Source organism: Leucoraja erinacea, chromosome 11 (assembly GCF_028641065.1).
Source record: "Leucoraja erinacea ecotype New England chromosome 11, Leri_hhj_1, whole genome shotgun sequence".
Taxonomy (NCBI): domain Eukaryota; kingdom Metazoa; phylum Chordata; class Chondrichthyes; order Rajiformes; family Rajidae; genus Leucoraja; species Leucoraja erinaceus.
In genome coordinates, this window is record NC_073387.1 from 38,022,887 (window position 1) to 38,152,224 (window position 129,338).

At 43.9% G+C, this 129,338-nt stretch overlaps 4 protein-coding genes and 2 long non-coding RNA genes across 10 annotated transcripts; 3 read left to right on the forward strand and 3 right to left on the reverse strand.

Annotated features, from left to right (window-relative positions):
* The first annotated feature begins 7,273 nt into the window (after positions 1-7,273).
* simc1 (SUMO interacting motifs containing 1) lies at positions 7,274-57,648 on the forward strand. Of its 4 annotated transcripts, none has more exons than XM_055643054.1 (11): positions 7,274-7,510; positions 23,727-24,740; positions 27,312-27,329; positions 32,122-32,387; positions 33,839-33,908; positions 36,415-36,575; positions 39,099-39,215; positions 46,747-46,875; positions 46,978-47,137; positions 49,628-49,715; positions 55,247-57,648. In XM_055643054.1, the coding sequence occupies exons 2-11, from the start codon at positions 23,802-23,804 to the stop codon at positions 55,468-55,470; spliced, it is 2,172 nt and encodes a 723-aa protein (XP_055499029.1). In that variant the 5' UTR covers positions 7,274-7,510; positions 23,727-23,801; the 3' UTR covers positions 55,471-57,648. The 4 variants fall into 4 exon arrangements, with proteins under 4 accessions (XP_055499029.1, XP_055499026.1, XP_055499027.1 ...); XM_055643051.1 differs by lacking the exon at positions 7,274-7,510 and adding an exon at positions 13,480-13,857; XM_055643053.1 differs by lacking the exon at positions 7,274-7,510 and adding an exon at positions 20,020-20,726.
* LOC129701691 (uncharacterized) lies at positions 36,411-60,073 on the reverse strand. The gene is made up of 3 exons (XR_008724249.1): positions 59,980-60,073; positions 46,777-46,859; positions 36,411-36,548 (listed from the first exon to the last, which is right to left on the reverse strand). It is a non-coding gene; the product is annotated as an uncharacterized LOC129701691 (long non-coding RNA).
* Positions 60,074-65,439: 5,366 nt separating this feature from the next.
* kiaa1191 (KIAA1191 ortholog) lies at positions 65,440-82,525 on the reverse strand. Of its 2 annotated transcripts, none has more exons than XM_055643056.1 (8): positions 82,206-82,525; positions 81,938-82,061; positions 81,478-81,665; positions 78,327-78,450; positions 76,710-76,834; positions 75,604-75,710; positions 73,677-73,819; positions 65,440-66,087 (listed from the first exon to the last, which is right to left on the reverse strand). In XM_055643056.1, exons 2-8 carry the CDS (start codon positions 81,963-81,965, stop codon positions 65,873-65,875), a joined length of 930 nt encoding a protein of 309 aa, XP_055499031.1. In that variant the 5' UTR covers positions 81,966-82,061; positions 82,206-82,525; the 3' UTR covers positions 65,440-65,872. The 2 variants fall into 2 exon arrangements, with proteins under 2 accessions (XP_055499031.1, XP_055499033.1); XM_055643058.1 differs by having other exon boundaries at positions 81,938-82,058; positions 82,206-82,503.
* Positions 82,526-82,682: 157 nt separating this feature from the next.
* On the forward strand, positions 82,683-91,694 carry LOC129701694 (uncharacterized). The gene is made up of 3 exons (XR_008724253.1): positions 82,683-83,132; positions 88,983-89,127; positions 89,703-91,694. It is a non-coding gene; the product is annotated as an uncharacterized LOC129701694 (long non-coding RNA).
* A 9,580-nt stretch (positions 91,695-101,274) lies between these two features.
* Positions 101,275-119,180, reverse strand: nop16 (NOP16 nucleolar protein homolog (yeast)). Its single transcript, XM_055643059.1, has 5 exons — positions 118,938-119,180; positions 114,150-114,258; positions 108,617-108,665; positions 105,612-105,718; positions 101,275-101,653 (listed from the first exon to the last, which is right to left on the reverse strand). Exons 1-5 carry the CDS (start codon positions 119,042-119,044, stop codon positions 101,513-101,515), a joined length of 513 nt encoding a protein of 170 aa, XP_055499034.1. The 5' UTR covers positions 119,045-119,180; the 3' UTR covers positions 101,275-101,512.
* Positions 119,181-119,208: 28 nt separating this feature from the next.
* higd2a (HIG1 hypoxia inducible domain family, member 2A) lies at positions 119,209-121,622 on the forward strand. Its single transcript, XM_055643060.1, has 2 exons — positions 119,209-119,523; positions 120,793-121,622. Exons 1-2 carry the CDS (start codon positions 119,376-119,378, stop codon positions 120,960-120,962), a joined length of 318 nt encoding a protein of 105 aa, XP_055499035.1. The 5' UTR covers positions 119,209-119,375; the 3' UTR covers positions 120,963-121,622.
* The last annotated feature ends 7,716 nt before the right edge of the window (positions 121,623-129,338 follow it).

The window sequence follows — 129,338 nt, forward strand, 5'->3', positions numbered from 1 at the left end:
CAAAAGAAGAAAAAGACGAGACATGAAGGCCACTTCAAGGTATATTGTGCTTGGGAAGATTAGGATACACATACATATAGTTTAACACTAGACCAAGTGGGACCCGTTGGGAGGGCTGGTCCCCCAACGCAATTCTCCACCTCTCCACCAATTCCAATATTGATGGCCAGTGGGGGTAGGGGAGGGGCTTTCTGTAGCGCTAGTATGGGTGTTGTGGGCTGAAGGGACTGGTTTCCGGAGGGCTAGTATGGACATTGTTAGGCGAATGGATTCTTGGGCTGGCGGCTCAGTCACTCAAGCCTGTTGAGATGGCAGCTCATTCACTCACGGCTGGTGGGCTGGCAGTTGACACGGCTATTCCATTTCAAGCAGGGTGCAAGGCCACCAAATTCAAGTGCAGTTTCTTACCACTTCAAGGCAGGGTGCCACGAAATTCAAGTGCAGTTTCATACCATTTCAAGCACGGTGCAAGGCCACTAAAGACAGCAAGTCATGGACTCTCCCTCCTCCATCTTGCAGAGACTGAGCCACGCCCACACTTCAGGGTTTTATAGTCCCTCCCCCCACCAGAAGGGGTGTGGCCTTCATGGCATGATTGACAGGAGAGAGAATCTCAACATTTTTTAAACACTAATAACTCTTTTATTTTTCATCGATGGGAAAAATCCTCTAGTCCTGCGCAGTGGATGGGGACTCTGAGTAAGATGGCCAAAAAGCACAGCCGTAAGTGGCAGCGTTTTTTCTAAAATCAATATACAGAACAACAGGAAGTGGTTAAGATCAGACTTTTAGTAATATAGATTATTGACGTTCATACCACAATGGGATTTTGGCCCGAAATGTATGGAGTATTCTATTGGTCTGGGCACATATCTACAGATTTCAGTAGCACCCAATTTTCAAGATTTGGCCACTGTTATTGCTCTGCAAGCTGTTGAGGAAAATGTGCAATCCTGGACTAAAGCTGGATCCAGAACTTCAGTGAGCCATGAGGACTAGCAGCTGGTCAGGAAGGAGATGGAATGGATCAGATATCAGATTTGGCTGGTCAGAAAGCGGGGAGTGAGTACATCAATAGATAGGAGCGTGACGGATCAAGGCCACTGGAGCTGCGGAGTGTTGACATGTTTAATCGGGCACTGGGAATCAGGCCTTCATGGGATTATAGTAGGTATGTTGCAAAGCCTACCTGAAGCGTCGTTGAAAATCTGCCCCAGCCCGTGTGTGTGATTTTGGCGCTGTTTTGAGGGGGCGGGTTTAAAACGCAATTTTTACTAGGCTGTTGCAATCGAAAATGTTCAGCCTAGTAAATCATTATCGAAAAATCGCTGAAAGACCCCGTCGCAAAAGGTAATATTAGTTTTTATGGCCTTGTATAATAGTCATAGTAGTTTAAAAATCACTCTAAACCCGCGACCTCTCGCAGCCCCAGGGTTTTATGAAGCAAACAATTAAAGGTATGTAGCTTATTTTTACATTAAAAAGGGCTTCTTAAGAACCCTTTATACAAAGTTTACTATAGCGAGTAGCTCATTTTGGGCTCTTTATATCCCGCAGTATTTTTCTGGGCATTTGAGGGCACAAATCTACTGCAATGTGAACGTTCTAAACCAGCGAGTTCACAGGAACCCACTAGAAAGCTGATTTAAAATGGACTTTAATTTGCAGCAATTGAACACAAAATTCCTTCCATTTGGCCTACAAATTAATGTAAATGAGATTTCAAAATCATGTTTTATTGTGAATTATTTATGAATATTATTTGCACACTTGGGCTATTTAAAAATGTTAATCATTTATTAAGAAATGGATAGATGTTTAGATCTAGTAATTGAAGTAATTGAAGGTAGCAGGGAGATGAGTGTGTGGCCAGGATGCTGTGGGTCTTTGATGATACTACAAGCCTTTTTGAGGCAGCGACTGCGATAAATCCCCTCGATGGAAGTAAGGTCAGAGCCGATGATGGACTGGGCAGTGTTTACTACTTTTTGTAGTCTTTTCCTCTCCAGGGCGCTCAAATTGCCAAACCAAGCCACGATGTAACCAAGCCACGATGCTCTCTACTGTGCACTTGTAGAAGTTAGAGAGAGTCTTCCTTGACAAACCGACTTTCCGTAATCTTCTCAGGAAGTAGAGGCGCTGATGAGCTTTCTTGATAATTGCATTAGTGTTCTCGGACCAGGAAAGATCTTCAGAGATGTGCATGCCCAGGAATTTGAAGCTCTTGACCCTTTCAACCATCGACCCGTTGATATAAATGGGGCTGTGGGTTCCCCTCCTCCTCCTTCCAAAGTCCACAATCAGTTCCTTGGTTTTGCTGGTGTTGAGGGCCAGGTTATTGCGCTGGCACCATATGCACAGTTGCTCGATCTCTCTTCTATACTCTGACTCATTCCCATCAGTGATACGTCCCACAACAGTGGTGTCGTCAGCGAACTTGATGATGGAGTTCGCACTGTGACTGGCTACGCATTCATGAGTATAGAGTGAGTACAGCAGGGGGCTGAGCACGCAGCCTTGAGGTGCTCCCGTGCTGATTGTTATCGAGGCTGACACATTTCCACCAATACGAACAGAATGTGGTCTGTGAGTGAGGAAGTCGAGGATCCAATTGCAGAGGGACGCGAGTTTGGTACCAGCTTGGAGGGGATGATTGTATTAAATGCCGAGCTGTAATCGATGCATAACAGCCTGACATATGAGTTTTTGTTGTCCAAGTGGTCCAGAGCGGAGTGGAGGTCCAGCGAGATCGCATCCACCGTTGATCTGTTGTGGCGGTAAGCGAACTGCAGTGGGTCCAGGTTTTTGTCAAGGTAGGAGTTGATTTGCTTCATGATCAACCTCTCAAAGCACTTCATCACCACCGGCGTTAGTGCCACTGGTCGATAGACATTGAGGCACGTCACCTTACTCTTCTTGGGCACTGGTATAATAGATGCCCTTTTAAAGCAGGTGGGGACCTCAGACCTCAGAAGTGAGAGGTTGAAAATGTCCGTAAAAACTCCAGCCAGTTGGTCTGCACAGGTTTTTAGAACACGACCGGGTCCAAGTGTTTTCGGGGGTTTACCCCTCTGAAGGATTTCCTGACGTCGGCCTCTGTGACTGAGACTGAAATGCCATCACAGCGAATGTTTCGCCGACATTCGAGCTGCCTTCTGGTTTCGCCTTGTAGGAGGTGATTGCATTCAGGCCCCGCCACAGCTGCTGAACATCTGTCTCATCCTCCAGTTTGGAGCAGAAGTCCCTTTTGGCCTTTTTGATGGCCTTACCAAAGTCGTATCTGGACTTCATGTAGGCCACTGTATCATCGGAAGTGAATGCCCTATGTCTGGACTTCAGAAGAGTGCACATGCTGATTGTATAAGAACCACTTCTTATGATTGCATTGTAGGGAATTTTACAATTCAGAGCTTGGACCTACAGAAGCACAAGAGGAGAGTTAATAAGCAAGTAGCGATAGAGCAGCTGGGACTGCTGAATTTGAAACCCAAGGCAGATATTCCACCATTGGATATCACATCCTGAAGGGCCTGTCCCACTTAGGTGAATTAATCAAATGCATCCTACGAATATGTAGAAGACATCCTATGACTATGTAGGACAAGCTACGACTATCTACGACTTAATTGCCAATGCACTCGTGACAATTGGCGACCCAATAGTGGGGACTGAAGACGACCACCTTCGACTTCCAGACGACTACACCCACGATCACCCACGAGCAAGCTACGACTACAGTCGTAAGATCACCTTAAAAAATGCTGTTAGATTTTTCAACCATGTTCTTTATATTGCTTGTTTAAGTGTTAGATTTATCAAAAAGTATAAAAATGTTCTTTTAAATTCAGTGTATTGCTTGTTTTAGTGTTAGATTTATCGAGATGTATAAAAATAAAATCCTTTTAAATGTAGTGCATTTGAAGTGCTTGTGTCTGTTTTCTTCATCAAAATAAATGTGAAAAGTCAAACTTTAAATACAGTGCATTCCTTCCTTGCGTTTGTGTGTGTTTTCAATGATCTAAATATATGAGAAATGAAATATGAAGTATAAGCGATGACATGAGGGACTACTATGAAAAAGAATGATATTCAGACATCAATTTGAGGTTAAAAAGTCAGGCATTTCCTTTATTGGTAATGAAACATACAAAAGTCTTATAAACAAACAAATGGTGATAACAGCATAGTGGGTGGTGTTGAGGGTTGTGCCCCTGTGCTGAAGCCTTCTCCTCGGAGCCATGTCTCACACCGTCTGATCCATTGAAAGAAAAATTGCGCAATGACCGCGCACTGGAATGACAGCGCATCACGTGCTGCTGTTACATACCTTTTTTTCGCAATGAGCCAATGAAAATGACCGATCAGCAAAGGCGATTAACTAAGACTACCTACGATTACCTACGACAACACTACTGCTAGACCTACGACTACAAAAGTATCGATTTTCTCCATGGCGACCAAATTTTTCAACATGCTGAAAGATTTTGGGCGACCATACTGAGGTCGCGACTCGTTCCCAGAATGCGGGAACTCCTCCCAACCATGAAGGAGACCACCTGCGACCATGTGGCCGATAAATCCCTAGGGCCAGAGAGGCTGCATCCCAGAGTACTTAAGGAAGTAGCCCCAGAAATAGTGGATGCATTAGTGATAATTTTTCAAAACTCTTTAGATTCCTGAGGATTGGAGGGTAGCTAATGTAACCTCACTTTTTAAAAAGGGAGGGAGAGAGAGAAAACGGGGAATTACAGACCAGTTAGTTTAACGTCGGTAGTGGGGAAACTGCTAGAATCAGTTATTAAAGATGGGATAGCAGCACATTTGGAAAGTGGTGAAATCATTGGACAAAGTCAGCATGGATATATGAAAGGTAAATCATGTCTGACGAATCTGATAGAATTTTTCGAGGATGTAACTAGTAGAGTGGATAAGGGAGAACCGGTGGATGTGTTATATCTGGACTTTCAGAAGGCTTTCTACAAGGTTCCACATAAGAGATTAGTATACAAACGTAAAGCACACGGTATTGGGGGTTCAGTATTGATGTGGATAGAGAACTGGCTGGCAGACAGGAAGCAAAGAGTAGGAGTGAATGGGTACTTTTCACAATGGCAGGCAGTGACTAGTGGGGTACCACAAGGCTCAGTGCTGGGACCCCAACTATTTACGATATATATTAATGATTTGGACGAGGGAATTGAATGCAATATCTCCAAGTTTGCGGATGACACGAAGTTGGGGGGCAGTATTAGCTGTGTGGAGGATGCTAGAAGGCTGCAAGGTGACTTGGATAGGCTGGGTGAGTGGGCAAATGTATGGCAGATGCAGTATAATGTGGATAAATGTGAGGTTATCCACGTTGGTGGCAAAAACAGGAAAGTGGACTATTATCTGAATGGTGGCCGATTCGGAAAAGGGGAGATGCAACGAGACCTGGGTGTTATGGTACACCAGTCATTGAATTCCTGGGATGTCAGGACTTTCATATGAAGAAAGACTGGATAGACTCGGTTTGTACTCGCTAGAATTTAGAAGATTGAGGGGGGATCTTATAGAAACTTACAAAATTCTTAAGGGGTTGGACAGGCTAGATGCAGGAAGATTGTTCCCGATGTTGGGGAAGTCCAGAACAAGGGAGTCACAGTTTAAGGATAAGGGGGAAATCTTTTAGGACCAAGATGAGGAAAACATTTTTCACACAGAGAGTGGTGAATCTCTGGAATTCTCTGCCACAGAAGGTAGTTGAGGCCAGTTCATTGGCTATATTTAAGAGGGAGTTAGATGTGGCCCTTGTGGCTAAAGGGATCGGGGGTATGGAGAGAAGGCAGGTACAGGATACTGAGTTGGATGATCAGCCATGATCATATCGAATGGCGGTGCAGGCTTGAAGGGCCGAATGGCCTACTCCTGCACCTATTTTCTATGTTTCTATGTGGCGATCTTGTGGCGAGCGCAGTCTCCTAAACGCGCCAAAGCAGTCGCGTAAGTGGGACAGGCCCTTTAGCCTTAAACATTTGCTTATCTAGGTCCCAAAGATTTGATAAGCAAAATATCTCCACAGAGTTTGCCGGAAATTATTAAAATCCATCACATGGGACATCGTAGAACCTAGTTTCAAACTGCCTACACAATTTTTTTGAACCCTGCAATCTGCCAAGAAGTAAGGGTCAGATAATTGCAGGTAAATTAATCAAGTTCAAAATAGCTAGTTGTTAAGACAAGGACCTTGTTGTGTTTTTGCTTTGTTTTCTCCTTTGGCATTTTTTTACCAATGTTATCTGTTAGGGACATTCAACCAATTGTGAAGCTGAATTCATTTGTTTTTTGCATGTGATACAGAAAGTGGTAGAACACAAAGTGCTGGAGTAACTCAGCTGATCAGGCAGCATAACTAGAGAAAAAGCATCAGTGATGTTTCGGGTCAGAGTCTGAAGAAGGGTTTTGACCCGAAACGTCACCCATCCTTTTTCTCCAGAGTTGCTGCCTTCCCTGCTGAGTAGCTCCAGCACTTTGTGTCTATCTAAGGAAAAGCATCAGCTCACCAGCAAAATGGCCTGACATAGATAAAGAAGATATTCTTCACCCATAGGGTGGTGAATGCTTGTCATTTGCATCTCAAGAGAGTTTAAAGGCATCAGGCAAGAAGAATATTAACAACAAAGATTTTTTTAATTTTATATATTAAGTTCATCAGTGATACAGGGTTATTGCAGAAAATGGCACAGATGATTTAATTGAACGGCTTATCCCTGCTATTAGTCTGAAGTCTGAAGAAGGGTTCTGATCCTAAAGTCACCCATTCCTTTTCTCCAGAGATGCTGCCTGTCCAGCATTTTGTGTCTATCTTTGGTTTAAACCAGCATCTGTAGTTCCTTCCTACACATTTCACCTGCTATTGGTTGGTGTGTTTGCACCAATGGGAGGGTAAAAACTCGTCTGGAACTTCGGTGGAAATTCAATTTGCATAATGTGTAACTAATAAGCTCGTATGCAAAAAAAAAATTGTACAACTAACTTATTGTACAAATAATATTTAGTACAATTTAGTACAAGCCTAATTATCCAAATCAATAAAAATGCTCCCAACAGGCATGAATGTATCAATCGCAAAGAATACCAATAATAAATTATTCCCTTGGTCTGTTTAATGAGGTGTATTTTAGAGTGCTAAGTTTACAGATTTGAACTTTATTTTTATTAGAAGCATTCTTCTGCTTTATTCCAGATTTAGGGGGAAACAACAATATAATATTTTTTGAAAAGTAAATCCTGCCTCATCAAGGTTCATCATGATCCGAGGAAAAAAACAGCAGTCCAACCGTAGTCAGTCATATGACTTCAACTTCTTCATTTGCAATGCTGAACGAATGAAATAATGTGTTTGTTACAGGAAGTGGTTATAGCAGAGTTGATGATTGCTCTATAGTATTTTGCATAACTGCAGAGCCACATTGTGCCTGAGCAGGGAGGCCATACAGTGTGCTGCGATCTCCCATTTTACAGCATTAAGGTAATATATTATTTTATTCATAAGATTAATAAGACAAGATTTGCCCCAGTTTATTAAGAAACTACTGCTTTGTTAACATATTGCCTTTAGAGACCAATGGGGGAGGTATGTATATGCTTTACTGAGTTGTATGTTTCAAGCATTACAGGTTTGGATAAAACATTAGTTCTTATTTGGAAATTTAGAATCCATTGCACATAACATATTGGCAGAACAGGTTAAGAAAATATTACACATTTCTGCACTCAGTTTCATCCATATTTTCTTAACTCAACTTCTTTAGAAATCAGTTAATTGAAATGATAACCCATACTTCTTGTATGTGATTCTTTACATTTATGAATTAGCAATTTCTTACTTGGTGGAGAAAATCTAATATGTGAATCTCACATAGGTACATTGTGACCAGTGGCACACTGCCACAGCTGGTAGAGGAACTGGCTCAGAGCTCCTGAGACCCGGGTTCAATTCCGACTTCCAACCTTGTTTGTTTGGAGTTCTCCCTGTAACCACATGGGTTTCCTCCAGATGCTCCAGTTTCCTCCCCCATCCCAAAGATTGCGGGCTGGTAGGTTAATTGGTTAGTGTGAATTGCCCCTTGTGTAAATGTAAGTGGTAGAATCTGGGGCGAGTTGATGAGAATATGAGGAGAATAAAATGGGATTAATGTAGAATTAATGCAAATTGGTGGTTGATGGTCAGCACGGACTTTGTGGGCCAAAGGGCCTGTCTCCATGCTATATCTCTCTACCTCTATCTCTATTCTGTTATAGCAATTTTATATATTGGTAAATCATTGTCACATTTTTACTTGTTCTAACATATTATTAACATAAAGTTGAGAGATTAACAAGTTAGTTTGCAAACTGTCCTTTAATTTTGTATTGCTGTTTGGCCCCATTACAAAAACACAGTTATGAAGCCCAATCAGAAGTTTAAGATAATAGAAACTAGCATGGAATTATTTTCCTTTATAAATTTCTCCCCATGAAAATGTCAGATTGAACATCAATTGTGTTTTTAATTCTTAAAAGAATCACAGTTTATCCTATTTCACTGGCAGAAAAAACATGAAGCAAAAATATTCAAAAAATTAAAAAATCTCCAGTGTTAATCCCAGGACTGAGACACAATACCTTATTCACTGGCGTGCAAACCAACTCACTAACGTAGCAGCCAAATAATGACATGATGTTACGGTTGTGTGCCCACACTAGGCAAGTCAAAACCTAGATGGCTTAGGTTTAAGGTGAAAGGGGAAGATTTAAAAAGAACCTCTGAGGCAAGTTTTTGAACGCCGCATTCCTACATGGAACAAGCTGCCAGAGGGAGTGGTAGAGCTGGGTACAATTACGACATCTAGAAGACACTTAGGAAAGGTTTGTAGAGATATGTTCCAGGCACAGGCAAGTTGGACTAACTCAGTTAAGCAACTTGGTCGGCAAGGGCTTGTTGGGCTGATGGGCCTCTTTCCATGCTGGATATCTTTGACTCTAAGCACAATCAGTTGCTTAGAAATTTTTGTTTTTTATCTGCCTTATTTGCCTCATGCAAATATAAGTCAAATAATGAACCATGCATACTTTGCCCATCCTCTGTTGCTTGGCATCAGTCCATTTTGTACAATTTAAAACAACCATTTGCCTGGCACTATCTGAAAATGTCATGTTGAAAAGGTCGTGTCAACATGCAATTTTGAAATGAATCCAAATTAATTGCATATTGATACTACCTTTAACATTGAGTGAAAATTTAATGAGCAAACAACCAGAAAAATTTACTCTTGTTAAAGAGCTGCATCGCTCTAGCCAGGGACTTGAGCACACATGGAGACAGGTCCATGTTTTGACAGCTGAGATATTTTTGGTCTAAGTCTGTTTGGGTGTCCAATTGAGTCCCATTTCTCCGTCTTCTCAGCTAAAGAGCATAGTTGACCAACTAGGATTGAAGACAATGTGTGCATTACTGTTCGGGACAAAGCTAGTTTGAGAGAAATTAAACTATTTTGATATATCTTCCATTTCTTCGTCACCTGTCATCATCATGCCACTAATATCTCTGCAAGTGAGTAGGATTCGAAAACCAGCCAAATGATTACTGGTTAAGGTCTGCTTCTCCAGATGTATCCTGCTCACTAAAACCTTCAAGCTGCAGTATTTATGTCCAGCCGAGCAAAGTTTGGACTGCCCCGAGAGCTCTTACGTGGATTTTTTCTTCCCCTGTCTTCACATTCTGGCATTGTTCTTAACACGAATGAAACACCTGCCATTTGGCTATTCAAACATATCTAAGTTCAACTTTGTGCAATGTTGAGACATGGATGGTATCAGAGATAAGTGACCTTTGAGGATATTTTGGCTCATTGTGTGAAACGGTTAGACATTAAACACATTAATAGAACAACCAAGATAAAAATCATGTTGCACGTGATCATTTTCTACTGGCTGAAGACTTCAAGTTTACACAAATGAATACTGCATGCACTCTGAATAGATGAAAGATGCTCTTGTCGCAAGGTAGGTGTTATACCACATCAGATCAATTTCTGTAAACTAGTGATGCTACTGATAGTTTAAAAAGTACTGACATTATATTTTATGTAGATAATATAAATGTTTTGTCTGATCCAAAGTAACATATCTTCCTGTCCTTCTGTGTCCTGGCTGAAAGTTTTTCCACCTTTTTAATGGAATTATATCAATAATGTTTAACCAGCATGACGGATAAAGATTTATTGTGGACATATTATTGCTTAGTTTTCTAAGATATTTGTCTCAGTTCATTAAAATAAGTATTAATATTTGGCATGACACTTTGAATTATGAATAATATGCCATTTAATTATCTTATTAGCTCTGGGACATGGGTTCTGCAAAAGAATACCAATTCAAAAGCTTCTTGGATGAAAATGTTAAAATATTGTTTGCTCTTCCATTTGAATGCAAGGACATTTGTACTGTAGCATTATTATTTTAGTTTCATTGAATGAAACTTTAAAATTGGTCAAATCAGTCACTAATTATTTGTCACTCTACTAAATCGTGACTACTGGGCACAATCCATTACTGTGTAACTAACATTTTTCCAGCATCAAGCAAGCGACTAATAGACAATGTCTCAGTCAAGTATGTTATCAGTATTTTCACCACTGAGTTACCCATAAAATATATATTTTTGCAGATAAAAGTAGAGTAAACACTTAGTTTATACAGTTTATACAGCATAACACAGTCGTCATGTGCCTAATACCCATTCCACCCATAAGAACAGAAAGTGGAGGTGAAAGCACTATGCTACAACCATCGTGAGCTCAACCATAGAGAAATAATCTTAGATATTTTTTCATTCTATATTAGTTTAAAGAAATATAATGTATACATACCTACATTGATGCAGAAGTGCGAGCATTAGACATGAATACTGTGCATTGCTACCATAGTTTAGTTTTTAATTTAACATATATTTGAGGGAAATGAGTTACCGTATTTCCCGGCAATGAAGACGCACCACTATTTGAGTTGCTAAATTTTGAAAAAAGGATGGCGGGACAGGATCGAGGGTTTGGTTTATTCCGGGGGTCCGCAGCCTTTTTTGCATAGGACCCTCCGGGACTAGCTGCACCTCTCAGGTCACCTGCGAGCCCCGGGTCTAGCTGCGGTTCCGCTGTCCGGTCCCGGCGGCTGCTTGCAGCCACTGAGTGAGTTTTTAAATGTGAATATCTCATAACTAAACATTTGTGGGTTAGCAGTATATTGCATCAGTCCACTCAATTTTAAATCATTCTACATCAAAATTCATAAACAAGGATAACACTTTTCATTTCTGTCATTTATGGTAAGATTTACATAATTTATTGTTTTATGTGTGAGATATACAGGGTGTTCAGAACAAAGACGGCAGTTCTTTGACACGTACTCTGTAGTTCGCTGTAGGAGATCTTATTACCGAGTATTCTGGACCCACTGTCAACATCTGAAATTACAGCAAAATATCAAATAGAATTAACTTATAAGAACAAATTTTTCCTCTAATAGGTCAATTTATGCCTACTGAATAAATTCTGTATTCTTGCCTACTATATTCTATTGTGCTGAAGCAAACCAAGAATGTCATTGTCCTATCTGGGCGACTTGACGACTTGATTTATCTTAAATGTAGAAGAGCTTACAATACCATGCATGCCTTACAACAAGAACAAAATCAGAAATGTACAGCAGTGTAAAAATTGATACCTTTATTATTGTATAAGAAGGAACTGCAGATGCTTGAAAATCGAAGGTAGACAAAAATGCTGGAGAAATTCTCCAGTATTTTGTCGACCTTTATTATTGTGCTAATTCTAGATCTATAAAATAAGACTTTCTAATAACTTGCTCATGTACCAAAAAATGTCTTATATATAATACATTGTCGGGATCATAAGAATAGAATTATATATGTTACAGTCATCATACATTGGGAAGGAAATTAAGGCTTTAATGTGTGCTCCTCGTGGCATGTCATTGTTCCCTATAACTCCATTTATCATGTATTTGAAACACCACTGATCCGTGTACATTGTGTATATTTAATACCATTTATCGTGTATTTTAAACACCATTGATCCGTGTACATTGTGTATCTTTAACACCATTTATCCTGTATTTTAAACACAATTTCAAACCGGCTTAAACACAAGCCGATTCAGGATCTCCGCGGCTTTGAAGTCCCGAATCGGCCGCCTCCTACTGGAGACCGGGGCTTCATGATATTATAGACCACGGGCCGGTGGTCGGAGCTCTTCTCCGGCGAGGAATCCGACTCCGCGAGGGAAAGTGCACGCTGCCCCCGCGACTAGAGGCTCCGCACAACGCGGCTTCAGGGTGTTATAGTCTTTGGGCCAGCTATCAGAGCAATTCTTCTGGCGACCCCCGGCTCTGCGATCTGAGCTATAGGAGATCGGGCAGGCCTTAAGGCAGAAAGTTATAATTTTTGTCTCACCTTTCATCTTTAGTGGGGAACCTGAAGAAGCTTACATTGGCGAGTCGAGGACTATAGCAGAAGGGTTCGCTACGCTGGTAGATGTGGACGCCATGACAGAAGCCCATTAAAAAAAAACCCTCGTATATTTGATTCCAAAAATGGCGCGAATAAATTACCCATGACTGTACTACGGCTTTTTCGTCGAGTGGTCTATCTTGCTCCTCTAGTATCTGAGTTCCAGTGACCTCACAGACATAGAAACATAGAAATTAGGTGCAGGAGTAGGCCATTCGGCCCTTCGAGCCTGCACCGCCATTCAATATGATTATGGCTGATCATCCAACTCAGTATCCCGTACCTGCCTTCTCTCCATACCCCCTGATCCCCTTAGCCACAAGGACCACATCTAACTCCCTCTTAAATATAGCTCATAGGACCTCCTAGCACAAGGTGTCGACCATGCTGCGAGTTTGAGTCGAGGGCAAACTCGTCTAAACTCGCAGATTAGGTCGCCGCAGTGGGACAGCCCCTTTAAGGGCCTGTCCCACTTGGGCGACCTAATCCGCGATTTCTGGCGAGTTTGCCCTCGATTCATACTCGGAGCATAGTCGACACGAGGTCTTCTTAACTCTCCTTCATGCTCGAGAGTGGTCTCCGCGTACTAAAGGCCTCAGCTAGGTTGCGGCTGTTTATTCAATGTTAAAAAATGCCCGCGAGTAAAAAAAGGACCCAATGGAAAAAAGCTATACTTTATTTACTCGTAGGTTTAGTCGTAGTAGGTCGGCATGTTAGTCGGAGGTAATCGAGGGTAGTTGAAGGTTGTCATAGCTAGTTGAAGCCAGTCTTCAACATAGTCAAAGGAGGTCTTCAACATGTCATTTTTCATACTCTCTAAACTCGCCAATTAGGTCGCCCAAGTGGGACAGCCCCTTCAGGCTGCAGGGTAGGACATTGGCAGGGATTAGGTGCTTGCAGGGTGCGGCGCTGCCGCAGTGCTGGGCTCGGCCGCAGGAGGCGGTAGTGAGGAAGCTCCCGGGCCAGTGTGAAACATGGCGGCAGGCTACTCGGTTGCTGGCGGCCAAACCACCGTCTCCCGTCCATTCCGCAAGTCCCTCTCGCCATCGGGGAATAACGGCGCGGCTGAAGCTCGGGCGGAGCCGCGGCGACACCTCTGAGGGTGGGGCGGGGGAGGGTGGGGGAGCGGAGACATGGGGGACGTCATCGAGATCGGCTCCGGCTCCGGCTCCGACTCCGACGTGGAGATTGTGGGGGTGACGGTGATGGCCCGGGTGGTGAAGAGCGAGACGTGCGGGATGTGTCGGCCGCGACACACCTGCTCGGAGTGGAGCCGGGTCCGGGTCCGGGGGCCGCTCCGCGGCGTGGGGGTGAGTGAGTGCGCGCACCGTTTGTAACCGATCCGAAGCGGAAGTGTCTGAGTACATCCGACTGCCGTGCCGGGACAGGGTGCCGCCATACTTTATGCTGGCAGCCTCCGTGACGTCACTGGGATGCGCATATCGGGCCCAGTGACAATGTTTAGACATCAAACAATGCAGCCCAGTCCTGGCAAGTTCCGAGTAAACTAGATACAAGGAACTGTACATGCTGGTTTACAAAAAAGACAAAACATGTTGGAGTAACTCAGAGTTTTGTTTAAGAAGGAACTGCAGATGTTGGAAAATCGAAGGTAGACAAAAATGCTGGGGAAACTCAACGGATGAAACTCATGCTGCAGTAACTCAGAGGATCAGGCAACATCTCTGTAGAACATGGATCAATTTTCTTCAGAGATGCTGCCAGACCAAAACTTGGATCCATTTTCTTCAGAGATGCTGCCTGACCAAGAACATGGATCCACGTTCTAGAGAGACCTGCCTGGCCCTCTGGATCCAAGTTCTTTAGAGTAGCTGTCCGATCAAGAATATAGATCCATGTTCTCCAGATATGCTGCTTGACCCTCTGGATCCATGTTCTACAGAGTAGCTGTCTGATCAAGAACATAGATCCGTGTTCTCCAGAGATGCTGCCTGACCCGCTTTGTTACTGCAGCACTTGGTAGGTATTTTGCAGGTAAACAGCGTTGGAAGACAGAAGCCTCAGCTGGTATTCACACAACTTTCAGTCCCTTTTTAATCTTTTTGACCCTTGCCATTTCTTTTTGAGAAAATCAAAACCAGCAGGCACTGGAAATCTAGATTTTCTTTGCTGGAAACACACAGCAGGTCAGGCAAGTTCTGTGTTTGAAGATTCTTCAACAGATCTTAGCGTTCTTGTTCCCCCATTAAAGAGTAAGAAAGCTATACAGCACAGGAACTTTGATCCAACTTGTCCATTACGAGAATGATCCTGGGGATGATTGGGTTAACATATGATGAATTTTTGACGCTCTGAGCCTGCACTCACTGAAAGATGGATGGATGAGGGAAGACCTCATTGAAACTTACTGCAAAGTGAAAGGCCTGGATAGAGTGGATGTGGAGATGTATCCACTAGTGGGAGAGCCTAAGGCAAGAGGGCACAGCCTCAGAATATGACATGAACTTTTGAAAGGAGATAAGGAATTTTGTTTGTCAGAGGGTGGTGAATCAGGAATTCACAGAAGGTTGTGGAGGCCAAGTGAATGGATATTTTTTAAAGCAGAGATTGACAGGTTCTTGATTAGTAAGGGTGTCAAAGGTTACAGGGAGAAAGCAGGAGAATAGGGTTGAGAGGGAAGGTAGTTCAGCCATGATTGACTGGTGGAGTAGACTTAATGGGCTATATGGCCTAATTCTGCTCCTATAGTTTATGAGCTTTTGCTGACCAATTTGCCATTCAATATGATCATGGATGATCATCCAAAAACAGTACTCCGTTCCTGCTTTCCCCCCATATCCCTTGATTCCGTTAGCCCAAAGAACTCTATCTAACTCTTGAAAACATCCAGTGAACTGGCCTCCACTGCCTTCTGTGGCACAGATGCCATGGAAATAAGCCTACATGCCATGGAAATAAGACCCAGTCTAACCATCTGCTTCTGATTGTTCAAATACTCCAGACTATACAATATCCTTGTAAATTATTTTGCACCCATTCCAGTTTAATGACATCCTTCCTATAGCAGAGTGACAACAGCTATGCACAGCATTTCAAATAGGGCTTTACCACTGTCCTGTTCAGCTATAAAGTAATGCCCCAACTCCCGCACAATACACTGACCGATTAAGGAAAGCGTATTAAACACCTTCTTCACCATCCTGTCTACTTTTGTCACCACCTTCATGGAATATGTACCCATAGTCCTGGGTCTCTCTCTTCTACAACACTCCCCAGGGTGTAATGTAAGGGTTAAGCAGACTGTGTCAGCTAAAATGTTGTTGTCAGCTACATTAACAGTGCCACATTTCAAACATTGCATAGGAAAACAAGAAGAATGAAGAATGCCTAGGTCACGGGCCGGATTGGGCAAAATGCGACTTCATGAGGGCCGCACATCTTTTGTTGCCTTCGTTTTTTCAACCTGCTCTCGTGTCTCAGTTTCTGCTATAAATACAAAGTGTTTCACTTTACGAATTTCGTTTCTTGTGAAGAAGGTTGCCTAGCAAGCATTACTTTTATGATTGGAATGAACACAGTCATGGGCTACAAGAAAGTTGTGATGAGAAAGATAAAACTGCTATTTTGGCTAAGATTGTTTTGGGAGCCACACCCTTCCCATTAATAAACCATTTGAAATCGAACATTAGTAGACACAAATGTAGACCTAAATAAACAATTTGTAAATGTAGGCTATACCACTGCATCTAATTTTTATTAGCCTGCTTCCAGCAATCAAACTCAGACAATGAACACAGTTAGCCTCTAGACTGGGGGGGAGGAGGGTCCTAATTTTTATTAGCCTGCTTCCAGCAATCAAACTCAGACAATGAACACAGTTAGCCTCTAGACTGGGGGGGAGGGGGGTGTCTGGTCTGGGGAGGGGGTTGTCTGTTCTGGGATGGGGTTGTCTGTTCTGGGATGGGGATGTCTGGTCTGGGAGGGTGTGTCAAATGGGGGAGGGGGATGTCTGGTCTGGGGAGGAGGGGGTGTTTGGTCTGGGAGGCGGCGCATCGGGTGGTCGTCAAATTTAGGTGATGCCTCACCTGCCGACAAACAATGTCCGGAGGGTCCTAATTTAAGTTAGGTCTCTATTCTCTGGAGCGCAGAAGGTTAAGGGGGGACTTGATAGAGGTCTTTAGAATGATGAGAGGGATAGACAGAGTTGATGTGGACAAGCTTTTCCCTTTGAGAATAGGGAAGATTCAAACAAGAGGAGATGACTTCAGAATTAAGGGACAGAAGTTTAGGGGTAACATGAGGGGGAACTTCTTTACTCAGAGAGTGGTAGCGGTGTGGAATGAGCTTCCAGTGGAAGTGGTGGAGGCAGGTTCGTTGGTATCATTTAAAAATAAATTGGATAGGCATATGGATGAGAAGGGAATGGAGGGTTATGGTATGAGTGCAGGCAGGTGGGACTAAGGGAAAAAAAAAGTTGTTCGGCGCGGACTTGTAGGGCCGAGATGGCCTGTTTCCGTGCTGTAATTGTTATATGGTTATATGGATACTGCACTCCACCCTGAGGGTTGGGAGCGACCGCCATCAGCGCAGTGAGGAGGCAGCCGCCGATGGCGATGATGAACCGGGCGCCGGGAACATCCATGGCGGCGCCGGGGGGGGGGGGGGGCACCCAACCGCCAGTGCGATTCAAATGGCGGCGGCGCATCCTTGCGCTCCCTCACCCGCCACGCGCACGCGCAGTGGTTGCTGCTCGAGGTGCCGCCGCCCGAATCAAGTGAACAGTTTAATTAATTGTCAAATGTTCATTCTCACCTCTGGCATGCCGCCTGTCCCGCTGAGTTACTCCAGCATTTTTGCCACTATCTTCGGTGTACAGTATGCAGATACATAATAAATGTTTGTGAATATACTTTTATTTCCCCAAATCATTCCCGCAGGCCGGATTAGGCCCCTTTGCGGGCCGAATGCAGCCCGGTAGTTTGACACCCCTGGCCTAGGCTAACATGAAGGGACCAGAAAATGATGTGGCTACGTGCGACATCACTAAGATAATGCTTTGTCTTTCTAGAGACATCCAAGACTAGCTCAGCGCCTGACAGGACACATAACTCATGCCATTATGGTACATAGGAGGATAGCTAGTTTTGGCACGTAGTCACCTGTTCTTCTTAGAGATAAAGTTATATAAGTGCATGCTTCCAACGTTAGAGTGAAGCTTCACCTTCGGGGAGATGAACTTTACCCAGAGGGAAAGAGAGAGCTTGGACCGTGGTGTGTGGCCAGCCAGTACAGACAAGTCTCACAGAGGGGTGTGAGACCTGTTATTTTGTATTGTTACTTTATTGATAGTTTTTCTGTACTTCTATTTTGTTTTAATTAATTGTTATTTGTGCTCTTCAGGGTGTTCTTTCTCCATTAATTGATCTGAATCCTTGAATCCTGCATATATTTCATTACACTGGGCCCCCTATCAAATTTTGTATAGGTCCTACTCAGGTTTGTTCCACCTAAATGCAACACCTTGTGTGTAGCGGAATTGTACTCCATCTGCCATTCCTCACCCTTTGGCCCTGTTGATCAACCTGCCGTTGAAATTTTGAATAATTTCATTAATTATCCGCTATACCACCAATTTTAGTGTCGACCGCAAACGTACCAACTCTGCAACGTTCCGAAATTGCTAAATTGACATTCAAACAACAATAGACGCAGCAGCGATCCCTGTAGCAACTACTTGTTGCAGATCTCCAGTCTGAAAAAATAACCCTCTACCACCACCCTCTGTTTCCAACCTTCAAACCAATTTTGTATCCAGTTGGCTAGCTTGTCCTAGATTCCATGTGATCTAATCTTCCAAATCAACCTATCATGCCATACCTTGCCAGAGACCATGTAGATGTCACTGTTCTTATCAATCTTCCTGGTCACTTCAAAAAACTCAATCAAATTGGTGAGACATGATTTTCCACACACAAAGCTACAATGATTATCTCTAATTAGTCTTGCTATTACAAATGCATATGATTCCTATATCTCAGAATCCCCTCCAGTAACTTCCCCACTATTGATTTAAGGAACATTGGTCTATATTTCTCAGGCTTTTACTTGTAGCTTTTCTTAAATAGAGGCACAACATTAACCACCTTCCAGACTTCCAGTACCTTATCCATCGCTATCAATGCTACAAATTTCTCTGCCTGCCAGTTTTGCCTGCAAATCTTCTCCCTAGCTCCCCACACTGTCCGAGGATATACTTGATCAAATCCTGGGGATGTATCAACCTTAATGCATTTACAGACCTCCAGTACCTCCTCTTCTCCAATGTGAACAACGCTATTACCTTCCACCGATTCACCAGCATCCATGTCTTTGTTCACAGTAAATACAATGAAGATTGCCCTCTTGTTACCTCTCACTGCCCCTTTTGTGCTTTCACACATAGATAGCCTCATTGATCTTAAAGGGGTGCTCTTCTCTCTCTGCTTGCTCTTGTGCACTGAATATATTTGTAGAATCTTTGTGGATTCTCCTTTGCCATAACTATCCCATGTCCCGCTTTGCCCTCCTGATTTCCTTTTTAAGTGTACCCCGACACACCATATATTCCTGAAGAGATTCACCTGATCCCAGCTTCCTTTATGTGGCACATGCCTGTTTGTTTTCTTGACCAGCCTCTCTACATCTCTTATCCAGACCTTATTATTCTTGCCAATCTTACCCTTCACTATGAAGATCACATGAAAAAATATCATCTCCTTATGTAGGTTTACAATAACATTTTTTTTTTTTTGCTCATCAAATTCAATTGTTGAATATAAACAAAGAGAACTGGCTTTAAACTATAAATTATGACATCAAAGCTCCCAATTGTAATTTTGTATTTAGAATGCAATGACAGCACAATTCTTTGTTTCGATTCGTACTTATAAAAAGATTCTGGAGCACCAGTAAGTTTTCTACATATGTTGTATGTAACAGACAGTTTGAGATCAAATGGCTAATATATTGGCCTGGATTTTTCAGGATAACATCAGCCACACTAGGAACCTGGGCAAGCAACTTGGGAATTTCTGCTTATGGACGTGAACTTTAGAAGTCCAAAAGATGCGGTCAAATGTCCACAGTTAATTTGCCAACAGCGCCCTGGTAGTGGACCCCCTATTGGAAAAAGGTGAGAGCAGAAATGCTTTCATCGGACTAAACAGAGTGAAGCATGGGGACACAAAGCTGTGGAGATTCCTTATCGCTTCCGATGGGGAACCTGCACCAACATGCTGTACCTAGTTGGACCTGCCATTGTGAGTGCCATGCCATTAATTGGAGTGGAGGCTACCAACTGCAAGGGAATTAACTCATTCATACAATGCAATAATTCTAAATGAACTAACAAAGTTGGAAACAAAGCGATTAAAGTCATCCAAAGTAATTTAAATCTTAGTTAAACCGGAGATAATTCATTATTTGGTATCTTTGACGGCTGTTTTATTTATTTTTGTTTTTTTTTGTTTTAGAGATAGTGTGGAAACGGGCCCTTCGGCCTGTTGAGTCCGCACCAACCAGCGATCACACAAACCTGATCACTGCATGTGAGACAGCACATCCCAGAGGTAGAGTGGGCGCAGCTCCTTGGATAGATCTAAGAGTTAACCCTTATCTGCTGCTCCCATTCACCTAATCTTTCATTTCAAAGAGGTACAAGAATTGGCATTGGCCTTTTCTATTAACTACCGTTGTCTCTTTTGCTCTATTCAAAAATGGCTTCTGTTAATGGCTATGAATAATTGACTACAAGGATCATAAGGGAAGTATTAATCTAGAAGCTCTTTTGCCAACCCAAACAGGAATAGATCCAGTAGGATCATATATCAATAGGTATAGAAGCCTGAAAACTGTAACGTCCAGATTCAGGAACAGCTTCTTCTCTGCAACCATCTTCCTATTAAACACCACCACATCCAAATAGGCTCCGAACTAAATAGACTTGTGGACATTGACTTTGCACTATTGTCTATTTATTTTTCTGTTTGTTTTTTTTTGAACTTTTTGTTGCTGTTTATTATAGGTTTTACAGAGTTCTATGTTTACACATATGTTATGCTGTTGCAAGTAAGAATTTCATTGTTCCATTTCAGGACCTATGAAAAACTCTTGACTCTTGAATCCTGCAGTGGCTGAGATTTTTCTGAATACCAATTGAGTTGCTGTCAGGGCCAGTACTGTAAGTTTTGGTAACAGATTAGAAAGCAAGCATTCAGAGTTTTAAATTAAAATCAGTGAGTGTAAATATGAGATCTCAAAATGAATCTTTGAGTTGCTATCATGTCACAAAAATTCTAAGTAGGCTGACTGGAACTGTACACATCACTCCAAATGGAGCCTTGCCAATGTTGTGTACAGTTGTAACATGATACTCCAACTCCTGCATTCACCACTCTGAATGATGATGTTACATGTATATTTTTTAAAGTGTTCCACTGTCAAAATTTTATCTAAGTTGACATTGACATCTGGGCATAATCCGGAAGACGAGGGATCATTTCATTCCAAAAGGCAAGAAATATTCTAAGGGGAGTAGGAGTAGCAACTGTGGGTCTGACAAGAGACGGGTGAAAATTATTATGGGTAGAAGGAAAATAACAGGTATTTCGGATCTGTCTTCACTAAGGAAGACACAAAACAATCTCCCAGATGTACTGGAGGACAGAGGATCTAAGGGGGTGGAGGAACTGAAAGAAATTTTCACAGCAAAGAGTAGCCAGAGCCAGAGGATTAGAAAATATTCATAGGACAACAGAAGGAAACAAAACGGGCAATATGGGCTGAAAACATGAAGTACGAGGGGAAGCTGGCCAGGAATATAAAGAAGGATAGTAAAAGCTTCTTTAGATATGTTTCTGAAATTTTTTGAGGATGTGACAAGTAAAATGGATGAAGGGGAGCCAGTGGATGTAGTGTATCTAGACTTTCAGAAAGCCTTTGATAAGGTCCCGCATGGGAGACTGGTGACTAAAATGAGCGTGCATGGTATTGGGGATAGGGTGTTGACATGGATAGAAAATTTGTTGGCAGACAGGAAGCAAAGAGTAGGAGTGAACGGGTCCTTTTCAGAATGGCAGGCAATGGCGAGTGGAGTGCCGCAAGGCTCGGTGTTGGGGCCGCAAACGTTTACCATATATATTAATGATTTGGAAGAGGGAATTAGGAGCAACACTAGCAAGTTTGCGGATGACATAAAGCTGGGTGGCAGTGTGAACTGTGAAGAGGATGTTAGGAGGTTGCAGGGTGACCTGGACAGGTTGAGTGAGTGGGAAGATGCAGTATAATATAGATAAATGTGAGGTTAGCCAGTTTGGCGGCAAAAACAAGGGATTATTATCTCAATGGGATTAGTTTGGGTAAGGGGGAGGTGCAGCGAGACCTGGGTGTCCTTGTACCCCAGTCACTGAAAGTTGGCGTGCAGGTACAGCAGGCAGTGAAGAAAGCTAATGGAATGTTGGCCTTCATAACAAGAGGATTTCAGTATAAGAGTAAAAAGGTTCTTCTGCAGTTGGATAGGGCTCTGGTAAGACCTCATCAGGAGTATTGTGTACAGTTTTGGTCTCCTAATTTGAGGAAGGACATCCTTGTGATTGAGGCAGTGCAGCATAAGTTCACGAGATTGATCCCTGGGATGGCGGGACAGTCATATGAAGAAAGATTGAAAAGATTAGGCTTGTATTCGCTGGAGTTGAGAAGGATGAGGGGGCATCTTATAGAAACATATAAAATTATAAAAGGACTGGACAAGCTAGATGCAGGAAAAATGTTCCCAATGTCGGGTGTCCAGAACCAGGGGGCCACAGTCTTAGAATAAAGGGGAGGCCATTTAAGACAGGTGAGAAAAAACGTTTTCACCCAGAGAGTTGTGAATTTGTGGAATTCCCTGCCACAGAGGGCAGTGGAGGCCAAATCACTGGATGGATTTAAGAGAGAGTTAAATAGAACTCTAGGGGCTAGTGGAATCAAGGGATATGGGGAGAAGGCAGGCACTGGTTATTGATTGGGGATGATCAGCCATGATCACAATGAATGGCGGTGCTGGCTCGAAGGGCCAAATGGCCTCCTCCTGCACCTATTTTCTATGTTTCTATGACATTTCCGATTCATCAGCATTTTTGTTAATCGGTCTTTTAAAGTGGTATTATGTGAAACATTTTATTAAAATGCCCTGACTCTCCACTTCCATCTAGGGGGGTTGAATTAAAATTAGTTCTACCACTTCTCCAGTTGACAATCGGACATCAATTTAGCAGACTGCCCAACAGCAACATTAATGTTTCAATGTGCAGGACTATGCACATTATGGATGACGTAACTTATGGAAATCTCACAACTCAAGTTCTTCCGCACACTTTTGAAGCATTTCTCTAGCTAGTCTTAACAATAATAATAATATAATGACATAAGGAATAGGAGTAGAATTAGGCCATTCAGCCCAACGTCTACTCCGCCATTCAATCATGGCTGATCCATCTCTCCCTCCGAACCCCATTGTCCTGCCATCTCCCCATAACCTCTGACACCTGTACTAATCAAGAATCTACCTGTCTGCCTTAAAAATAGCCACTGACTTGGCTTCCATCGCCTTCTGTGGCAAACAAAACCACAGATTCACCACCCTCTGACTAAATATGTTTTGTAATATTCATTAATGACCGGATACTGTATAGAATCCATTAATTTAATTATAGGTAGTGTTTAGGTGAATATTAAGTGAAATGATAGAATTATAGCAAGTGTATGTAGTGTGATACAATATGGGTTACAATAGGATATGGACATTTCTAAATGAAGGAGAAATACATTTATGGACAGTTCTCAAAGAATAGAATCCTTGCGTAATCCACAGGCCGCCTGTACTTTTCATCTTTCTTATTTGTAACAAGCTGTCACTAAAAGTTTTGTGCTGCTGCTAATTTGAGGAATTAGCATCCAGGTTCATTACCCTTTCATTCAAAGCTGCTGTCCCTTCTCTTCAATTCAGTCGGGCTGAATCGTCATTGGATTTGTGCTGCCACACGACACCAAGTAATTGATGGTCAGGGTTTTAGCTGACAATCACTATCAGAATCTCCGGACCGTTTGGAGATGTAGTCTGAGCATATTGTGCCTTAAGCAGCAGGTTTCTTAAATTCCCAAAAAAACATACGTGGACATTTCTTTTTTTTTCTGCTTTCAGGAGAATATTGATTTGACAGGAGATGAGAATGAAGTGCACAATCAAGTGAAGGCCATTAAAGAAGACACAATAAGTATGCGGGACAATTCACCAAACTGTTACCAAGCTAAGCAAAGCCAACAGATTCCTGCCTCCAGCAATTGGAATCATATTATGCTGGATTCCGATGATGATCTGACAGATGGTAAAGAAGAGCATCTGTCTCTTGGGTTACGGTCTGACTGGGTAGTTGGCATGGAAGAACCTGACCTCAAAACTCCTCCTCTTTTATCCATTGAACCGTTAACTGAAGAGAATTTGTTCTCAGTTTCCAGTAACTTTTCCAACGAACAACCATTGCCAGAACTGGACTTTATCGGCCCTGATGAAAGCAAGGATCCTCGCATCACTGCAACAAATGGCGACTTCTGTCGAAGATCAAGTGAAATGAGTAGCAGCTCTGTTTGCAGTGTGGATTCGACGATGGACACTAGTATAAATAGTGATGTGGAATCTCTGGAAACATTTTCACCTGATGGACATATTCCATGTTCGTCACCAAGTAGTGCTGGAGGCCTTTTGGAAGACTATCTTAAGAGTGGCTTTGATGAAACTGATCACATGTTTGATGAACCTGAGGCAGGCTTTAGTATGTATATTGAGGATCTACCACCACTGATACCTCAGAACTCTGAGGAATTTGAAATGAGCACTTACCACTATCCTCCCAACATAAATGCACCAGAGGTGAAGCCTTGGAAGCAACTTCCAAGACAGAAGGCAAATGAAAGTGATTTACATTCTTTACCAATGGAAAGCAAAGCATGGGACAATGTACTGGACTTGGATGGGCCTGAAGATCAGATTCTTTCATCAGACAAGTCTGAAAGCTGTTCACTGACTTCAAATGAGGCTAAGGAAGTGAAGCCAAACAGCTCAATAGACAAAGAATTGTTGCAAAGTTTTCGTTATTTTATGGGAGTGCCAGTTCAACACTTGTTTGTTAAGCGCCGTAGAAAAGAAAATTGGCACAAGGTAAGACATGCATAATTTAAAAATGGCCACTAATGGTTGAAGGCTGAAATATAATATAACGCTTACGGATCTATACATTTAAGGTATAATATCGCGTTGTCCTTTACATGGAGATACAAGAATATTTTCAAAAGGAGGTTCATATCCAAGCTGTTTCACCATGAATTTCTGCCTTGAGAGGTCTAACCCTATTTAAATATTTGCATGAAACTTAGGGTGAGATCTGTCCTCTTAATGTGCCTGGTTTAATTGTGTTAAGTGTAACATGATCAAATCCACATTATGTGGAATAATTAAGTACGGTAACAACAATAGGATGGATATCTCTGCAACCGCAGTAGATGCAACATCTGACCCTTTACCTCCCCCCATTTACTCCATCCAAGGACCCCAACAGTCTTGTCAGGCGAGGTAGAGGTTCACTTGCACCTCCTCCAACCTCATCTACTGTATCTGCTGTTCCAGGTGTCAACTTCTGTACATCGGCGAGACCAAGCGCAGGCTCGGCGATCGTTTGGCTGAACACCTCCGCTCAGTCCGCCTTAACCTACCTGATCTCCCGGTTACTCAGCCTCCCATTCCCAATCTGACCTTTCTGTTCTGGGCCTCCTCCATTGTCAGAGTGAGGCCCAGTGCAAATTGGAGGAACAGCACCTCACTTGGGTTGTAGCTTACACCCCAGCGGCATGAACATTGACTTCTCTAACTTCAAATAGCTCTTGCTTTCCCTCTCTCTCCATCCCCTCCCCCTTCCCAGTTCTCTCACCAGTCTTAGAGTCCGACCACATTCTATCTCTGTCCCGCCCTCTCCCCTGACATCAATCTGAAGAAGGGTCTCGACCCGAAACGTCACCCATTCCTTCTCTCCAGAGATGCTGCCTGTCCTGCTGAGTTACTCCAACATTTTGTGTCTACCTTCGATTTAAACCAGCTTCTGCTGTTCTTTCCTACACATCTCTTGAGCTGAAGCAAGGCTGGAAATAGATGTGCTGTTCTCAAAATCAAAATCGGTCTTGAAAATTTGCCTCAGGATCCTTGCAGGCTATCTCTGCGCAGGCAGGCCACTTAGCACACTTTGCACCTCACTGCTGCATCGCAGAAGAACAAAAATGTTCCGCCAATTAAGTAGGCAACCCTCTACTTTCAAAACTTTTGCATTTATACCTGGAATGAGCATTTGGTTGCATTGCAGGGCCTCAATATTGTGCAGCCATTCATAAAGGGCACAGAGCCCATGTAGATGCATTCCTATCACTATCCTGTACAATCCTGCCTCTACACACAACTCTTCAGAAGCCTGTGCAGAATCTTCACCCAGCCATCAGGAAAGCTTCACCACTTCCCTTCCATTGAAGTTGCTGAGACTGATTCCCTGCTAACACACCCCCCGGGTGTTGTCTCTTTTGTGGTAGAAGTCGTTTTAGAGCTACTTATTTCCAGTGGTTTGAGCTGCAAGGAGAGGTGGAGAAGTTATTTGGTCCCATCTTTTTTGTAAAAAAATATTTGTCATTGATTTCTGAAGTGATGAACCATTTCACTCCTGAAGTGATGAAAAGAGGCAACCATTCCTCTTGTTGCAGAATTTCTTAAGGCATTTCCTTCCAGTTACGAATGAGGTGGGACCTGTTGAAACCACCTGAGGGTGACTGGAATCCCAGATTGGGTTACCCCTAATTTAGATTTGTTTTGCAGAGACTTGTACAGTGCTCTGCGTATAACTGTGGTATAACTATAAGAGAGTTAGTTTTAGTTTATTGTCATGTACCGAAGTACAGTGAAAGGCTTTTTGTTGCGTGCTATCCAGTCAGCAAAAAGACTACCTATGATTATAATCAAGCCTTCCACAGTGTACAGATAATGGATAAAGGGAATGACATTTAGTGCAAGATAAAGTCCAGTAAAGTCCGATAAAAGATAGTCTGAGGGTCTCCAAAGAGGTAGACGGCAAGTCAGGAGCACTTTCTAGTTGGTGATAGGATGGTTAGACGGTATAGTAAGTTGGAGGCTCTGGTAGGTCATTTGGCTGCAGGTCTCAATGGTCATGATAGGCCCTTCATCCCACTGAATCTATGCTGATCTTCAATCACCCGTTCACACTAGTTTTATGATATCCCACTTTCTCATCCACTCCCTACACATTAGGGGAAATTTATAGAGGTCAATTAGTCTACAAAGCCACGTGTCTTTGGAACGTGGGGGAAAACAGGGGCATTGGAGGATGCTCTTGCGATCACAGGGAGAAAGTGCAAACTCCACACAGACAGCACCCGAGGGAGCAGCATGAGCAATGTGGTTGAAAGTTTCACTGGAAATGAATCTCAGGCGTTTCCAGTGATGTTATTTGGGTGAAACGGGGAAACAGCACAGGGCACAGAAAAATCTTACATCATGAGTGACTGCGTTAACTTCCTAAAAAAGGTGAGCAAAACTGGGGAATGCAAAGTTCACATCATTTTTGTCTTTGTTTTGTTCTGCTGTTGCACAGATAAATTCTAGGCATATAGATTTTAAGTAAGAACATTGTTTTATTTAATGTCTTTAATGAACATTTCTAAAACACTATTCCTGCAGCCGTGGCATCCGTTTCAGGTACGTGGCATTGATACTTCTAAATTATATCCTCTTGATGATAGAAACTCTGTTTCAGTGAATGATTAAAGTGTTTTCAAATTCTGATGGGTCACCTTCTCTATTGGGTCTTGAAACTTTTGTGAAGTCATTTTACAGTGGTTCAAGCTTGTATTTGTTTTCTTTTTTTTTTACTGTTTGGTTCATCTCTTTATTTTCTTTTACCTCCTGGCTTTGTGTCCGCTTTGCCTTTCCTCGGAACAAATTCTTTGCACCGTCTCATGGTTTTTGCACTTTTCCCATCCCTTGGCATAAATAAGAGGGAAGCCCCAAATAAACCCACAAATAAGAATCTTGTCCAAGCAAAAGTAAATATCCTATTTCCTCTATGCAGGCAATTGCCCAATTGAATGTTTCTGAGAGTTGCCAATAAGTGGAGCATACCATACTTAAAGCCCTGTCCCACTGTACGAGTTCATTCAAGAGCCCCGAGTTTGCCCTGATTCGAACTCGGAGATTTACGGTAATGGGCGCTCGTGTGTACTCGGGGCAATCGTGGATATTTGTCAACATGTAGAAAAATCTTCACGAGTCTTCCCGAGCTTACCGCGTTTCCCGAGTACCTGCCGTTAGCGTTACAAGCCGCTAAGCGATGTCCCCGAGCTCCGACGTACCCGCTACGTGCTTACCACGAGTTTGATTTTTTATTTAACTCGGGAGAGCACTTGAATGCACTCGTACAGTGGGACAGGGCTTTAACCCCAAACAAATAGTGCTACTGTCGACCATTTAACAAGATATTAGTTTTATTGCTTAGAAGAGTGTGGAGAGTGCTGAAGACTTAGTCCAACATCTATCAGTGTTTTTTTGTCTGATTATTTGTAGGTAATCAGGGAATGTGCTACAGATTATGTAATGTCAAAAACTGCAAACTAAAAAGTATTTAAAGATTTACTTCGTTTTAACTTTGTAGTTGTCTTTGCAAAAGCGAAGTTTGTAATTTGCATGTAATAAATACATCAAAGCCTTATCGTGTAAGAGTTAGGATTACCAAATGAACAACAACATTACAGTGCCCTTCATAATGTTTGGGACAGAGACACATCATTTATTTATTTGCCTCTTTACTCCACAATTTGAGATTTGTAATAGAAAAAAAATCACATGTGGTTAAAGTGCACATTGTCAGATTTTATTAAAGGGTATTTTTATAGATTTTGGTTTCACCATGTAGAAATTACAGCTGTGTTTATACATAGTCCCCCCATTTCAGGGCACCATAATATTTGGGACACATGGCTTCACAGGTGTTTGTAATTGCTCAGGTGTGTTTAAATGCCTCCTTAATGCAGGTATAAGAGAGCTCTCAGCACCTAGTCTTTCCATCATCTTTGGAAACCTGTATTGCTGTTTATCAACATGACCAAAGTTGTGTCAATGAAAGTCAAATAAGCCATTATGAGACTGAGAAACAAGAATGAAACTGTTAGAGACATCAGCCTGGCTTACCACAATCAACTGTTTGGAACATCATTAAGAAGAAAGAGAGCACTGGTGAGCTTACTAATCACAAAGGGACTAGCAGGCCAAGGAAGACCACCACAGCTGATGACAGAAGAATTGTCGCTATAATAAAGAAAAATTCCCAAACACCCAGAAGAGTGTCCAACAGATCAGAAACACTCTTCAGGTGTGGATTTGTCAATGACCACTGTCTGCCGAAGACTCCAGGAACAGAAATACAGAGGCTACACTGCAAGATGCAAACCACTTGTTAGCTGCAAAAATATGATGGCCAGGTTACAGTTTGCCAAGAAGTACTTAAAAGAGCATCCTCCATTCTGGAAAAAGGCAAGAGCAAAGTATGAAGGAGAGAAGGAACTGCCCAAGATCCAAAGCATAACCACCTCATTAGTGAAACCTCATTAGTGGGGGGTGTTATGGCCTGGGCATGTATGGCTGTTGAAGGTACTGGTTCACTTATCTTCATTGATGATACAACTGCTGATGGTAGTAGCATAATAACCATATAACCATATAACAATTACAGCACGGAAACAGGCCATCTCGGCCCTACAAGTCCGTGCCGAACAATTTTTTTTTCCCCTTAGTCCCACCTGCCTGCACTCATACCAAAACCCTCCATTCCCTTCTCATCCATATGCCTATCCAATTTATTTTTAAATGATACCAATGAACCTGCCTCCACCACTTCCACTGGAAGCTCATTCCTCACTGCTACCACTCTCTGAGTAAAGAAGATCCCCCTCATGTTACCCTTAAACTTCTGTCCCTTAATTCTGAAGTCATGTCCTCTTGTTTGAATCTTCCCTATTCTCAAAGGGAAAAGCTTGACCACATCAACTCTGTCTATCCCTCTCATCATTTTAAAGACCTCTATCAAGTCCCCCCTTAACCTTCTCCAGAGAATAAAGACCTAACTTATTCAACCTATCTCTGTAACTTAGTTGTTGAAACCCAGGCAAATTCTAGTAAATCTCCTCTGTACTCTCTCTATTTTGTTGACATTTTATAATTGGGCGAAAAATTGTACACCCATACTCCAAACCAATGCCTTGTACAATTTTAACATTACATCCCAGTTCTATACTCAATGCTCTGATTTATAAAGGCTAGATACCAAAAGCTTTCTTTACCACCCTATCTATATGAGATTCCACCTTCAGGAAACTATGCACGGTTATACCCAGATCCCTCTGTCAACTCAATTCCTGGTCTGATTTCCTGCCACCCACCTCACATTTATCAGCATGTCTCCATCTGCCATCTTTCAGCCCATTTTGCCAAATCACTCTGTAGACTTTGGAAATCCTCTTCATTATCCACAACACCCCCTATCTTGGTATCATCTGCATAATGAATTCGGAAGTGTATAGACACATCCTATCTGCTGAAAGGGACTAGCCCCCCAAACCAAGCATAAGCTAAAGATGGCTGCAATACAGGCCTGGCCGAGCATCACCAGAGAAGACACCCAGCAACTGGTGATGCCCATGAATCGCAGACTTCAAGCAGTCATTGCATGCAAAGGATATGCAACAAAATACTAAACATGACGACTTTCATTTACATGCCCCCACAAGCATGCTGCAAAACAGGCCTGGCAGAGCATCACCAGAGAAGACACCCAGCAACTGGTGATGCCCATGAATCGCAGACTTCAAGCAGTCATTGCATGCAAAGGATATGCAACAAAATACTAAACATGACGACTTTCATTTACATGACATTGCTGTGTCCCAAACATTATGGTGCCCTGAAATGTGGGGACTATGTGTAAACACTGCTGTAATTTCTACATGGTGAAACCAAAATGTATAAAAGTGGCCTTTATTAAAATCTGATAATGTGCACTTTAACCACGTGACTGTTTTCTATTATAAATCTCAAATTGTGGAGTACAGAGGCAAATAAATAAATGATGGGTCTTAGCCCCAAACATTATGGAGGGCATTGTATAAGATTAGCTTGTCTTTTCGCACAATTTACAATACGCTGTGTTCTAATTCTCACAAGGTTTGCCTATAGCAGGCACCTCATGTACTTCAGATAGACACACAATGCTGGAGTAACTCGGCAGGTCAGGCAGCATCTCTGGAGAAAATGACGTTTCAGGCCAGGACCCTTTTTCAGACCTTCTTTGGAGTCTGAGGAAGGGTCCCAATCCAATCCATCACCTATCCATTTTCTCCAGAGATGCTGCCTGATCCGCTGAGTTACTCCAGCATTTTGTGTCTATCTTTAGTATGAATCAAAATCTGAAGTTCCTTTTTTATTATATTTTGTCTATGTACTTGAGTTCATAGCAGGAGGTGAAATATTATGCTGTTACCAAGCTCCAGCAGCTAAATCAAACACAGAGTTGGCAGATATTCAGGAATGATTGCTGGCTATGTAGCATAGGTGGGTAGTGTAAAGAGATGACAATAACTTGTAAGTGGGAAGAGATAGGAATGTTATACAGTAAAATGTAAAAAATCTGCCGTATAAATGTTTGAAAATTCCACAGGTTCAGCATCAGGTTCTGCAGGGCATCCTTTGAACTCACCAGGACCCCGTTTCCTGCACTCATTCAGTTTACCAGGCTCACAAGAAAGTATTTTGTACATCTAATAAAAAGTGAAATAAAGTGGTGTGTTGGTATTAATATGTAATATGTAATAGCCCCCCAAAATTCCTAATCCAGCACCACCAGATCGGCAGATATGTGAGTGTTTGCAGTATTTACATTTAATTTCCCAGTGGAATTGCCAATTCTCAGGATTATTTTCCTTATTTATTTCAAGAAGTTCTTACAAATTTGTGCTGTTCCTGAAGGCACTGATGTCTGGCTGGGATATCATCCCAATCTGATGCTTTCCCCGTATGTCCACCATTGTAATGTGACCGAATTATAAACCAGGTTCTGTTTAAGAGTGGAGGCTGCCAATCTAAGGCCCATTCTTACCGTGCCTCAGTTTCAATCAAGATGGCCCAGAGGGTATAGGAGCTCTGGCTGATGTGCATTTCTAACTGGAGGCCTATCAAGCACTCCTGGTGAGATCGGCTAACTCAGTATTGACTGAGACGAGCAATCTTTCTCATCTCCATGAACCTCCTGGCCTTTTCGACCTTGTCTGTACAACCACCTTAGTCAGATTAGATTAGATTAGACTTTATTAAGGACAAAGCAGTACAACCATCTTAGTCAGGACAAAGCACAAACCAGTAGATGAGTGTTTCAAATTGTTTTACACTAACTTGGTGACCAACATGCTTTTCACAATTGTTTGTTTTTCTCCCTTCCCATCAGATGAACCAAAATTCTCAATCATCAGCAGCTTACCGAAATATATCAAAGGAACCAGAGCTGATCTCCCAAAGACAGTGCAGTATGATAAACAGCACCATTGATGAAAACTTTTCACAAGGGACCCTTCAGTTTCTGATGGACTTTGTATCCCCTCAACATTATCCACCTCAGAAGGCAGTGGAGTATATAATCAAGAAGATACTACTGAGCAACGAACCCCCCAGCACTATTATGTCTAGTTACATGACCCTAATGAAGATCCAACAGTATGTAATGGTTTGGTTTTCATTAATCTAGTAAATTAACGTTCATACAGTTTCAAATAATGTAATGAATATGATTAATGGTAATTTGTCTGTTGACTCGTTGCGGAAAGTACTATTCTGTCACTTTTGGACAGGTGTCCAGAATAGTTTAAGTATTGACGATTCACTAATAATATTGTATGCTTTGACCCTGTTGGAAGCTACTGGAAAAGGTACCAATCTTGTATTCTGTATTCTTTAGAGTTTAAAAAAACTCCCACACTCCAAATATGCACAGGTTTGTAGGTCAATTAGCTTAGGTAGAAATTGTAAATTGTCCGTAGTGCAGGGTGTGTGCTAGTGTAACGGGGATCGCTAGTCAGTACGGACTCGGTGCACCAAAGGGCCTGTTTTCGTGCTTTATCTCTGTACTAAACTAAACTAAACTAAACATCACTATCATATCAGCTTCCACTGCCACCCCTTGTAGTGCGTTCCAGGTAGCTACCACTCTCTGTATAGACAATAGGTGCAGGAGTAAGCCCTTCGAGCTAGCACCGCCATTCAATGTGATCATGGTTGATCATCCCCAATCAGTACCCTGTTCCTGCCTTCTCCCCATATCCCCTGACTCCGCTATCTTTCAGAGCTCTATCTAGCTCTCCCTTGAAAGTATCCAGAGAATCGGCCTCCACCGCCCTCTGAGGCAGAGAATTCCACAGACTCACAACTCTTTGTGTGAAAAAGTGTTTCCTCATCGTTCTAAATGGCTTACCCCTTATTCTTAAACAGTGACTCCCCCGACATTGGGAACATGTTTCCTGCCTCTAGCGTGTCCAAACCCTTAATAATCTTATATGTTTCAACAAGATTCCCTCTCATCCTTATAAACTCCAGAGTATACAAGCCCAGCTGCTCCATTCTCTCAGCATATGACAGTCCTACCATCCCGGAATTAACCTTGTAAACCTACGCTGCACTCCCACAATAGCAACAATGTCCTACCTCAAATTCCTCAAAAATCGTGCCCCGCACATCTCATTTAAACTTACTCTCTCTGACCTTAAAGCTGTACACTCTAGTCTTTACCATTTTCACGCCAGGAGAAAGATTCAGGCTGTCTACCCTATAGAAACATAGAAACATAGAAATTAGGTGCAGGAGTAGGCCATTCGGCCCTTCGAGCCTGCACCGCCATTCAATATGATCATGGCTGATCATCCAACTCAGTATCCCGTACCTGCCTTCTCTCCATACCCTCTGATCCCCTTAGCAACAAGGGCCACATCTAACTCCCTCTTAAATATAGCCAATGAACTGGCCTCGACTACCCTCTGCGGCAGAGAGTTCCAGAGATTCACCACTATCTACTGTATAGGCATCTCATAATTGCATATATTTTCGTCAGGTCTCCTTTCACCTCCAATGTTAGGCTTTAAACAATTGATTAATGAATGGTTTTATTTAAATAGGCTACATCCTGCAAATATTTACACAGTGCAGTGGGACTGGGAACTTCTGGCTTACCATGTGGAGAACAAGGTAAATCTGAGATTGCATTTGAAAAAGTTAATAATCATGTAAATTCTTTTAAATGAATTAGAAAAATGCAGTTTAGCAACTTTTTGATCTGTTTTACATTTTTTTAACACACTTCATACATCCTTCACTTTCATCACATATTCTGTTAATAAGCAGTTCTCTAATTGCTGAAAAGGTTGAAGCTAAGATATATCTATCTTGAATAATAGTGGAACCTCTGTTGTAAGTATTATCTGTATTTGACACCCTTTGTCTCCTGTTCATCCCTAGCCATGTCCACCCATCTGCCAAAACCCCCTCACCTGTATCCACCTATCAATTGTTTTGTCCAACTTCCACCACTTTTCCAGCTTTCTCAGACTGTCTACCCTATCTATGCCACTTATCTTTTTATATATTTCCATCAACCTCGATTGTTATGCTTTAAACAATTGATTAATTTGATTTGATTCAACTTTATTGTCATTGCACAAATACGAGTACAGGTACAACAAAATGCAGTTTAGCATCTAATCAGAGTGCAAGGTAGTAAAAATACTGGTTAAAACAATATGTGCAATGTGGATGAATTAAACTAGTACATAGGCAATGAATATATACAGATAAAAGAGTATAAAGATAGCTAGCGTCGGGCCTGTGAGTTCAGCAGGGTGATGGTATTTTGGAAAAAGCTGTTCCTCAGTCTGCTTGTGCGAGACCTGAGGCTCCTGTACCGCCTCCCTGATGGGAGCAGGGCAAATAGTCCATGGTTAGGGTGAGAGGGGTCTTTAATGATTTTCCCGGCCCGTCTCAGACACTGTTTGCAGTGGAGGGCATCCATGGCAGGGAGCGGGGCACCGATGATGTGCTGAGCGGTTTTCACCACCCGTTGCAGTGCCTTCCTGGTATTTTGCCTAGTTTTATTAAATAAGATCCAGTAAATATTTCATTATATTTAAATAGGCTACATCCTGCAAATATTCACACATTAATGTGGGGCTGGAAACTTCTGGAAAGCTGCCATAACTAGAATTAAGCACTCAAAACTAATGCAGAATATTTAAATTCAAAACACTGTTGGGAAAAGCGTATAATTCTAGCCTCATTATTTTGTATTTCATGAGAACTCTTGCATTTTATTGTACAATTTTACTCGTTCAAAGTTATTGCTTGTTATACCAAAAGAGTGTCAGCAGTTTTTATTCCTACTCTTAAGTGACAATCAGGATGATTATGTTTAAGAAAGAACTGCAGATGCTGGAAAAATCGAAGGTCGACAAAAATGCTGGAGAAACTCAGTGGGTGAGGAAGCATCTATGGAGCGAAGGAAATAAGCAACGTTTTGGGTCGAGACCCTTCTTCAGACTGAAGAAGACTGAAGAAGGGTCTCGACCCGAAAATCACCTATTCCTTCACTCCATAGAGGCTGCCTCGCCCGCTGAGCTTCACCAGCATTTTTGTCTACCAGGATGATTATTATCATTTAATAACTAAATTCTAAGTATGACAAATTGCTTTGGAATACAAGTTGAAATGGTCGTTAAGCTTCTTCAAACTCTCCCAATATGAAGCCAGAATGTCACTGAAAATACCAAAGATGTGCAGGTTTGTAGGTTAATTGACATCTGTAGATTGCCCCCATTGTGTAGGATGCGAAACTGGGATAACATAGAACTAGTGTACAGGATGAGAGGGGGTCTTATAGAAACATATAAAATTATATAAGGACTGGACAAGCTAGATGCAGGAAAACATTTCTCAATGTTGGGCAAGTCCAGAACCAGGGGCCACACACAGAATAAAGGGGAGGCCATTTAAAACAGAGATGAGAAAAAAAGTTTTTACCCAGAGAGTTGTGAATTTGTGGAATTCTTTGCCACAGAAGGCAGTGGGGGCCAATTCATTGGATGAATTTAAAAGAGAGTTAGATAGAGCTCTTGAGGCTCGTGGAATCAAAGGGTATGGGGAGAATGCAGGCACGGGTTACTGATTGTGGATGATCAGCCATGATCACAATGAATGGCGGTGCTGGCTTGAAGGGCCAAACGGCCTCCTCCTGCGCCTATTTTCTATGTTATGTGATCATTGGTCGGCATGGACGCGGTATGCCGAAGTGCCTGATTCCATGCTTTATCTCTAAAAAAAACCTATGGTTTGTGCCTCGGCAACTACACAACAGAACTCTGTACAATGGACAGCAACATTTTTCAACTGAATCCTTTTGAAAATTTACCCATTTGCAATCTACAACACGAGTAGCTTATTTAATGTATTTTTATTCAGTTTTTTTCATAAAGTTGCCTGATGGACAGTGTTTTGAGAATGAAAGGGATATTGCAGACAGTAAATTTCTGATTACTATGGAGTCAGCCATAAATCGATTATTCAAATGTTCTTAGTTAGAATACAGAGGTAACGAACAGTGCATCACACTATTTTAGAGCAAGTGAACAAAAATAAATGTATTTTTAACTTTGTCCTTATCTAATCCTGCATGACGTGTGTGTGTCTGTCTGTGTATTTCAAGGATCCTCATAGGAACGATTCTCTGACCAAAGGTAGTCGACTGTTGTTCCTACAGTATGTTGTTCAGACACTTGAGGATGACTTTCAGCTGAAACATGATGTGCCCCAGCAATCCATAGCCAAGGCTGTTCTATCCTGTGATGAAAAATTTTGGAATGTAAGGTATTGAGATCTTAACCTCTTTAAATCTACAATTTACCATTTATGTAACAGGAAACCATTTTGTAATTTGTTGAGAGGCAAGTATTATTAAGTTCATTGATAAATCCATTAGCAAGTGCTAAAATATGACAGTAGCATCTGCACATTATATTTTGTTCTCAAAATTTGGCTTTATTAATATCAGTAGACTCACAAAAGAAATCACAGTATCCCAAAGTTGCAGAAAAGTGATAAACACTTATTTTGAAAAGCAAATATCTAAAGATAATGGAAATCATGAAACAATAAACATTGAAAATACTCATCAAGTCAGGCAGTATCTGCGGAGAAAGAAATTGAGTCAATGTTTGAGTCAATGATCTTTCAGTAAAACTAACGTTATCTCAGTTTTTAAACACATTTTACTTTACCCAATGCACTTGCCTTTAGTTAGACACAAAAAGCTGGAGTAGCTCAGGCAGCATCTGTGAGAGAAGGAAAGGATGATGTTTCGGGTCGAGACCCTTCTTCAGACCTGAAATGTCACCTATTCTTTTTCTCCAGAGATGCTGCCTGGCCTGCTGAGTTATTCCAGCTTTTTGTGTCTATCGTCAATTTAAACCAGCATCTGCAGATCCTTCCTACACACTTGCCTTTGTAGTTTTTCACCTTGTCTTTTCTTTCAGGTAGGAAAGGTTAACGAGAAAATCTGAACATCCATATCATGTTGCAGTCATGCTTAGATTAGCCGATATTATTTAAGAGTCCTGGCCGGCAGCACAGTGGAGTAGGTGTAAAGACAGAGACCCGGGCTCCATCCTAACCACGGGTGCTTGTTTGTACGGAGCTTGTACGTTCTCCCCGTGACCTGCGTGGGTTTTCTCTGATATCTTCGGTTTCCTCCCACACTGCAAAGACATAGGTTAATTGGCCTGGCATCACCAGACTGATTCCTGGGACTTTCATATGAAGAAAGACCGGATAGACTCGGCTTGTACACGCTAGAATTCAGAAGATTGAGGGGGGATCTTATAGAAACTTACAAAATTCTTAAGGGGTTGGACAGGCTAGATGCAGGAAGATAGTTCCCGATGTTGGGGAAGTCCAGAACTAGGGGTCACAGTTTAAGGATAAAGGGGAAATCCTTTAGGACCAAGATGAGAAAAACATTTTTCACACAGAGAGTGGTGAATCTCGGGAACTCTTTGCCACAGAAGGTACTTGAGGCCAGTTCATTGGCTATATTTAAGAGGGAGTTAGATGTGGCCCTTGTGGCTAATGGGATCAGGGGGTATGGAGAGAAGGCAGGGATGGGATACTGAGTTGGATGATCAGCCATGATCATATCAAATGGCGGTGCAGGCTCGAAGGGCCGAATGGCCTACTCCTGCACCTATTTTCTATGTTTCTATGTAAATATAAAATTGTCCCTTGTGTGTGTGTAGGGTAGGGTGAATGTGCGGGGATCAATGTTTGGTGAGGAATCGGTGGACCGAAGGGCCTGTTTCCGCGCTGTATCTCCAAACTAAACTAAACTGGACTAATAATCGTAAGAAGGTGCATTGCTTTCCACCCTGACAATTAAAAATATTGCACTGAGTTTAAAATAAAAAGATTTACTATTTAAAAAATAGGCTTAACATTGTCATTAAAACAACTAATCCGCTCTCATTTTTTATCAAACAAAATTGATCTATGTGACTCCAGCTCTCACATCCTAACTATCCAGTAAAGCAAATCTCACAGTTGTATAGAAACATTTGAAAGTAACTACAATAAATCCTGAAATTAGTTTTAAAAATCCATGTTGATACAGGATCTGTGATGGCCTTCTAGAACCAGAGGGCACAGCCTCAGAATAAAAGGATGTACCTTTAGAAAGAAGCTGATGGTGGTGAATCGGTGGAATTCATTACCACAGACGGCTGTAGAGGCTGTCATTTGGGTATTTTTAAGGCGGAGATTGACAGGTTCTTAATTAGTAAGGGTGTCAAGGGTTGTGGGAAGAAGGCGGGAGAATGGGGTTGAGAGGGAAAGATAGATCAGCCATGATTGAATGGTGGAGTAGACTCAATGAGCCAAATGACCTAATTCTGCTCCAATGACATGCAAAATACTATTCAACAAATATTGCTATCAACATGAATTATGAACTAATCAATTATATTTCTAAAGAAGATAGCACAGAGTAACTGTCTATTATCTTAGTGGCACCTTTGTTCAGGTAATCTAAGCTATGCAGTTAGCAATTAAAATGGGAGCCTGTGATTATTTTACTTGAGAAAGAAAATATATCACCTGAAGCATTCGACATCTGATCTCAGACATTTTCTTGCAAAGTTAGTATTCATTTTTTCACACTCAACAAATAAATATCAATAAACTAAATAAATCAGCAGAAGAGTCTTGACCTGAAACATTGTCGGTCCATTTCCCTCCATAGACGTTGCCTGACCTGCTGAGTAGTTTGTTTTTTTACTCAAGATTCCAGTAATTGCAGTCTCATGTATCTCCAAATTAAAATACTGTTCTTTTCTGTTCCAGGAGTGTCATTAAGTGGCTTATTGATATCTGCAAGGACTCTGAAGAAATACAAGAGAGAACCAGTCCCACGTCATCAGCAAGTAAAAATCTGCTGGCAATGGATTCTAGGAATCTAAGGTGAATTAACAAAGAATAGATTAAAAATTAAGAAAAAATATTGATATGCCCTTAGTACAGAGCATGCGCCTTTGTGATAGGCATAAAGTAGATCATTTTAGACAGGTGTAGTGACTTAGTCAGCAGGTGAGACATGGACCAAAAGGCTGAAAAAGGTGGAAAAAGGAACTGGAGATAGTCACCATTAAGAAATATTATGGATGGGCAAAAGGCAGAGCCGGATTTACCACTAGGCTTCATAGACTGAAGCCTAGGGCCTTGAAATCTAGGGGTCTCCGGCCAAGGCAGGACACCTGCCGTTGAATTCTGAGCGGGCCCCCCTCTCTATCTCTCTATCTCTGTCACTCTCCATCTCTGCCCGCCATCCATATCCGTGCCGCCGGGTCTCCGCTCGCTCCTCATCCTCCGGCACGCCCAGCCGCCTTGCACATGCGCACTGCTACGGCCAGCACATCCTGCCCCTGCACATGCGCACAACCACGGGCAGCACATCATCGGCCGCCCTGCACATGCGCACTGCCACGGCAACTGGTCAGCGCTGGGCACTTTCTCCCTCGCTTTGAATTGTGGGAGATCTGGCTCCCAGAACGGTACAGAATCAATTTCAAGCTCCTATATATATACAAAGCCGTTAACAGGCTTGCCCCCACCTATATCAAAAATCTTCTAACCCTCCATTCTACCTCCAGGTCCCTCAGGTGGGCCGACTTGGGGCTACTGACTATCCCACGGTCCAGTTTTAAACTCAGGGGCGACCGCGCTTTTGCGGTTGCAGCACCTAGACTGTGGAACAGCATCCCTCTTATCAGAACTGCCCCCTCCATCGACTCCTTTAACCTATTTCTACTCACAAGTGTTTCTTGAGGTCCTCTGAGGGAGCACTGTATGTATGTATGTATTTATGTATGTATTGTTAGATCTGTGTACCACTGTATGTGACACGTTAGTACCTGCACTGATGTAAAGCACTTTGGTCAACGAGAGTTGTTTTTAAATGTGCTATAGAAATAAAATTGACTTGAATGGACTTGACAAAAAGCTGGAGTAACTCAACAGGTCAGACAGAATCTCTGGACAAAAGGAAAATATTACCTTTTGGGTTGGGTCTGAAATAGGTTCCTGCACCTCTTTGGAATGTGGAAGGAAACAAGAGCACCCGGAGAAAACTCATGCGGGAAAAGGAGCAAACTCCATACAGACAGCACCCATAATCAGGATCAATTCCGGGTCTCTGGCACTTTTAGGCAGCAACTTTATGGCCAATGTACTGCCCCATAATCTTGAACTGAATTAACACATACAGTAGCTGTAAAGGGGGACATAGCATCACTTGGAGATTTAAGACTGAAAATTGATATTTTCATTTTTTTGTAACCATAGTTATCAACGTATAACTTTTTGTGTGTTGGAAAACAAAATATAGTGGCACAGCTGGTAGACTTGCTGCCTCACACGCCAGAGAACTGTGTTCGATCCTGTCCTCGGGCACTGTCTGTGTTAAATTTGCACATTCCCCCTGCAAGCGTGCGGGTTTCCTCCCACATCCCAAAGATGCATTGGCTTTGTAGGTTAACTTGTTTCTGTAAAATTGCCCCTAATGTGTACGGAGTGGGTCAGGAAAGTGGGATAACAGAACTTATGTGAATGGGTAAACAAAAATGCTGGAGAAACTCAGCGGGTGAGGCAGCATCTATGGAGCGAAGGAAATAGGCGACGTTTCGGGTCGAGACCCTTCTTCAGACTGATGTGAGGGTGGGGGGGTTACAACACATATTTACAACACATATTTATTAAAGTCCACTTACAGCATCGGTCTGCAGGACATTACAGTAACTGGCAGCTACTCAGACTGAATTACGTAAGCAAGCTCTTGGTAATATAAATTGCATATTAGGCGGAGCAACTACTAACAAGCACTACAATTGGTTAGTAGGAAATAACCAATCTAGTTATTTAGTTTAGTTTAGGGATACAGCACGGAAACAGGCCCTTTGGCCCACCGAATTACGAGAATTTAACAATTCCGATCTCAAGCAAGCTCTTGGTAGGGTGAAGAAAACACAGCATCATAGGTGCAAGGCAAGGGTTAACACATTGATCAGGACATTACAGTAATAACCTCAACCTTAACAGTTAAGCACAGCATCGGAGGAAAGCAGGAAATTGGAGACCGACGAGAAGCAAAGTGGGAGGGAAGAAGGAGAGAGGAAAGTTGGGGGGAGGAGAGGGGAGAGACTGGAGAGAAGGAGGAGAGGAAGGAGAAGGAAGGAGGAGGAGAGGGAGGAGAGAGGAAGGGAGAGGAGAGGGAGGAGAGGAGAGAAGAGAGAGAGAGAAGAGGAGGAGAGGGGGAAGGAAGAGGGAGGAGGGGGAGAGGAGAAGGAGAGGAGAGGAGGAGAGGAAGGACTAGGGAGAGGAGAGGAGAGAGAAAGAGGAGGGAGAGGAGAGGAAGAGGAGGGGGAGAGGGAGAGGAAGAGGAGAGGGAAGGGGAGAAGAGGGAGAGGGAGAGGAGAGGAGAGGAGAATTAGAAGGAGAGGAGGAGAGAGAAGGAGGAGGAGAGAGGAGGAGAGGGAGAGGAGGGGGAAGAGAGGAGGAAAGGAGAGGGAGAGGGGAAAAGGAGAGGAGAGAGAGAGAGGAAAGAAGAGGAGAGAAAGGAGGGGGGGGAGAGAGAAGGGGGGAGAGGGGGGAGAGGAAGAGGAGAGAGGAGAGGGGAGGAGAAGAGGAGAGGAGAAGGCGAGAGGGGGAGAGGAGGGGGAAAGAGGGAGGGGGGGGGAGAGGAAGAGAGGAGAGAGGAAAGGGGAGGGGAGAAGAAAAGAGAGAGAGAGGAAAAGGAGGAGAAAGAGAAGAAAAGGGGGGGGGAGAGGAGGGAGAGGGAGGAGAAAGAGAAGAGGAGGAGGAAGAGAGGAGAGAGAGGAGGAAGAGAGAAAAGGGAGGAGGGGGAGAGGAGGAGAGAGGGGGGAAGAGGAAGAGAGGGAAGAGAGGAGAGAGGAGAAGAGGGAGAGGAGAGGAGGGGAGAAGAGAGGAGGAAGAGAGGAGATGAGAGGAAAAGGAGAAGGGGAAGAGAGAGGGAGAGGAGAGGGGAGGAGAGAAGAGGAAGAAAAAGGAGGAGAGGAGAGGAGGAGAGGGAGGAGGAGAGGAGGGGAGGGGAAGGAGAGGAGGGAGAAGGAGAGGAGAGGGAGAGGGGAAAGGAGGGGGGGAGAAGAGAGGAGAGGGAAAGAGAGGAGGGGGAGAGAGAGAGGAGAGAGAGGACAAGAGGAGGAGAAGGGGGGAAGTGGAGGGGAGGAAGGAGGAGAGGAAGGAAGAGAGGGAGAGGAGAGGGAGGAGAGGAGGGAGGAGAGGGAGAGGGGGAGAGAGGAGGAGGAGACTTGGGAGTGGGAGGAGAAGAGAAAAAGGAGAGAGAGGGGGGGGGGGGAGAGAGAGGGGGGAGAGAGAGAGAGAGACAGGGGGTGAGAAAAAAATATAGGAGGGGAGGGGAGGAAATGGGAGGGGAGGAGATGAGAGGAGTGGAGAGGTGAGGGGTGCAGAGAAGAGGAGAGGGTGGGGAGGAGAGGTTAGGGGGATGCGACGGGAGGCGAGGAGAGGAAACGAGAGGGGAGGGGAGGGGAGGAGGGAGGAGGGGAAGAAAGGGGGAGGGAGAGGGGAGGAGAGGGGAGGAGGAGAAAGGAGGATAGGAAGAGAGGAGGAGGAAGAGGGGGGAGAGAGGGGAGGAGGAGAAGGGGAAAAGAGAGAGAGGAGAGAGAGAAGGGAAGAGAGAGAGGAGAGGAGAGGGGAGAGGGAAGAAGAGAAAAGAGGAGGGGAGAGGAGAAAGTGAGGAAGGGAGGGGAGAGAGGAGAGGAGAGGGAGGAGAGAGGAGAAGGAGAGAGAGGGAGAGGAGAAAGGAGAGGGAGGAAAAGAAAGGAGGGAGGAAGAAGGAGAGGAGAGAGGGAGGAGAGGAGAGGAGGAGGAGAGAGAGGAGAGAGGGAGAGGGGAGGGAGAGGAGAGTGGAGGAGAGAGGGAGGGAAAGAGGAGGGGAGAGGAGAGGAGGAGGAGAGGAGGGAAGAGGAGAAGACGGGGAGGGAGACAGGGAGGGGGGAGGGAGGGAGGGAGGGGGAGGGGGAGGGAGGAGGAGGGAGGAAGGGAGGTGGGGAGAGAAGGGAAGAGGAGAGAGAGGGGAGGGAGAAAAGAGAGGAGGGAAGGGAGAGGAGAGAGAGAGAGAAAAAAAGGAAAGAGGGGAGGGGAGGGGAGAGGAGAGAAGGGGAGAGATGGGAGAAAGGAGAGGAGAGGGAGGGAGAAGGGAGGAGAAGGGGGAAAGGGAGGGGAGGAGAGGGGGAGGAAAGGGAAGAAGGGGGGAGGAGGGAGGGAAGGGAAGAGAGAGGGGAGGGAGGGGAGGAGAAAGGAGGGGGGGGGGGGGAGAGAAGGGGAGAGAAGAGGAAAAAGAAGAGGTGGGAGGAGGGAGAGAGAAAGAGATTTGGGAGGAGGGAGGGAGGGGGGAGAGAGGGGGGGGAGAGGGGTGGGAGAGAGGGGGAGGGAGGGGGTAGGGTGAACGTAGGGAGAGAGAGGGAGGGAAAGGGGAGAGGGGAGGGAGAGAGGGAGGAGAGAGAGGGGAGAGGGGAAGAGAGGGAGTAAGGAGAGAAAAAGGAAAGAGAAGAGAGGGGGGAGAGAGGGAGAGGAGGGGAAAAGAGGGAAGGAGGAGGAGAGAAGAGGAGGGGAGGAGAGGAGAGAAGAGGAGGGGAGGAGGAAAGAGAGGAGGAAGGGAGAGGGGGAGGAAAGGAGAGAAGGAGGAGAGAGGAGAGAGAAAAGGGAGAGAGGAGAGGAGGGAGGGAGGAGAGGAGAGAGAGGAGGGGGAGGAGGAGGAGAAGGAGAGGAGAGGAGAGGAGAAGGAGGAGAGGGGAGGAGGGGGAGAGGAGGAGGGGGAAGAGGGAGGGAAAGGAGGGGGGATACAGCAAAAGGAGAGGAGAGGAGGGGGAGGGAAGAAGAGAGGAGAGAGAATGAGGGAGGAGAGAAAGAGAAAAAGGAGAGGAAAGGGAGGAAAGGGGAAGGGAAGGGTGAGAGGGGAGAGGGAGAGGAGAGAGGGAGGAAGGAAGAGGGGAGAGAAAAAAGGAAAAGAGAGGAGAGGGAGAGGAGAGGAAGAGAGGAGGGAGAGGAGAGAGAGAGGAGAAGAAGAGGAGAGGAGGGGGAAGAGGGAGAGGAGAGGGGGGAGAAGAGGAGAGGGAGGGGAGGAGAGAGAGGGAGAGGAGAGGAGGGAGAGGAGAGAGAGGGGAGAGAGGAAGAGGAGAAAGAGAGAGGATGGAGAGGAGAGGAGAGGGGGGAGGAGGAAGGAGAGAGAGAAGGAGGGGAGAGGGGAAGAGGAGGAGAGAGGGGGAGGGAGAGGAGAGGGGAAGAGAGAGAGGAGAGGAGAGGAGAAGGAGAGGAGAGGAGAGGAGGAAGGGAGAGAGGGGAGGAAGGAGAAGGAGGGACCGAGGGAGAGGAGAGGGGAGGACAATGGAGAGGAAGAGAGGAGGAGAGAGGAGGAGAGGAGAGGAGAAGAGAGGAGAGGAGGGGAGGAGAGAGGGAGGAGAGGAGAGAGGGAGGGAAGAAGGGAGAGTGGGAGGAGAGAGAGAGGGAGAGGAGGGGGGAGAGAGGGAGAGAAGGAGGAGAAAAAGAGGAGAGGGGAGAGAGAGAGAGGGGAGAGAGAGAGGAGAGAGAGGGAAGAGAGAGAGAGGGAGGAGGGAGAGGGAGAGGGGGGGAGGGAGAGGAGAGAGAGGGGAAGGAGGAGAGGAGAGGAGAGGAGAGGAGAGGAGAAGAGGAGGAGAGGGGGAGAGAGGAGAGGAGAGATGGAGAGAGGGGAGAAGGGGGGGAGAGGAGGGAAGGAGGGAGGAGAGGGAGGGGAGAGAGAGGAGGAGAGAGGGGAGAGGAGAGAGAGGAGGAGGGGAGGGAGGAGGAGAGAGGAAGAGAGGAGAGAGAGAGGGAGAGGAGGAGAGAGAGAGAGGAGGGAGAGGAGGGGGGAGGAAAGAGAGAGAGGGGGAGGAGAGAGGGAGGAGAGGAGGGGAGGATTTGAACAGGAGAGAGAGGAAGGAGAGGAAGGAGAGAGAGAGGGGAGAAGAGGGAGAGGAGAGAGGGGAGAGGAGGGAGAGGAGGAGGAGGAGGAGGGAGAGGGGAGAGGAGGGGAGGAGAGGGGAGGGAGGGGAGGAGAGGGAGAGAGGAGGAGGGGATGGAGGGGAAGAGGAGAGGGAGAGAGAGGGAGGGAGAGGGGAGGAGAGGGAGAGGAGGAAGGAGAGGGGAGGGGAGGGGGAGGAGAGAGGGAGAGGGCGGGAGAGAGAGAAAGAGAGGTGGAGAGGAGAGGAGAGAGAGGAGAGAGGGGAATAGGAGAGGAGAGAGCTAACAGAAAGGAGAAGGGAGGAGAGAGAGGGGGACGGAGATGAGAGAGGAGGGGGAAAAGAAAGGGGAGGGGAGGGAGAGAGAGGAGGGGGAAAAGGGGAAAAGGGAGGAGGGAGAGAGGAGAGAGAGAGAGGGGGAGGAGAGGAAGAGGAGGAGAGGAGAAGGAGGAGAGGGGAGGGGAGAGGAAGAGGAGAGGAGAGGGAGAGGAGAGAGAGATGGGGAGCGGAGAGAGGGAGAAAGGAGGAGAGGAAAGGAAGGGAGAGAGGGGAGGGGGAGGAGGAGAGAGAAAAGAGAGGGGAGGGGAGGAGGGGACAGACTGGAGAGAAGGGGAGAGAGAATGCCGAGAGAGAAGAGGGGGGGAGGAAGGAGAGAGAGAGGGGAATTAGAGGAGAGGAGAGAGGAGAGAGGGGAGAACGAGGGAGAGGAGAGGAGGGAGAGGGGAAGGAGAGAGGGAGAGAGAGAGAGGGGGAGAAGAGGGAAGGGGAGACGAGACAGGAGGGAAAGAGGAGGGAGAGGAGAGGGAGGAAATGGGGGGGAAGTGTAGAAGAGGGAGGAGAGAAGAGAGAAGGAGAGAGGAGGAAGGGAGAAAGGAAGAGAAAAAGTGAGGAGAGGGAGAGAGGAGGGAGAGAGAGGGGATGGAAGAGAGGGAGAGGGGAGAGGAATTTTGAGGAGAGGAGGAGGGGAGGAGGAGAGGGGGAGAGGAGAGGGGGAATTGGAGAGAGGAGAGGAGAGGAGAGGAGAGAGGGAGGGAGGAGAGGAGAAAGGAGAGAGAGAGAAGAGAGAGAGAGGAGGAGAGATGAGAGGAAGGAGAGGAGAAGAGAGGGGAAGTGTCTAAAACTAAATATTCAATTGATATTGGAGTGTGAGAGAAAACCGGAACACCCCAAGAAAACCTTTTACGATCAAGGGGAGAAACTAATTCTGCATACACGATAAACACCCATATACCGGAGAAAAGGTTCCCAAGGAAAAACACACGATTACATTATCCTTACAGATAACACCCGTAGCAGGATCAAACCAAGGTCTCTGAAGCTGTAAGGCAGGAACTCTACCGCTGTGCCACTCACTGTCCCACCCCCTTTTAAATAGTAAAACATAAGAGATATTAAGAGTTTTTATTAAGAAATATTATGAAAATAAATTTGCCAGGCCAATATCTAATGAATGTTGTCACTTGCACTGCTTTATTTTGCAGAGTTATTTGCCTCTTTCAGAAGATGCTTACCTTGGCTGTAGAAGTGGACAAATCCCCAACCTGTAGCTCAAATAAAATTGCAGAGGCAATATTTCAAGACTTCATAGACATTTCTAAACAATCACAAAGGTAAACAGAAAAACTTGTTTATTAATTCACATTTTGGAATGATACAAACTGTGTAAACCATATCTGTTGACTGTAAATTATTTTTTCTCTATTACCTTGAAGATTAACACTGTTAAGAAGTATGGAGAGCCAACTGCTGCGCTGCAAGTTACTAGAATTTTTTTTTCACCATTGCACTGAGAAAAAAGACCCAGGTCTGCCAATGTCATTGGGAAAAGTACTACATTTCCTTAAATATGCTAAATTTAACTTAGAAGCTAATGTAAGTACACTTTCTTTTTTCACTTTTTAGGTATGTGATTTTTTGGTCCCCCTTATGTTATCATTATTTTTTTATATTTTGGGTTAGTCTTTTAAGCTACATTGTTACTTTATATAAGCATTTTATGTATTCAATGCAAATTTTAAACTAGTAGTGTGTACTTTTTTACTACTTGAAAGCCATCATATTGTTTTAAATTATGCTTATGAGGCTTGGTCTTTATTGCTTTTTTTGGTATTCCATTTTGATGAGGAATTAAAGCTTGTTTGTAAAACCTAACCTCCACATTGGATGGGACAGAACTAGTGTATGTGGGAGCCGAATATTTGCAATTGGACATATGTTCATAAAGCCCATAGCATTGTGGACTTCATTGTGAGTAAGTGAAACATCAGCACCCTTGGATTTGAGAGAAATAATTAGGAGTATTTTCCAAATAGTGAGAAACTAGGAACTAGAAACTAGAGGTGTAAACATGTACAAAACACATACTAGTCATTAAAATCCAATACAAAACCAGAAAATGCTGGAATCACATGGGTCAGGTAATGTATCCTATGTCTATCGATGTATCTTAGATCTGTTAACTGCTCAAGTGCAAATTATTTTAAAGAGTTAATGTTTCAGATTAAAGAATGTCATCAGAACTGGGAATGAAAATGCAAGATAGTTATCAGTTGCAGTTATGTTGGGGGGAGGCATGGTTAGGATAATGGGAAGATCTCTGATATAGCGAGGTCAGGATTGGAGGGAGATACAGTTTTGTGGTTGGTGTGTTAAGAAGTTAGAGACAGAGCACACAAAAAAAGAAAATAGAGGAAATGCCCAAAAATTAGAACATGGAGAAAGATTAAAGCAATATTTCCAGTACTGTCCACTTCTCATACAACTGGTACCTTAAGTTATTGAATTCAGTACTGAGTGTGGATGGCTGGAATGTGCAAATAAGGTTTTCTTTCCTGTTGTAGCATTCAGTGGACGTACAAAAAAGCAATCGGAAAGGTTCGCAATATTTGTCTTTATGTTAAAAATAACATTATTTATGCTAAATTTCCCTTTGAAGCTGTTACAACTAATCTTTCCTATCATAGTACAAAATACCAAGAGGAAAAATGAATATTTGTGTCACAAACATGACTTTGATTGGGGCAATCTCACTTTGTTGTCTAGTTTGACATTGCAGTAAACACTAAAGCCCATATTCATTTGAAACAAAAACCTCAGTGCTGGAGGAAACTCAGTGGGTCAGGTAGAATCTGTGGAAGAAAATGGACAGACAGAGTTTTGGGCAGGACCATCCTTCAGACCAAGCACATTGTTTTTTGGTCAAGGTTCCAGCATCTGCAATCTCGTACATCTCCTACTGAAGCAAGATGACTTGGATGTCGTGAAAGTGGAGGGGTACATACAGATTCATGAATTTAGACCTAAAATGACTGAATGTGAGGACAGATGTATAAACGTATTTGTTCCCTTGATTATAGGAGATTGCAAAGGAATCTATTTTAGATTCAAGATTTTATTGGTGAAATGTCGACAAACTAATTCTTGTCATGATGAAACATAGAAACGTACAATATAGGTGTAGGAGTAGGCCATTCGGCCCTTCGAGCCTGCACCGCCATTCAATATGATCATGACTGATCATCCACCAACTCAGTATCCTGAACCTGCCTTCTCTCCATACCCCTTGATCCCTTTAGCCACAAGGGCCACATCTAACTCCCTCTTAAATATAGCCAATGAACTGGCCTCAACTACCTTCTGTGGCAAAGAGTTCCCGAGATTCACCACTCTCTGTGTGAAAAATGTTTTTCTCATCTTGGTCCTAAAGGATTTCCCCTTTATCCTTAAACTGTGACCCCTTGTCCTGGACTTCCCCAACATCGGGAACAATCTTCCTGCATCTAGCCTGTCCAACCCCTTAAGAATTTTGTAAGTTTCTATAAGATCCCCCCTCAATCTTCTAAATTCTAGCGAGTACAAGCCAAGTCTATCCAGTCTTTCTTCATATGAAAGTCCTGACATCCCAGGAATCAGTCTGGTGAACCTTCTCTGTACACAATGGCAAGAATGTCTTTCCTCAGATTTGGAGACCAAAACTGTACACAATACTCCAGGTGTGGTCTCACCAATACCCTGTACAACTGCAGCAGAACCTCCCTGCTCCTTTACTCAAATGAAGTTATTAACACATGTTGGTCAGTGTGGGCAAGTTAAGCCAAAGGGCCTGTTCCAATGCTGTGTGACTCCAAAAGGGAGTGGATTCTGTGACATTGAAGATTTCAGGATAGATTTTCTATTAAGTAAGGAATGTACACTAGAAAATCAGAGGAATGTACACTAGAAAAATGGGATCAATTGACTAGTCTAATTAAATGTAAAAGAAAAACCTGGGGTCCAAACATGGAAAATAAAGTTTTAGAATTTACAAGTGAGGTAACTGTAAAGCATATGTTACATATTTAATATTAATGTTCATTTTCTCAGGAGCATCGTTCAAGCAAATGGCAATACTGGGATGAACTTGTCCATCTTCTATGTTTACTGCTTCTGAGTTATCAAGAGGTGACAAAGCGTAAGTCAAGAAAATAGCTTTCCTTCTGATAGTACCACTTTGTTGTCTAATTTGACGGTAATATCATTTTATATAACTATAAAACACTGATCTTGGATGTGTATTTATTTATTTGTGTGTGATCACATCGTCCCGAAAAAACAACGCATTAACGCTAAAATTTTTACATATTTCGATTTAGAGATTTATCCCGTGGAGTCCAAAATTGCCTTATCTGAAAAATTCATGCATTATTTCTCGAGTTACTAATCAACATGTTCAAAAATCTGAAATAACTTAGAAAATAAAACCGTCTGGCTTTGGCTGAAGACGTGATGACGTCACAATGGGTCTCAATCTGTGTTCCACGCTCTGTGAGTGATGTCACCCGGTCGTCTGCTGCTGCCTGGGGCCGCCCGCCCCGCTCCCCTCCTCCGCTCCCCTCCTCCTCTCCCCCCCTCTCACCCCCCTCTCTCCCTCCCACTCTCTCCCCTCTCTCTCTCCATCCCCTCTCACTCCCCCCCCTCTCTCTCCATCCCCCTCTCTCCCCCCCCGTCTCTCCCCCCCTCTCTCTCTCCCCCCCCTCTCTCTCCCTCCTCTCCCTCCCCTCTCTCTCCTCTCCCCTCTCCTCCCCCTCTCTCTCTCTCCCCCCCTCCTCTCTCTCCCTCCCCCCTCTCGTTCTCTCTGTTCCCCCCTCTCTCTCTCTCTTGTCCCCCCCTCTCTCTCCCTCACTCTCTCTCCTCTCTCCCCCCCTCCCCCCCCCTCTCTCCCCCCCTCTCTGTCTCTCTCACTCTCTCTCTCTCTCTGTCCCTCTCTCTCTCTCTCTCTGCCTCTGCCCTTCTCTCTCTGTCTCTGCCCCCTCTCTAATATCAAGGGGGGGTGGTTAGTGTGTGTGGCGGGTGGCTAGTGTGTGTGTGTGACGCCGCAGGCCGTCCCCCCCCCCCCCCCCCCCGCAACTGCGCGTTGAGGGGCGAGACCCAACGGGTCCCCCTTGGTCTAGTTAACACTAAAATCCGTGTCCAAGATCCTGATGGGCAGCACGTTGGCACAGTTCGTGGTGCTGCTGCATCATAGTTCCAGGTTAGATCGTAACATAAAAACCTAGAAAATAGGTACAGGAGTAGGCCATTCAGCCCTTCGAGCCAGCACCGCCATTCAATATGATCATGGCTGATCGTCCAAAATCAGTACCCCGTTCTAGCTTTTTCCCCCATATCTCATGATTCCCTTAGCCCTAACAGCTAAATCTAACTCTCTCTTGACCTTGGGTACTGACTGTTTGGAGTTTGCACTTTCACCCAGTGACCACATAAGTTTCCTCCCAAATCCCAATGATGTACTGGTAAATGAACTGTCCATTCTAAATATCCCCTTGGTGCAAGTCAATGGCAAAAAGACTCAAATGTGTGAGACAGAACCATTTGCATGGATGCAGAGAAATAGAGACAGGTGGAATGTGACTAATGGGACTGTTCCTCACTAACTGTTATCAGCTTGATGGACAAATGGCCTTTGTTGTATACATGTAGGATAGTATAAGGCAAGGATGTTAAATCTCTAGCTTCCTCTTACAAAACGTCAATGCAAAGTAGAAATGTTATCACCCAAACCTCAAATCCAAAACCAGTTAATCTATGTACACATTTTCGGTCAGTTACTTGGTGCATTGAACTTTACAGTGCTAATGGGGCGAAAAGGAAACTCAGAGGTTTAGTTATTATTTTCCCATTGCCCTGCTCGATGACATCTGAGATTAAAGGAATATACAAGATACATTTATTTGTCACATGTGCCAGTTGGCACAGTGAAATGTGATCACCATACAGTAAAATAAAGAACACAACACACGATAGAGTTCAACATAAAACATCCCCCCACAGCAGAATCAGAAGTTTCCCACTGTGAGGGAAGGCACCAGTCAATATGGAATGTTGATTGTGCCTTGAATAATTTCAGATTGCAGTAAATTCATTAGATTCCTCAAGTCTTCATTTCAAGTCTATTTGGACATATTTGGGGCATTGATAAAGCGAATAATAATCATTTCCCCAGGGGAGCCAAAAGCTTTAAGGTATGGGTTTAAAATGAGAAGAGCAGATTTAAATGAGGGCTAGTTTTCTCACACTGCCAGCAATGCAAATATGGAATGAGCTCGTTAAAGGTGCTTAATTTTCATATGCAATGAAACAATTACATTCTTAATACTGCTGCTTGACAGGCAGATTAAATGCAAAAACACAACAAATAAACATATAATAAAGTTGCCAGAGGAAGTGGTAGAGGCAGGTACCATTACACCATTTAAGACACTTGAACAGATATATGGATAGGCACGGTTTGGAGGAATATGTTAGGAAAGAATTGCAGATGCTTGTTTAAACCGAAGATAGACACAAAATGCTTGAGTAACTCTCTGGCAGCATCTCGGGAGAGAAGGAATGGGTGACATTTCGGGTCGAGACCCTTCAGACAAGGATCAGGGGAAAGGGTAATGAGATATAGATAGTGATGTAGAGAGAAATGGGACAAATGAATGAAAGATATGCAAAATAGTAAAGATAATAAAGGAAAGGCCATTGTTGGCTTTTTGCTAGGTGAGAATGAGAAGCTGGTGCGACTTGGGTGGCGGAAGTGATGGAGAGAGAGGGAATGCAGGGGTTACTTGAAGTTAGGGAAATCAATAATCATACCACTGGGTTGTAAGCTGCCCAAGCAAAATATGAGATGCGGTTAGTCTCACTGGAGACAATGGAGGAGGTCTAGGACAGAAAGGTGGGAATGAGAAGGAGAATTAAAGTGTTTGGCAACTAGGAGAAAATAGACAATAGACAATAGGTGAAGGAGTAGGCCATTCAGTCCCATCAGTGTACCCAACACCATTTCCTGCCTAATGTTGATTTCCTTCAGTTCCTCCGTTACCCTAGGTCCTCCGGCCACCAGTACATCTGGGAGATTGTTTTTGTCTTCCTTAGTGAAGACAGATCTAAAGTACCTGTTCAACTCGTCTGCCATGTCCTTGTTCCCCATAATAAATTCACCTGTTTCTGTCTTCAAGGGACCAACTTTGGTCTTAACTACTTTTTTCCTCTTCACATACCTAAAGAATCTTTTACTATCCTCCTTTATATTCTTGGCTAGCTTACCTTCGTACCTTATCTTTTCTCCCCATCTTGCCTTTTTAGTTATCTTCTGTTGCTCTTTAAAAGTTTCCCAATCCACTGGCTTCCCACTCATCTTTGCTATGTTATACTTCCTCTCTTTTATTTTTATACTGTCCTTGACTTCCCTTGTCACCACGGTCGCCCCTTACTCCCTTTAGAATCTTTATTCCTCTTTGGAATGAACTGATCCTGCACCTTTTATATTATTCCCATAAATACCTGCCATTGGTGTTCCACTGTCATCCCTGCTAGGGTATCTTTCCAGTCAACTTTGGCCAGCTCCATAGTCCCCTTTGTTCAACTGTAACACTGACACTTCCAATTTATCTTCTCCCTCTCAAATTGTAGATTAAAACTTATCATAATACGGTCACTGCCCCCTAATGGCTCCTTTCCCTCGAGTTCCCTCATCAAATCCGGTTCATTACACAACACTAGATCTAGAATTGCCTTCTTCCTGGTAGGCTCCAGTAAAAGGTCCAGACGGACTGAGCGAAGGTACTCAGCAAAACGATCGTCCAGTTTATGTTTGGTCTCACTGATGTATAAGGATCAACATCTTGAACAACAATCATATTTTGCTTGACCAGCTTACAACCCAGTGGTGTCAGTTTTGATTTCTCTAACTTCAAGTAACCCCTGCTTGAATATAAGCACATTTCTGCAATTATTTGACTCAAATTAAGAGAATCCCCAAATATTCTCTCTCTCCATCGCTCCCCCACCCAAGTCGCACCAGCTTCTCGTTCTGACCTAACAAACAGCTAACAATGGCATGTTTCCTTTATCATCGTTACTTTTTTGCATATCTTTCAGTGCCGTAGGTGGCTGCTATTTGTATACATTGTTTATACAAGCAAAGAATCTCACTGCCTAGTCACATGTGACAATAAAGTATTCCTATTCCTATTCCTTATCCTATTGTTCTATATCTCTACATCACTATCTATGTCTCATTTCCCTTTCCTCTGACGTTAGTCTGAAGAAGAGTCTCGATCCAAAACGTCACCCAGAGATACTGCTTGTCCCTCTGAGTCACTCCAGCATTTTGTGTCTATCTTTGGAGGAATATGGGCCTGGTGCATAAAAGTAGGACTAGTTCAGTTAGGCAACTTGATGGGCAGGGACAGTTTGGCCGAAGGGCCTATTTCATAGTAACATAGAAAATAGGTGCAGGAGGAGGAAATTCAGCTCTTCGAGCCAGCACCGCCATTCATTGTGATCATGACTGATCATCCCCTGTCAATAACCCGTGCCTGCCTTCTCCCCATATCCCTTGACTCCACTAGCCCCTAGAGCTCTATCTAACTCTCTCTTAAATCCATCCAGTGACTTGGCCTCCACTGCCCTCTGTGGCAGGGAATTCCACAAATTCACAACTCTCTGGGTGAAAAAGTTTTTTTCTCACCTCAGTCTTAAATGACCTCCCCTTTATTCCAAGACTGTGGCCCCTGGTTCTGGACTCACCCAACATTGGGAACATTTTTCCTGCATCTAGCTTGTCCAGTCCTTTTATAATTTTATATGTTTCTATAAGAACTCCCCTCATCCTTCTAAAATCCAGTGAATACAAGCCTAGTCTTTTCAATCTTTCCTCATATGACAATCCCGCCATCCCAGGGATCAATCTCGTGAACCCACGCTGCACTGCTTCAATCACAAGGATGTCCTTCCTCAAATTAGGAGACCAAAACTGCACACAATACTCCAGATGTGGTCTCACCAGAGCCCTATACAACTGCAGAAGAACCTCTTTACCCCTATACTGAAATCCTCTTGTTATGAAGGCCAACATTCCATTAGCTTTCTTCACTGCCTGCTATACCTGTAAGCCAACTTTCAGTGACCGGTGCACAAGGCGCCCAGGTCTCGCTGCATCTCCCCCTTACCTAACAACCTAACCCCATTGAGATAATAATCACCCCCCTTGTTTTTGCCTCCAAAGTGGATAACCTCAGATTTATCTATATTATACTGCATCTGCCACGCATCTGCCCACTCACTCAACCTGTCCAGGTCACCTTGCAACCTCCTAACATCCTCTTCACAGTTCACACTGCCACCCAGCTTTGTATCATCCGCAAACTTGCTAGTGTTGCTCTTAATTCCTTCTTCCAAATCATTAATATATATGGGAAATAGTTGCGGCCCCAACACCGAGCCTTGCGGCACTCCACTCGCCACTGCCTGCCATTCTGAAAAGGACCCATTCACTCCTACTCTTTGCATTTCCTCGCTGTATAGTGCTATTTCCATTTTGAAAAGATACAAAATGGCAATAAGAAGCTCGGATAAATTAAACATCTTACAGTATGTATTTTTCATTGTCATGTGTCTTGAGCATCTATCTGATAAAGTGTTTCTGTAATATATCTTGAATGTGTTCCTCAGGTCACCTAAGGCTTTCAATCACAGAACGGGTGAAATATGTTTTAGCTGACACACCTCCGGTGCTCACAACACATGATGCCATCACTAAGGAAGACGTTCTTAATGATATGGAGGAATTCTATAGTCGAGTGTTCAGTGATTTGGGAAGATCATTGAATCCGCAATTAAAAGAACAGATCAACCTACTAAAGGAACTGCTTTTAAGTGCAGCAACTGAAACATAACGTTTATAAATTGTTTTGAAAAGGTGATTTTTATATTATATAAACTGTGACTCAACATTTGTTATCACTGCACAAAATGATGCACTGGAATGTTAAGAGTATCTTTGGATCTCAATCCTTTAACTTATTTTCAAAGCATGGCAACACGCTGTCACCTAACGATACACAAACCTAATAGTCAAACATTTTTTTAAAATGTGATTTTGTTATTTTTACTTTGAACTGTATTTCCAATTCAATCACAAAAGATTGTGATCAACTGCAGATTTGCTTTGTTTTGGAGGTTTTTCTGTTCTGGATTCTAAAATTGCGATACATACAAAATATTAGGATGTTCCAATGCATTGTGTTTGTGTGATCTTGTCAGTCGGAACACACAAATTCAGGGTTAATCTGAGTTCAAACTGTGATGCTTATTATACCATGGCACTTTCTGGTGCTTTGAATTTAAAGTTTTCTGTTTAACTCAAATGGAAATCTTTTTTTATATCCCATAAGATTTTCGCTATACTTTTTGTAAAGGATGTACTTTATTTAAGTTTGAGACAGTTAAAATTGTATGCCTGCTGCTTATAAATTGTCTGATTTTATAAATTCAGAAATGATTTATTCCTGTTCTCATGTCCCTTATCTAAAATTAACTTTTGTGAGATATCATCTCATCAAGTTTATATAAACTTGTATTCAGTGGAATATTCATTATCCAACAGAATTTTATGCAACACCAAGCCTTGGCAGGAAACACCTCTTTTGCATTATGTCCCACTTTTGGGGGATTCTCTTCATTTGGGTCAAATAATTGCAGAAATGTGCTTATATTCAAGCAATTGTATTTGAATATTTATGTAGTGAAAAGCAAAATATGGAGAACATTATTTCCAGGGAAGGTGAAACCCTAAATTTGTCAGATAATGAAGATTCTCCTGTTGGATAACATTGCACTATGATATTTTGTGTTAGCTGAACCTAATCAAATTAAGAGCTTCTTTACTATTCATTGAAATAACTACCAAAACTCTGAATAATGTATTTCTCTTGCTTTTTTAATGTAATAAAATATACTTGCTAATAATGTAAGATTGTGTATTTTAGAAGACTATTCATTGTCAGTAGCATGTACTGGCCTTGGACAGTTTAATAAATCTATTGAAATGCTACAGATAATAATCCAAATATTAAATGTAGAGTGAACTTGTTAGCTCAGGGTGATGATTGATTTGAACCTTGAGTCTGATTGTCATTGATGCTCGTTTGGTATTACTGAAGAATAACGTTGGTTGAGGGACTCATCCGGGTATTGGTTGGAGAACCAGAAACAGATGGGCAATTATCGGGAGCTTTTTATCGTAACTTTGGACCATCATCTTATATTTTCCTTAAGTCCAAAGATAACTGTCACATCCAAATTCAGGCTCAGTGTTGGTGGTTTAACACAGATTTTACCTGATCCTGCTGTGATTTTGTTGTAAATTATGGATTTTTAATGAAGCTAGCATTAAAAATGAAAATAAAGAAAGAAAATGACAGCCATCCAGAGACAATTGTATGATACATTAGGGCCAATGCAACTTGTTAACCTAGTTGAGACGAGCCATTCAGATTCAGTAGGCGGAGGGTGTGTGTGTGTGTGGGGGGGGGGGGGGGGGGGAGAGAGGGGGAGACAGCCTTATTGAATAACTGAGGCATAGGGAAAATAGTTTGTCATCTCATACTGTGCTCCTCAAGCACTTTGTCTTTAAAAAAAAACAAAACAGGATCTGCAGTTCCTTGTGTTTACATCTTATTGTTTGATCCAAATTTTAAGGCACAAGATTAGAAGAGTTTCAGGTCATAACTCAGGGTCAGATCATAGATATTGGGAAGATCAGCGAGAAGAACATGGGTGAGAATTGTCACTCTTGGGTAGATGCAAAGATAAGGAGAAACTGACCTAAAGGTTGACACATCCTAGCCATCTGGTAGCAAATTGGGTCGAGGAGGTCCCTTTATCCAGCAAAGAAGCAGATCTTAATCTTGTTACAATGTATGCTCCGCTGCTTGTGGTTCAGGATGTTTGCATTGAAAAATGGTGTATGTGACATTAGTTATGCTGAATCGTTTTGTTGTAAATCTGGTCTATTAAACATTGCAAAGTTTGCTATATACACTCAAGATAAAATTCTATTGTGTGCTCAAAAATTAGACCTTGGTATTTTTAAAACTTTTTTCCTGTTACATTTTACAAGAAGGCATAATAGATCAGTCTCTTGCACCTGCTTCACTATTCAGTGAGATCATGGCTAATCTAATCTTGACCTCAATACCCCTCTCCACCTCGATCCCTCGGCTCTCCTTTTTGGTGAAGTGTTCGAATCAGGAGTGTGGAAAATGTGGTACTGGTTAGAACTGCTCAAGTCCACAGAGTTTAATTGCATGATTTAATTCAATTTGCAGCAGCCAGATTTTGTGCAGAACAGTTCAAATTCAGTTGCACAAAAGAAAGCAAAACTCTTAATACCAAAAATTAAAAGATTATTCATAAATTTCCTGGAATTAAATGTACTTTAATGGTGCACAACAATCCCATCAGATCTAAAGTCTTACTATGAGGCCTAGTGTGTGGTAAGTAGGTGGAGGGAGGAGGGGAGAGGGCAGAGAGAGAGTGAGTAGAGGGGAGGGAGGAGGGGTTAGAGAGGAGGAGGGGGTGGAGCGGTGGAGGGGTGGGGGTGTGGAGTGGATGGGGTGTGGAGGAGAGGGGAGAAGAAGGGGGGAGGGGGTAGGGGGGAGGGGGGGGAGAGAGAGTAGAGGGGGGGGGTGGCGACGTCACTACTGGAAAAAACAGTGTTCAGCAGGCATCACGTTTAAAACTGCACAGCGGGCCGCGAGGAGCAGAGCATTGTGACGTCATCAGCTCGTTAACTTCAAAAAATATCTCAGATTGGTGAACTATTTTAGTAAAAAATTCAGGAAATAATGAATCAAATTATCAGATGAGGCGATTTTTGAGATCATGAGGTAGATCTCTACCAGAATATGTAAACATTTCAGCGTTAGTGCTTCGGGATTTCGAGATGTGAATCGCATACAAATACATTCACACACAAATAAATACATCCACATCCAAGATCAGTTTTATATTATAACTAGACCAAGTGCAGACCCGTTGGGTCTGTTCCCCCAACGCGAATTTGCAGGGGGGGGGGGGGGCGGCACGCAGCGTCACACACACTAACCACCCCCACACACACTAAATACTCCCCCCGCACATATGCTAACTACCCCCCTTAATATATTAATATTATTAATTTGCTTTTTACTGTATCGTCAGCAGCTGGGCAGCGGTCAGATTTTTTAAAAAAAGGTCAGATTGGTCAACAATTTTAATTTAAAAAAGTCAGGAAAATAATGTACCAAATGGACAGGAATGGATTTTTAAAATCACATGGAAAATCTCTCCTGAAATATGTAAACATTTTCCCGTTTCGCCGTCTGCTTTTCGAGGATACATTTGACAGGCAAAATGACTGACTGACACACAGTTTTAAAAGTATACTAGACCAAGTGCAGACCCGTTGGGTCTGTTCCCCCAACGTGTGGCTGCGGGGGAGGGGGTTCTGGGGGCGTGGCATGCGGCGTCACACACACTAACTATTCCCCCCCAGATATATTATTATTAATTTGCTCCTTTTACCCCATAACCGCCCTATCCACTGACGCATAGCCCCCTACTCGCAGGCGCATCTAGAGAGGGAGGGGGGGGGAGGGGTTAGAGAGTGAGGGCTGAGAGAAAATGGGGAGAGACAGAGAGGGGGGCAGAGACAGAAGGGTAAGAGACAGAGGGAGAGGGAGGGTGAGGTGGAGAGGGGGGGGGGAGGAGGGATGAGAGAGATGGGAGGAGAGAGGGGCAAGGGGAGGGTGGGGGGGGGGTGGAGGGAAGGGGGTTTAGGAGAGAGGGGGGGGGGGAGAGGGGGGGGGGGGGGCGAGAGAGAGAGGAGAGGTGCGGGGCGGCAGCCCGAGCGAGGCACGGAGCAATCGGAGGACGGGGGGGGGGACCAGCTGATCATGGCTTCCGCCAGCATGACAGAGCGGGCCGGGGGGGGGGAGACACACATACGATCGGGCCTCCCCGGAGAGGAGTGACGGGTAGAGAGCAAAGATCCTATAGCGGTATAGGATCTTTGGTAGAGAGGAGAAGGGAGAGAGGGAGGACGGAGAAGGGAGGAGGTGAGAAGAGGAGGGGGAGGGCGGGTGGAGGGGAGCCGGGCGAGTGAGTGGGCGGCCAAATGCGGACAGAATCGGCTCTCGACTCTCTGGAAACCTACAGCTGGAATGAACGCGCAGGCGGGTGGGCGGGGGGTGGGAGGAGCTGCGCCGGCAGTGAGAAGGTTCAGTGCGTCTGACGCCGCTGACCCCGAGATCTGCAGAACAAAGATCCAATAACAGAGTTGAGCTGTAGAATCATTGTTCTGCAGAACTTTCTTGATCTTTCTGCGCCTTTTGAAAAACGGGAGGATGGGTGGGCGAACGTACCTCGTGGAAAACTGTGCATGCGCGTTGACAGCAGCTGTATTAATCCACAGCGTCGAGGGGGCGGGGCTATGAGGCAGGTGGGCCTGGATTGGTGGGCATGTCGGTATTGTGACGTCAACAGCTGGCAAGTGGCGATTATTTTTGAAAAAGTGAGTTTTGTGAACAACTTTATTCAAAATCTGGGGAAATAATCGACCGAATTTAAGGAGTGGATTTCTGAAATCATGTTAAATCCCTACCGAAATTGTAAAAATCTCTGGTTTTCGAGGAGATACGTTTCAAAGGCAAAATGACATACACCCACACAGAGTTTTAAAAGTATACTAGACCAATTGCAGACCCGTTGGGTCTGTTTCCCCAACGGCGTTTGCGGGGTAAATGGATCCATCCCGATTGGACATCTGCGAGCATTGGGCATTGTGACATCACACGAGGGAAACAAATCAAAAGAAAGACAGGCAGCCGGACGGACGGCAGGCGGCAGGCACACAGTTTTAATATATAACTAGACCAAGTGCAGACCCGTTGGGTCTGTTTCCCCAACGACGTTTGCAGGGGGGGGGGGGGGGGGGGGGGGGGGGGGGGGCGGTGGGGGCTGCGGCATCACACTCACATTAACCACCCCCCAAACACACAGGTGGGGGGAGGGGGGGGGGGGTGAGAAGAGGGGAGGGAGGGGAGAGGAGGAAACGGGACAGATTTGGGAGGGAAAAGAGAGAGGGGGGTGGGGAGAGAGGGCAAAGAGTGGGGAGGGAGAGTGGAGGGGGAAGGGGGAGGGGTGGAAGAGTGGGAAAGGAGGAGGAGAGGGGTAGAGGGGAGTGATGGAAGAGGGACAGGTGTAGGAGGAAGGGGCGGTGGAGAGAGGGAAGGGGGTGGGGAGAGAGGGATGGGTGGGAGAGGAGAGGGAGGCGGAGAGGAGAGGGAAACATAGAAACACAAGATTCTATAAGATCACCCCTCAATCTTCTAAATTCTAGCGAGTACAAACCGAGTCTATCCAGGTTTTCTTCATATGAAAGTCCTGACATCCCAGGAATCAGTCTGGTGAACCTTCTTTGTACTCCCTCTATGGCAAGAATGGCTTTGGGCATTGGGCATTGTGACATCACACGATGTAACGTTCACCAGGGGCTGGGGCTCCATATGTAAATGCCTTCCATCCCGATTGGACAAATGTGAACATTGGGCATTGTGACATCACACAATGGAACATTCACCATGGGCTGGGGCTCCTGCAAAGGCATATGTAAATGGATCCATTCCGATTGGACATCTGTGAGCATCGGGCATTGTGACATCACACAATGGAACGTTCACCAGGGGCTGGGGCTGGTGCTGATTCTATGGGTGAGAAGCCAGTTTATTTTTGAAATATTGGGGGGGGGGGGGGGGGAAGAAGGATTTGATTAAAAACGTGTACTTAAACACGACGAAATCCCCACTCTGATGTCGGCGAAAAGTGAATTGTGATTGGACATCTGTGAGCATTGGGCATTGTGACATCACACGATGGAAACAAATCGCAAGTCAGGAAGGGCGCCGGACGGCAGTCGGTCGGATGGCACGAGAGTTTTCCCCCAAGTGCAGTTTGCGGGGGGGGGGGGGGGGGGGGGGGGGGGGGGGGGGAATTAGGGGGGGCTGTGGCATCACACTCAAATTAACCCCCCTAAACTAACAGGTGGGGGGAGGGGGTGGTGAGAAGAGGGGAGGGAGGGGATCTGGAGGAAACAGACAGATTTGGGAGGGAAAGGAGAGCGGGGTAGGGGGTGGAGAGGGGATGGGGAAAGATGTGGGGGGATGGGGAGGGAGGGGAGGAGGGAGGGAGGGGGAGAAGGGGGGAAGGGTGGGGGGAGAGAGGGGAAAGAGTGGGGAGGGAGAGTGGAGGGGGAAGTGGGAGACGTGGAAGAGTGGGGAGAGGAGGAGAGGGAGGGGTATCTTCTAAGAGGGACATTCTGGGTGGAGGGGTAGTGGGGGAGAGCCATAGAAATCAGTAGTAGGCCATTCGTCTTTGCACCACCCATTCATATGATCATGGCTGATCATCCAACTCTGTATCCTGTACCTGCCTTCTCTCCATACCCCCTAATCCCTTTAGCCACAAGGGCCACATCTAACTCCCTCTTAAATATAGCCAATGAACTGGCCTCAACTACCTTCTGTGGCAGAGAATTCCAGAGATTCACCACTCTGTGTGAAAAATGTTTTTCTCATCTCTGTCCTAAAGGATTTCCCCCTTATCTTTAAACTGTGACCCCTTGTTCTGGACTTCCCCAACATCTGGAACAATCTTCCTGCATCTAGCCTGTCCAACCCCTTAAGAAGTTTGTACGTTTCTATAAGATCTGCCCTCAATCTTCTAAATTCTAGCGAGTAAAAGCCAAGTCTATCCAGTCTTTCTTCATATGAAAGTCCTGACATCCCAAGAATCAGTCTGGTGAACCTTCTCTGTAATCCCTCTATGGCAACAATGCCTTTGAGCATTGGGCATTGTGACATCACACAATGGAACGTTCACCGTGGGCTGGGGCTCCTGCAAAGGCATATGTAAATGAATCAATTCCGATTGGACATCTGTGAGCATCGGGCATTGTGACATCACACGATGGAATGTTCACCAGGGGCTGGGGCTGGTGCTGCTTCTACGGGTGAGAAGCCAGTTTGTTTTTGAAATATTGGGGTGGGGAGAAGGATTTGATTAAAAACGTGTACTTAAACACGACGAAATGTAATGAGGAGCGAATACTTAGAAAGAAAAGTGAAATCTCTACCGAAATGGAAAAGATGTCGGCGATTCTGCGTCTGGTTTCGGAGTTGCAGGGAATCAAAGGAAGAAATGCGGACGGAAGCCGTACATGTAAATGGATCCATTCCGATTGGACGTCTGCGAGCGTCGGGCATCGCGATTGGACGTCTGCGAGCATCGGGCATTGTGACATCGCACGGCAGGAACTAATTGAAAGGCAGGAAGGGGGCCGGACAGATAGATATATGATAGATAGATATACGCGAGACTTCCTTAACATAATGTTGGTAAATTTAAGATAGTAAATTTAAACCAGCCTTCAAAAGGTAATCACGTCGACCATCTCTCTGCCACCACAGATGCTACCTAATGCACTGATTTCCTCGCTTTTACTCCAAACTATAGAAACTGCAGTCTCTTGTCTCTTCAATAATAGAATTAGGAGTAAACCTCGAGAAACAAATATAACAGTAATTATGAAATATACACCAACTTTCATTATCCATTCATGTCAGTGAGGATCTTGCCCAGTTTTCAGTCAAAGTTATCTCTTTGGTCGAAGTTGCATTAATCAAGAAAAAGCAACACATATACTGCTCTACTCTTTTTAAATTAACTAGTTACAAAATCCAAAACCAATATAAGCACAGGTTGCCAATAGAGTGATGTTGACAGTGGTCTGGCCTTTCCACATTTGTGCCCCGTCTGATTTTTATTTACCAAATTCAGCTTAATTATAGTTTTAGTTATGTAAAGGCAATTGTCTGGCAGATAATATTATTAATTAAATAGAAAGCATGATCATTGATATAATTCAATGTAATTTATCACAAATAAGTGATTAAACATCTTCAAACTAAGTCTTAAATGAGACAGCCTCTTCTAACTTTGTCCAATTGGCTACAAAGGTTGCACTATATTAATGAAAGGATACATTACGCTAGCAGGTATACACTGCCTTTCCAACAAGGTACCATGCAGGCTATCTCAAACAGCAATTACTGGATTTTTGAATTTAACCATTTAACCATGAATGGACTGTTTTTACAGAAAATACAATTTCATTCCAAAAGCAGAAAAAATTATTGATATTGGACTAAAAACAAAATATTGAAAATATTCAGCAGGTCATGCAGTATCCATGAAGTGAGACAGAATGAATGTTTTGAGTTAATGTCCTTCCATGAGAATTAGGAAAATGTAGACATTAAGTTGCAAAGAGGTGAAGAGTGCAAAGTGTACTTTTATTATAGAAGATACCAGAACAAACTAAACAATAAATACATAACGGTGCCAGTTGAGAGGTCTGATAAATGCAGCCGACCTGGAGATGAAGAGATGAATGAAGATGAAGCAAAATAATTAAATAACTAAAGGGCTATAGCAAATGGCAAAAAGTTATGATTATGGGACAAAATCCAGAGATGCATTTGTTTACAGTGGAATGGTAGACGTGGGAAGGAAGCTTAGTAAATCTGGGCTTATATACTCTGGAGTTTAGAAGGATGAAAGGGTATCTTATTGAAGCATATAAGATTATTAAGGGGTTGGACACGCAAGAGGCAGGAAACATGTCCCCGATGTTGGGGGAGTCCAGAACCAGAGGCCACAGTTTAAGAATAAGGTGTAAGCCATTTAGAACGGAGACGAGGAAACACTTTTTCTCAGAGAGTTGTGAGTCGGTGGAATTCTTTGTCTCAGAGGGCGGTGGAGGCCGGTTCTCTGGATACTTTCAAGAGATGGCTAGATAGGGCTCTTAAAGGGGATATGGGGAGAAGGCAGGAACGGGGTACTGATTGGGGATGATCAGCCATGATCACATTAAATGGCGGCGCTGGCTCAAAGGGCCAAATGGCCTACTACTGCAGCTATAATTTATTGTTTGAGAAAATTGGAAATATGGTTATTAAATAAGACCATAAAACTATAAAATGTCAGTAAGATGGGAACCGCAGCCATTGAGGAAGAGCAGTCTTGGGATTTATGACCCAATGATAGCACACCATGGTATCAAATGGCAGAATGTTGATTGATCAAAGGCCATACCTTGGATCTAATCTTTGCTAAAGATGGAAATGAAGGCTAGCATTACTTAAACACATTTGCTTTTGTGTCCAAACATTTACAGCTATTGAAATTTGCTCTCATGTCTGGTAGATGTGATTCTTTTCAAGTAGACTATAGACGGCTGTGAACACAAACTCCTCCTGACCAAAAGCTACATCGATAAAGAAACAAGTATGATACAATACATTGGCATAATTAATTTTAATACTGATGGCAGTCCACTTATCCCAAGAAACACAATTCATCTTTTATGATTGTTTTAGAGGTTCCTATTGTTCAATAGTCATTTCTTCTTGGTACCAACTAATGTTATTAAAAGATCATACGTCATTCTGTGATTAACCACTAAGGAGCATATTAGTTTCATGAAAAATATGGTTTGATTACATAATGTTTAAGAAAAAAAAAATCACGACTGAAAAAAATTAGTTTGTAGTACAAATTTTCATAGCTCAAAAACATTACTTAAAAACAAATTGCATTCAAGACTTGTACTAAGTTATATTGTTCTATTTTAAAATGCTTAAGAAGGCCTTAAAAAAACCCGACCATGGTGCACGTTGGTCAGTAATCATTTTAACATCCATTATAAATACAATTAATAAATACAAAATTACTGATTCAGAAAGAAAATAGAAAAAATACTATGATTAAGTCACAAAATTGTGTTCATGTTTATTTAACATTAGATACAGACAAGCACAGACAACTTACGTGTAACACTTTTATCCTATTAGTCTCTCTCTCTCTCTTTACCTCACACAACTGAAGTGCATTATTCTGTAACACCTTTTTTTTTTTAAATCACAAGCTGGTAAATTAGGAAAGCAAAAACAACAATGTATTGCACTTTTCATCCATTAACTTAGGTGCTCTTTTTGAATGGAACTGGACAAAGACTACAACAGAATCAAAATTCTTTTTTTTTTCCAGATCTCACTTTTCCCAGTTTAAAATAAAATTTCTGTGTAGGTGTAGTCAGATACAACAAAATGAAATTTCATTAGATGAGCAGCAAGTTAACGTCATAATTCATTTGAGTAGAGGGCACACATATTTGGTGCTCCTTAACTGCAGTTCATTTTAAAATCCTGTAGGAGCAAAAGCATTTAAATCTCTGGGCTCTACATGATGACTACGAACTGGCCGTTTTTGCCTGTCTGGTATAGTTAGCTCCATTTTGGGGGCATTCAAGTTTGCATGACCTTCTCCAATTTTTGAAACAGTCCCCTGAGTACGCATGATGTCCATCGGCGAGGGTTTTTGCATGCCTTTATATTTCTGAATGGCAAAACTACCTGTAGAAAAGTAAGACATTTGTTAGCAATGAATATGACAATTTATTAATTAATTTTATCAATTTAAGTCTAAAAAAATTGTTAGCAATTAAAACAATAGTCTTTTCCCCTACTCTTTGGTTGCTGCCTCAGACCTTTGGCAACTGAGTTCATTCCTGATCGCTAATACTGACTATATTTTGGATAAGGGACTGGTGAAGTGGCATCTATTGATAGGGTGGTCCTATGAGGAAAAAATATTTATTCCAGCCCAATATTCTCTAAAAGCTTTCAGAAGCATGAGATGTTATCTCATTGAAATAAATAAAACTCTTACAGTACTTAATGTTTTCCCTGAATAAGGATCTATAATCAGAGGTCATAGCTTCAAAATAGGGTGGTCAGTCATTTAGAATTGAGAAAAAATATTTTCACCCAGATAATGAATCATTGGAAGTGTTATGGAAGCACAAAATAATATTTAATAAACTAGAACTAACAAATCATACTGTTAAAGGAAATATAGTTTTAAGACTCCTCAGTGTTATTAAGACCATTTCGATTTTCATGTCCACCTTTTCTTCAAGATAGGAAGTTAAAGAACAGTCAAAACACAGAAATTGGCCATTCAATCCAACATGTCTACATTGATCATCAATAATTAACCCCATCTACTTTAATCCCATTTATCAGCGCTTGGTCTGTAGCCCTCTCTGCTCTGGTGATTCCGAGTATGTCTGCATACTTCTTCAGTATAGTGAGAGCTTGCCTCCAATATCTGAAAGCATAGCACAGAACAAATTTAGCTGAAATGTAATAATAATAATTTTATTTGTCATTCAAACATACAAGTAAACATTTGAACAAAATGTAATTCTTCATGGAGCTGAGGTGCAAGGTGCATAGTGGCTGATATTGATGTAATGTGCCAATGCTGAGCCCTCCCGGTCAGGTGTGTATTGTTGAGAGACCAGGAGAGGTCATCAGTGAGGTGCACCCCTAGGAATTTGATATTGCTCACCCTTTCCACGATGGAGCCATTGATGTGCAGGGGGGAGTGGGCAACCTGCATTCTCCTGAAGTCTACAATCATCTATTTGGTCTTGGTGATGTTCAGAGACAGATTGTTGTCTTTGCACCAGTTCACAAGCTGCGCCACTTCCTCCCTGTAGGCACTCATTGTTGTCTCTGATGAGGCCCACCACTGTAGTGCCATCTGCGAATTTGATTATTTGGCTGGTGTTGTAGCCGTGGGTATATAGTGTGAATAGTAGTGGACTAAGCACACAGCCTTAGGGGGGCTCCGGTGTTCAGGATGATGGTATTTGAGGTGTTGTTGCCAACACGGACTGACTGTGGTCGATGTGTTAAGAAGTCCAGGATCCAGTTGCAGAGGAGAGTATTGAGGCCAAGCAGAGAGAGCTTTCCCACCAGTTTCTGAGGGATGATCGTGTTGAATGCCGAGCTGAAGTCAATAAATAGCATTCGAGCAAAAGTGTTTTTTTTGTTGTCCATGTAGGAGAGGACTGCATAGATGGTGGAGGAGATGGTGTCTTCTGTGGAGCGGTTAGCAAACTGGTGAGGGGGGGCTAGTGAGGTGGGGAGGCTATTCTTGATGTGCCCCATGACTAACCGTTCGAAGTACTTCATCACGATGGGGGTCAGTGCCATGGAAAAGTAGTCATTGAGGCAGGAGACATGACTTTGGCACTGGGACGATATTGGCAGCTTTGAAGCAGGTGGGAACAGTAGCCTGGCTCAGGGAGATGTTGAAAATGTCTGTGCGGACATCTGCCAGCAGGTTAGCACATTCCTTGAGCACACGACCAGGTGTGTTGTCTGGTCCTGGGGCTTTCCATGGGTCAACCCTGGTTAAAGCTCTCCACATGTCGGCTAAATCCAGGATTATTATCTCTTCCAGGATTATTATCTGCTCTTTGGGGGTAACGCTGGACCCTCCCAGGCATGGTGTTAAGTGCCAAAAAGCACGCATAAAAGTAATTTAGCTAGTCCGGAAGGGAGACATCGCTGTTGTTGGAATGTGATGCTCCTTTTATAGTCAGTGATGGACCGGATACCCTGCCACATACGTCTGCTGTCCCTGGTGTCGCAGAAGTGGCCATGTATTTTCTGCGCATAGGCCTGTTTTGCTCTCTTGCTAGACCGGGAGAGCTCGGTTCTTGCAGACCTGAGGGCTGCCTTATCCCCCGTTCTGAAGGCAGTGTCCCGGGTCTTCAGCTGCGTACGGGCCTCCACCGTCATCCATGGCTTCTGGTTGGCTCGTATGGTGATTAACAGTGATGTCCTCTATGTATTTATTGATGTAGCTGGTCACAGAGTCGGCATATTCTCCTTTGTCAGTGTGGGTGTCGTATGTGGCTGCTTCCCTGAATATGTCGCGGTCTGTGGTTTGAAAGCAGTCTTGTAGTGCTGTAGGAGATCCTGCTGGCCATACTCTGATCTGTCTAGGTGTTGCTTCTGTCCGTTTAAATAGTGATTTGTATGAGGGGGTGAGCATGATGGTGATCTGGTCTGATTATCCGAGGAGGGGAAGGGGAAGCCTTATATGCTTCCTGAATGTTTGAGTAAACCAGGTATAGTTTGTTCTCCCCTCTGGTTGCAAAGTTGATGTAATGGTAGAATTTGGGTAATACAGATTTTAGGCTGGCATGGTTAAAATCCCCAGCAAGGCGAGTAGTCTGTAGATCGTCGATAGCTCCATAAAGCTCCCACAGTGCCTCCTTGGAATTGACACTGGGAGGGATACAAACAGGCACAACAGCTGTGAACTCCCTCGGTAGGTAGAATGGCCGACATTTAACCATCAAGAACTCCACTAGTGGTGAACAGTGGGTATTGAATGTAGAACAGTTCACACACCGGTTGTTATTGATGTACACACAAAGCCCCCCCTCCGCGGGTCTTAACGGAGGACACGGCATTCCTGTCTGCACGGAACGGTGTTAGCCCCGCTAACTGGATGGCCGTGTTGGGGATATTATCATGTAGCCATGTTTCTGTGAGAAGGACGATGCAGCAGTCCCTCATCTCTCGTTGCGTGGGCAGCTGAAGCCGTAGGTGGTCTAGTTTGTTGGCCAGCGAACGGACGTTCGAGAGGATGATGGATGGAAGAGCTGGTCTGTGGGGGTAAGCCCTTAACCTAGCGCGGATCCCCGCACGCTTACCACGTTTCTGCTTCCTTTCACACCGTTTGCGGTGTCTCCTCTTTTCAGTGACTGTAGCAGGGTGTGCTGCAGCTTGAGGTTCTAGTCTCCTTTGCGATCCGAGGTTCTTAGGGCCCAGCAGAGCCGCTGCGTCTGTGTGCACCGCCATCTTAGTTGGTGTTGCAGCATGAGGGCCTGGCCTCTTTAGCGCCCCGAGGTTCCGAAGCTCTACCTCAGTCAGCATCCAGGTAATGCAGCTTTTGTCGTCTTTTTTGTAGAAGTAGATGATCAAGTGTTCTAGTCGTATTTTAGAGATGTAGTACAGACGTTAACACCTTTGATTTCACGTTTCTCAGAACCTGCAGGACCCACAGGAGCAACTGCATCCATGTGCTCCGCCACCGTAATGGATGCATTTCAGTATCTGGAATTTGTTTTCAAACTGCAATTTTCTGATTCAAAAACAACTTAAGTACACTCAATACTTGGATCAGCGCTTAACTAGCAGATTGTAGGTCCATGCATTGTGTAAAAATTGTTTAATAATTAACTGATACAGCCCCGTCGCTTATGCACACATCCAGTTAATATTTTACTTCTACTGTGCCATCGCTCGTGAGCACACCTATGTTCCTCTCCAACTGCCGCCTTTGAATTCCAACTGCCTTAACGTTCCGCCCCCCTGACCGCGTGATTGGTCGGCCCAGATCACGCCCAGTCCACGCGAGAGTTTGAGCCCGACCAACGACCGTTCGATACCAAAATGGCTCAGGCCGCCACATGATCCCCCCCAGAACTGGAGTAATGGAGATGCTTAGGCTCACGAATGAGGCGGCCTGATCTCGTGTACACATCTCCTGTGTTCAGGGTCACAGCTGGCAGAGTTGAGGGCGGGTGCGGCCGTGACAGTGCCACCTGCACTGGTTTGTCAATGTCCAAGTGTGCCGGCTTCAGAGACAGGAGACGGTCTCGTGCCTGCCGCCCATGTTGATGACAAAAGTCGTGGTGCCGTGTTGCTGTACCTGGGAAGGTCTCTCGTAAGGTCTTTGCAGTGGCGTACAGTGGGAATCGCAGCGAAGGAAGACGTACTGGCAGTCCTGGAGGGTGGGTGGGACGTACGTGGTGGGACGTTGGGACTGGCAAAAGCTTGCCCACCATTTCCCAGAGACTTGTCAGCATGGTCGTAGGAGGTTCCTGATATCCACATGCCGCCGGGACATCATCGAAAGCGGGGTGCCGTACACCAGCTCGGCCAGGTCATCTTTCAAGGCAGTGCGTATGCCCAGCCTGACCCACGGCAACTCGCCCATCCAGTCCGGGCAGGTGAACCATGCCTTTAGGGATGCCTTCAGGTGCCGATGAAAACGCTTCACTAGGCCATTTGCTTGCGGCTGGTAGGCAGTAGTGTGGTTCAGTTGAGCGCCAAGCAGCCGGGCCATTGCCGACCACAACTCGGAGGTATACTGCGCACCTCTGTCGGAGATGTCCACCGGCACACCAAAGGGGGCGATCCGTTGGACAGTGAGGGGATGTGCACACGTTGCAGTGGAGGTATCCGATAGCAGGACGGCTTCCAGCCATCTCGTGATGGCAAAAAAGGTGGGCGACACCTCTGGATTGGGGTAGCGGTCCAGCGATGTCGACGTGGATGTGGGCGAAACGCCGGTGTGGCAGGGTGAAATTCTGCAGTGGGCCCTTTAGTTTTTTTAAAATTTAGTTTGGAGATACAGCACGGTAATAGGCCCTTTCGGCCCTCCGGGTCCGCGCTGGTCAGCGATCCCCACACATTAACACTATCCTATACCTACTAAGGACATTTTTTTTTACATTAACCTACAAACCTGTACGTCTTTGGAGTGTGGAAGGAAACCAAAGATCTCGGAGAAAACCCACGTAGGTCACGGGGAGAACGGACAAACTCCATACAGACAGCACCCGTAGACAGGATCGAACCCAGGTCTCTGGCGCTGCATTCGCTGTAAACCAGCAACTCTACTGCTGCTCCACCGTGTCGCTGAATCTTTGAGGTTTGACGGGGATGCATGACCTGGCCCAGTTGCCGACCTGTTTCTGCTGCCCATGCCACATGAACTTGGCTGCCACCAGTGCCGGATGGAAGGGCGAGCCAAACCATGAACCATGTCGAAAATCCAGCAGCACCAGGCTGCGGGGATGATGGGTCTTGGCTGCCCGGTAGACACGTCGCAAAGGAGAGTGGTGTCAGCTGGCCTAAATCGCACATCCTCCAACAACAGGCCTAAGATGGCGGTGCGGTAGGCGAGCATCTCCTCATCCTCTCGCTGGGTGGCTGCCACAGCCGTGTAGTTGACACCTGGGGCCAAAGCGTGAATGGCATTGATGGTGGTGCGATGTGCTGGACATAAGTCGTGAACTCGGAGAGCAGGACCGCACCGTGCTGATTGATGTGGTGGTCGAGGAAACTGATGGAAGGGAGGCCAAACTGACACCTAGCAAGGTTGATGGCCAGGCCATGCTCGTTGAGCCACCGGCAGTGCAGCCGAAAATGTGCGCGGTGTCCCCGGCGACAGCGGCTGGCAAAGAGGATGTCATTGAGGTAACAAAGTCCAGCCTGCGGCCCACTGTGTCCATGAGCCGTTGGAAAGCCTGGGCGGCTTTCTTGAGGCTGAAAGGCATCTGTAGGAACTCAAAGAGCCCAAACAGGGTGATGAGAGCAGTCTTGAGGATGTTGTCCGGGTGGACCAGAACCTGATGGTAGCTACGTGCGAGGTCGATTTTGGGAAAAACCTTGGCGCCGTCAAAATTGGCCGTGAAGTCCTGGATGTGAGGGACAGGGTACTGGTCGGCCATCGTGATGTCGTTGAGACGGCAGTCATCCCCTCAAAATCTCCAGCCCCCAGACGCTTTGGGGACCATGTGAAGCAGAGATGCCCATGGGCTGTCTGAGCGGCGCACTGTGCCCATTTCCTCCATCTTGCGAAAACTCGTCTTTGGCCAGTTGGAGCGTATCGTGGGACAGCCTGCATGCTCGTGCATGGAGGGGCGGTCCGGTGGTGGGGATACGGTGCTTCACTCCATGATTGGGGCTGGCCGTAGTGAACTGGGGGGGGGGGGGGGGGGGGGGGTTATGTGGAGGAAATCGGCCAAGATCCAGGTGTACTCGTTGTCGCAGTCAATTCGGCGTGGCACAAGGCGATCGACACAAATTGACGAGATGTTTTCCCTTCACATTGACCAGCAAGGAGTACACCCGGAGGAAATCAGTGCCCAGCAGCGGTTGGGAGACGTCGGCGATAGTAAAAGGCCACCCCAATGGGGGCAAAACACTGACCTTAGTTCCCAGGTGCACTAGAAAACACCACCCCGACTGTTGGTCCCAGGTGTAGAGGAGGCGATGCTCTGGCCGGCCGCAGTAACCACTACTGGCAGCCAGCCGAGTCATTTCCCTGGATACGCGCAGGTTCGTCGGCATCGGTGGGCCTCAGAGCTCCACCGTTGGGGGTAGTAGCACCACGTATTTTTGCCGGCGTCGCTCGTGGCCGACCTCACTGCCGTACCTTTGAATGGAGGCTGGGACCGACCACTTGACCCGCCGACACCCGACTGATGGTGGCGCCACCCTGCTGTTTGGCCTGCCACATCACGTCTGCACAGGCAGCCAGCCTTCGGGGATCGGTGAAATTGTCGTCCGCAAGGAGCAGGTGAATGTCATCCGGCATCTGTTCGAGGAACACCTGTTCGAACAGGAGGCAAGTATTGTCTCCGTCCATCAAGGCGAGCATTTCATCCATAAGAACAGACAGCTTGCGGTCGCCTAGGCCATCCATGTGCCGGGGTCTGGCTGCCCTGTCGCGGCGGCCGAGACTGAAAGTGCGCAACAGGAGCATTTTGAGGCCCTCGTACTTGCCGTCAGCTGGTGGCTGGCGAAGGTGATCGATAGCGAGCCTGGTGTTGTCCTGGTCCACAGCACTGATCACGTAGTAGCATTTGGTGACATTGGTAGTGATCTGGTGCACGTGGAACCTGGCTTCAGCCTGTTCAAACCACACGTGGGGCTGTGATGTCCAGAAAGTAGGCAGTTTGAATGAAACTGCGTTCTGCTGGTCTGGGTTGTCGGCTGCAAACATGATAAAATCCAAATAGGCAGTTTTGGATCGTCGGGGTCACCACGCGTTGTGTAAACACTGTGCAATAATTCATTGATGCAGCCCGTTGCTCACGCACGCATCCAGTTAAGATTGCTACTGGGCCATCGTTCGTGAGCACACCCGAGTTCCACTCCAACTGCCAATCCTTCGAGTTCCAACTGCCGCTTTGAAATTCCAACCGTCTAACTTTCCGCCCCCCCTGACCGCATGATTGGTCGGCTCAGATCACACCCGGTCCACGCGAGATTTTGAGCACGACCAATAACTTTTCGATACCAAAATGGCTCAGGCCGCCACAAGATTTCGTTATTTTTCCTACCTGATTCGATTCCTCTGTAAGTGTGCGAACGCATAAACGGTTTCCATTTCTCAGTGGCAGTTGTTTCACTAACCAATGTGGTGGATTCTCCTTCCATACTTCTACCGCTCAAATCAGAAGATGCCCCCTGGCCAAAGAAAGACCTGAAACCATCACCAGAAGAGCAATAAATATATTTCTGCCTCTTATACAATTCATAATTAATTCAAATAAATGACTAATTAACAAAAATGACAAATAAAGCCTAAATTGACACATTCAAAATAATACCAAACCAGTCTTCAAGCCTCTGTATAAATCTATTTTAGTATTAAAGGCTTGTATTACACAGGATTGTAAAATGTGTGTTTTACCCACATCTGGAGTCATCAGCATTCCACATGCATAAATGTACTTTACAAAAAGTGTGATAATTTTACACAAAATGTCCATACACACATCTTAACAAGATTCCATGGCCTAGAAATGTTATTTTACAGTACAAGTTTTTAATGGTAACCCTATCCAGGGACATTAACAAATATATATTCCATACATTTTTCACAATTTCAAGCATAATGCTGTGCATTATGTGGAAGAAAATAAGTTAAATCATCTACTATTTATATTAATGATCTGGATGAGGGAATTGAAGGCAATATCTCCATGTTTGCGGATGACACTAAGCTGGGGGGCAGTGTTAGCTGTGAGGAGGATGCTAGGAGACTGCAAGGTGACTTGGATAGGCTGGGCGAGTGGGCAAATGTTTGGCAGATGCAGTATAATGTGGATAAACGTGAGGTTATCCATTTTGGTGGCAAAAACAGGAAAGCAGACTATTATCTAAATGGTGGCCGATTAGGAAAAGGGGAGATGCAGCGAGACCTGGGTGTCATGGTACACCAGTCATTGAAAGTAGGCATGCAGGTACAGCAGGCACTGAAGAAAGCGAATGGTATGTTAGCTTTCATAGCAAAAGGATTTGAGTATAGGAGCAGGGAGGTTCTACTGCAGTTGTACAGGGTCTTGGTGAGACCACACCTGGAGTATTGTGTACAGTTTTGGTCTCCAAATCTGAGGAAAGACATTCTTGCCATAGAGGGAGTGCAGAGAAGTTTCACCAGACTGATTCCTGGGATGTCAGGACTGTCTTATGAAGAAAGACTGGATAGACTTGGTTTATACTCTCTAGAATTTAGGAGATTGAGAGGGGATCTTATAGAAACTTACAAAATTCTTAACGGGTTGGACAGGCTAGATGCAGGAAGATTGCTCCCGATGTTGGGGAAGTACAGGACAAGGGGTCACAGCTTAAGGATGTGGGAAATCCTTTAAAACTAAGATGAGAAGAACTTTTTTCACACAGAGAGTGGTGAATCTCTGGAACTCTCTGCCACAGAGGGTAGTCGAGGCCAGTTCATTGGCTATATTTAAGAGGGAGTTAGATGTGGCCCTTGTGGCTAAGGGGATCAGAGGGTATGGAGAAAAGGCAGGTACGGGATACTGAGTTGGATGATCAGCCATGATCATATTGAATGGCGGTGCAGGCTCGAAGGGCCAAATGGCCTAATCCTGCACCTAATTTCTATATTTATTTTTACCCTCAGTCATTGTCACCACTAAAATAAACATGGAAAAATATTATGATTCATCGTCCTAAAGAATAGTGACTCGTGGTGCCTATATATTTAACTAGTTGTACATACATTAAATTACACTGTTTATCCCAACCGAAGTCTTTCATCGCTGTTAATTACTTTAATAATTTTACCTATACTAAGAATGGGCAATGTCTTGCACGCTATTGACCATCACTATAAAGTCTAAACAGTCTCTTTCATTTCATTTTTTTTTTTTTTTTAAAGTAGCGTTTGACAAAACTGTTGTAATTTTATGGTAACTGAATGAACAGATATTCTATCCGATTTTCTACAACTACTTTCTATACCTGCGGCTTGGCATTGGTGAGGACTGTGGTGATCCGCACGGAGTCGATTGAGTGGAGGATATCTGCTTATCTTCTTTACCTAGATCCACACTCTGTGCTTTGAATTTCTGTTTTGATTTCCAAAAGAAGCACGTGACAAAAACAAATACTCATGAGGAGCCAATGCAGAGATGTAATCTCACAAACTGACTAGTTTGCAAAGAACAGAAAACATTAATATCTGCCCCAAGTAAAATAAAAATAGCAAAAGGAATGAATTACAAGGCTATGGCAAAAAGACAGAAGCAGATAATGTTACCACTTTAGATAATTAGCCTTCAACCCGGCAGAAAAATGCAAAATACTGAAAAGAACACAGAAGTTGCCCATTTGGCCCCAAGTCTATTCTGTCAAAACTATCCTTCATCATAATATAATTTTCCACTCGTCCTCTCCATATCCTCCTTGCAGCCTTTTGTGTCTGGAGATTTAACTACTTCTCAAATACGAGGCTGATGAACCGTAAAGATTGTACATATTTCAAATGAAATCTCTTAATCCTCTGGAGTAAATACAAGTCTTGTCAACAACATTTCTTCTGATACAACGGCTCTGGAATCCTTGAGATCGATCTACTGAACCTTATTACACTCGCTTCATGGCAAATATATCCTTTTTTAGGCATTAAAATCAAAATTATACAATGCTTAAGGTTTAATTTAGAGATTCACATATGCTTGAATAGTCACATAGTATTTAGGCTAAAAAAAAGTAGGCTAACAAAAAACATCTGGTGACAACGCACCACTGACCAAGACCAACTCTGACAATAATTTCATTTTTGTAGCTAATTTCATTTCATCACAGAGCTTTCTGCTTTTAGCTTTGAGTTCCAAATTCACCTCACAATATTGAAATGAAAACTATTCTGTTTGCTGTCCATATCCAGTCTATTGTAACTGAGAATAATGCTCAACCTAGCTCAAAAGCAAAAGTACTAGAAGACTAATCATCTTTTAACATGGAAACTTAACAGCAGGGGTTTAATAGGATCATATGTTGTCAGAGCTAAACTGGGATGTATGTAGTTCATTTAATTTATGTGATAAAAAGTGCTCAATTTTTACCTGTAATGCCTCTCCTACACGGTGATAACTGGCCTCTTCTGCAACTAGGCCTTTGTGTGGTTGGTAACCAGCATCTGTCAGGCCCGCCTGCTTCTCAAATCGTTGTATACTTTCCTGCGTCTGCTCTGGTAATTAAAATGTAAAATAAAACAAATTGAAAATGTTAATACTTTACCAACTATCCAACAAAATCAATAATGGTCAGTGCATATTGCAGAACAACAATAAGTATAAGAGCTAATACTTATTTAACACACATTCCATTTTCAATATAATAAAACCATTTAAATAAAAAATATCCAATGATTTTCACCTGTTAAAATGCATTCAAGTTTAGATGAAGTATTCACGGGTTTTCAAAACGGACCCGGGATACAAATAACAACAAAAGATGACAACATAGAGAGCAAAAATTACACTTAATTTAAATTAAAATGGATCTTGAAAGATAAATGTTAAGTATTATTACTCTTGCCTTTATTTTGTATCATCGGTATAGTTAATGCTTCTGGTTGAAGACTCTTAAGTCATTGGATAAAAGGTCTTCAACCTGAGTTGTTAACTATGTTTCTCTTTTGAGTGTTTCCAGCACTTTTTTGGGGTTTTATCATTCTAACTTGAATGGTCCAACTTGGCCATCACATCAATACCCACAACCTCACTTTGATTTTAAAATGTTCACTCTTTTTTTTCAAATCTACAAGCTCTGGAATTGAATTTCCAAACCCCTATCTCCCTCTAAGTTACATCTGAAATCCTAACGTTATTTTTTTTAGGGTAAAACTGGAAAAAGTGACAAAGATAGTGAAAGGCAGCAACTGCAAATAAGGCTAGATTTGACTGAACCAACAAACTTGTCAAACGCCATATAGAAACAATAGAGATAAGGCAGTATGAAGCCAACTGCAGTCAAGACCATTGAAAGCTAGAGGTGGCCAGTATTGTAGATGGAAATGAATTTGGCAGATTAAAAATAAAGAGTGAAGTTTTTAGAAAACCCCCAAAATCAAAATGCACTTGAGACAAAAATTGGATGTTATTATCTAATGTCACAATGGTAGATGTTTCCATTTTTTTTAAAAATAATGTTCTTGTACAAGAATCAGTGAAGTTGATAGCAAATTATTGGAGTAAGTAAATTAGAGACAATAAACGACAAAGCGTTGAAATCAGGCAGTATAAATGTTGAGAGAAACTGGAAGGGAAAGGAAGGTGCTTAAAAAAAGATTGAATTACCTAAGAATCCAAAACATTTGAAATTATTAGATGTGATTAAAATGTCATAATTAGGTGTTGTGTGCACAGGACACAGAAATCCACAAAATACAAATCAACTATAGAATATAATGCTAACCTAGAGTACAAGAACGATGAGCTAATGTATGATTGGCAGGCACTTTGATCCAGATTAGGTCAGTGATCAATGCAATAATGGTCATACCTCAGGGCTGCATAACTGTTTGCAGACAGGGTGGTTGGAAGAAAGGAATTTGGGATTAATAGTGAATACTTAAAGACTATCAAATTGGCAGAAGCAGCATCCTATAAAGTAGATTCATTAAGATATTACTGTGAAATTAAAGTTTAAAATCAGAGCAACAATTTAAAATGCCTTACGTGTCATAAGTGACTTCATAATGACAGATGTTGCTTTAGCTTTTACCACATGAACTTTGTTTAGATTTTGACCAAATGAAGGAGCAACTAATGAAGGTGGAACACCATTTTCTCCATCTTCCACCTACAATAAAACACAACATAGAAATTAAATATTTATTTTAAGGTACACACAACAGCCCAGAAATTGTAATAAAAATAACAGAGCCTATCACCCTATGCTAATAATCAGAGTATATATCAGTGAAGACAGGTTTACAATATTTCAGCTTTTAATTTACTCTGATGTATTTTCAAATATTTATTCTATTTACAATATCTATAAAAGGTAAAAGTTGCTTCTTTTTCCTTTCTGGTTTGTTTACTGCAAGATTACACTGATGCAAGTCGATTGATGACATCACCGCTGCTGGAAGTCAGTGATTATAGGTGCAGGAGTGGCCACTCAGCCTTTTGAAACCAAGCCCTGCCATTCTCAATAATCATGGCTGATCTATGCTGGCCTCAATACCTCTTCTGTTGTTCCCCACAACTCAATTCTTCAGTCTTTCAAATATTTATATTTTCTGCCTTAATGATAAATGATCTGGCCACCTCTACCCTTATGGGTAGAGATATCTAGTCACTCCCTACCCTGGAGAGAAGGTAGAACAGCAAAGGGCATCAAGCTGTAGGAAAGGTTTGGTACGGAATACTGAATTTCTGTGAGCAAGTAACATGACTTCACTGCAGATCAAATCAAGATCAAAAAGTCTGCAGGCACGGGTATTTTTGAAATATTTTACAACAGAGGAATCTGCATTTAAATCGTTACTTGTGTCTTAGCATATTTTCAAATTGTATCTCAATGGTATACTTTTGTTCACCTATTTTATAACATTCATTATACAAAGCATTGTTTTACCAGCTACTTAGCTAATTAAATTAATTCACTCAACTACTTTCTGTATCTTGGAATTAAAGTTAATGTAAAATAACCAAGTTATTTGTAACCTGTTAACATATAGGCTAAGCAAATAAGCAAAATGATAAGGTTTTTCTAATAAGCTAATGAAAATCTCTTTCAAGGCCATTATATCCTGAGCTATAATTTACACGGCTAATGGGCTACAACAGGAACATGGGATTGATGGAATTGCTCTAAGATGAGCCAAGATAGATCTCCTTTCATGTCCTAATCATTGCACAATTCTGAAGGAAGGTAAAACATTGTGGATCTCTTGAAGATCACTAAAGTGATAATGCTGTGAAATCAATATTTAACTGGAAAGCCAAAGCTTCAATATATGTAGAAAGAACTGCAGATGCTGGTTAATATGCAAAAGGACACAAAGTGCTGGAGTAACTCAGCAGGTCAGGCAGCATCTCTGGAGAACAAGTATAGGTGACATTTTGGGTCAAAGCCTTTCTTCGGGCTTACTGCAGGGGGAGGAAGCTGGAAAAGGTAGCACAAAGCGTGGCAAGTAATAAATGGACACAGCCAAGGGGGTTTTGTTAGGCAGGCAGTTGGAACAAATGCCAGAAATAAAAGTAGAAGCTGTGAGACAGGATTGAAGAGTTATAGATTGTGAAGCCAAAGGGAGGAAAGTGGTGTTGCGGCAGATTTTTATATCGTTCACGAGATTACTCCCTCTAGCCATTAAGTGGACTACATGATTAAGGAGAATGTCATAATACGCATGCGAGTGGCTCCATGAGACCTTCAGAGCTTCTTCACAGATAAATCTTCCTAACAGTCTTTTGATTAATAGATTCTTTATTGTTGATGAAAAACAATAAGGTACATCCAACCTTCTTCCAACTCGTACACTATAATCTTCATCGAACCCCAGCTTATCGCTTTTAAAGGTTAGAAAACTCCTCGTGTCTCCGCAAATAAATTAGCTCCAAACACGCCCTAGAATAAGTCATAAATCCCACCCACATAATAACGGACAGTCTAAAATTTAACACATGCCATAATTAATGACACAAAACAAGCCAAGTGGCCACTACAAGTGGGGTGGGTGGGAGTGGGGTAGGGGTGAAAAGTGTGGGGTACAGAGGAGAGGAAGGAGGCAAAAGGGGGCGGGAAAAAGGCAGAAGTATGAGAATTCAATGTTCATAAAATTGGTGAATTCAATGTTCATACCATTGGGTTGTGACCTACCCATGAGCAATATATGGTGAATTTCCTCCAGTTTGTGTACAATCATAATCAATGAAGCCATATCTTATTAGCTGCCATCTACACAAAAAGTCCCTTTTGTTCACATGGTAAAATATACTATACCACTTTATGAATTCTCTAGCGTCATAACATTGTGGAGTTGGGGCAGTCCTGGGGAATGGCAGCAGTTCTAGTGCCAGGACAGCCACAATGCCCTGTATGTGTGTGTTTTTGTCCTATTTATTTTTAATTGTTTGTGATACCACAACAAAACTAATTCAATACTATTAATAGGGCTTATACGCTTTATTTCCCTGTCAGTGCACAAGAAGGTCAAGTGCCATGGGTTGGGAAATTACTGTTCTACTGTTAACCTCAAGAGACACCATGTCTCCTTGCCCACAAAACAGTATTTAAGAGTCCCAAGAAATTAAAAAACTTTGATAACCTTGTTACCAGATAGGCAGAATTACACATCACATAGATAATTGGCTAGGTAATATCACTAATAGTTAATATCACTAATCCATCCAAAATAGAGAGAACTATGAATTCTAAGCAACCACATACCGTAATCAATACCAATAATAAACCAATACCATAAATGTAATTGGAAAGTACAGTAAAATTGGACATTTGAGAAGTCAATCCAGTTTCATTATGAATAGTTTCAAAATTCAATTTACTGTTGTGATGTTATAAATTCATTTAAAATAGATCGTGTATCACTTTTTAATGTACTATAAATCACGATTAAAATCCCAACTTGACTCCAAGCCACTGGATAACTGGCATCAGTTGACACCACCAAAAAGTCAGCAGAAACCAACGCATATAAATTCACACCGGTATTAAATGAAAAACTAAAAGCGAAAGCAATTAAGTTATTTGTTTAAAAAAAAGATCATTTTCATAATTCCTTATCCACTCACCGTTTGCGCAAAACTATTAATTACAAACTTATTATTTTATAGAATGTAAACAAAATATAAATAAATATACCATAGACAATTGTTGGTACTTCCGCTCAGGGATAACGGGTTGCTTCCACAAAATACTGCTTCCCATATCAGACGGTGGAGGAGTCATTGGCGAGAAATCTGCCAAGGCATCGTCGTAACTGAATGCCCTGCGATGCATACCGATCGGCAAGGACATCTTTTCTAGTAAGCCCGAGGAATGTTCGATTGCTGCAATGTACACGAAATCTATATTTAATTTTATTTACGTGCCATTTGCGATGGCAATGTTCCCAGATTACATGCACTGCCGATTAATCAGGACATGCTTTGCTGCACAAACAAAGTTGCATTTCTAAAAACAACCACATATTGGAAATCACATTGCATTAGAAAAGCAATATCAAGCTTTAAATTTAAAAAAATGCCACAATGGCAACCATATCAAAACAGGAGACATTTAAAAATTGTCTTCAAATCGACAACAGGAGACCCTAAATTACCAGGCACGCTGTGTTCATCTGAAGCCATGATACTAGCCGAATTTCGTGACTATCTTCTAATAGCTGAATTACAGTTAGATTATCCTGAAGAAACTGCAGAAAAGACTTCAGATGTTTCCACCTGCTGAGACAAGAAAATGAAAAGTACTAAGTCGCTTCTTTTTCCAGAATGGGAACAAACAGCACCTGTGCCCAGATCTGGCAAATACAAGCCGCTGCCAGCAGCAGGGAGCCGGGTCACTGCCGGGAGAGACAGAGGTGTACTTACCGTTACGGTCCGGCTGAGCGGCCGAGGCGAAGCCTTAGGGCAGCCGGGCAGCGCGTCGCGGGTTGGCCCCGGAAAGTAACCGATGGCACCGAAGCATCGCCGCCAGCTGCACCGAACAAACGGGGTCCGGGGGTGGGGTCGTGAAAGAGGTGTTCAGGGCCCGATGGATACCGCCATAGCGCAGACTGCAGCGCCGCACGTCTTTTTAGACGGCAATCTTTCTTTCTTTCTCTTTCTTTCTTTCTCTCTCCCGGCGGCGGCCCTGCGGGCTCTCGGCAACGCGCTGCGCGTTCACAGCGCGAGCGCTGACTCAACTAACGGCTCGGCTCGCGCATCCGAACGGACAACCTCCTTCACTTCCCGCCCCTCCCCCACCGCCTGTGACGTACGACGGGTCGGGGGCCTGACGCCGCACCACCAGCCGCCAATCACCAGGATGCTTGGGTCCGCGCCCCTGGTTGCCATGGAGACGCAGCAGGTCATGAGCGCGGTTACGGTAGCGTTGATGACGTCAACGACGACGACCTCGGGCAACGGATCAGGGATTTTTTTTTTTAATAGTTCGGCCCTTTCGTGGGTTTCAGATCCCTTTCCAAACCTGAACCCATAACCGTGAGGACAAAAAAGACAACCCCCCCATAACAGCATGTATGGAGAGGAAAGATGGATAACAAAATGCTGGAGTAACTCTGCGGGGCAGGCAGCATCTCTGAAGGAAAAGAATGGGTCGGGACCATTCAGAATTTTTTTTTCCCACCAGAGTTGTTCAAAATCATAAAAGGTTTCGATGGAGTAAATAAGGAGAAACAAAACGTTTCTGGTGTGAAAAGGATCAATCAGTGAAAAAAGATCAACCAGCATCTGCAGTTCCTTCATACACAATCAGTGGAGAAAATAGATTTCATGTGATTGGCAAAGAATTTAAAGGTGCAAGAAATATTTTACTTTGCTGGTTGCAGGCATCTGGAATGCATTTTCTAAGAGGGGATTTCACGATATTTTTGACGTCAGCGCAGCGAGAGGCAAGGTGGATGGACGTGTCCGGATCCTGTTTACAACAGTGGGAGCAGCAGCTGGGAGGCGCGGGTTGGCTCTCGCTGTTTCCAATGCATTTCCACCATCCGATCACCCTGTGTCACACATGCCATTGGCTTTTTTTCCCCACGATTTGATTCAGAGTGTCCAAATAACTGATCTTCAACGCTTCATTGTACCTACCCTTCCACATATTTCTACCTCCTCACCTCTCCCCAGACTCTGAGCCTGAAGAAGGGTCTCAACCCAAAACGTCACTCATTTCTTCTCTCCAGAGATGCTGACTGTCCGCTGAGTTACCCCAGCATATTTGTGTCTTATCATCCAGGATAATACGGCGTGCCTAACTGGCATTCCATCAACTACCCTAAACTTTCATTCCCTTTATCAGCATACAATTACTTCAATTCTCCATTGTTAAGTTATTTACCACTGCGACAGTTTTAGTTTAGTTTAGTTTCGAGATGCAGCATGGAAACAGGGCCTCCGGCACACTGAGTCCACGCCGACCATCGTTCATCCGTTCCCATTAGTTCTATATTATCCCACTTAGAGTCATAGAATGATACAGTGTGTAAACAGGCCCTTCAGCCCAACTCGCCCACACCAGCCAACCTGTCCCAGCAACACTTGTCCCACCTGCCTGCATTTGGTCCATATCCCTCCAAAAATTAATGTACCTGTCTAGCTGTATCTTAAATGTAGTGATAAACCCAGCCTCAAGTACCTCCTTTAGCAGCTTCATATGGTGGGTGGTGGGTGTAGTTCCATACACCCACCACTCTATGTGTGAAAAAGTTACCCCTTAGATTCCTATTAAATCCTTTAACCTTCACCTTAAACCTATGTCCTCTGGTCCTCGATTCACCTACTCTGGGCAAGAGACAGTGCATCTACCTGATCTATTCCTCTCATGATTTTATACATCTCAATAAGAATTACCCCTCATCCTCCTGCATTACAAGGAATAAATTCCCAGCCTACTTAACCTCTCCCTATAGTTCAGACCCTCTAGCCCTGGCAACATCTTTGTAAATCTTCTCTGTACCCTTGGCACCATCTTTCCGATATCATGGTGCCCAGAACTGAACATAACAGAACATGGTACACAATACTGAACACAATGCGGCCGCACCAACATCTTATACAACTGCAACACGACCTCCCAAATTCTATACTCAATACTCTGATGAAGGCCAATGTGCCAAACACCTTTTTGACCACCCTATCTACCTGCGACCACCTTCAAGGAACTACGCACCTGCACGCCTAGATCCCTACCATTCCTGCCATTCACTGTGTAGGTCCAATATCTGAGGATGTTAAAACTGTTGATCTATTCGCAACCAAAATTAAACCCATAAGAGGATTCCCACAATGCATGCATAGAAAATCCTGACACTCTCTTAAACTTACTTTGGTGTTATTATGCCTTCCCTGCTTATAAATTGGACGGATTAGTCTAAACCAAAGTGATGCGGTGGACATGTTGGAAGACATAGTGTGTAGAGGTGGGCAGTGTCAGGGCTGCCAGCTCTCACGCTTTGAGCGTGAGACTCACGCCCTCAAGCAAACTCTCACGCCCTCACGCTCATCAGAAATTTCTCACGCTCAGTGGTGAGAAATTTTGTGATCAACGAAAATTTCAAAACTCAGATTAACTGCATGGTCCGCGGGTGTTGGAGAGCAGGGGCTGCGGGAGGGATGGGAGCAGAACCAGCGGCCGGAACAGATGCGGGGAGCCGGGACGGACGAGTGTTTGCCGGGGCCGGCGTGTCGCTCGCTGCAGCTCTGGCCATGGAGCACTCCGGACAGTGCATGTCCCGGGCGTCGGAGGCGTCGGAAGCGTTGCGCCGCTGCCGCGAGAGTCTCTGTGCCGAAGGGACAGACTCTCAAAGGGAGGTGGAGAGAGAGAGGGGGGAAGGAGACAGGGAGACAGTGGGGAGAGAGAGGGGGGGGGGGGGGAGAGGGGAGAGACGGGGGGAGTGAATGGAGAGAGAAGAGGGGGGGGAGGAGGGGGGAGAGGGGGGGAGAGGGGGGAAGTGAGAGAGGGAAGAGAGAGAGAGAGTGGAGAGGGTAGGAGAAGGGGAAGAGAGGGTGGTAAAAGAGAGGGGAAAGAGAGAGATAGGGGGGCAAAGAAAAAGAGATAGAGACAGAGGAGAAAGAGGCAAGGGGAAGAGTGAGGTAGGAGGGAGAAATGGGGAAGAGAGGAGGAGAGAGGGGGGAAGAGAGAGAGGTGAGAGGAGAGACAGAGGGAGAGGGGAGAGAGGGGGGAGGGAGAGAGAGAGGGAGAGAGGAGAGGGGGGGGAAGCGAGAGTTAGGGGAGAGGGGGAGAGGAGAGAGGGGGAAGAGTAAGGTGGGAGGGAGAGAGGGGGGGAATGAGGGGGAGAGAGAAGAGAGGGAAGGGGAGAGGGGAGAGAGTGAGAGAGAGACAGACGAGAGAGAGGGGGTGAGAGGAGAGAGAGAGAGAGGAGAGAGGAGAGAGAGAGGGGGAGAGAGGGGGAGAGGGGGAGAGGGGGAGAGAGAGAGGGAGAGAGAGAGAGGGGGAAGGGGAGAGTGAGAGGGGGACACAGGGGGGAGTGAGAGAGAGTCTTTGTGTCGAATTTGCCCAGGTGACCGGCATGGATCAGGCTGCGGCTCGGTGCATCCTGGAGGACAACCAGTGGCTGCTGGAAGTAAGTACCAAGCACTGGGTAGAAACGGTGGAAGGTAGTGGACTTGTAATGGGGGTGGTTGGAGAAAGCATCCTGCTTGCCTGCTAGATTTTCACTTACTGTAACTGCAGGAAAAATGTTCCCGATGTTGGGGACGTTCAGAACCATGGGTCACAGTTTAAGAATAAAGGGGGGGGGGGCAGTTAGGACTGAGATGAGAACAAACTTTCTTCACGCAGAGAGTTGTGAATCTGTGGAATTCTCTGCCACAGAAGGCAGTGCAGGCCAATTCACTGGATGTTTTCAAGAGAGAGTTACATTTAGTTCTTGGGGCTAACGACATCAAGGGATATGGGGAAAACAGGAAAGAGGTACTGTTTTTTGATGAATAGCCATGATCATATTGAATGGCAGTACTTCTACAGTGCACTAAAACATGATTTTAATACATCAAATTTCAAAAGTTCCTACCCTTCTTCCACACCCTCTCCCCACTCGGTTGCTCCACTCCCCCAAGGCCAGTGATCAGTGATCGAACAGCCTCCCCCCTTTCAAAAACGCTCCAATCCAATTTAAAGCACATATATTGCATTCAAGTGTAAGTTATAAGACTCGCTACAGTATGCACCATATTGCACAATTTCAAGCTGAAAAATGCAAATGTTCCGTACCAAAGGGAGGGGGCCCGCCACCCCGCCCCCCAAACTCCCCCCCCCCCCCCCCCCCCCCCCCCCCCCCCCCCCCCTCCCTTAGGCTTGGTCTCTCGCAAAATTCCACCCCCCCTCTCACACAATGTTGGCAGCCCCAGTGTTCACTGCTTGACTGTGGGGACTCAGCATGAAACGATGGCTCGCTTGGGATGATTTGGAACCGCAGTGGGAGCTGTGGTTGCAGTCCTTGGCAGTTTTCTATTCCCTTGGGGGGTCCTTAGGCATGCAGGTACAACAGCAGGCAGGAAGAAAACGAATGGCATGTTCCTCGCAAAATTTCTCTGCAGTTGTACAAGCCTCTCACATAATGTTGGCAGCCCTGGCAGTGTTCACTGCTTGACTGTGGGGACTCAGCATGAAACGATGGCTCGCTTGGGATGATTTGGAACCGCAGTGGGAGCTGTGGTTGCAGTCCTTGGCAGTTTTCTATTCGTCTATGGGAAAAGGGGAAGTACAACGGGATCTGGGGGGTCCTTATACATCAGTCTATGAAAGTAAGCATGCAGGTACAACAGCAGGCAGTGAAGAAAGCGAATGGCATGTTGGCCTTTATAACAAGAGGAATCGAATATAGGATAGGAGCAAAGAGGTTCTTCTGCAGTTGTACAGAGCCCTAGTGAGACCACACCTAGAACTACAGAATTATTTTGGCTTTCAGGAACTGGTCCAGTGGATTTCAAAATCTCTGAAAGCAAAACATTACAGTTGCTGGAATAAAGTAGAAATTATTGGAAATACTCAGCAGGTCAAGCAACATCTGCAGCATAGAAACAAAGAAAATAGGTGCAGGAGGAGGCCATTTGGCCCTTCAAGCCTGCACTGCCATTCATTGTGACCATGGCTGATCATCCACAATCAGTAACTCCTGCCTGCCCTTTCCCCATATCCCTTGATTCCGCTAGCCCCTAGAGCACTATCTACATCTCTTTTAAATTCATCCAGTGAATTGGCCTCTACTGCCTTCTGTGGCAGAGAATTCCACAAATTCACAACTCTCTGGGCGAAAAAGGTTTATCTCATCTCAGTTTTAAATGGCATCCCCTTTATTCGTAGGCTGTGGCCCCTGGCTCTGGACTGCCCCAACATTTGGATCATTTTTCCTGCATCTAGCTTGTCCAGCCCTTTTATAATTTTAAAACACATTGTAACATTTTCCCTAACATCCGAAACATGTTTCCCGCCTCTAGCGTCATCAATCTCTTAATAATTTTATATGTTTCAATAAGATTCCCTCTCATCCTTATAAATTTCAGAGTATACAAGCCCAGTCTTTCCAATCTTTCTTCATATGACAGTCCCACCATCTCCGGGATTAACCTTGTGAACCTACGCTGCACTGCCTCAATAGCAAGGATGTCCTTCCTCAAATTAGAAGTCCAAAACTGCACACAATAGCAGGGTTCATTTTCAAACTTCATTTTCAAACCACATTAAAGGCACTCACAGGTCAGTAAATCCACACACAGTTTAGTAGACATGTGTTCAGTTGATTCACAGCTCAGACAGAGAGCTGTGACCTCTCGCTCCCCCAATCTTGCAGCGACTGAGGCACCTCCATACATCCGGGATTTATAGTCCTGTCCCCTCCCATCGGAAGGGGCATGGCCTTCATGGCATGATTGACAGGAGAGAGAACCTCAATATTTTTTAAACATTAATAAGTCTTTTATTTTTCATCGATGGGAAAAACCCTCTTGCCCTAACAGCTGGAGATAATTGTATCCAAATAAATATGTATCCGGACATCTGAGTAAGATGGCCAAAAATCACAGCTGTAAGTGGTAGCATTTTTTCTAAAATCAATACACAGTGCAAACAGGAAGTGGTCAAATTTAAATTTCTAATTATATAGATAATAGATTAACTCTCTATCTAGCATTACATCTTTATCAATAGAATTATTAGCTATGCATAATAGTGTCTCTGCTATCTTTACCATAAATTACATTAAATTATTTTGGCATCTTTAAATTTATTTTTGTGTATTGTGTAATATTACTCATATTATAATACCAAATATGTTTCTGTAATTTCTTATCCCATACTTGGATATTCTTTTGCCCTTCATTAACCTTCCTAGTAAATATTGAATCAAAGTACAGTATATACGTTATTTCAAAGTTACCGCCTGTGGATTTTTCCCAGTCCATTTTTTGGAGGGTTGTTCCTGTGGTGCACTAAGATCCCATCAACAAATACCTTGGGCAGTGATCTGAAAAGCCATGATAATTAATTTGTAGGAAGTTAACAAAAACACTGGAAATTATATCAATAAATTTACAACATAATGGAGGCAACCATTAAGCTTTGCAAATACAATTTAATTAGATTATCCAGACAGTTGCTTATTATTTTCCAATAATCTATTTCTTTTTCAGTGCCAAATTAAGCTTATTTGGGTGATTCTGACCAATTAATCTAATGTCTTTGCTGCCAAATCATTCTCAACATCAAAAGTCAGAAGATTATAGAGCTTCTAAGCGTTGCAAAATGTAGGAACAGTCTTCAGATCTTGAAGAAAAAGTAAGTATATAGGTCAAAAGAGGGTAAGAATAATTTCTTGTAGATGGAAGGTATGGTCATTCTGGTTGAGTCTAAACAGATGGAAATTCATAGGAAGTATGGCACATCAACTGCATTTCTCACACTGATCATCTGCAAACTAAATAAAAATAAAATGGTTTAATCTTTGCTCCATATTTATTTGGATACAATTATCTCTTAGTTGTTATTTTTTCTAAACAATTCACGTTTGTCCAAGTCACTAATGATGTCCCTAATTATTATTTCTATAATTTTACACGTCACCAACGTTAAAGTTATTGTTTTTTAGTCACTGTCTGGGTTTATCCCTGCAGCTATTTCTGAACAAAAGTGTAACATTTACAATTCTCTAATCTTTAGCTACATATAAAACTTCTATTGGATTTAAAGATGCAGTCCAGCCTCTTCTAAATTGCACCTATACCATTTGTACTCTTCGCTGGTGTTGCAAGTTCCACATTTTCACAACTGTGGATAAAGTTTCATCTGAATATGTTATTGGATTTCCTTGGTGCCTTTCATATTAACAGCTTCTGATTTATTCTTCCCCACAGATGGAAACATTTTGTGTCCACTCTATCAAAACCTTTTTATAATTTGAGAGACCTATTAGGCCACTCATCAGCGTTTTCTTTTCTCTCAAGACAAAGACCCAGTTCATCCTTTAAAGGGTTGTCCTACTTGGGCGACCTAATTGGCGAGTTTAGAAGAGTTTGAAAAAATGACATGTTGAAGACCTCCTTCGACAATGTAGAAGACCTTCTTCGACCTCCTTTGACTATGTTGAAGACCAGCTTCGACTAGCTACGACTAACTTCGGGAAAATTGGACACTGAATAGTGGAGATTGAAGACGACCTCCTTTCGACTATGATGAAGACTATCTACGACTACCTTCGACTACCCTCGATTACCTACGACTAACATGCTGACCTACTATGACCAAACCTAAGAGTAAAAAAAATATTGATTTTTTCCAATGCAACTTTTTTTTACTTGCGGGCATTTTTTAACATATTGAAAAAACGCCGCAACCTAGCTGAGGCCTCAAGTACGCGGAGACCACCCTCGAGCATGAAGGAGAGTTACGAAGACGTCCTACGACCTTGTGTCGACAAGGCTGCGACTATGAGTCGAGAGAAAACTCGCCAGAACTCGTGGATTAGGTCGCCCAAGTGGGACAGGCCCTTTACTATTAAATACAAACTTAATTTCTAGCATTACCCTCTCCTGAGTCTCTATATTCTTCCCATAATATATCGTTCAGAACTGGATGCAATCCTCTAATCATGGTCTAACCAAAATTTGGCAAGGCATTGTATAATTTCTCTTTAGAACAAAATTCTAATGTTAAGTTTGTTTTTGTGACTTACCTGAACAATTACACATTAGAAATAATTTAGCAAAATGTTGTTGAACTGCTGCATAGTTACAGACTAGATTGTACACACAACTATGGAGCTCACGGATCAACACTAGGTTAGCTGGCATAAATGATTAACTGTGATTGTTAAATCTGGCATAGGCCAGCTGAGAGAAAGGCTGAGGTTGCAGAAAGATAATTGATCAGCAGAGGTTTACATACAGTAAAAACACTAATATAACTGCAGTTCCATAGAATAGATATCATTTCTTTCATCAGCCACATGATTGAATTGGTGATGTTGACGTGACTAAGTATCATTGACAGCAAGTCAAGAATTGAATGCCAGTTTTTTCATTAGAAATATTTGTGCCAAAAAAATTAAAGAATACTTACAAGTAAACTTTGATTTTCTCTAAGGATCTGGGGAGTGTTGTTAAATGAGAAAATAATTATTTTGTCTGAATTAACTTGACCGTAGCATGCAGCTTTAAGTAGTTGAGGTTGGATTGTGTTGGACACTGGAGTGGAGGCCCTGACTGATGGAGGAAACACCAGGAGCAGTTGTGGGAAAATAAGCCATTGCAAATAATTTTCTATCTGTGACTGACTAGATAAGAATTAAGTCAGATCATTATGGTCCCCTCAGCAGGACAATTTGATGTGCCAATTTGAATTAATGAGGGGAAGAAGCCTGACGTGGGAGATACAGCATGGTATTCTGAGAAAAAACAGCGTAAATTTGGAGAAGAAATGAAGGGTCAAACATGGAGTGGTGTCATATTAATATGTTTAATTTAGTATTAAACATGATTTGATATAGTATCACCTATTATTAAAGTCACAGGTGTTAAGGTGCACTAATATATTCCAGCTTAATATTAATAAACCTTCAACAGTGATCAGCACCCAGATCCCAACATTTCAATTTTGTAACTATCTCAGGTGAATCAAAATCTTCCATTTTATGACTATTTTTTTTCCTACCATGTTCGTTGTTAACTACTTTCACTCCAATTTCACATATTCACTCCTTACCCACGACCAACAGAATACAAATCCACGCCTTCATACAATAAACTACAACTTTTGGAATGAATACTGCTTCGCTCTTTGTGCTACAATTCTTTCAGGACATGGCACAGATAGTTCCCATGATAGCACATGCTGATCTTTATCCTTTATTCCACATCAGGCATTTAATCTTTATTAGACCAAGTGCAGACCCATTGCGTCTGTTCCCCCAACATGCGGTTGTGGGGGGGGGGGGGGGGGGGGGGGGGGGGGCGGCATGCAGCGTCACACACACTAACTACCCCCTCCACCCCCCCCCCCCGCACACAAGCTAATTACCACCCAAACCCCCCAAATCACCATTTGCAGGCAGTGCCTGTTTACTTCAAACCAACCATATTTTCATTTTCAAACCACATTAAGGGCACTCACAGTTGAGTAGACATGTGTTCAGTGTTATTCAGAGCTCAGAGAGATGTGACCTCCATCTTGCAGAGACTGAGTGAGGCACACCGCTTCCTGGTTTTATAGCCCCTCCCCCTCCCTCCAGCAGGGGCAGCAGAGAGAATGGTGATTTTTTAAAAAACATTAATATCTCTCTGATTTTTCATCGATGGGAAAAATCCTCTGGTCCAGGAAGGCAGACATGGGCTCTGAGCGAGGTGGCTAAAAATGACGGCCGTAGGTGGCAGCGTTCTCTCGGAAATCGGAGCACAGTGGACCAAAAGAGGTCAAGATCAGACTTTTAGTAATATAGATAGAACATGTTTCTGACTCTGAACATTCCTGTTTTGCTTTTCTACCTTACAATCTTTCTTTCTATTTTAAAAAGCTTCAACCTTAACTTCAATCATAGACTGATATAGCATGGAAAAAGGCCCCTCAGTCCATGATCAAGGTGCCCCATTCTAAGCTAATCCCATTTGCCCATGTTTGGCCGATATCCTCCTGAACGTTTAGTACCCATCTAGTTTTAAATGCTGTTATAGTACCTGCCTCAACTACGTCCTCTGGTAGCTCATTCCATACACCAACCATCCTTTTGTTGCTCCTCAGGTTCCTATTAAATCTTATTCCTTATTCCTAAAATGTGTCCTGTTTTTTAATTCCCCTAACTGGGGTAAAAGATTGTGTACTCACCCTATCTATTTGCTTCATGATTTTATACACCTCTATAAGATCGCCCCCTCAGCCTCCTGCACTCCAAGGAATAAAGTCCTTGCCTGCCCAACCTCTTTCTATGGCTCAGGTCCTCAAATCTTGGCAACATCTTCTTAAAAACTCTCTACCCTCTTTCTAGCTTAATAATCTTTCCTACAACAAGGTGACCAAAACTGAACACAATACTCCAAATGCAGCCTCAACAACATCTTGTAAAACTCCGTGGATCTCTGCTTTTCCTCCTTTCCTGCCAACTTAATACCTACATACGATATTCCTGCGAAAATATCCCGCATCTAAATAATGCTACTGAAATAGAGGTTCTTCTTGTAATATTATTGAAATTAACTTGAAAATGCACAAAATATCATTGGAAGCATAAGATGCATTATATTTTTCTAACAGTTGGTGGCAACTACAACGGTATGCGATCATACTGCTATCTATACTTAAATAAAGCTGACGTCTTAATCTATGTGGTAGATTCAGCAGACCAGGAACGTTTGCCTCTAGCAGGGCAAGAACTGCAGCAGCTCCTCATAAAAGGTCCATCACTGCCACATGTTATTAGCAAATAAACAGGTCAGTGCATTCTCTGTGTGATGATTCATATGGTCCTCCTATGTGTGGATGAAAGGTGGATTGGATTGTTATGCTGCATGTATTTTTACTTCACATAATAAAAAAAATCCACCCATCTCTGAAGTTTTTTAAATTCACTCATGCAATTTGGATGTTACTGGTAAAGTCAGCATTAATTGTACATCCCTAATCATCCCAACTAATAAATAAACCTCCTTGATAAAAATTAAAAAATAATGTCAAAAAACTATTATTCTAGAATCATAGTTAAGCCAGCCAGGCCAAGGAAGGATAGTGATATTGTTCCTAACATCAGTTGGGAATCAGGATTTTAAGACGTTTCATTGTTGTCTCACCCCACCCCTCCCACTGCTAAAGAGTTCTAGAAACAAGTTGTGGGAAAGTGGACATTCATTGTGCTTCATTGGATGCTACAAAGCAAAATCTTCACTCAGTTGATATTGTTTCCTTGTTGTGAATCAGAGACTGGGTCTTGAGGCGGGACTGGAAGATGGTGAGGGACACAGAATTGTGGATCAGTTGGGGGAGGGAGTTCCAGAGCCTGGGAGCTGCCCTGGAGAAGGCTCTGTCCCCAAAACTGCGGTTGGATTTGTGGATGGAGAGGAGACCGGCTGATGTGGATCTGAGGGATCGTGAGGGTTGGTAGGGGAAGAGGAGGTCAGTGAGATATGAGGGGGCCAGATGGTGGAGGGCTTTGTAGGTGAGGATCAGGATTTTGTAGTTGATCCGGTGGGAGATGGGAAGCCAGTGAAGTTGTTTGAGGACTGGAGTGATGTGATGTCAGGATTTGGTGTGTGTAATGAGTCGGGCGGCTGCGTTCTGGACCAGTTGGAGTCGGTTGATGTAGGTGGAGCTGATGCCAAGGAGAAGTGAGTTGCAGTAGTCCAGTCGGGAGGAGATGAAGGCATGGATGAGTCTTTCAGCAGCGGGAGGTGTGAGAGAGGGTCTGAGTTTGGCGATGTTGCGGAGATGAAAGAAGGAGGTTTTAATGACATGGCGGATGTGAGGCTCAAGGGAGAGGGTGGAATCAAAGATCACACCAAGGTTGCGGGCCTGGGGAGATGGGGAGAGTGGTGCTGTCGATGGTGAGAGTGGGGTTATTGATTTTGCTGAGTGTGGCTTTGGAGCCTATGAGGAGGAATTCTGTCTTATCGCTGTTGAGTTTGAGGAAATCATGTTGCATCCAGGTTTTTATAGCTGACAAACAGGAGTTGATATGGGAGAGGTGGGGAGGGGGTTGTGGGGGGATTTGGTGCCGAGGTAGATCTGGGTGTCATCGGCATAACAGTGGTAGTCCAGGTTGAAGTGGCGGAGTATCTGACCAAGGGGGAGGATGTAGATGATGAAGAGGAGGGGGCCGAGTACGGAGCCTTGGGGAACGCCTTGAGTGACCGTGGCTGTAGCAGAGGTGTGGTTGTGGAGAGAGATGAAGTGGGATCTGTTGGAAAGGTAGGAACAGAGCCAGCTGAGTGCAGAGCCTTCAATGCCGAGGTCTTTGTGTCTGGTGAGCAAGATGTTATGGTTCACTGTATCGAAGGCTGCGCTCAGGTCGAGGAGGATGAGGATGTTGAGGGAACCAGTGTCAGCAGAGGTGAGGAGGTCATTGAGGACTTTGAGGAGAGCAGTTTCTGTGCTATGGAGGGGGCGAAAGCCAGATTGGAGGGGTTCAAGTAGGTTATACGCAAGGAGGTGGGAATGAAGTTGCGACGCAACGATACGCCCCAGGGTTTTTGAAAGAAAGGGGAGGTTTGAGATTGGGCGGTAGTTAATGAGAGAGGAGGGATCAAGACCAGGTTTCTTTAAGATTGGTGTAACAGCAGCAGTTTTGAAAGCGGAGGGGACAATTCCTTGGGACAATGAGGAGTTGAAGAGATTAGTGAGGTAGGGGCAGAGAACGGGGAGGCAGGGCTTCAGCAGGGGAGTGGGGAGAGGGTCGAGGGAGCAGGTAGTGGGTTTGGAAGAGCTGATGAGTTTGGAGATTTCAATAGGGCTGACCAGGTCAAATTGGGAGAGGAAGCAGTGTGGAGGAGGGGTAAGGAGGTCAGTGGAGATGTTGAACGGAGGGGCCTTGTTAGGTGGTGGAGTAGATGCTGGGGAGTCGGGTACAGGGGATAAAGATTGATAGATGGTGCTGAATTTATCAGCGAAAAAGTGGAGGAATGAGTTACAGAGATCCGGAGTAGAGGTAGGGAGGGTGTTGGCTCGAGGCTTGAGGAGGTTGCCAACTGTGGAGAAGAGGGTTCTGTGGTTTAGGCAGGGATCGGTGAATATGGAGGAGAGGTAGGCAGATTTGGCAGCAATGAGGGCATCTTTGTAGTCAGTGAGGTGGAGTTTGTAAGCTTCAAGGTGGACTGTGAGAGATGATTTCTTTGTGAGTCGTTCAAGTCAGCGACCAGTCTGTTTCAGTTTATGAAGTGCAGGTGTGTACCAGGGTGAAGATGTGTTGAAAGTTACGGTTCTTGGTTTGAGGGGGGCCATAGTGTTAAGGGAGGTAGACAAGGTGGAGTTGAGATGGTTTGTGAGATCATCAGGTGAGATGGGGGTTGAGTCCAGGGGGAGAGTGGTGAAGAATTGGTCAGAAAGATGGTGGGGATTAATGGATTTTAGATTACGGAAGGTGATTTCTCGGAGGAAGCAGGGGCGAGGTGTCGGAGAAGGGATGGTGAACCGTATAAGGTTATGATCAGAGAGGGGGAAGAGGCAAGGATGGAGGTCGAGTACCGGTTGATTTGTGGAGCAGACCAGGTCAAGGATGTGACCTTTGTCATGGGTGGGAAAGGTGACGTGCTGAGTGAGAGAGAAGTTGTCAAGTAAAAAGGCGAATTCAGATGCGAGCTTGCAGGTGGGGGAGTCCATGTGAATATTTAAGTCACCAAGTAGCAGCAGACATGGGGAGAGGGATGAGGCAAGTGTGAGGAGTTCAGTGAAGTCAGATAGGAAGGAGGGGTTTGGTTTAGGTGGCCGGTAAATGAGGATGACTGTCATAGAGGAAAGGGTTTTGAAGGCGAGGAATTCAAATGATGCTACTGGGGGGAAGGTGAGTTCAGTGATATGAAAATTCTGGTTGAAAATAACAGCGAGGCCACCTCCATGGCGGGAGGGACGGGGCTTGGAAATGTAATTAAATCCAGGTGGGGATGTTTGATTGAGGGAGAAGAAGACATTGGGTTGTTGCCAGGTCTCAGTGAGCAGAAGGAAGTCCAGAGTGTTGTCAAGGATTAGTTCATGGAGGGCAAGGGCTTTGTTGTTGAGCGACCTGGTGTTGAGGAGGGCAAAGTTGGCATTATGAGAGGGTGGGGGGATGGGGGCAGGCTGGAGAGATCTGAGGTTGTCCCGGTTGACAGTGCGTGCGGTCAGCTGGGATGGGGGGTGACGCGGGTGAGGGGGGCAGAGCATGGTAGTGAGCAGATGGATGGAATGGAATGTCCGTGGTTGAAGTAAACACGCCTGCGCCGAGAGCCTTTGTGGATGAAACGGGGTCGACACAGAAGTCCAAGCTGTTTAACGACCTGGATGCAGGATGGGATGTGGTTGTTGAAGAAACCAGTCATCTGCAGAGTTGAGTATTTGAGCATGATGGTGAGGGTGCAGAGAGGTGTCCAGCGGTGCAGGTGCAGGTGGAGAGAGTATCCAGCGGTGAGGGAGCAGAGAGGTTGTCCAGCAGAGCGGGTGCAGCGAGGTGTCGAGCAGTGAGGGAGCAAAGAGGTTGACCAGCAGTGCAGATGCAGTGAGGTGTCCAGCATTGAGGGAGCAGATAGGTTGTCCAGCAGAGCAGGTGTAGAGGTAGTCCAGTGATGAGTGTGCAGAGAGTATCCAGCAGTGCAGGTGTAGAGAGATTGTCCAGCGGTGAGGGTGCAGTGAGGATCCAGCTCCCTCATTGGTGCAGGGAGGTGTCCAGCGTCGATGGTGCACAGGTACAGACAGGGAACAGACAGGCAGGTAGGGAACAGGTAACAGGTAGGTAACAGACGGGGGGGGGGGGGGGACAGCGGGCGGAGAAGCGGCGAACAGTCAACGCCAGCGTCCTCTCCGGGCAGCGTGCAACGATGCAACCAGTCAGCATGCTCTCCACTGTGCACCTGTAGATGTTAGAGAGTCCTCCTTGACAAACCGACTCTCCGTAATCTTCTCAGGAAGTAGAGGTGCTGATGTGCTTTTTTTTATGATTGCATCATTGTTCTCGGACCAGGAAAGATCTTCAGAGATATGCATGCCCAGGAATTTGAAGCTCTTGACCCTTTCCACCATCGACCCATTGATATAAACGGGACTGTGGGTCCCCATCCTCCTTCTTCCAAAGTCCACAATATTGGTTGTTATAATTCATACTTTAACAAGTTATTTTGTTTAGTTCAGATTTTAGTTGAGAGATATGGCCCACCGAGTCCACACCGATGAACGCTCACTCGTACACTAGTTCTATCCTACACACTAGGGACTATTTACAGGAGCCAATTGACCCACAGACCTGCACATCTTTGGAGTGTGGGAGGAAACTGGGGCACCTCAAGAAAACCCATGCAGTTACAGGGAGAACGTACAAACTCCGTACAAACAGCACCTGCAGTCAGGATCGAACCCAGGTCTCTGCCGCTGCGCCACAGCTTGGCTTTTGATTTTTAAATAAGAGCAGCAAGTTCTGCTTGCTAGTTTTAGGCGATAGTGATGTAAACGAAAAAGACCTTTCTGAAAATCAAGAGAAATACTAAAGTAGATTCACCTTAATCATGGGAACACATGCTAGACATTATTATTGTGGATGTACCGTATTTTCAGGGAGATAGGGGTGCAGGGTAGAATATAACTGTTATTGCCCCAGTCACATAGAGAAAATGTTTTCAAGAATAAGAATTACATGACCACGGGGGACCGTCCCCTCAACGCGCAGCTGCGGTGGGGGGGGGGGAGAAGCCTGCGACATCACACACACGCTAACCCCCCCCCCCACACACATGCATGCACTAACCACCCCCCTTGATATTATATTAATATTATTAATTTTCTCCTTTTATCCCATCCCCGCCCTATCCACCCATGCATAGCCCCCAACTCGCAGGCGCGTCTAGAGAGGGAGGGGAGGTAGAGTGGGGGCAGAGACTGAGACCGAGAGAGAGGGGAGGGGGAGAGAGGCCCGGGGGAGAGACTCGAGGCACAGAGAGATGGCGCGGGGCTTCACAGGGCAGGGCTGGTTCCTGAACGCAATACTCCCTCACCAGCTCCAGCCCAGGTCCAATCTGCACCAGCAACCTCGCCACCACGCGCCGGCCCAAGGACCCCAGAGCGAGGGGGAGGTGGTCGCTGTGAGCGGGCGACATCACTCGCAGCGCATGAACATAGCGTGCAGCCACTGTGACGTCATCTCGTCATCAGCCAAAGCCTGCCGGTTTTATTTTCTAAGTTCTTTCAGATTTTTGAACATTTAGATTAATAACCCAAGAAATAATGCATGAAATTTTCAGATAAGGCGATTTTTGACTTCACGGCATAAATCTCTATCGGTAAAAATTTCACCGTTAGCATGTCGTTTTGTCGAGAAGATGTGAATCGCACACAAACACACAAATAAATACACATCCAAGATCAGAGTTTTATAGTTATGAGGATTTCACTAATTGATCCTGCTGCGTCAGGGGTCAGTAAATTCAAATATTTATTATAAATGGAAGTGAAATGTATACTTCATTATGTGATTTAGTCAGTGGTGAAGACTGTTAATTATTTTGCATTTTGTAACAAAACCTGATTTTTATTTTTATTATTATGCAAGGTCCTTTTAAAACGGGAACAAAACTTTGAACTTCCATTCATATACCCTCTAAAATCACACTAGCTATTTAAAGCCAATTGCTACTTTAATCTTTGAATAGTTAAATAAATGTGATTAATAAAGTGCAGTGATTTCAATACTTTACATTTATTTCAATTTAGAAAATTTGGGCTAATTTAAAACTGAATCATTTACATTGCTCTAGTGGTTCAATAAATCTTCTAATTTCTAAATTACTATTAATTCTTATTCAAATCGCATAAAGCATGTATAGTTAGCATGGAGAGACTAACATATTTAACTTAACTTGCAGACTGATCTTAGAATTGCCAACAATAAGCCTTCAAATTAGTTTCAACTTAATTCCAAACGATAATGCACAAACTTCCTCCAGTTGTCTAACTACCCAAAACAAAGTTTTTAGGCAGTCTGAGTCTACAGCAACTTTATTTTCTAAGCTTCAATTAGGGCGGCACGGTGGCACAGCGGTAGTTGCTACCTTACAGCGAATGCAGGGCTGGAGACCAGGGTTCAATCCCGACTACGGATGCTGTCTGTATGGAGTTTGTATGTTCTTCCCATGACCTGCGTGGGTTTTCTCCGAGATCTTTGGTTTCCTCCCATACTGCAGACGTACAGGTATGTAGGTAAATTGGCTGGCAAATGTTAAAATTGTCCCTAGTGTGTGTCGGATGGTGTTAATATGTGGAGATCGCTGGTCGGCGCGGACCCGGTGGGTCAAAGGGCCTGTTTCCGCGCTGCATCTCTATCTAATCTGAACTAATTAAATGGTCCAAAAGTCTTATATCTAGCTAAATTAAGTTAATGACAGCCAAAAGCATAGTGTAGGTGGCAACGAAATGTTTCATCAGGAGTAACCATTTTAGTTGAAAAATCACTTTAAATTATTGGATGATTTAATGATGAAACTTTTAATTATTCAACCACAACAAATTGGGAAAAAAACATTTGCTGGCAATTTTTATTTTAACAATTCAAAATTTAAATGTTTTTATTAACCGACATTGTTTTGTATTGTGTTAAGTGAAAATAGAATATGCTTACGTTGCTAAATCAAAATAAATGTATCTCTGATTATTTTTAGTTCAACGCACTTAATAGGACAACACTCAGCCCGATTTGAATTGGCTTATTTACTATACACCACAGAAAATCTGGTCTGTTCACAAGGTCCAGGAAGAAAAATAAAACTGTTGTTGTTGGAATCTGAAACTAAAAAAGAAATGCTGGAAGAATTCAGCCAATCAAGCCTATCTGTTGAAAGAGAAACCAGTTAATGTTTTGGGTCCAGGATTTTTCCTCAGAACTTGGAAGAAGGGAAGGGAGTGAGTTTTTTTTGTTGAAAAAGTAGCTGGATGGAGACAGAAAAATGGAGAGATCAGGAGTGAGGTACAATACAAATAGATATTGGTTAAGACAGATCAGTTTATATGGAGCAATGAGCAACTTAGTAAGTGAGAGACGGTCACATGTATGATAATAGGAAACAATAAGAGATTTAAAACTGGAAAATGTAATGTTCATTCCAGAAGGTTGCCTTGATAAAAGATGTTGTTCTTGTAGTTTATGTTGGTAGTGGAGGAGGCCACAGACATACAGGACAGAATAGGGGTGGGATTGAAAATTAAACTGGCATGCTACAGGAACTTCAGGATACTACTACAGATTAAGCTCTGTGCTGTGTAAAGTGATTGCACAATTTGCCAGTGGCAATTCTCCAATGTAGAGGCCACACTAAATCGGAATAAGCATGCTGAGGGTCCATGTTAATGTTTATTTTCTCTAGGAGCCTCCTCCAATCCTTTTAACCCTCAACATACCCAGTCTCCCTCATCATTATCCGACTTCCCCTTGAACAAATCTATGTCAGATTCTCAAATACTGTATGTGATAACAAGTTTAACATTCTAAGCACTTTGGTAAAGAAGGTGCTAATAACTTTTATTTTGTATTATCAATAACTCTCATTTTGAGTTCCGAGTGACAGAAAACATCCATTCACAAGACTTCTCGATGTGATGTAGGATGTTAACAGGTTATTTGCAAAATCAGCTGTAAATTGGCTTAAGATTTTAATGATAGACAAGCTGGAAATGGGAACATCTTTTCTCCCCAACCTCCCCTCCCATTTTTGTTATTTTATGCCATCATGAAACATCTAACAGACATGTTGTTACAAAGCAAATGTAAAAATGATCCAAGCTGTTAAAATACATTTTATTCAGGTTACAGTACAAAATATTAAAATAAACAGCTCGTTACTTTATGACATCATGGTTGCCAGAATCGCTCATTTCTAGAACTGATATTCAAAGATAGCCTCAATACTACGACAATAATCCATTTTCTGCAATGGTCTTTGCAAATCTGAATGGCATACAAGAGCTCCAGGGGAAAAAAACGTTTGATAGGGCACCAGCACAGTTGAAAAATGTCTCAAGATATTTCCATTTTTTGCTGTAAAGCAGCATTCAAAGAAGCATATTCACTTGGATAAAAGCGTTTGTAAGACTCAATTTTTTTCTTGATCTGATGTGGTGTGTCCTGGTAATAGTTCAGGTCATCTCTTGCCATTGCCTAAATAAAAAAAAGTAAAACAGTGCTCAATGGTTTTACATTTAAAGTGATACTGAAGTTGTGATTCAGATCATTAATACGATCAAGTTAAAATATACAATTATTGACCAGTACCGACTGATGTGACGTGAGCTACAGATTCAATAAAGTCTAACAGCTACAGAGTATCAATTGCAGATGAGTAAAGTACATAGGGATCCAAGTGTTTTTGGGCACGAATTGCAAAAGGGCAAGTGGATAGGAAGGCAAACGGCACGTTGACCTTTATTGCAAGGAGGGTTGGAGTTTAGGAATAGGGAAGCATTGTTCAGGGATCTGGTGTGGCCATACCTGAAATTCTGTGCAAATTTGAGTCCCCTTATTTAAAAAGAGATGTACTACAAAGAGATTCACTAGGCCATATTATTGGACAAAATGGTTGCCCTATGACAAGTAGCCAAATAAATCTGGTTGATTCTTTGGAACTTAGAGGAATGAGTGGCAATCTTTTTGAAACAGACACGTTCCCAAAGATGCATGGCAGGATAGATATTCAGCATTTTCCGTCTGTGGAAGATTCATCTGTAAAGGTTAATAGTTACAAGATTAGAGGACCATCATTTAAAACCACAGTGCATAAGAACTCTTCTCAGAGGATATCTAATCTTTGGATTATTGGTGCCATATCTTGAGAATGTCATAGAGTGATTCAGTGTGGAAACGGGTCCTTCGGCCCAACTTACCGACACCGGCCAACATGTCCCAGCTACACAAGTCCCACCTGCCTGCGTTTGGTCCATATCCCTCGATTCACCTACTCTGGGCAAGAGACTCTATGCATCTACCCGATTAATTCTTCTCATGATTTTTAAACACCTATATGTAAAAGCAGGTACAAGATTATAGAATTGGAGTACGGGAACTGATGCATAAGGAGAAAGGAGGCCTGGGACAGATCAGCCACAATCATCGTGAATGATTAGGCAGCCTTGTGGGGCAGAGTGGTTGACTCCTGCTCCTATTTTTTCTTGTTCTTATCATTTTTATTACCAGTTGCTGGCAGACAAAGAGTATTTGTATCTGCAGAAAAAATATTTGTTTTATTTTTGTTCAAGAATTAAAAATGTTACTTTGCAAAATCAAAAGGGATCATTTTAAATAATGACCTTCTTCCATTGATTTTCTGCAGGAAACATTCTAATATCAGTGCCAATAGTTTAGTGACATTTTGGATTTAACAGGATGCAAAGTTCACATTACACATCATTCTGTTGGACTAATTATCAAAGAAGCCTCAACCATTTATTAAAGGTAGACAAAAAAGCTGGAGAAACTCTGCGGGTGAGGTAGAAATTGTTGGGGTAAAAGTAGAGTTAATCATCTTTAGAATAATTAATACATCGTGTCATTGACATCTTGTACACAACTTTTAAGTTATTGATTATTGCAAGTAAAATCTTTGCAAGAGTAATGGACATGAATGATAATTAATGGTTAACTGTTGAGGGCTGTTCAGTCAAAAAAATACATGCAAGCATTTTTCTAGTATGGCTATTTTACTTTAGCAGGCAACAATGAAAGGAAGATAGACACAAAAAGCTGGAGAAACACAGCGGAACAGGCAGCTTCTATGGAGAGAAGGAATGGGTGACGTTTCGGGTTGAGACCCTTCTAATCTCACCCATTCCTACTCTCCACAGATGCTTCACTGTCCTGCTGAGTTACTCCAGCTTTTTAGAAACATAGAAATTAGGTGCAGGAGTAGGCCATTCGGCCCTTCGAGCCTGCACCGCCATTCAATATGATCATGGCTGATCATCCAACTCAGTATCCCGCACCTGCCTTCTCTCCATACCCTCTGATCCCCTTAGCCACAAGGGCCACATCTAACTCCCTCTTAAATATAGCCAATGAACTGGCCTCGACTACCCTCTGTGGCAGAGAGTTCCAGAGATTCACCACTCTCTGTGTGAAAAAAGTTCTTCTCATCTCAGTTTTAAAGGATTTCCCCCTTATCTTTAAGTTGTGACCCCTTGTCCTGGACTTCCCCAACATCGGGAGCAATCTTCCTGCATCTAGCCTGTCCAACCCCTTAAGAATTTTGTACGTTTCTATAAGATCCGCTCTCAATCTCCTAAATTCTAGAGAGTATAAACCAAGTCTATCCAGTCTTTCTTCATAAGACAGTCCTGACATCCCAGGAATCAGTCTGGTGAACCTTCTCTGCACTCCCTCTATGGCAATAATGTCCTTCCTCAGATTTAGAGACCAAAACTGCACGCAATACTCCAGGTGTGGTCTCACCAAGACCCTGTACAACTGCAGTAGAACCTCCCTGCTCCTATACTCAAATCCTTTTGCTATGAAAGCTAACATACCATTTGCTTTCTTCACTGCCTGCTGCACCTGCATGCCTACTTTCAATGACTGGTGTACCATGACACCCAGGTCTCGCTGCATCTCCCCTTTTCCTAGTCGGCCACCATTTAGATAATAGTCTGCTTTCCTGTTTTTGCCACCAAAATGGATAACCTCACATTTATCCACATTATACTGCATCTGCCAAACATTTACCCACTCACCCAGCCTATCCAAGTCACCTTGCAGTCTCCTAGCATCCTCCTCACAGCTAACACTGCCCCCCAGCTTAGTGTCATCCACAAACTTGGAGATATTGCCTTCAATTCCCTCATCCAGATCATTAATATATATTGTAAATAGCTGGGGTCCCAGCACTGAGCCTTGCGGTACCCCACTAGTCACTGCCTGCCATTGTGAAAAGGACCCGTTTACTCCCACTCTTTGCTTCCTGTTTGCCAGCCAGTTCTCTATCCACATCAATACTGAACCCCCCATGCCGTGTGCTTTAAGTTTGCATACTAATCTCTTATGTGGGACCTTGTCGAAAGCCTTCTGGAAGTCCAGATACATCACATCAACTGATTCTCCCCTATCCACGCTACTAGTTACATCCTCGAAAAATTCTATAAGATTCGTCAGACATGATTTACCTTTCGTAAATCCATGCTGACTTTGTCCAATGATTTCACCACTTTCCAAAATGTGCTGCTATCCCATCATTAATAACTGACTCTAGCAGTTTCCCCACTACCGATGTTAGACTAACTGGTCTGTAATTCCCCGTTTTCTCCATCCCTTCCTTCTTAAAAAGTGAGGTTACGTTTGCTACCCGCCAATCCTCAGGAACTACTCCAAAATCTAAAGAGTTTTGAAAGATTATTACTAATGCATCCACTATTTCTGGAGCTACTTCCTTAAGTACTCTGGGATGCAGCCTATCTGGCCCTGGGGATTTATCGGCCTTTAATCCATTCAATTTACCCATCACCACTTCCCGGCTAATCTGGATTTCACTCAATTCCTCCAACTCCTTTGACCCGCGGTCCCCTGCTATTTCCGGCAAATTATTTATGTCTTCCTTTGTGAAGACGGAACCAATTGGTCCGCCATATCCTTGTTCCCCATGATCAACTCACCTGTTTCTGACTGCAAGGGACCTACATTTGTTTTAACTAATCTCTTTCTTTTCACATATTGTATCTATCTTCGGTTTAAACCAGCATCTGCACAACAATGAAAGGAGAAGGACAAGGCCACATTTCCTTCTTATCTTTAACATGTTGCAGAAACTACTACCACTTAAAAAGACAGAGCTGTTACATACACAATTTTCTCTCTAATAATTCTGAAATTCAATTAATTTGAAAATGTTCCAAGTATGTGTGATGGAAAACATTGCTCACATTATACCTAAGCAGTTAGAATGCAGTTAATGTTTTCAGTGTTAAAGTCATTAGATTTTCAGGATAATTGTTATTGAAATAATTTTGCAATGAGATTGCCATATTTTAAAACTAATTGAATGCTACAAAGTAGACACATTTTAAAAAGTAATGCACTATACCAATTTAGTCAGATTGACTCCGCCTGTTGGAATAATTTTTCAGATGTACAATACCTTATAGTTATCCTTATAGGTCTCAATCATATATCGAACATAGTCAATGAATTCTTTGGACAAAGTGGACATTGTTACTTCTGGGAGGCTTGCTTCTGCCTCTAGCTCTGTAGAGGAGAAAAAATATCAAGTGATTGTACTTCACAAATATTCCATATGGTCAAATGACCTTGCTTGATGAAAAGTGTCTAACAAAACAACTTATTTATTAAATTTACCAATGCCAAAATAAAATTTCCTTAGATTTTAGTCTTGCAACCACAACCACATCACCTTGAACAACTTGCAAAGGCAAGGCAGATACAAATAAAGTGAATGTTAACGCTGAAGGGATATGAGTGTTTCCGTAAATAAGGGTACCAACCTGTGACATGGATGGCCAAATTTGAAAGTTATTAAATCATTATGAAATATCAGCATTAAAAATGGGCCTATCTATGATCCTATTGAGCTAATTTGTGATCAAAATCAACCAAAATTTGAAAAAAGAGAAAAAAATATTTATAAGACATATGGGACACTTACTGATTTATAAGCTCCGTTACAAAATGTCGGCACTTAACCCACCACGAGGCCCGCAGTTCACGCCAGCGTCGTTATATTTGCGTTGTTCTAATTTATTTTTTTAAATTGCAACGTGCTAAAAAACCCCGTTACAGCACGACTATTGTTTGTTTTTTGGCATGGGGCCGTCACCGGAGCCGAGAAAGAAGCTGCCCGGGCCCGTGGTGGTCTCGCTCGGGTCTGGACCTGGGCTGGAGGTGCTGGAGCTGGAGTGCCAAACCCAGGGCTTGGGATGGGGCCGTGACCGGGGTCGAGAAAGAAGCCGCCGGTGGACCCAAGGACCAGCCATAGCCGGGTCGAATACGAGAACCAGGACGAGTTCCAGGCCCTGGCGCTGCTCTACGACCTGGGTAGGTGCTGCGGCAGGGAATGGGAGTGAGGAGAGGAGGGCGAGGGAAATGAGAAGGGAGATGGCGTGGCGTCTCTACCCCCCCCTCCCTCTCTCTCTGCCCCGCTCCCTCTCTAACCCCTCACTCTCTCTACCCCCCTCCCCTCCATCTCTACCCCCCTCCCTCTCTCTACCCCCTTCCCTCTCTCTACCCCACTCCACCTCCATCTCTACCTCTCAAACGCACCCCCCCCCCTCCCCCCCTCTCTCTACAACCCCTTCCATCTCTAGGGAGTGGTGAGTATTGGGACCTATGGGTGAGTGGTGGAGTATTGCGTTCTGGGACCAACCCTCCCGTGACTCTGTGCGCCCCCCCCCCCGCCAATGGGTGACGGGCCCCAACGGGTCCCACTTGGTCTTGTATAGACCTAAAACTCTGTTTTTATGTATGTGAGTGTGTGACGATTCAAAACGTCGCCAAAACGGTACACGATAGCAAACAATTTTTGTCCCACCTTACTCACATTTGTCCTGGGATGTAAAAGGTACAAATTCCGTTCGGATTGATGTTATATTTCACGTTATTGACATTTTTAAATTTACAAAAGCCACTTTTCCACTGGCCCTGCCCGTCAGCTGCGTCACAATAATGGTACAATGGGATCCCGAATTTCATTAACATAAGAAACCGTGATTTTCTAATAAAATCCGTTGTAATCAAATTCTTCCTTTTTCATTAACAGCTGACATCGTGTTTGGTTTTTTTAAAAAGAAAAAACATCATTTTTATTGAGTATTCCATTAACAAAAAAAAAAATCATGATTTTCATTTGGGGGGGGGGGGGGGGGGGTTTCATTTTTCAAAAAATCATTCCGATTTTCATTGTGGAGGGGTGGGGATAGGGGCAGGTGAGGAGTGGGGGAGCAGGGGGATAGTGGGAGTGGAGGGGGTAGGGAGGGGAGAGGGGTTATGGAGGGAGGGAGGGAGGGAGGGAGGGAGGGAGTCACTGAGGGTATCCACGTGTGCGGATTTTGAAATAACTAAAAGTCTCCCCGCGTGTGCGGGATTTGAAATGACCGCGGCTCTGAGACTGGGGAGACGTCTGAGGGCGGCGGTGCTGGGAGGGAGAGGAGCGGGTCCTGGGGTAAGGACTAGGACGCCGCCTCGGCCTCTCTGCCCCCACGCCACTCGGCCCTTCCCCCCCTGACAGGTCCCACCTCAAGTACAACTTAATCGCCGATGTCACGGAGAAAACGGGGCTGGCGGTGGTTTACATCAGATCCTGGGGAGGCGAGGAGAGAGAGTGAGGGGATTGAGGGAGAGGAAAGTGGAGGAGGTGAGGATGGTGAGTGGGGGATAGAGAGGGAGAGGAGGGGCAGAGTGGGGGAGTGGAGGAGGGGCGGAGTGGGGGCTAGAGGGAGCCGTGGCAGTGAGGGATGCGAGGAGGGAGTGTGGAGGGATGAGATAGGGGGGAGGCGAGCAGTGGGGAGGAAGAGGATAGAGGGAGAGAAGGGAGTACGGTGGGGAGATGGGTTATGGAGGGAAGGAGGGTGACTGCGGGCAGGGGAAAGGAGTGGGAGGGAGAGGTGGAGGGGAGGAGGAAAGGGGATAGAGGGAGGGTGAAGAGGAGGGGGAGGGAGGAGTGCTGGGGGATGAGGGGGAATGGAGGACGGGAGGGGTAGGAAGAGGGATGGTAGGGTAATGGAGGGGAGGGGGGAAAAGAGAGGCGGGGAGGGAGGGGTGAGGGGTGGAAGCAGATGAGAGTTTGTGAAGGGTGGGGAGAGGGAGGATAATGGAGGAGGGGAATAGGGGACTGAAGAGGGAGAGTGAGATGTGTTCACATTTATCTTATAATTTTACAAGTTATTGCCATTTTAAACTTTAAAAACGTCAGCCACGCCTGCGCAGCTGGGAGATGTGGGAGTGGTGGAATATTGCGCTGGGGGAATGGGACCCAACGGGTCCGCACATGTCTAGTATTACATGAAAAACAGGAAAATAACCTGGAAATTTGGAGACATTCAGTTTCACTACTGAGTGCTGTATTTATGGAAACACCCATATCTGAAATTAAGAATATCCAAGAATTAAAATTCTGATAGCAATACAAACCATTAATGACATGTGGGTTAATAACAACCTTCTCTCTAACTTCCATTTTCTGAAAAACAAATTAAACCATAATAAGTTAATTTTATCATAATGGCAATTTAGCAAAATGCTGACTGAAGACTAAAATGTTGCGTCACATTCTTCCCAATTCATTCCCGTCCCACTTTGGTAAAGAAATATTTCAAAATATTTTGATGAAACTTATTTTGCTGCTGTATTCTCAATGTTACCCACTTATTGCCTCCCGAACACTGAATGCCATGTACATTACAAGATGCAGAGCAATAGGCCAAATATCAACTCAAACATCCGCTGCACTGACCAAAAGGGAATAATTTCACTAGATAAAAAATATTATCAAGCATTCCACATCACTAACATCCACTGGATATTTTATTATTCTTTGTTTTTATTTTTATTTTTTAAATTTTTTAATTTTATTAGAAGCAATGTACCTACATCTTAATCATAACATGCAACATATTACATTTCTTGTACAACTTCTTTTTTTAAAACTTTAACCTATAATAGAAAAAGAGAAAAGAAAAAATAGAAAGAAGAGTGAGGATAGTAGTGGAGTGTAGTCCGCAGTAGTTGGAGTTAAGTGAATGATAATGGTTAAGTAGGCTGCGTGCTTGAAAATGTGAAAAAAGAAGGAAAAAAAAAAATCTCCACTGAAAAGGAGGTAAAGCAAGAAGGAAAAGGAATGTGTCAAATTCGATTCACACCCATCACCTAGTTCTAAAAGAATTATTTTCCAGGGTTGTGTTGCACCATATTACACCTGTAACAAATCAATGAAAGGTGACCATATTCTTAAGAATTGCTCTTTTTATTATTCTTTGGAGATGGAATAACTCCAATTATAACAAGTAGATACAAACTGAAGATGCCAGAATTTTGAGCAGAAAGCAAAGTGTTGGAAGAAAGGAGGGACAAAGTGTTAGTCCCCTTGTCCTCACCTTCCACCCCATCAGCCGTCGCATACAGCATATAATCCGCCAACATTTTCACCACCAACGGGATCCCACTACTGGCCACATCACCCCATCTTCACCACTTTCTGCTTTCCGCAGAGACCGTTGCCTCCGAAACGCCCTGGTCAACTCGTCCCTTCCGTCCCAAACCACCCCCTCCCCAGGTACTTTCCCCTGCAACCGCAGGAAATCCAACACCTGACCCTTTACCTCCCCCCTTGACTCCATCTTAGGACCCAGTCTTTCCAGGTGGCAGAGGTTCATTTGCACCTCCTCCAACCTCATCTACTGTATCCGCTGTTCCAGGTTTCAACTTCTCTATATCGGCGAGACCAAGCGCAGGCTCGGCGATCGTTTCACTGAACACCTCCGCTCAGTCCATCTTAACCTACCTGATCTCCCAATGTCTCAGCGCTTCAACTCCCCCTCCCATTCCCAATCTGACCTTTCTGCCCAGTGCAAATTGGGGGAAATAGCACCACATATTTTACTATGGTAGTTTACACCCCAGTGGTATGAACATTGACTTCTCTAACTTCAGATAGCCCTTGCTTTCTCTCTCCATCCCCTTCCCAGTTCTCCCACCAGTCTTACTGTCTCCGACTACATTCTATGTTTATCCTGCCGTCTCCCCTGACATCACTGAAGAAGGGCCTCAACCCAAAAAGTCGCCCATTCCTTCTCTCCAAAGATGCTGCCTCACCCACTGAGTCACTCCTACCTTTGATTTAAACCAGCATCTGCAGTTCTTTCTTACACAAAGTGTTAGAGGACCTCAGCAGGTCACACAATATCTGTGGAGGGAATGGATAGATGATGTTTGTCGGGTCAGGCCCCTTCTTCAGACTGATAGGAGTGAGTGGAGAAAGCTGGAAAAGATATGTGGGAGTGGGATAAAGCCTGGCAGTGATAGTGGTGGTGGGTGTAAGGGGGTGATTGACAGATGGGTGGATTATGTTGCAAAGGCCAGAGATGAAAAGGAGACTAAATAAGGTTAGTTAAAGAAAGAAGAGGAATGGAATGTAAAGCCAGGGCTCGAAATTAACGGTTGCCCGGGTGCCAATGACCACTCAAAGTGCTGCCGGGCAACCTAAACGACGAGTCATTTTGCCCGGCTTGGCAACTTGGTTTATACCGAAGATAGACACAAAAAACTGGAGTAACTCCGCGGGTCCGGCAACATCTCTGGAGAAAAGGAACGCGACGTTTTGTGTCGGCGACGGTTGTGGGAAAGATGCTAAGTGTGGCGTGACGGAGGGTCGGAGCTAAAGATGGGCAGCAGCGGCGGCGGCGACGGCGCCATCTACTCCTCCTCCCGCACCCCGCCCCGCCCGGCTTGTTAGCGGCAGCTGCTGCCACTCTGCCAACGGCGCTTTCAAAACAGACCCTTGGAGGAGGGAGGTGTCGGTCAGAGGCGGAAGTAGAGTAGGTATGTTACAAAACTTACCTTCAGCGGCGCTGTAATTCTGCCACTGGCCGTCTGCGCGATTTTGGCGCTTTTGAGAGGCGGGCAGGGTTAAAATGGGTTTTTTCCCCGACCTGGTCCTGAATTATATTTGTTGGAGTGCAAGATTTTGCTAAAGAATCGTTCCTACGGCCGTTCTGTGTGTTTTAAAAAAAAAATTCACCCGACAAGTTAATCGCTGGAATGATTTTAAAAGCAGCTTCTGAAGCCGTCAATGCCGACAACTGGGACGGATTTTATGCAGGACCAGGTAAAAGAAAGTAGTTTATTTTTATGTATAAAAGTGTTGCTTAAGATGTATTTAATTCACATTTTACGTTGCGAAACGGTGATTTTTCCCCCCGAAGAACCGGCAGTGTATTTGCTGCAGATATGGGGGTATAAATTCACCGTATCTGAACGTTCTAAATGGTCCCGTTCCAGTAAAACCCACTCGCAAGCTGATTTATTATTAATTTACAGGTATTAAACATTATATTCCTTCCATTTGGCCTATAAACCCATGACAATGAGATTTAAAAATTATGTTATATTCTGAATTATTGTGTGAATGTTATTTGGACACTTAGGCTATTTAAAAATGTTAATCTATTCTTAAGAAATGGATAGATGTTTAGATCTAGTAATTGAATTTTGTAATTAGCTACAATTAGGTAACTAACTAATTATATGCTTTAATTTTAAGTCATCGAAGTAAGATTGTTTTATATTTGTTTCAGAATGCTTCAATCTACAATAACTGAAAATTTCTTTCAGTTCACTTATATTTTAAGAAAGTTTAAGCCTTTAAATGTTCTCGATCACAGCTTTTGTGTTAAGTCAATGAAAAAGCAATAGGGAACAAGATGCCAATTTCCGAGTATGAAAATGGCCATAACTTTTTTAATACTGAAGATATGAAAGTGAATTAGGTGTCAAATTAATCTGATGGGATAAATTAAAGACTTGGTTTTTAAAATCTCAAAATTTTGTAACATTGCTGAGTAAGGGGGGGGGGGGGGGGGGGGGGGGGGGGGGGGGGGGGTGATTGGAGGAGGGAGACGAGCCAAAACACTCTCGACAGACCTGCACCGCAGCTAGGACCGATCCCGGTCTCCGGCGCTGCAATCGCTGCCGAACCGCCACTGGACCATCCCCGCCCGAGAGCCTCCACACACCCGGGGATGGCCAGAGGCGTCGGGAGTCAGATGGGCGCGGCGCCCCCAGCCAGCGCAGAGAAGCAGCGTTAAACCCAGCTCACTCTGCCTGTCCCGCCAGGTTAACCAACAGCCATGTCTGGATTGACACAGGGCTGTAGGCGAGACAGGCACAGTTGGACTGCATTTAGCGCTGGATTGAGCTGAAATTACCGTTCACAGAAGCCTCCGAAGCCTCGCGCGTGTGTGAGTGTGCGCATGCACGCGCGGCCGCCAAGATATTCTGTCCGCGGTCCCCTCCATATTTTGGTTGCGATTTATGTGCCTGACAGGTGTTGTCCGAGGAGCGTTGGCCTTCCTTCCCACCTCCTCTGCCCCTTCCTCTCTCTCTCTCTCTCTCATACGCCGCCCTCCACTCCCCTTATCCTGAGACCCCTCCTCTCCATCCCGCACTGATCCCCATTCCTGTCTCTATTCAGTCCTCACTGACATCCCCTGTGCTCCCCACTCCTCCCCCCCATCTATTCATCCTGCACTGATCTCCCTAGCCACCTCGCATTGATTCTCCTGCCACTCCCCATCAATCCTACACTGGTCCCCCAATTCATCCTGTGCTGACCCCCTTCCCATCCATCCTGCACTGCTCCCCCCATCCATCCTGCACAGATCCCCCCCCCCATTCAACCTCACTGACATCCCCCGCGCTCTCCCCTCATAATTTTACCTACTCCAACCAACACTCACTAATTTCCCTGGCTCAAGCCATCCAATCCACACCGATTCATACACTCCCCCCCCCCCCCCCCCCCCCCCCCACCCTATTGTGCTGGAAATGTCTTCAGAGCTAACATTAACTATGTTGATAATGGAATGCAATCAAATATGTTTTAATTCCCAATGTTATTATTTGTTTTAATCCATAAAGATGGATTCATTAGATTTTGAACACGTGAAACATTAAAACCGCAGTGTATTACAGAATTCATTTTAATGGCAAATCAATGATCAGGAGATATTTCAGTTGAAATTTTAACGTTAATTCTGAAGTGGGAATGATGGAAAAAGCGTTTATCAACAATTTTTTTTTAAATGGTGCTTACAAACTGGGTATCTTCATTGCCACATACATCTAATCTGAATGTCTGGTAATGAGGCGTCTTGACACCTTTAAATATATTACCAAACATTTGCTGCATTTATGTCCTTTGGCCTTCTCTTGTTAGTTAGTGAAATGTTTAACCTGCCAGATGGGTATAGTCAGTTTTGTCAGCTATTATCATAAAATGCCTTTAGAAAATTCCTTGCAACCTGTATATTTTGTTGTGGATAAATTATGTGGGAAGCGAGAGTGTTTCTGTACCAATAGCAATAACGACTCATGCTATGGCCATGTCATGATAATGTTCGGTCCTTCACAGAAAACATGCTTGTAGTGTGCATGGTTAAGCATATATGTTATCAATGTCCAGGATTTATTGACACAGGTTGATCATACGCTGAATAATCCAACCACATTTTTGTTTGGAAGTGGAAAGAAAGAATAAAAGTTGCATTAATTGCAATGTGTAAAAATAGTTGAGATACCGTATTATAATGTTGCTGTGTGTCATTGTGGTATATATCATGTCTTGATTGGTGAATATGTTAGTTTGTGACTTTATTTGAAGCAGAAATAATATGTGAATGCATAATTCCGACTGATAACTATGCACTTCGCCCGAGCATGCGTCATGCAAGCCATCTTAAATGACCACCTAAAATGTCATTTGGCAACCTAAAAAGCTGCCAAGGTTGCCCGGCTGGCAACAGGGAAAAAAAAGTTAAGCGAGAGCCCTGAAAGCCAGAGGGTGGGATATGGGGGAAGTGGAAAGAGGGAGGATATCGACCTGATTTATTTACATTACAAGAAAATGGATAAGATTTTGATATTAATATGAAACCCCAGTAGCACATACCTTGACTTTCTGAATGGGAAGTGTGCGGTTTGGATCAGACGCCAAACCCATTTCAGCTAGATTTTGAGCAACTGATTTTCTGTTGTTCCACGCATTTCTTATCTGTGCACTTTAAAAAGCAAAATTAATATTCAAGTCAACTATTGCTCAGTTAAACTTTCTTCTAAACTCATCATCAGCAAAACACTGTAAACATATTTGGGAACACCCCCACAGAATACCTCTTGTTGCAACCATTTAAAAAAAAATTAAAACATGCTCCATTCTTAAGTACAGAAAGTACCCTACTTCTCAACTTTATAGAACAAATGGAAAATCAAAATTATAAAGGTGCTGGAACAAAGATGAAATGCTAGACATGCTCATCAGGTGAAATCAGACCCATTTATCTCTCTGCACAAATGAAAGAGCATTTAAAACAAAAATGTTTAAGAATAACTTAACGTACAAAATATGGCGGGGTTGGGGGGGAGGGGAGAGCAAACTAAGGGAAACCTTGACAGTGCAGACAGTGATGGCGCATGATAGACGAGGTAAAATAAACTAAAGGCTGGGTATACCAGAAGAGGTGCAGATAAGAATAGAAGTTTAATCATACATTATTACAGTCAACTATTCATATTTTGCAAAGAAATGGCAGTTTACCACAATGCACATGAAATACAAGTGTTGAACCTCCTAGCCATTCTTCGACCATCTTTTCTGAAATGTGTACCAAAGTTGGTCTCCTTATGGAGTCTAGCAGTGAAGTTAAGTTGCACTGGAAAAACAACTTGAATCTCATATCCAAGCATCCACACTCACTTGAAGAGGAACAATGTAAAAACAAAGAACTACTGATTCTGATTAATACTCAATGGGACACATAGTGCTGAAGTAACTCAGCATATCAGGCAGCTTCCCTACAGAACATGGATAGGTGATGTTTCAGGTCAAGATCCTTCATCAGACTACGTTTCGGGTAGAGACCCTTCTTCATGCTGAAGAAGAGTCTGGACCCAAAACGTCATCTATTCCTGTTCTCCAAAGATGCTGCCTGATTTGCTGAGCTTCCAGCACTTTGCAAAGAACCAAAAAACAAAATTGAATATAAAGAGTAATTTGAATGGAATCTAGTATAATCAGTGACCACGTTCCAAAAGTGCTTCATTGTCTGTAAAGCACTTGGAGAAACCCTAGATATGAAGTTATATAAATGTGAGCTTGCAACATTAAAGACCCTTTATGACATCTGATTATACAATCTATACTACTATCTGAATAGTATCCCCACACCTGAAACCATGCCAGGCATGTGCTGTCAGGGTAGGCAAGGTAGGCACTGCCTACCCTGACTAAAATTATGACATGGTAATCATTAAATATAAATAGTAAAGGCATGGGAGAATTATGCCTATCTAAGAGATCGATCTCTTCGGTAGGCATAATTCTCTGTGCCTTTCAACCGCAGCACTTGTAACATGTGAAGGTCTGTGCAGCCCACGTGCCATCCGCGCTGCTTGAAGCCGTCAATTTCAAGCGGAGCTGAAGGCAGCTGAAATTCTGCCTTTGCTGTACTGCTGCGCAGCAGCCTACTGCGCATGCGCAGCGCAAGTTTCTTGGCGGGTTTTTCAAATATGGATTGCCATTATCTGAAGGGTATGTTAGGAAGCAAAGAGAGAAGAATGGAGTTTGTGTACCAATACCGTGGTAAGTACATTTCTTGGTACTTTATGGTTTTAAATACTGTATGTCCCGGGGTGGGGGTGAAGAGCCTCCTTTCACAGTGTTTGAGGAGTCTGGCCCGGGGTAAAGTTGTGGGGAAGGCAGGAGCGTTGTGAAGGAGGGGATCGGGACCAGTAACCCGCTTGCGACGCTCCGGGCACGGAGCCACTGCATTGTGGCCGTGGAGTGAATTAGATCGGGTGGCTGCTGCAGCGCTCCGGGCACGGACAGCAGAACTGGCTGCCACTTCAGCCCCTTCTGCTGGTCCCCACTCACCTCTGGCAGTGCTCTCCGTCTCAACACCTCTCTCCTGCCGCTCGCCGGCCGGCTTCCCGCAAATCCTTAAATTCCAACAGCACGTTCAAGGGACCAATTGAGGTTACTCGGCTGTGGGAATTTAAGGATTTGCGGGAAGCAGCTGACATGAGTGAAGCCCGTAAGCGGCAGGTGAGAGGTGTTCAGTCGGAGAGCACTTCCAGAGGTGAGCGGGCCGGCAGAAGGCACTGAAGTGGCAGCCGGTTCTGCTGTCGGGTCCCGGCGGCCGCTCGCAGTCACCTGACCTGCTTCCTTCCCCGGAAGTGGCGGCCAGTTTTGCTGTCCGTGCCCGGAGCGCTGCGGCAACGGTGAATGAGTCTGTTATGATATCCGACCCCCTCCTTCTCAACATGCTGCCCTCCCCGCATCTTTAACCCCTGGCACAGACTCTCCACACGCTGTGAAAGGAACTCTCCCTCCAATTGGTCCCTTGAATTAGTAATAATAATAATAAATACTTTATTGATCCCCTCAGGGAAATTCAGATGTCATGGTTTTGTCATTCAATAAACAGATTCAACGTCCTGGTGTGCTCCCGTTTTTCCCACCATCTCTCCACCTGCCTTCATCCTCCGTCCCCCACCCATTCAGTAATTAAAAATGAAGGAAATTTAGAAGCCTTGGGCAAATTAAATTGCTACTTATTTTTATTTTTTTATTTTTAAGGAGAGAACAATCTGCGCATGCGCGGTTTAGGATTTTTTTTTTAAAGCCACCTGCCTACCTTGAGTAATTACTCACGGCACGTGCCTGAACCATGCTGTATGAACACCTGGTAATTATTCCATAAATATCCTGTAGTGTTCTGCAGCAGGGAACCATATTTTTGTTACCATCCCAATCCAATTATGTAACACTTACACTTTTCTTACATCTTAGCTTGTCACTCAGGGTCAAAGATTACTTGTTTCCACTATTCAGTTTCGCAGGTTCTGAGGAGACTGCAGAGGCCAACTTACGAGCTCATGGTCCCTACCAGTGAAAGTGTAGGCTCATGCAAAGAGCAGGTGAATAGTTTATAGGGGCAAGGTACGCTACTTTTTACACTATATTTCCAATGTCAGTGCGCCCTGAATGTCTTTATACATGGTGGATAATTATGAGCCAGTGCTCCAAGATGCATGTTGAGGTATTGCACTCTCCTCCCTACTCTGCCCTCTGGCAAGGAGACTTTAAGAACATCTGAATCATTTTCCCTCCAATCATTTTTACAGAACTCTGAAACAAAAGTGTGTTTCAGGAGCACAAAAATGATGCAATCAACACAACACATTACTGCAATTAAGACCCCAATGCTGGGGCTGTAAGTTTGCTTATCCTATCAGTGGATTTGGAACATTTTGCAAAGACAAGCATAGATACTATCTCTCTAGTGCCGTGGTGCTTGCGGTAGATAGACTGAATCGTAAATCACTACTATCCAGGAAATAATTGGTATTTTTGCCAGGTTTAAGCTCTTTATCTTCAAGCACCCTTTATCTCAACTCGCCAAAGGCAATGATTGGCAGCTGGCAGCTTATAACCCAACTGTATGAATATAGTTACTTGAACTTCAAGTAACTCTGCATCCCCTCTCTCTCCATCCCTCCCCCACCTTAGTTGTCGTACCAATTTTATTGTCATCCTGTTGAGTTCCTCTGTCTGTATACTCATTATCACCTATTCCATAGCTAACAATGGCCTATTGCATGCCCCATATTTCCTTGATTATCATTGCATTTTTGCATATCTTCCATTCATTTCTCGTGAGCATTGTCTAGATCTCTTGTTCCCCTGTCCCCTGATATTCGTAGTCTGAAGAAGAGTGCCGACCCAAAACGTCATCCATTCCTTTTCTCTAGAGATGCTGCCTGGCCTGTTGAGTTACTCCAGCCTTTTGTGTCTGTCCTCCAGCACTTTGTTTTGTTCATAATCTAAAGGTCTGGACAAACAATCCAGAGACACACGTTCAATATTCAACAGCCATAGAATTTAAATTTAAATTTATTCGATTTAAAAAAACGTTCATAATATTGATCACATAAAAGTAATGAATCGCCATATTAAAACAAAATCGTTTCATTAATGTCCTTCAGGGGGGAAATCTGACATCCTAACTGGAAAGGCATATGTGATATGAGGGATTAGCCATGTGGGTAATCCTTTATATTGCCTCTGAAATGCCGCAGAAAGCACACTCGATTGTATCATAACCACGTTGGAACTGAAAAAAAAACAGGAATGCCATCCAGCTAGGGTGGAGAAAATTGATTCAAACGCCACAAGGTCCCCACCAGTTGTCCTTTTACATTGCAGTTTCCCCTCACAAACACATGGTGACTGATATTCAAATAGGAAGAACTGTCCCGCAGGCAGCTCAGGCAATTGCCCGACAGTAAGCACTCCAACAATCGGTATCTACCTTATTGGTGACCTTGGGACTGTATTTGATCGGACTTTATTTTATACTAAACATTATTCCCTGTGTATCTGTGCACTTGAATGACTAGATTGTAATCATATATTATATTTCCGCTGACTGGTTAGCACCTCGGTACACGTGACAATAAACTAAACTAATCATCTACATTCTACATGGACAAAGTGCTCGACTCGCTTCTACAGTAATATAATGCCAAGTATGTTCTTATCCACAGCCAGAGCGTCCAGGTGGTACAATGTTGCATGGAGTAGAGAGTAGTGTAACCTGCCCCGCGGACTTGCATAACACGAACTAGTAAAAGCAACCACGTTTTACTCCCCGCGGTGTAACAGGACGGCAACGCTCACCACTCGATCCGGGGCGCAGCCTTCTTCGCCATCTTCCGCTTCAGCTTTTTCCGATTCGTCGTGTAGTCGAACTTCTTCCTCCTGTTTGTACCTTTTGCTTTCGGCATCTTGCAGCGATTTCCAGGCGGGCGACGTCCAACCGACCAACCTTCTCGCACACACCCCAGCAACCGGCGTGGCGCGGCCTCCGACCCCCGACCCCCGACCTCTAACCGGCGTGGGCGGATCTAGCCGCGGTTGTTGTGAATAATTCCAGCACAAATCGGATATTACACCATCCTTTTACAATGCATAGCAAATAATGCTCCGATTGTTATTTTTGTTGTGTTGCCCGGTAGTTATATAAATGGTGCTAGCCCGCCCCCTGAACTATGACTGGCAATTTGAAGGCCGCTCGGTGCCGCTTCCCGCCCCCTGCTTCTCGGGAGGCGAAAGACGATGTCGAAGCCGGTGTCTGTGGTCTCAGCGCTCGACCTGTCGAAGCCACCCGTCATCGAGGGCTTTGCCATTCTGCCCAAGCACACTGAGGAAGGATTTCAGGACAAATTAATCAGGAAAACAACGGAGAATCCGTTCGTGCCAGTCGGTGAGAGTTAACCGCTCCCCCCCCATAACTTCTTCCTCCTTTTGAGACACCAGGAACTGCAGATGCTGGAATCTTGTGCAAAATGCTAAGGACTTGGATTGGAGGACAGTGAGATTCGTGTGGAGAAAACACATCTGTTTATGATTGAGGGGGTGGTGGTGCTGAGGATCTAGAAGAGCATTCAGGTGCTTAAGTCCCCAGCAAAGATTATAGAGCTCCTCTATAATCTTTGGTCCCCAGGGCCTGATGAGATCTATCCCAGGTTATTGAGAGGGGATATTGCGGTGGTCTTGACGAGGATCTTTGTTTCTCTATATCCACAGACGAGATCCCAAAGCACTGGAGAGTGGCCAATGGTGTTTTAGAAGGAAAGTCGAGAGAATTCAGGGAACTATAGGCCAGTGAGCTTCGCATCGAGTGGTAGGGAAACTTAGTAGCAATGTTACAAAATGTTGAGATTTAAAAAATCAAGTCTGCAATTTATCCCAGAGATAAAGCATAAAAAGAAGTTTAATTTGACACCCAATTCACTTTCATATCTTCAGTATTAAAACAATTATTGCCATTTTCATACTCGGAAATTAGCATCTTGTTCCCCATTGCTTTTCCATTGACTTAACACAAAAGCTGCGATCGAGGACAGTCAAAAGCCCATAACTTTCTTAAAAATTAAGAGAACTGAATGAAATTTTCAGTTATTAGAGATCGAAGCATTCTAAAACAAATATAAAACATCTTACTTGGATGACCTGAAATGAAAGCATATAATTAGTTAATTACCTCATTGTAGCTAATTACAAAATTGACCGTTGTGACGGAAATAGTAATAAACACCCAGACTGCCTTGAAAATTCAAAAATCTCAAGATCAGGACTTTAATATTAGTGTATTATATGCTGTAAGACCCTCCTTCCTCTCAACCCGAAACGTCACCCATTCCTTCTCTCCAGAAATGCTGGATGTTTAACTTGACAACATGTTTGGTACAAACATAGTGAGCCAAAGAGCCCGTTCCTGTGCTGTACTTTTCTATGTTTACAAATACTTCATGGAAATTTCAGCACAGTATGTGTCAGTTCTTTATCCATGACACATATTGTTAAATGTTGTATTCATTGCTGCTGCGTCTTGGTACTAGGCTTAAACAGGAAGAACAACTTGATTTCTACAGATGATTGGAATACGGTTCACTTATGCAATTCCTGTGAAAATAAAACCTAAAATGCTCTTTGACAATAGTTGAGTCAAATTATTTTTCTTCTTTTGTAGGAATGCTGGGTACAGCAGCTGCCCTTACGTATGGCTTGATCGCTTTTAAACAGGGCAAGACCCGGCAATCTCAGCTGTTAATGCGAACACGTATCTTTGCCCAAGGTTTCACTGTTGTTGCTATCCTGGTGGGTGTGGTAGCTACTGCAATGAAGCGCAAGGAAAAGTGAACTTCCACTCTGAACAGAATCAACCAAAAATGGAACAATCTAATTGTTGGAAAATTGTATTCTGACATTTGAAATATGAATTCACCATAAAAACATTAAACTTATCACTATAAAGTTTTATCACTTTCTGCATTTCCAGAAAAAAATGACTACAATGTAAGTGTGTTTTCTGCATTATTATTGCAAAGTTATATGGTAAAATAGGTTTAAAAAAATAATGTTCTCAGGCAAGCCACGTTTAAACATTCACATTTATCAAGAGTCAAGAGTGTTTTATTGTCATATGTCCCATGAAATTCTGATGCAGTATCTTATACTCATGCTCTATACAATCCAGGCCATTCCTCAAGTAGGTAATAATATTGTTCCATGATTGTTGATGACTATATACTATTTGATTTGCTATATTTTCAACTTTGTTTTCTCAGCTGCAGTGTTCATGACTAAATACTGACATTTAAAAACCTGAATTGTATTAGGAAGTATGTGACCAAAACAAGTGCTAGATTAAAGCTTCTGAGCAGTCAAAATACCAGTACCGTCCAAAATATCATAGCATATCTTAGCAAATAGTGTTCACTTCCTTTACCTGAAAAATAGACTTTACTGAATTTTCCATACATTTTAACTGTAATGTAATAAACCATCACTTAAAAATTATTGTCTTGCACGTTTTGTGACAGTAAATTGACTTTAACATACAAGGCTTTGAGGATTGGCTATGAATACAATTAGGGAGATCATTAGTTTAATTTATTCAATTGTTATTGATCTAAAAAACAGCATTACCTGAATATAACATAAGGCAATAGCTTTTCATCCCAGAAAGGCTCTGCTGAGGATCAAATAAAGATCAGACACAGCAATCAAGCCTTGGTTTGACGCTGCTTTGAAACATTGAATTGAACATTTAATTGAAATTGGAAACTATTGTCTTATTCCTAACTATCCTTGAAGGAGGGTAAGCTGTCTTTAATGGCTGCAGTCCATCAAGTAAAAGGTATTTGTATGCAATTGTTCAACTCTGATATAGAAATAGTAATTACCATATTTCCAAAGTCAGACAGCATTAACTGTAATGTAATACAGTTGTCTTGGCACTCTGGTGCCAGGACAACAGCCTCCTCTTGAATATCAAAAAAACGAAGGAGCTGATCATGGACTTTAGGAGGGCACATCATCCGTGGACGTACACTCCATTGAGGATAAATGGGGATCCTGTGGATAGGGTGACTATTTTAAATATCTGGGAGTCCACATCTCGGAGGATATGACATGGGCATCACACGCCTCAGCACTTGTGAGTAAGGCAAGGCAGCGCCTTTACCACCTCAGGCAATTGAGGAAATTCAGAGTGTCTCCGAGGATCCTCCAGTGCTTCTACGCAGCGGCGGTGGAAAGCATCTTATCCGGGAACATTACCATCTGGTTTGGGAATTGCTCTGCCAAGGACAAGAAGGCTCTGCAGAGAGTAGTGCGTTCGGCCGAACGCACTATGGGAACTTCACTCACCCCCCTGCAGGAACTATACAACAGGAGGTGCAACTCCAGAGCAAACAAAATCATGGGAGACCCCTTCCACCCCTGCAACAGACTGTTCCAGCTGCTACGGTCAGGAAAACGCCTCCGTTGCCATGCGGTGAGAACAGAGAGGTTAAGAAGGAGTTTCTTCCCAGAGGCAATTCGGACTGTAAACGCCTATCTCACCAGGGACTAACTCTAGAGAACGTTTTTCCTTCCACTATTTATTATGTAAAAGAATATGTGTGTTATGATTGTGTTTATAATTTGTTTGGTTGTTTTGTTGTTTGTCTTTTGCACAAAAGTCCGCGAGCATTGCCACTTTCATTTCACTGCACATCTCGTATGTGTATGTGACAAATAAACTTGACTTGACTTGACTTGACATTAAGTGTCAAAATCCATGGGTGTGAGAACTGCTGTTGCAATATTTTTGATAAATTGCTGCGATCCCAGTGAAGCAAGACAAGAGGCTGGAATCTTGAGCAAAAAACAAAGTGCAGAAGGAACTCAGCTGGGCAGGCAGCATCTATAGAGGGAATACCCTTTGTGGTTGTTGGACTAAATATTCCCTGTTCCAAGTGTACCGCGGTACCATTCCCTAAGGGGGTAACTTTTAAATCTCTCCCTGTACGGGAGACCCGACCTTTTCTTGTCGGGTCTCCGTTGTCGTTGGGGCTGCAACGAGGAGCGGCCTCCAACAGGAGAAGACCGAGGAATCTCGTGCCGACGACTCACCTCACCGTCGCGGAGCTGGCCGAGTCCAGAGTGGGTGGAGCGGTGGTGGAACGCTGCTGCGGCCCGACCTCCGGAGATTCAGAGGCTGCAACTGCGGGTCTGGTGGACGGCGGCACCGGGAGCCTGCGGGTCCCTGGAGGGAGACCGCTTTTCAGGGCTCTCGCAACGGCGACTTCTCCCGTCCGAGTTGCGGGGTCGAAGAGCTCCTGGAGCGGGGCCTGGCATCACCGCCCCGCGCGGCTTGGAATGGCCGTGGGACTCTGCGAGCGCACGCCGGGGGCTTTAACACTAAGACCCGGTGCGTGCCCTCGCATCACCCGGCGTGGCTTTAATGGCCGCGGGACAATCGCCATCGCCAGCCGGGGGCTTTGACTTTGACTCTGACATGGAGGGGGGGGGAGAGTGCAGTGGAGAGATAAGTTTTTTTGGCCTTCCATCACAGTGATGTGATGGATGTTTATGTAAATTATGTTGTGTCTTGAGTCTATTTGTTTGTAATGTATGGCAGAAACGGCATTTCGTTTGGACCTCAAGGGGTCCAAATAACAATTAAATTGAATCTTGATCTTGATCTGACACAGACTATCAATTAGGATGTTTGACTGCACTTCCTCCCACTTTGATCTTGCAAGGACGCAATTTATTGTGCTCAATTTCCTTTTGTTTCACAAAGACATGGCTCACCCCTGATATACCTGACTGTGCCATTCCAATCCAAGGCCTTCTCCCTTCACCAGATGGACCACATCGTGGCTTTGGCAAGATTAGAGATGGAGGGATTCACCTCCTAATCAATACCTCTTGGTGCTCAGATGTGGCAGTCCTGGCGAGCTCATGCTCCCTGAATCTGGAATATCTTGACTGAATCTGGAATATCTTGACTATTTATTTGCTGAGGAAATTTGACTCTGTATTTACTGAGAAAAAGACAGTAGGACGGAGGAACTTGCGGCAGTCAATGGAAATGTCTTGAGAGCAGTCAGTGTTACCATCAAAGAAGTTCTGAAGGTACTATCATGTATGAAGGTAGACAAATCTCCAGGACCTGATCAGATATATCTGAGGACATAGTGGGAAACTAGAGGGAAAATTGCGGGAGCCCTGGTTGAAATTTACGAGTCATCCTTAAATACAGGAGAGGTGCTGGAAGACTGGAGGGTGGCAAATGTTGTGCCTCTATTCAAGAGGGGCTCCAGGGAAAATGCTGGGAACTATAGGCCGGTGAGCTAAACATCTGTAGTTAGTAAGCTACTAGAGATTATTCTGAGGGATAAGTTAAATAGGCATTTGGATGGGCATGGGCCGATTAGGGATAGTCAGCATGACTTTGTATGTGGGAGGTCGCTTCTCACAAATCTTGAGTTTTTTGAAGACGTGACCAAAAAGGTCGATGAGTGCAGAGCTGTAGATGTTGTATACATGGATTTAACAAGGGTCTACATGGTAGGCTGTTCTGGAAGGTTAGATCGCATGGGATCCAAGGATAACTGAATGGATAGCAAATTGGCTTCATGGAAGGAAGCAGAAGGTGATGGTGGAAGGTTGCTTCTCAGACTGGAGGCATGTGACTAGCGGTGTGCCTCAGGGTTCAGTGCTTGGCCCGTTACTGTTTGTCATCTACATCAATGATTTGGATGAGAACATACGGGGCAAGATTATTAGAAAGTTTACTGGTGATACAAAAGTGGGTGAATTTTCAGATAGTGAAGATGGTTGTGAAAGATTGCAACAGGATTGGCCTGGTGGGCTGTGGAATGGTTGATGGAATACAATAGAGAAATGTAAGGTGTTGCATTTTGGGATGTCTAATAAGGGCAGGACCTACCTGCACAGTACATGGTAGGCCTCTGGGGAGTGTTGTCGAGCAGAGGGATCGAGGAGTGCAGGTGTACAATTCCTTGAAGGTCGAGTCGTAGGTAGATAAGGCGGTCAAAAAGGCTTTTGGCACATTGGCCTTCATCAGTCAGAATATTGAGTATAGAAGTTGGGAGGTCATGTTGCAGTTGTATAAGATGTTAGTGAGACTGCATTGTGTTCAGTTCTGGGCACCATGTTGTAGGAAAGATATTGTCAAGCTTGAAAGGGTTCAGAGGAGATTTACGAGGATGTTGCCTGGACTAGACGTCTGAGCTATAGGGAGAGGTTGAGTAGGCTGGGTCTCTATTCCTTGGAGCACAGGAGGATGAGGTGATCTTATTGAGGTGTATAAAATCATGAGGAATAGATTGGGTAGATGTGCAGAATCTCTTGCCCAGAGTAGGGGAATCTAGGACCAGAGGACATAGGTTCAAGGTGAAGGGAAAAGAGTTAATAGGAATCTGAGGAATAACTTTTTCACACAAAGGGCGGAGGGTGTATGGAACAAGCTGCCAGAGGAGGTAGTTGATGCTGAAACTATCCCAACGTTCAAGAGGTACATGGATAGGACACATTTGGAGGGATATGGACCAAGTGCAGGCAGGTGGGACTAGTGTAGCTGGGACATGTTGACCAGTGTGGGCAAATTGGGCTGATGGGCCTGTTTCCACACTGTATCACTATGACTATTGTCCTAACTTTATTTTGAGAGGACTGGAATACAAAAACAGGAATGTAATGCTAAGGCTTTAAAGGGCACTGGTCAGACTGCATTTGGAGCATTGTGAACAATTTTGGGGCCATATCCGAGGAAGATTTACGAGAATGAAGCCAGGAATGAGTGGCTTAACATAATGAGCGTTTAATGGTGCTGGGCCTATAATCGCTGGAGTTTAGGATGAGGGAGTACCTCATTGAAACTTACCAAATAGTGAAAGGCCTGGTTGGAAAGGATGTGGAGAGGATGTTCCACTAATGGGAGAGTCAAGGAACAGAGCCTCAGAATAAAAGGATGGTCCTTTGAGAAGGAGATGAGAGTAATTTATAGTGTCAGAGGGTGGTGAATCTGTGGAATTCATTGCCACAGAAGGCTGTCGGGGCCAAGTCAAGGGATATTTTTAAGGCGGATGGATTCTTGATTGGTTCGGGTGTCGGGTTATGGGGAGTAGGCAGGTGAATGGGGTTGGGAGGGGGAGAGAGAGGGAGATCAGCCATGATTGAATGGTGGAGTAGACCTGATGGGCCAAATGATCTAATTCTGCACTTATGACCATGAACTTATACCTGCTGTGGGAATTCACCTCATCCACGCTGATAGCAGTCTACATCTCTCCCCATGCTGATGTCAAGCTTGCTCTGAATGAACTCTCCTCTGCTACCAGAAACCATGGATGAACTTATTCTTTGCAGTTCGCTGACAAATGTCATACTGGAATCTCCACATTTGTTAAATTTAAGGAAAGAAAAACTCTTATTCTTATGAAAAAATCCTTATGCTAAACCTAATGCATGCAAAATCATGGATTATTAGGCTGTTTTGTTACTGAACTATATGCATTGGGCATTCTCATGAAGCTTATGCATTACTGTTCTGACATAACTTTTATTTGGCAAGGCAAAGAGGAACAATTTTGAATTGACAAATTAACCACATTCACAACAAGCCACATCGAAAATAGATACATCTCAAAAATAGATCTAAAAAATTCTAAATTGTCACAGGGAAAATTAAAATTAGATCACCTCCTGCCCAGGGCATATCCTGATGTGAAACTAACAGGCATGCAGAATTTCAGATTTCTAGGTTGTTATTAAGCTATGCATGGGAAACAAGCATTCTATTTTATGATACAGAATGTCCCTGTCTTTCAAATGTTGGACTTGTAGTCCTGTAATATTATTTGTGCTCTGCTGCCATCACAATATCATGGGGCCATGGTTACCATCTAGCAATTGTGCACTCTCCAACTAAAGGACAAAAATCAAATTGTGGACATCTGTAAAAGTGGAACTGTTTGTAACAAGGTATGCCTGTAAAGCTTTAAATGTTTGAAGATTTGGAATTGGTACCATCATTGTTTTTGCTAAGTTGCAACATCTTACATGTATATATTAACCTTATGAATTGAAAAATTAAGTCCACCAGTGCCTCTTCTTAGCAAAACAAGGTTCTTTGGAAAAACATTAAATTTCTTTCCTGCCCCTCTTTGGAATTCTTTCTCCTTGTGCCCCATGCCAACTTTAACTAAAGATGTTCTGCGTGGACTCGGGGGCCTGTTTCCTTGTTGTATCAATCAGTCAACTTTAGCTTTGTGCATACTCATAGGTCAAGCTTAAAAAAACCAAAAAAAACCCCACTGATGACACATTTGACAAAACCCCTCCAAGTGTTAATTGGGAATGTCATTGAATTTTGATTTCTAAGAGGAACATTACGTAATTTTCACAATATGATAGAGATGTCTTGTTTTAGTTAAATTTTAGTTTATTAGGTTGTGTGTGTGTGTGTGTGTGTGGGGGGGGGGAGGTGAAACATGTTTTTTTTGTCTCTTCGGGGGAATGCGACTCTTCTTGTCGTATCCCCCTTCTCTGCCTCCGTCTGCGCTGAGGCCTAATGGCGGAGCTGGTGGCCTCCAACTGCGACCAAACTCGAGGCTCCGGAGGCAGAGCCAGCCAGGGCTTACCAACGCGAGGCTGGCTGAATTCGGAGCTGAGGCGGCGTTCCGGTGGCGGTGGCCCGGCTTCAGGGCTTAGGCGGCATTCCGGCGTTGGCTACCTGAATTCGGGGCTCGGCCGCGGGCCCAGTGGACGACATCGTTGGGAGCTCGCAGGTCACAGGTTGTTGACCTGTTTCTCCGGAGCTCCCGCAACTACGTCCGCTGGACTGGAGGGCGGCATCTTCGGCAGCTTCTACCACCCCGGGCCATGAAGCTTGAACCGGCCCGTTCGCGGAGCTCGGTTGAGCCACGTGACTTACTCACCATCATCTGGCGGGGTCACAACAACGGAAGCCTGGATCGCCTCAGCGCAGAGGGAGAACAAGGAAGAGACAGAGACTTTAAGACTTTTGCCTCCATCACAGTGAGGAGGTGCCTGGTGAACTCAGTGGTGGATGTCAATTTTTGTTTATTGTACGTTTTGTTATTTATTATTATATGTATGGCTGCAGGCAACAAAATTTTGTTCAGGCCGAAAGGTCTGATTGACAATAAAGGAATCCAATCCAATCCAATTTATTAGTCAGGAAGACACATGCCCATCATGGCTGAGGATACATCTTGCCAACCTTCACCAAGACCAATCAAGCACAATTTACAGCAACCTTAACAATATTTCCCCAATTTATAGTTTAAAAATCAGGATTCAAAATTTGTTGCCATTTTCAATGAAATATGTGTCTGAAAGGGCACGGCTGATGAATCTTGTAAAACAGCTCCATGTCATGAGAATTACTTGGTTTGTCAGTATTTACGAAATGAATTAGGTCACAGCATACCACTTGAAATGCTAATACAAATTGAGACATTTTTTTCATTGGCAAACCAAAAGAAATTGAAGAAGACTTCTAATATTAAATATCGTAGAGTATTCAAATCTGAAATGCAATTATACTAAAACAAACAAATATGAAGTTGCTTCCCTCTCCTTCAAAAACACATCTATAATGGTAGGTGAAAATGAAAATTTTTGTTCAATTAGAAAATCTTAAATGTCAGCACCAATTTGCACAATAACTACACAGCTTTACTTTAAAATTGATACCTGATTTTCTGTGATAACAGAACACTAGAATTGTGTTAACTGCCTCGTCGGGTTTCAAACATGTAAGGTGAAACGGCTAGATAAAACTATAATACACCTGTATGCTAGATTAACATGTTGCTACACCCGATTCCTTTAAATGTAGAGACATATTTTGAACCAGCTATACCCATTGGGTACTGATACTTTCAAATAATTTTCCTCTGCACTAAATTCATTCAGAAAAGCAACAGCGTTTGTTGACAGATATAGCATTCATTCATTGCGTGTTTGGCTGTGCAATAACCAGAAAAATTCTCACTCTTCACAATGCATCTCTTTCCCAGTAGCAGGTAGTGATTACTAAAGGGACTTTGCTGATCCTATTATCTTTTTAATCAATGAAAGCCACCAGCTTGTCACTTGCCCTGGTTTGTGTACATTGTGGGAAAATTTGCAAGGAGCATTCTAAATGTTACTTCAGATTGCTTGACAATCCAAATCATAGAAATCTCCACC

Bases quoted from the DNA above. Each gene is read 5' to 3' on its own strand.
- simc1 (XM_055643051.1), top strand. From the start codon at position 13,681: ATGGGGGACGTCATCGAGATCGGCTCCGGCTCCGGCTCCGACTCCGAC. The intron at 33,909-36,414 runs GTAAATCTGAGA...GTGTATTTCAAG, and splicing joins CTTACCATGTGGAGAACAAG to GATCCTCATAGGAACGATTC. The intron at 36,576-39,098 runs GTATTGAGATCT...TTTCTGTTCCAG, and splicing joins GAAAAATTTTGGAATGTAAG to GAGTGTCATTAAGTGGCTTA.
- kiaa1191 (XM_055643056.1), bottom strand. From the start codon at position 81,965: ATGGCTTCAGATGAACACAGCGTGCCTG. The intron at 76,835-78,326 runs GTAAGGCATTTT...TTTAATTACCAG, and splicing joins TATGAAGTCACTTATGACAC to AGCAGACGCAGGAAAGTATA. The intron at 75,711-76,709 runs GTAAAAATTGAG...AAATCAAAACAG, and splicing joins GTGTAGGAGAGGCATTACAG to AAATTCAAAGCACAGAGTGT.
- nop16 (XM_055643059.1), bottom strand. From the start codon at position 119,044: ATGCCGAAAGCAAAAGGTACAAACAGGAGGAAGAAGTTCGACTACACG. The intron at 114,259-118,937 runs GTGAGCGTTGCC...TGCTTTTTAAAG, and splicing joins GCTGCGCCCCGGATCGAGTG to TGCACAGATAAGAAATGCGT. The intron at 105,719-108,616 runs GTTTGTATTGCT...TCTCCTCTACAG, and splicing joins TAACCCACATGTCATTAATG to AGCTAGAGGCAGAAGCAAGC.
- higd2a (XM_055643060.1), top strand. From the start codon at position 119,376: ATGTCGAAGCCGGTGTCTGTGGTCTCAGCGCTCGACCTGTCGAAGCCA. The intron at 119,524-120,792 runs GTGAGAGTTAAC...CTTCTTTTGTAG, and splicing joins GAATCCGTTCGTGCCAGTCG to GAATGCTGGGTACAGCAGCT.